Source organism: Odontesthes bonariensis, chromosome 17, assembly GCF_027942865.1.
Source record: "Odontesthes bonariensis isolate fOdoBon6 chromosome 17, fOdoBon6.hap1, whole genome shotgun sequence".
Classification (NCBI taxonomy): domain Eukaryota; kingdom Metazoa; phylum Chordata; class Actinopteri; order Atheriniformes; family Atherinopsidae; genus Odontesthes; species Odontesthes bonariensis.
The window spans coordinates 33,276,419-33,420,597 of record NC_134522.1 but is presented as its reverse complement, the minus strand read 5'-3'; the positions used below and the strand labels follow the sequence as shown (position 1 = coordinate 33,420,597).

At 43.8% G+C, this 144,179-nt stretch overlaps 1 protein-coding gene, 1 long non-coding RNA gene and 1 other non-coding gene across 3 annotated transcripts; 2 read left to right on the top strand and 1 right to left on the bottom strand.

The window, feature by feature from the left end:
• The first annotated feature begins 39,542 nt into the window (after positions 1 to 39,542).
• LOC142366963 (U6 spliceosomal RNA) lies at positions 39,543 to 39,645 on the top strand. Its single transcript, XR_012766943.1, has one exon. It is a non-coding gene; the product is annotated as a U6 spliceosomal RNA (small nuclear RNA).
• Positions 39,646 to 43,221: 3,576 nt separating this feature from the next.
• LOC142402526 (M1-specific T cell receptor beta chain-like) lies at positions 43,222 to 89,479 on the top strand. The gene is made up of 8 exons (XM_075488052.1): positions 43,222 to 43,405; positions 43,985 to 44,290; positions 54,350 to 54,358; positions 84,954 to 84,992; positions 88,320 to 88,667; positions 88,757 to 88,783; positions 88,900 to 89,006; positions 89,177 to 89,479. The coding sequence occupies exons 1-8, from the start codon at positions 43,222 to 43,224 to the stop codon at positions 89,201 to 89,203; spliced, it is 1,047 nt and encodes a 348-aa protein (XP_075344167.1). The 3' UTR covers positions 89,204 to 89,479.
• Positions 89,480 to 90,438: 959 nt separating this feature from the next.
• LOC142366223 (uncharacterized) lies at positions 90,439 to 96,809 on the bottom strand. Its single transcript, XR_012766749.1, has 3 exons — positions 96,652 to 96,809; positions 93,149 to 93,298; positions 90,439 to 93,058 (listed from the first exon to the last, which is right to left on the bottom strand). It is a non-coding gene; the product is annotated as an uncharacterized LOC142366223 (long non-coding RNA).
• Positions 96,810 to 144,179: the final 47,370 nt, after the last annotated feature.

Below are 144,179 nucleotides of genomic sequence, written 5' to 3'. Positions count from 1 at the left end.
GGAGCTGTTCCGAAGATATTCGCGAGGCGTCTGGCTGCTCTCTTGAGATATTCGGCCATGAAACGGTTTCCTATGGGCAACTTTATACAGGCACAAACTATGCTGTTTATAATTTATTAATTACTCTACACTAGCACTGATAACGTGGAGGTGCGTCGCTTACTTAAAAAAATCCGGGTTACTAATTTTGAATTTTAGCCGAATGAATAAATAGGCAGCAGGTCTGTGGGCTGTCGGTGGCAGTAGGACGACGATGACGTCAGTAACACCCACTTTACGACAAAAAAATCAAAATTACAATAACCCGGATTTTTTTAAGTAAGCGACGCACCTCCACGTTATCAGTGCTAATGTACAGTAATTAATAAATTATAAACAGCATAGTTTGTGCCTGTATAAGCTTGCCCATAGGAAACCGTTTCATGGCCGAATATCTCAAGAGAGCAGCCTGACGCCTCTCGAATATCTTCGGAACTGCTCCAAATGTTCAACAACAAGCAGGGGTGAGTAGAACATCATGTTATAATGTGAAATCAAGGGCCCAATGTCAAAAAACCGGTCTTATCCTTTAACAGTGTTCCCTCATAACCCTGTCTTATCTGACCATTTTCTGATAACCTTTGAGTTTACATTACTTGACTATATGTAGTGAACCCAAGAATGTGTCACCACATTAATTTGAAAAAAAAACGAAATTAATCGTTCTGTTAATTTTTACTGGTTGGATGTGATTCCTCGTCTATATGTGATATGCACATTTCATTTTTCATATATATATATATATATATATTGTGGCATTAAGAGAAAAAATGCGTAAGTGGGACCTTTGAGACCGGAACTGTTGCTGTCCGGGTGGTCTGAGGGGTGAACTTCCGCCCACTCGTCAGACGCAATTTGGACGACACAGGCATCACTCCGTGTCTTCATATCGTTCACTTTGTCTGTTTTCACAGGTCAGTACTTGACAAAGGTTGATGGTTTTAAGTTGTTTATGCTTTTATATATGTGTACATTGAGTTAAGAATGAGTTGACGGGTAATTTGCGTATGTTTATGAATGTTTAAGAAAGTAGAAAACCCGCCACTTTTCCTGACGGTTGTCCAGTGTCTTTGCCCCTGCCTTTGTCTTGCAGGCAGTCAAGTAGCTTTACACTGCTCGTAACCATTACACTCACACACAGTCCCACACCTGTAAATAAGAAACACACCCAACGGGTATTTTGCACATGGTTATATTTAGTAGATGTTAATTGAAGAATAAGAGTTTAAAGATGTTTATGAAAGGTTTGTACAGATGAAAATGTTAATATTCCTCCGTGACCTAATTTGTACAGTAAGTGTATGTATCACATCCATTAACACAGCAGGCGTAAGCTGCATGAGAGCCACAGTAAAATGATACTGTCATTGGTACTATAGACATATAGTATATATTGTGCCTGGTACAGTCAGGTTACAGTGTAACCATCTATCAGTCTTATTGAAATTTGTGCTTATTAAGTTATTGGATGCATGTGATCAGTAGAGATATATGCCACTTACTTGAAACGGATGAGAATGTCACAACTGCAGTGTTAAAACTATATTTTGTATCTGTGATAATTAAAGAGACGCAATTTGGACGACACAGGCATCACTCCGTGTCTTCATATTGTTCACTTTGTCTGTTTTCACAGACAACTCTATTTGCAACGAGGTTCCATATTCGGGACCCGTAACAAATTGTGGGGGCTCGTCCGGGATCTCGCTCCATCCAACCACAGAGAGGAGGAGATCCAGTGATAACAGAACCACGAGGCCAAGGCGAGGAGACGTGACTGCAGCCGTGACTACAGCCAGTGAGTGTCCAGCTGGGGAGATCAGAGCCAGGAGAGGATTTTTGTTCTTCCAAGGGAGCTGCACTGCTGTTTTTTTTTTAACCGGTACATGCCATGTATTCCGCACGGAAACAGCTTGTGTGGGGCATAAAGAAAAACTTGTACAAACTTTCAGGAAAAGAAGTGTACAAGCTAGCCCGAGACATCGCCACTGATGGACACGGTGCAACTGACCTGGAGTCTTCTGATGAAGAGTATTGTGTGGATTATATCCTTGACTATATGCAGTCTGATAGATTAACCAGTTCTGAAGATGAGGGTATGAGTCAGTTGCTAATGTTAAATGATTTAGTGTCTAAGATGATTGAGCATCGTGATACAGTTTTAACCTCAAATGGGGTAACACAACAACATGAGACACTTTCAAACATTTCAACAGAACACATTACACAAACAAGTGCTAACCACGACACATCAGCAACCGGCACTATACTTCCAACAGATGCAGCTATGGGTCACACCATTCAACAACACATTCATTCCAATACCAACACTACCACTCACAGTGTAGACCAGCTCCAAGTAATGTATGAACAGCTGGGTAAGAAGTTACAACATTATCAAGACACAGCTAACATATCACATGACAGACAACCATCAAGTCACATGCACTTAAAGGGTGACACACAGACGGGGATCTCCCATAAGGACCTACCTTATCTCCAGCGCAGGGAATTTAAGGTGCATGGGGGACAGATTGGGGACCAAAACTCTGAAATCACATACAACAGTATCTGTAAGCAGATGGATGAAGGCATCAGAGAGGGCTTCACAGACACAGAAGTGATCCGTGGTGTTTTGAGGATCATTAAGCCAGCTTTCAAGGACATGCTCACCAATAAAGATGAAATAACCATCTGTGAACTCAAGGGCTTCCTCAGGTCTCATCTTGGTGAAAAGGCAAGTACAGAACTGTTCCAGGAACTAATGTGTGCAAAACAAAGTGAACAAGAACCCCCCCAGCAGTTTGTGTATCGTATGATCGGGCTTAAACAGAGAATCCTCTTCCAGTCAAAGCAGGCCAACACAAACATTCGCTATGACCCCAAAACCATCCAGGAAGTTTTCCTGCACACCATCTACCAGGGCCTGGGTTCCAAGCATACAGATATCAGGCAACAGTTAAGACCCCTCCTTTCAGACAACCAAGTAACCGATGAGGACATAGTCAGCTGGGTGACCAAAATAATCAGTGATGAAAATGAACATCAGCGACGGCTGGGTTATGTCTTCAAACCGAAAGCCATGCATGCACACTCTGTCCAAGTGGATGGTGGAGATCAACCTGTGGACAAGAGAGAACATCACACCATACAAAAACTCAGCGCTCAGGTGGAGAGTTTGACAAAGATGGTTGCAGCTTTAATGGACCAGCAAGCAACGGCCATTCAAACAGCTCATGCAACGGCTTCCCCCGCTAAAAGACTTGACCTGCCACAGACCCAACCCCATCCCACATTCACTCCCAGCCAAGCTCCACCTCCCACACTAGGTCTGCCCTCCTGCCCAAGGAAGGGTAAAGTGCCCCTCTGTAACAACTGCTCACTCCATGGCTCAGAGAACTGTGACCACTGTTTTGTGTGTGGGGATTTAGGACACCGGGCTGTTGGCTGTTCAAAAAGAACCAGACAGCAGGGAAACGGGAGCGGCTCTCTGTTGAGGGACAACCAGAGACCGTTCCACAACTCCAGTCCCACTCAGTAACCTCCACACCCAGACAGCTACACATAAAACAGAAAAAACCTAGTAAAAGGATTGGTGAACCCGGCACTCAAAAAACATTACACTCCCACAATATCGCTCACACAGTACCACTGATTGGTAAAAAGAGTCTTCTCAAGTGCTTTATGAGTGGTTATGCAGCAACAGCACTATTTGACACGGGTTCACAAGTAAGCATTATTGACCGGTCCTGGAGGGAAAGATTCATTCCCAGTCACCCAGTACGGCCACTGGAAGAGCTGCTTGACGCAGGAGAAAGCTTCAGCCTGTATGCTGCAAATGGACAGTCAATCCCCTATGACGGATGGGTGGAGCTGATGGTCAACCTCCCAGATAATGACAACCCAGATCTGGCAATGCAAGTCCCCTTCTTAGTCAGTCAGCTTCCCCTCCCTCAGCCCATAATAGGCTCCAATGTTCTTGATGAAATGATCAGTGGGCCACAGTCTTCTGCTGGAACACGTGCTATGGTTACCAGTCTTCTGCAAAAAGCACTTGGAGTAGAGGAAGATCAAGCCATAGCTATGGTTAACTTTACTCAGGTCCACAAAACACCAAATGACATCGTTGCCACGATCAGAGTAGGTAGAGAAGATGTGAGTATAGCAGCAGGGAAAACTGTTCATGTACGATGCAGAGTCCCCCCTACATTTGACACATCAGACCCTGTTGTCTTATATGAACCCTTAGAGGAGAGCACAAGCTTAGAGCAACTGAATATTGGAGAGGGCCTCCTTGAGATCAGTAACAGCAGGTGGCCCTTTATTCATATACCCATTTCCAACCCAACTAAGCATGAAATCACTCTCCCACAGAGAACTCGGTTGGGCTCTATCCAGAACATAACCAAAGTCATTGAGATGGGAAAGCAAGAGTCACAACAAGGCGAGAAACCACTAGCTCCAGCTGTTCGAGCTGAGGTCAATGTCACCACTCCTACACCACCACCAGCTGAGCTATGGCAACCTCCGGTCGACTTAAGCCATCTCAACCCAGAACAACAACGACTAGTGAAGGAAATGCTTCATGCAGAGTCTGCAGCATTTGCCCGTGACAACACTGACATCGGGTGCATCCCCTCTCTTCAGATGTCAATTAAGCTCCAAGACGACATTCCTGTACAGAAGTCTTATGCTTCAATCCCCAAGCCACTGTACAAGGAAGTAAAAGAATACATCCAAGATTTGTTAGTGAAAGGATGGATTGTTAAGTCCAAATCCCCATATTCTGCACCTATTGTTTGTAAGAAAAAAAGATGGATCACTGCGCCTCTGTATCGATTATAGACTGCTCAACAAAAAGACTGTACCTGACAGACATCCCCTCCCCCGCATACAGGACCTGATGGACTCACTTGGAGGCTACAGCTGGTTTTCCATCTTAGATCAGGGCAAAGCATATCACCAGGGCTTCATTGCCGAGAGCTCCAGACACCTTACTGCTTTTATTACCCCGTGGGGTTTATATGAGTGGATAAGGATGCCCTTTGGGTTATCAAACGCACCAGCAGCTTTCCAAAGAAGCATGGAGGAAATGCTTGACACACTAAGGGATGAGTGTTGCATTCCCTATCTGGACGATGTTCTCTGCTTCTCCCAGTCCTTTGAAGAGCATGTCAAGGTGTTGCGTCGAGTACTCCAAGCTCTACAGCGCCATGGTGTAAAGTTGAGACCGGAAAAGTGTGAGTTGTTCAGGAAGGAGGTCAGGTATGTTGGGCGGCTAGTGTCTGAAAACGGAGTGAGAGTGGACCCTAAGGATGTTGAAGCAGTGCAGGCCCTGAAAGAGAAAACTCCACAGACAGTAGGAGAGGTCCGACGACTCTTAGGTTTTCTGAGCTATTACAAGGCATATGTACAAGATTTTTCACGCATAGCAAGACCCCTGTATGAGCTCCTCCAGGTAAAGTCCAACCCATCATCACCCATGCCTGCAAAGGGAAAAACAAAAGGCCCTCAACTCTCTTCACGCACCCCTGTAGAGTGGACCAGTGGGCATCAGCAGATCCTGGAGCGCCTCATAAGCATTCTGACCAACCCCCCAGTGTTAGCGTACCCAGACTTTGATCATCCCTTTATCCTCCATACAGACGCTTCCCAACAGGGCCTTGGAGCAGTCCTTTATCAAAATCAGGGTGGGAAGGTGAGGGTCATCGGCTATGGGTCCCGCACACTCACACCAGCAGAGCAGAGTTACCATCTCCACAGTGGTAAGCTTGAGTTTTTAGCCTTGAAGTGGGCAGTGTGTGACAAATTTAGGGATTATTTGTTTTATGCACCCCACTTCGTTGTCTACACTGATAACAATCCCCTCACTTATGTGATGAGCACAGCGAAGCTCAACGCAGTAGGCCATCGCTGGGTAGGGCAGCTCGCAGATTTCTGCTTTGAGATAAGATACAAACCAGGCAGACTGAATGTTGATGCAGACACGCTCTCTCGTTGTCCCTTTGACATCAACACCTACATGAGCCAGTGTAGTGAGAACTTTTCACAAGAGTCAGTGTGTGCAGCCTGGGAAGGTAGTAGAGTAGCTCAGCAGGCAGAAGTGGCATGGGTGGCCGCCCTTAACATAGCATCTCACCCACAAACTCTCACAGAACCTTTTCCAGTTATTGACCACAGTGACCTTGTAAGTGAACAACAGAAAGATCCAGTCATTGGGAAAATCTTAGAGTTAAAGGAGAAAGCCATAGAAATGACTGAGGACAGACGCAGGGCATTAGATAAACCCACCAGGAAACTCTCCAGGGAGTGGAGCAGGCTGTGTGTAGAGAATGGCCTCCTGTATAGGAAAACATTGGGTCGTAAACAGCTAGTCTTGCCAGCCACATACAGACAGACAGCCCTCACTTACCTGCACAATAACATGGGACATGTGGGTGTGGAAAGAGTATTGAACCTTGCGAGAGAACGTTTTTATTGGCCATTTATGAAAAATGATATTGAGGAGTACATCACCAGGAAGTGTCGTTGTATACAGCAGAAAAAGCCAGCCGTGCATGACAGAGCACCCATGGGAAGCCTCACATCAAGCTCACCCCTTGAACTTGTCTGCATTGACTTCCTCCACCTTGAAACCAGCCGTGGTGGATATGAATATATTCTGGTAGTCCTCGATCACTTCACCAGGTTTGCACAGGCCTATCCCACCAGAAACAAGGCAGGCAAAACGGCTGCTGACAAGATTTTCAATGACTTTGTCCCACGGTTCGGGTATCCAACTAAACTCCACCACGACCAAGGCCGAGAGTTTGAAAATGAACTTTTTCGGACCCTCAGGCAGCTCTCCGGTGTGCAACATTCCAGGACGTCGCCTTATCATCCACAGGGCAATCCTGTGGAGAGGTTAAACCGGACCTTGCTGCAAATGCTCCGCACACTTGGAGAAAAAGAGAGAGAGAGCTGGAAAGATCGCCTGCCCCATGTTATTCATGCATACAACTGTACTAAATATGAGGCAACAGGCTACTCTCCATATTACCTGTTATATGGCCATCATCCACGCCTTCCTGTCGACCTCCTCTTTGGACTGTTAACGGAGAGAGAAGCAAACACTTCAAAAGGGTACGCAGAAAAATGGGCGGAGAGAATGACTGAAGCTTACAGAATAGCTAGCACTAGCAGTCAGCAATCAAGTGCCAAAGGTAAACGCTATTATGACAAAAGAAACAGAGGTGTGACTCTGCAACCAGGGGACAGGGTCTTGGTCCGTAATGTCGTTGAAAGGGGTGGTCCATGTAAACTAAAGCCCTATTGGGAAAAGAGTATTTACATTGTGAGAGAGCAGATTGGTGATAACCCGGTCTATAAAGTCATTTCTGAGACAGGGAACCGTCCCTCTCGCACTCTCCACCGAAACATGTTGCTCCAAGTAAATGACTTACCTGTAGAGACACCAGCTGACAACACACCCGGTCAGTCGCAAAAGAGAGACAAAAGATTAGCAAAACCTGTTAGATCAATGGAACAGACACAGAACCGTGATACAAGTTCATCAGATGAAGAGGATGAAGGACCATGTTATTGGCTGCGCATGCCAAGGGCACCACAGAGAGATCACAGCGTCATGCCTCAACTTACCTGTGAGAAATCAAGACACCCTGAGCAGGCGGAAATCCACACAAGGGAAACTGGTCCTATCAAGCCGGTATCTGAAAATGAAGGTGTTAATGAGGAAGGACAAGAGGAACAAGGTGGCAGTGAGCATGGTGCTGAGGAATATCAGTCTCACGATGGACAGGATCTACCTCAGGTTGATAACCAAGAGAGAGAGATCCAGGAGATGCAGCCACACACTCAGCCTACACTGAGGAGATCTACCAGAGACAGGCGCCCTGGCCAGATGCTAACGTACAGCTCCCTTGGCCAACCAACTTATGAGCCGTGGCCTGTAGTCAGTACATTAGCAGCTCAGTCCATAGCTTATCCCCACCAGTATCCACAGCCTTATTTTCAGTCATTTCAATTGACACCTGTCATTACTTCCACTTACTTACCATTCACTTATCCTATTCATTGCTATTGAACATTAAACACACACGTTGCACACTTAACACATGATCATCTTCAGTAACATGGTGTCGTTTTCGTATTTTGAGTATCAGACCAGTTCAAGCTTCTTTTATGTTTTGATGAAAGTTTACAGTAATGAGAACTGATGTGAAGTTTATAGTTGTGTTATTAATTGCAAGTGTCGGGAGCCACTTTTATTTTTGTGGGGAAGTGTGTAGTGAAGCCAAGAATGTGTCACCACATTAATTTGAAAAAAAACGAAATTAATCGTTCTGTTAATTTTTACTGGTTGGATGTGATTCCTCGTCTACATGTGATATGCACATTTCATTTTTCATATATATATTGTGGCATTAAGAGCATCGGCGTCGCGAGACCCTTTTCACGGGGGCACGTGCCCCCCTGTAGATCTGAGGTGCCCCGGTATCAGTGACGTGCACAGGAGAAAAAAAATAATATAGGCAAATATGATTTCATATTTCAACATGATTTTCTGTATAATTCGTCATTTTGATTGAAGTTTCCAAAAATAAAGTCTTCAGAGTCAATCATTCAGATTCACCAGACACCTGGAGATCTAGGCAAAAGGGAGGGGCGCGGGCGTTGCGGGGGGCAAGCAGCACGCTTCACTAGAAAAAAAAAAAAAAAAACAAGCGCGCACGCGACCGGGCGGCAGAGACACTGTGGGAGTAGAGCGACTGCCCTGACTGCCTGGAAAGGTGAGCTTGAAATGTGTACACAGTGCCTAGGCTACAAGACATGATCACAATCAACTTCTCTCGACTCCAGTGTCGAGTTTAGGCCGTTTAGTGACCATAAATAATCTGACAGCCAGCTACTGTTTAGGTAGCAAAAAAAACACCGACAGCCAGCTAGCTTGCGGTCAACGTTTTACATGGCTCAGGTTGTTTTGTGGTAGGCTACCAAACTAAGTTACAGGCAGCTGATGACATTTCGTTTTATCAAGCAAGATGAATGATGGAAATAAAGCACAATTTGAATTATTCACCTGCATGTTGTGTTAAAATGCAGACAATTCGAAATGCCCACGGAAAAGAGGGAGAGACAACTTAAGGAGGCAGCTAATTTAGCTGCCTCCTTAAGTTGTAGTCCACTGTTGCTCCACAGCAACAGTGGACTACAACCTCTCCACTGTTGCTCCACAGCAACAGTGGAGAGGTCCTTCTCAAAGCTCAAGATTGTGAAAACCAGGCTTAGAAACCAGTGTGGGCAAGAACGGCTGTCCGACCTCCTCCAAAGAAATAACTGCAAAAAAATTTTTGCTCGCGTGCATCATATTTCTGTGCCCCTGTTGTGCCCCTGTTGTGCCCCTGTATAGTATTGGGTCAGCTGACGCCCCTGATTAAGAGAAAAAATGCGTAAGTGGGACCTTTGAGACCGGAACTGTTGCTGTCCGGGTGGTCTGAGGGGTGAACTTCCACCCACTCGTCAGACGCAATTTGGACGACACAGGCATCACTCCGTGTCTTCATATCGTTCACTTTGTCTGTTTTCACAGGTCAGTACTTGACAAAGGTTGATGGTTTTAAGTTGTTTATGCTTTTATATATGTGTACATTGAGTTAAGAATGAGTTGACGGGTAATTTGCGTATGTTTATGAATGTTTAAGAAAGTAGAAAACCCGCCACTTTTCCTGACAGGTTACAGTGTAACCATCTATCAGTCTGATTGAAATTTGTGCTTATTAAGTTATTGGATGCATGTGATCAGTAGAGATATATGCCACTTACTTGAAACGGATGAGAATGTCACAACTGCAGTGTTAAAACTATATTTTGTATTTGTGATAATTAAAGAGACGCAATTTGGACGACACAGGCATCACTCCGTGTCTTCATATCGTTCACTTTGTCTGTTTTCACAGACAACTCTATTTGCAACGAGGTTCCATATTCGGGACCCGTAACATATACAGTTTCTGAGAAGAAATTTACGTATAGAAGGTGTCTATCAGAGGATGCTGTAACCAGATTTAAAGAATTAATTCCATTATCCTTTTCTTCACTGCCATGTGCAGATATGACAGAGGACGACTACCTAAACTTTACTCCAGCAGCACTTGACTCTCTTGTTGACAGCACTATAGTTTCAATGCGTACAGCACTGGACAATGTTGCCCCTCTGAAAAAGAAGGTAATCAGTCAGAAGAGGTTGGCTCCTTGGTATAATTCACAGCTGCGTGCTTTAAAGCAGACTCCAAGAAAGCTGGAGAGACAGTGGCGTTCCTCTAATTTAGAAGAGTCTCAGTTAGTCTGGAAAGATAGTTTAACAATGTATAAGAAAGCCCTTCGTAAAGCTAGAACTGCTTATTATTCATCATTGATAGAAGAGAATAAGAATAATCCCAGGTTTCTTTTCAGCACTGTAGCCAGGCTGACTAAAAGTCCGAGCTCTGCTGAGCCAGTTATTCCTTTAACTCTCAGCAGTGATGATTTCATGAGCTTCTTTATTAATAAAATTGTTTCTATCAGAGAGAAGATTGATGGAGTCCTTCCCACTGTTATCAGTGATGTATCATCAAGTACAGCAGCTTTAGAAGTATCTTTAGAACCTGATTTATATTTAGACGGCTTCAGCCCAGTTGATCTCTCTGAACTAACAACAGCAATAGTCTCTTCTAAACCATCAACTTGTGTTTTAGACCCAATCCCAACCAGACTGTTCAAGGAGGTTTTCCCATTAATTGACACTTCCATATTGGATTTGATCAATCTGTCTTTGTTGACAGGATATGTACCTCAGACTTTTAAGGTTGCTGTAATTAAACCTTTACTTAAAAAACCTACTCTTGATTCAGAAATGTTGGCTCATTATAGACCTATATCCAATCTCCCTTTTATGTCTAAAGTTCTTGGAAAAAATAGTTGCAGCTCAGCTTTGTGATCACTTACACAGAAATATTCTGTTTGAAGAGTTTCAGTCAGGATTCAGAGTGCATCATAGCACAGAAACTGCACTGCTGAAAGTTACCAATGATCTCCTCTTAGCCTCTGATAGCGGACTTGTGTCTGTGCTTGTCCTGTTGGATCTCAGTGCTGCATTTGATACGGTCGATCACAGTATCTTATTACACAGACTTGAACATGTTATTGGGATTAAAGGAACTGCATTAGGCTGGTTTAAGTCATATTTATCTGATAGATTTCAGTTTGTTCTTGTAAATGAAGAGTCTTCCTCACACACCAGAGTAAGTCATGGAGTTCCCCAGGGTTCTGTGCTTGGACCGATTCTTTTCACTTTATACATGCTTCCATTAGGTAACATTATTAGACAGCATGGCATAAATTTCCATTGCTATGCTGATGATACTCAGCTGTACTTACCTATAAAACCAGATGAACCCAATAGGTTGGTCAGACTACAAGCATGTCTTAAAGACATAAAGACCTGGATGACTCAGAACTGTCTGCTTCTAAATTCAGACAAAACTGAAGTCGTTATCTTTGGACCTGAGCGCTTCAGGGAGAAATTGTCTAGCTATATAGTTACTCTAGATGGTATTTCCTTGGCTTCTAGTTCTACAGTGAGGAACCTTGGAGTTATTTTTGACCAGAACTTATCATTTGACTCACATATAAAACAGGTTTCTAGGACTGCCTTCTTTCACCTTCGTAATATTGTTAAAATCAGGAACATCTTGTCTCAGAGTGATGCAGAAAAACTAATTCATGCATTTGTTATTTCAAGATTGGACTACTGTAATTCTTTATTATTGGGCTGTCCCACATATTCTCTGAAAAGCCTTCAGTTGATCCAAAATGCTGCAGCCAGAGTTCTGATGAGAACTAACAGGAGAGATCATATTTCTCCAGTTTTAGCTTCTCTTCAATGGCTCCCTGTTAAATTCAGAATAGAATTTAAGATTCTTCTCCTTACATATAAAGCTCTTAATGACCGAGCTCCATCATATCTTAAAGATCTCATTGTAAGATATTTTCCTAACAGAGCACTTTGTTCCCAAACTGCAGGTTTACTTGAGGTTCCCAGAGTTTCTAAAAGTAGAATGGGAGGCAGAGCCTTCAGTTATCAGGCCCCTCTATTGTGGAATAAGCTGCCAGTAAATGTCCGGGAAGCAGACACCCTTTCCACTTTTAAGACCAGGCTTAAAACTTTCCTTTTTTATAAAGCTTATAGTTAGGTCTGTTGAATCTGATAGTGTATCTGCTAGTGTGTCTTGTTCTGCCTCCACCTCTGGCACCCTCTATACTTTCATTACCCCCTACCCGAACCAGGGTTTGAATCCCATTCCCGCTTATCTTACCTCTTTTATTTCTCCCCCTACCCGAACCAGGGTTTGCATCCCCACCCCGCTGTGACTGGTGTGCAGTTGGTGAGAGGCTGAGGTAGCTTGTGGCTGTAAAAAGATGGTTGTTGTGGTGTGAGGAGCAGATCTATATAGGGAGTATAGGGAATTACTCACTGAGTCTGGTCCTTTATTTTATTATTTATTTTTTCGTTAGCACAAGTTTCTTGTGTTTACCTTGAATAGGGATGGCTCAGGTAATCCTGAAACATCCCATAGTTAAGCTGCTATAGGCCTAGACTGCTGGGGGGCCTCATCTGTCACACCTTTCCTCACTTTACTCTCTTTATGTATACGTGATATTATTGTGGTCATTAACTCGTGTTTCCCTGTTCCAACAGATATCCTTTGAATGGTGTTACAGTGCCGCCGCCGCTGCGGCCCTCCCCCCCCCCTTTCTGTCTTCTCAAACCCCAGCTGGTCGAGGCGGATGGCCACCCTTCCTGAGTCTGGTTCTGCCAGAGGTTTCTTCCTGTTAAAAGGGAGTCGTTTCTCTCCACAGTCGCCTCAGGCACGCTCAGGCCGGGAGATTGGACCGAAAAACAAAAACTTTTCAGTGCAATCTGTTGGTTTTCTTAGCTAGAAAATTGTTTTTAAATTGGCTCTATATGAACGAATTGGATTATTTTATGAATTATGATTATTATTAATTAATTGAATTCCAATTGGCTTGAATTGGACTTACTATCTAAGTGCCTTGAGATGACATTTGTTGTATTTGGCGCTATATAAATAAAAATGAATTGAATTGAATTAGAGGGGCTCCAAAAGCAGCTGCTATGTGGTTGCCTTTCAGTTTGATGCATTCGCAGCACACTTCAGTAACACTGTTTCTGTACACTTTAACTTGGTGTCTCACTTTAGCACGATTTATACATCCAGGAAGGCAATCTACAGCAGCAAGAATATGTGAAGCCACTCCCTCCTTCCACTTCATCAGTTACAGTGATGGTGTTTCTTCATCCTCTTCATTCCTCTTTAAACCTCACTCATCTCATTTGAGCCATGATTTGAGCCTTAACACAAGTATGGATGCTGAGACTTTTCTGACTGTATCAACATCTGCAAAACTCTTCGAAACATAGTTTTATAAGTTTTTTTTTCAAGGCTTTTAAACAAATCATCTGTTTTGTTAAAGGAGAAAATGTTCTGCCTTCTCATTTTTTGCTGCATGCCAGGTAATCATTTGAAAAAGTATTCCTTGTTTATCATGTGGATGTTTTTCTAATGCATTATCCTGATCTAAAGTTCTCTTTTGCTCTTGCTCCAGCTGTTAGTCTGGGTCTTGAGGTCCGTCAGTCTTCTTCTGATGTCATCGCAAATCCTGGTGATACAGTGCAGATTTTCTGCAGCCACAATAAAAGTGACTACTGGATAATGCTCTGGTACCAGCAGTCACCTGGAAACACAGCTATGAAACTCATCGGACATTTGTATTTAAAAGATAAAACAATGGAAGATCCATATAAAGAGGACTTCAACATCTATGGAGATTTGAGCGGGGATACAGTGAAGAATAGTTCTCTTACAAACAAAGCAGCCCAACAAAAGCACAGTGCAGTTTACTACTGTGCTGCACGAGATGCACAATGATACAAATCCCCTCTGAACTCTACGAAAACTACACACGACTTATCAACTTCAGTGGTTTTGAATTTTAAAAAATGAAAAAAACTGCTCTGGATTGGTTTTATTATAATGGGGTGTGAGGGTATAAATGCTAGATCCTTTAGACAAACAGAATTTCTAATGTAATGAAGTTTGCCAAGAAAAAAAAAAGGGAATTAAATCTTATAGGTTTCATGTCATTTCCTTCATGGAAATAGTGATTAAACAGAAGTCTCCTTGTTGGTACCCTTATGGCATCCAGAATCTGCAGATGAGCTGCCCCTCACCTCTGGAACGCTCCCACCAGACACACATCACATCTCTCGCACTTTTGATTGTTGAAGTTGATTTGTTGGCTGCTCCATTTGGAAATGTGATGTCACATGTTTTTGACACGTTGCCATAAATCAAATGACTTCTTTCTTCTTGTCTTTCTTCTTCGTCTCCTCATCTTCCAGTTTGGAAGATCTCACTACACAAGGCAGCACTTTGGGTTTTAAAAAAACTGTAACGAGCCTTTTTCATGTTTTCTGAAAAAGCAAAAGTTTAAGAATGCAGGTAAATGATGGACAACTGCAGCAACAATGGGAGCCATCAGTCTGGTTTACAGCCACAGGAAGCCACTCCTCTCTTGACATCACATCGGTTGGCTCATAAAATCACTCTCAGTTCAGTTAAAAGGAGAAACCCTGTCATGATTTCACTCCTGTGTTTCATTGCTGACGTCAGAGTGACTGCACTCATGTCAGACTTCTACAGGATCATCATATTTCTTATATTTCATTTCCTCACAGGTAGCGATTATTTCATTGTGAATTAAGATGTCTTCTACACCAACGGTGAGTCATTCACAAACTTAACTTCATGGTGAAGAAAACTGGTGAATGTGCAGACAATGAAACAAACAAAATAGACAAAAAGCTCAGAAGTTCTGTGACAAACCCCAAATAGTATATCTATATCTGTAGTACATCAAATAGTATATCTGCCTCTGTCTTTAAAGCACCATCAGCTCCGTCAACATGTCCAAAGACACTGACGAACTCCTCTACCGACCACACACAAACCCGCCTCCGTTTAACTTGTTTGAATATTTGTTAAGGACAGAAAAATGTTCATTCCAATATTTCAAAGTGTTACAAGTGTGCACGTCAATATCAGAACGGATCACATGGTGGAACTTCTCCATCAGCTGATTCATACTTCACACAGTCTAATCTTCCTGGTTTCACAGCTGTGTTCACTTCAGTTAAGCTTATCCCACATAACAAACGTGGCCTCCTGTTGGTTCACAGGATCAGAGAAGGTCACACCTTGAAGTGACACACCTCCCTGCATCTCTTCATATCTGTGACTACACAGTGAGATACTGTAACTGAGACCCTGAGTTTTACAGCATGACCTCTATCAGACATCGGCTCCTCAGCTTATTGGTGCTTGCTCACTGGATCAATGGTAAAGTAGTATGTTATTAGCAGATTCATTTCAGCAGTTAGATGGTGTCTGCACCGGTGAAACCGTTAACTAAAATGCTCATTTGTGGTAACTTTCTCTGTTGTACTCACAGGTCATGTTGATGGAAGTGATGTCTACCAGACTCCCATACTGTGGGAGAAGCAGGGTGAAAATGCAACAATACACTGTAACCACACAAAGGGCGCTGGCTATTACCAGATGTACTGGTACAGACAGCTGCCAGGGGAGGGAATGAGGCAGATAGTTTTCACCACTACTTCTCCTCAACATAGATATGAAAGCGGCTTCAGTGAGGACAAATTTCCAGCAGAGAAGAAGGATGCTCAGACTGGATCTCTGACAGTAAAGAAGCTGCAGCCTCAGGACAGCGGAGTGTATTTCTGTGCTGTGAGCCAACACAGTGATGCAGGTGACTCAAAGAGCTGCACAAAAACCCAGCTGGTGGTCACATGGCAAACTGAGGAAATCACTGTCTTTATCTATCTGTAGGGGGAGCTCTAGACCTCTTTGTGCTCAAGGCAGGAGTCAAAATCAGACGGACAACCTTTGAGTCAGATTACAAAAGCAAGGGATTGGGGAGAAAACTGAGTCTAGGAACACTGTTGGAAGCATTAATAACTTGAATGTGATGTGGGCTGCCATGGGTAGCCAGTGGAATTCAGTGAGCAGTGGTGTGGCATTTGCTATTTTGATGTTGACCAGGTTCTGTACCATGTGTAGGTGTTTCCCTGTGCATGCTGAGACACCTGCTGGAGTAGAACTGCAACAGTCGAGGTGAGAGATGACCATAGGCCGTACCACTAAATCAAGCACATTCTCGTTTATCCAGGGTTTCTCACCATGTTTGTTGGAAAATAGTTGAATTAGAGTATTTTTATCAGATGTTCCACTGGAGAAATGATTATCTGGCCTATGACCAACAGATCAGTGTCAGAGAGTTTTAGTTGAAGGTGGAGTTCCTTCATCAATGTGGTGATGTCAGAGAGACAAGCTGAGGTTTGTGCTGTAATCGTGTTGTTATGGGTCAAGATTGAGTGTGACAGTTGGATATCATCTGCATAGCAGGGATACCAGAAGCCATGTAAGTGGCTAACTTGGTGCAGGGATGTGGTCTGAATTACAATGTTGCAAAAAAATCAAATAAAATAGGTCAGAGTACAGAGCCTTGATACATGCCAAAAAATGTGATCAGAAATAATCACTTAAAGGTAGGGTAGGAGATCCTGGATTTTGAGTCCAGCGAAGCTGCATTTTGAAAATACACCGGTAAAATGTCCCAACCCTTTTCTTCACTTTCCCCCCGAAGGCACGCCTCTAGAGTACATGAACGCGCACGAGCACGAAGGTGCACGAGCGCTGTTCTGACAGCAAGCATCGATCGTTGCCGTATTTAGTATTTAGTACATGATAACTATACGTTTAATAATGCTAGGTGCTAGCCAAGCTGGCTCTAGTTTAGCTTCCTGCCAAGCTTCTGGACGCGTAATTCGTTCACAGAGCAGGGTATGCGCACAGAGGGAAGGAGGGGGAGGGAGGAGCAGATTGCAGTTTGATAGACGGCATCAGAATCCAATCATTGTTAACGGTCCGTTCAGTATGATTGCATAGTGTTTTTCCTAGATTGTATACGTTCTAGAGGCCACTAAAACTTTTCATATTTGTGTCAAAACTTTTAATTAATTGGTTGCAATGGGGGTGTGAAGAGTATTTCAAGCAATATGTAAAAAAATGTTCCAGAAAAAGATCCCCTACCCCACCTTTAACCAAATTCTTTAAGGAGCTGACTGATGTTTCATGTTCATCCTCATCCCTCACAATTCAACAGCTCAACCCATCACAGATGAGAAATGTAGCCTCCTGCTCAGATTACACAATTAGACGTCACTGCTGCAGTGACACACCTACCTGCATCTCTTCATATTTGTGTGACTGCACTGAAAGATAACTGAGACTCGTCTTCAGAAAATGACCACTATCAGACAGGGTCTCCTCAGCTTGTTGGTGCTTGTACTCTGGATACAAGGTAAAGTACAGTGACATCAGCAGATTGTATTCAGCTGTTAGAAGAGGAAAATATTTCTGAAGGTCAACGATTAAGATGTTCACTTCTGGAAACTCTCACTGTTGTACTCACAGGTCATGTTGATGGAAGTGATGTCTACCAGACTCCCATACTGTGGGAGCAGCAGGGTGAAAATGCAACAATACACTGTAACCACACAAAGGGTGGAAGCTATTTCCAGATGTACTGGTACAGATAGCTGCCTGGAGAAATGAAACTTATCGTGTTCACAACTACAGTTAACATAGATCACGACTTTGGAGAATTCAGCAAAGACAAATTCTCAGCCACCAAGACTGAAGCTGAGAGAGGAACATTCACAGTAAAGAATCTGCAGCCAGAAGATAAAGGCTGGTATTTCTGTGCTGTGAGTCAACACAGTGATCCAAACACATGTGAACACTGAACAAAAACCTCTGCACACTGTTCCCATCTGTATTTATCTGCTCTCCTGTAGGGGGAGCTCAAGTACAAGCTCACAATGTCTCACAGTCATGTGACACTCCCATGTGCAAGTCTTCATATCTGTGCTGTGATGTCAGAGCTGCCATCACACACACTGACAGTGACTGTGGTCTCCAAGTTCAGTCTTCTCCCAACACAATAATGATCCCAGCTGCTCTGATCAAACTCTCTGCAGCTCTGCTCTGTATTGCAGGTACTTTATGCACATGATGATGCTGAGGACTGAAAGGAGAAGAAGTTCTCTTCTCTTTTAATTCATAATCATAATTTCATCTTGTTCTTTTTCATTTGCACACAGTAGAGTTGTTGGAGCTTCTGTAACACAATGTGACTTTGACTCCTGCAGGTCTAACTGACGGGAGTGATGTGACCCAGACTCTTCTGCTGTGGAAGAACGAGGGTCAGTCTGCCACGATGAACTGCAGCCACACTAAGGATGCTACTTACGACCAGATGTACTGGCACCAACAGCTGCCAGGGGAGGGAATGAGGCAGATAGTTTTCACCACTCCATCTCCTCCACATGGATATGAAAGCGGCTTCAGTGAGGACAAATTTCCAGCAGAGAAGAAGGATGCTCAGACTGGATCTCTGACAGTAAAGAAGCTGCAGCCTCAGGACAGCGGAGTGTATTTCTGTGCTGTGAGCCAACACAGTGATGCAGGTGACTCAAAGAGCTGCACAAAAACCCAGCTGTTGGTGTCACAGTGAACCAAAGACATCACTGTCTTCAGTTCCTGAAGGGGGAGCACACGACATGTCCAGGATATTTTCAACATATATATTTTGATATATTTCAAACACCATGTCTTTTTAACACAGAGTTCAGTCTCTCATTGAATTCTATAGATCAAATATGTCATTATTTTCTCCTTCTTTTCATCACTGTCATTTCTGATTGACCTCGTATAGATTGACCTTTTCTGTACTGCATACTGGAAATGACAATAGTATGAACATCCAAGCACCAAATCCAATGTTCTCTTCACAGCTGCTTCAGGCTTTGTGACAGCAATTAAAAACATGTGAGAGACAAGTGGCTGTTTATGACTCCTCAGTGGAACAGTGATATGTCTGCTGAACAGATCCAAATAACATTTTTCTGCTCTGTGTTCCTGATGGTGTAAAACCACACTTTTCTAAAACTATTAATCTTTTCAACAAAAAGCTGTAAAGCGTCTGAAACAGTTTGTTTGATGCTTCGGCTCCATTTTGGAGTTATGGGTCCCATCGGACCTCCTGGTTGCTGCTGGAGGGGTCAGTCTGTTCAGGTGGTCTGCAAATACATGATATTAGTGGCAGTAACTTTCAGAGGAGCCGGTATCAACAGTGACCAGGTACTCGCTGAGTTCCTGTATTCATCTTTATTTTAAACACCCCAATGATGAAATGGAGAAAATTCTCTTCCAAAATTTTTAGTTTTCTGTTCTTATCAATGAATGAATAGGAGGGCAGAAAGCATGCACAGCATCACGTTTAAAGAGTCAAATAAACACGTTCTTTATGTCAAACACATTTCCTGAAAAGAGCATTCTAAATGTTTTAATGTGAAAGAAATCCTCCAGTAAATTGAATTCACCACATAAACACACAGAAGAAGAGGACACCTGCATCTAAGCACAGTTAATGGCAGAAAATAAATAAAGATCTCATCATTAAAGCCTCCTCTTCCTGTGTTAACCCATACAGCAGGATGCTGCACAGATCCGCTGATCAAATGTGACCATGTGTTGATCCCTCCTCCTCCTTTCCATCCAGGCAGCTCTGTTCAGTTTGAACTTCTCATTATCCTTTTGTTTTTCTCTGCTCTGGGATCATGATCAGGCTCCTCGTACATTTAGCAGCTCTGCCGTTCTGTTTAACAGGTAACATTAAATCAAATCATCCTCGGTAAAAGTTATTCTCTGCTCTAAATCTGTTTGCTCTCTTTTTTTATCCTGTAGAACTCTCACAAAACAGCGTTCAACAGACTCCCACTGCTGTGATCAGAGGACATGGAGAAGAGATCCAGATAAACTGCAGCCATTCAAACACCAATTTTAATATGATGCAGTGGTACAAACAGTCTCCTGGGGAAACTGATATGGCTCTGATTGGTTATGCTCGCTATTCTTCTCTAGCTGTTGAAGATTCGTTCAAAACCTCCTATAATGTGACCGGTGATGGCCGCAGTCTGTCATCTCTTGTTATTCCAAAGCTGAGACAGTCTGTGGACAGCGCAGTATATTTCTGTGCTGCCAGCGATGCACAGTGCTGCATGAAACCTCCAGCTACAACAGAAACCTCCTCTGCTGCAGACAGTAACAATCATTCCCCTGCTGATAACAACATGAGCAACAAGGAAACCACCACTGAATGACTGATCAGAGAGCTCATTTCATCCAGTAGGGGGCAGTGTTCCCCAACACATCCTGTAGTGTGCATTTCTTTTTATGCAACACAAAATGAAAAAGGATTTAAGTTCATCATGAATAATTGTGTGGGCTTTACAAACATGTGGATACATAGAACTGTTTAAACTGATGTTTTGCTTTTGCAGAAATGACTTTAATTGGGAGTGAAGGAATCACAAACAGTAGATATGATGGTCTTCTCTCTGCCTGACTGAAATGTACTCTGTGTAAGTTCTTGATTTGGTTCATTATATGATCAGCATTTATTTTCAAAAGGTTTCATTAACATGACTTTAATATATTATTATCTTATTTTCATTCTCTCAGAAAATTGACTAAATATCTGATTATTTATTCAGTAGAAATATGGGTTCTGGATACCTGCGTGTCAAACGTTGTGACACACGTTAAGACCTTAGTGCATGTGTGAATAAAAGTCTGCAGGACTCAACAGAAAGCTCACCGTGGAGGGACAGACAGCTTTATGCTGCTGGCATTAGTCATGAATTTAATGTCACATTACAAGAAAGTTTCTCACAGAGCACAGGTGTACAGCTCCACAAAAACCAACCTCACAGCAAACCTCTGTATTACTGAGGATACACATGCAGAAGAAACACTTCATGTTCAACCAGGTGGGAATTTACCCTCTTTGTTACACCAGTGAGCTCAAGTTTATAGAGATTTGCTGTTTCATGTTTGATCCTGTCAGATTAAATCCACTCTTCTTTATTTGTTACCATTAATATTGCAAGTCACTGCTCCTTCTGATGAGCTGACAGCATGTTTTGAGCTCTGACACTGACTCAGAGGTGTGTGGTGCTGCCACACATCACACAGAACAACGGTCTCACCAACAATCAGGACCCTTGTTTTAGCTGACAGGAGAGGAGGGGGCGCAGTAACACCACCCACCTTGGTTTTCGGCAGAAGCACTCATTGATACAGAAGTAGGAACAAACTGAGGTGAACACAGAATGATGGTCCTCATTGTCTGCTTCATGTCCTTGCATCTCATCCTGGCTTCAGGTAAAGTAAAGAAAAGGCTTTTTAGACTTCTACAACCACACTTTTCCAAGAAAAACATTTATCTTGCACAATCATTAAAGACAGAACAGTTCCAGTTAAACCCGGGTCTCTCACTTATGAAGACCATCATTAATATATTGTGGCCTGTTTTTCTTGTCTTTTCCACAGGTTCCTCTCTAAGTGACCAAATTACCCAGGCTCCAACCCACACCTTCAAAACTCCAGTAGAAGCAGCTGAATTCAGCTGTTCACACAGTATTCAAAGCTCTAATCGTATCCGCTATACAAACAGTCAAAGATCAATCAGATGAAGCTTCTGGGATACATGACAGGAGACAGCGGAGTTCCAGAGAGCGGACTGAATGTGACGCTGGATGGAAGTGCAAACTGAGAGCAGACGTGCACTTTAACAGTTAAAGGACTCAGCCTGAACAGCAGTGCAGTTTACTTCTGTGCTGCTAGTTACCACAGTGTAACATATCACTGCTGCTCAATACAAAAACCTCCTGATCCCACATTTCTCTTTTCTCATCTCTCCTATAGCTCTCAGCTCCTTGCACCTGCATTCTAACCAAGGTTGGTCTCCTCTGATTATACTCAGAGATTAAAATGGGAAGTTATTACTGTAGAGGAGTGACTTTAACCCCCACCTCTCTTTATAAACTGCAGCAAGCTCAACCATTGATAGTCAGTAGTGGCTGCAAATATTGTTGTATATTAAAACTCTATAATAGCTCACATATTTCGATTTGTAGTCCTATCTTTATAGCTCGGCTCAGGTTCACATGATAAAAGGGATGTGGTGGCTTCATAGTTTATATTTGTTATTTTATGTTTATGTATATTTCTTTATTATTCGTCACGATTATCTGTTCAAATGATAATTTTTAATCATAATTATTAGATTTTTCCATTTAAAATGCTTGCATGCAATCCCCAAAGCAACTTTTTGGAACAGAGCAAAAGTAATCGAAGTTCTTTGTTTTCCTCTCACGGGTCACAGTCAGGATGTGAGTCAGAACCCTGAAATCAGCTGGAGTTATGTTTCCCACTCAGTGGAGATGAAGTGCAGCCACACCAGAGGTAAAGGTCACAGCCAGATGTTCTGGTACAGGCAGCATCCAGGACCAGAACCCTCATTCTGTGCACAGCTTTCAGTGGGGAATCTGAAGACAAATATTCAGCCATCAAAGACAGCATTGAGACCAGGGCTGTGACTGTGAAAAAGCTGCAGCCTCACAACAGCGGTGTGTATTTCTTCACAGGGAAGAGACGAAAATGAGTGTGAGCAGCTGAACAGAGACAAGTTGCCAGTTCATCAGGATGCACTTTGGAATCTTTTTCACTTTTATGTCTTTCCAGTAGATGGTAATGGAGCTCCAGGAATACTTCTTCAGTTTTAACTGTCAGGTTTGAAAAGGGGGCGTTTGTAAGAATAAGTGTGCAGCGACAAGTTAAAGCCAGTCTTGTTTGTGTGTCCACTAAGACAGACGTTTATAAGGCTGACTCTTTCTCTTTTACTTTGGCTCATAGGTAATCTCTCTCACTGATAAAAAATCTCACTTTTTCAATACCTTCAGCAGATTTACAGGAATTAATTTTTTTTCTATTTCTAGATGTTTGTCTGGGAGTTGAAGTCGGCCAAACACTTTCAGCTGCTTTAAGAAATCCTGGAGACAAAATCCAGCTGGTCTGCAGCCATGAAAAGACTGACTACAGACTAATGTACTGGTTCCAGAAATGCCCTGCAGACCAAGCTCTGCAGCGCATTGGTCATGTGTACCACAGCACCATAGAAGTTGAGAAGTCTTTTGAAAAACATTTTAATATAACTGGAGATCTGAGTGGGGAGACGGCAAAGAACGGCTCTCTGTTCATTGTGGACCTGAAGGCTGAACACACTGCAGGGTACTACTGTGCAGCTAGCTATGCACATCACCTGCAAACCAACACTCCCTCATACAAACACTCACAGTTAACTTATTTTCTGATCAGTGGGTTTAAATTAGAACCTTGACAAGCTCCTCCCAGCTCTTGATGTGATGTCAGCAGCTGCCACTGAGTTGACTTCCCTTGTTTTTAGTCAGATCAGTAAAGCATCAGTTGGATTTGGGTTACTCACTGTGTTGATCAGATTAAACTCTGTGACACATTGTTTGATTTACCTTTTTGACTTTTGAGTAACCTTTATGTTGGGACAGTCAACATGATCCGTTTGCTCTTTCTCTGCTGCTTGTCTGGTATTAATTCGTCTGAAATAACTAAAATCATGACATTTACCATTTATCATTATCTAAAATGTTCTATTGTCTTTCTGATTCCAGCTGTTAGTCTGGGTCTTGAGGTCCGTCAGTCTCCCTCTGATCTCATCAGAAATCCTGGTGACAAAATGCAGATTTTCTGCAGCCACAATAAAACTGACTACAGAGTGATGCTCTGGTACCAGCAGTCACCTGGAGACACAGCAATGAAACTCATTGGATATTTGTACTTCAAAGCTGTCACAATGGAAGGCAAATATAAAGATGGTTTCAGTCTCGCTGGAGATTTGGGTGGAGACGCAGCAAAGAATGGATCTCTGCACATCCCAGATGCAGGAGTGAATTACAGTGCAGTTTACTACTGTGCAGCACAAGAAGCACAATGATAGAAATCCCCTCTGAACTCTACAAAAACTGCACACAAGTTTTTTTCTGCAGGTGTTTTTTTTAGAGGGGCTCCCAAAGCAGCTGCTATGTGGTTGCCTTTCAGTTTGATGCATTCGCAGCACACTTCTGTAACACTGTTTCTGTACACTTTAACTTGGTGTCTCACTTTAGCTGGATTTACACATCCAGGAAGGCAATCTACAGCAGCAAGAATATGTGAAGCCACTCCCTCCTTCCACTTGGTTTCTTCAACACATCATCATTCATTTGAGCCATGATTTGATCCTCATCATGAATACAGAAGCTGAGACTGTTCTGACTGTATCAACTAACATCTGCAAACCTGTGAAACATAAATAATATGTTCTTTAAAAGCTTTTAATGAATGTGTTGATCAAAGAAAACGTTCTGCCTTCTCCTTTTTTTGTTGCGTGCCAGGGAATTATTTGAAAAAGTATTTAATCTTTTGAATGTGGACATGCATCCAAATGCATCCTGATCCAAAGTTCTCTTTTGCTCTTGCTCCACGACTTAGTCTGGGTCTTGAGGTGCATCAATCTTCCTCTGATGCCATCCCAAATCAAACACAAATCTTTATTATTACATAATATATCACAAATCATTACCTCAGTGACATCGAGAGAAAATAATCACTTTGTAACAAGTTCTCTCACAAAACCAGTGTAGTAAGTTTTCTTTTTGCAAACTGTTCTAGACATTTTGCCAAAACTACTTCACAATCACTTAGAGAACTTCAAGTGTGTTTTTGGTACAATTCTAGCCACTAAATGATGTCTGGACCAGGGGAGCGGGACTGTCAGGATTCTCTTCCTGGACTTTTCCAGTGCCTTCAACACAATCCAGCCCCTTGAACTCCAGGAAAAACTGACCAGAATGCGAGTGGACCCCTGCCTGGTTGCTTGGATTTCCAGCTACCTGACCGACAGACCACAGTACGTCAGGCTGAAGGACATCACATCCAACACTGTGGTCTGCAGCACTGGAGCTCCACAGGGGACTGTACTGTCCCCCATCCTCTTCACTCTGTACACCGCAGACTTCTGCTACAACTCTGGATGGTGTCACATCCAGAAGTTTGCAGATAACACAGCCATCATGGGGTCTATCAGAGACGATGAAGAGGAGGAGTACAGGAGCTTGGTGAGGAACTTTGTTGTCTGGTGCCACATGAACAATCTGCAGCTCAATACTTCAAAGACTAAGGAACTAATCATCGACTTCAGGAGGGACAGACCCAGTCCTAGACCAGTTCTGTTAGAAACTGAGGAGGTGGAGGTTGTGAAAACCTATAAATATCTTGGGCTGTGGCTAAACAACAAGCTGGACTGGACGAGCAACATGAGGCAGCTGTACAAGAAGGCCCAGAGCAGGATGTACTTCCTGAGGAGGTTGAGATCCTTCAACATCGGCAAGAAGCTCTTGGGGATTTTTTTATCAGTCTGTGGTCGCCAGTGTCCTGTCCTACGCTGTGGTGTGCTGGGGAGGGAGCACCTCAAAGGGAGACTTCTCCAGGCTGGAGAAGCTGATCAGGCGGGCCGGCTCCTCGGTTGGCACGAAGCTGGACCCTCTGGCGACAGTGGCAGAGAGGAGAACAATGCACAAACTCCTGGCTATACTGGACAATGCCAGCCACCCTCTGCACACTGTCATCAGCAGCCAGAGAAGCCTGTTCAGCCAGAGGCTGCTTCTCCCTACCCAGGCTCCGCCCTCGCAGTGACGCAACACCTTCGGCTCTGCTACACTTACTCAGGCAAACTGCTCATTCAGGTGGATTCGAGTTCCCGAAAAAATGGGAACTCCACCCACTTTGTCGGGAAGCAATCAACTTTGAGCAGCGCCAACGGCCCAGGGTAGAGGCGTGTTCAAGGTAGTGACGTGGTTGAACTGCCACTCAACCCATGGATTGTACACGGAAGCGCTTCATTCAATATCAACATGGAGCAACGTCAAGCTTTTGACACTGCTGTAGATGCTGTAAATGAAAGTGTTCGACGGGAGATTCTCGTTAAAAATCGAGCAAAGAACAGCCGTTGAATCATTTCTTGACAGGAAAGACGTTTCGCCTTGATACTGGCTTTGGTAAGAGTTTAATCTACCAGTTAGCCCCGCTGGTAGCTAAATCATACGTCAGAGGAAAGAGGGGTGTGATTGGCTTAAAGGATAAGATCGATTTTTTGACATTGGGCCCTTGATTTCACATTATAACATGATGTTCTACTCACCCCTGCTTGTTGTTGAACATTTGGAGCTGTTCCGAAGATATTCGCGAGGCGTCTGGCTGCTCTCTTGAGATATTCGGCCATGAAACGGTTTCCTATGGGCAAGCTTATACAGGCACAAACTATGCTGTTTATAATTTATTAATTACTGTACACTAGCACTGATAACGTGGAGGTGCGTCGCTTACTTAAAAAAATCCGGGTTATTGTAATTTGGATTTTTTTTGTCGTAAAGTGGGTGTTACTGACGTCCTCATCATGCTACTACCACAGACAGCCCACAGACCTGCTGCCTATTTATTCATTCGGCTAAAATTCAAAATTAATAACCCGGATTTTTTTAAGTAAGCGACGCACCTCCACGTTATCAGTGCTAGTGTACAGTAATTAATAAATTATAAACAGCATAGTTTGTGCCTGTATAAGCTTGCCCATAGGAAACCGTTTCATGGCCGAATATCTCAAGAGAGCAGCCAGACGCCTCGCGAATATCTTCGGAACAGCTCCAAATGTTCAACAACAAGCAGGGGTGAGTAGAACATCATGTTATAATGTGAAATCAAGGGCCCAATGTCAAAAAACCGATCTTATCCTTTAAGCTTAGGCACAGCCTTTTCTGGCCACAACCAGTAGCAACCCGAGGGAGGCGGGTTGACCAGGCCATTTCGAATCGTATTCGTATGGTCTTGGTCAGACCAGAATCTCGAAGAGATTTGAAAGTCTGAGGAACTCCTTTGCCCTCCGTGCCATCAAACTGTTTAACTCCTCACTGGGAAGGAGGAGGGGTAACAGCAGGACAGAGGGACTGAAGGACAGGTGGCAGTCAGTCAGTCTGTCCAACCAACGTGCAATAATCTCTGTGGTGTGCAATAATCTTACTTTAATCATTTTAATCTGACTTTATACTTAGATATGTATTATTATTTATTAGCGTCATTATTATCATTATTATAATCATTATTATTACTATTTTCATTACTATTACTAGTATACTACTATTATATTATAATATTATCATTATTATTATGATTTTTTTTATCTTTATATGGTTGCTGGTTTTGGGTGTTTTCCACTTCTGTCTCTCCTATACATTTCTGTATATAAATAATTTTAATTTCCCAGAGGGAACTTCCCAAAGGGATTAATAAAGACGTCTATCTATCTATCTATCTATCTATCTATCTATCTATCTATCTATCTATCATTTCATCTTTTTTCCAAGATGACTCTCCACACAAACTGGAATCATCTTTAGGGTTAATTTCTCCCTCTGATTCATAACAATGGAAAGAGTTTGTTCAAATAAATACCACACACACTGGCCTAAATCTGATATGACAGGTAGTGGTGATTAACCAGCCTAAACAGACAAAACTGATGCTTACAGCAACACAAGAACCAGCAACAAAGAAGCGAACGCAGATCAGTTTATGACTCAGCATGTAACATGAAATGCAATTTAATCTTGCATTTTTTCTTGTCCATCTAATCTGTTGAAGTTGAAGTTGCTTGTTCTCTCTTCAACAGATTATTTAGCCAACTGATATACTGTAAGTTACCATGTATAAATTATTACGAGATGGTGGGGGGCTAAGAGTTGAACCATTATGTTGTGGAGGAAAGGAGTCGAATACGCGTCGGTCAGCCGTCCATTGGGGAGTTTATTGAACAAACTGTCACAGCGAATATGCATACAGAATGTCCACAAAATGTCCGCAGGGTTCATTTTGCAACACCTTTTTATACTGTCTTATCATAACAAGCGTACGTGGCCCTCTCTGGAGGCGCCTAGCTTTCGCCGTAATCACAAACAAGCTCATTCTAACTATCAACAATATTCATATGAACCAGTCAACAAGGCACACGATGTACCCAGGCCATGTCATGACATTTCTCTCCCACATAGTCCCCCCTGAAATCACTTATCAGTGATTTAATAAAGAAATAATCTAAAATGAAATAAAATCAAGCACCGTCGCCTCACAGCAAGAAGGTTCCAGGTTCAACACCCAGCTGGGGTCTTTCTGTGTGGAGTTTGCATGTTCTCCCCGTGTATGCGTGGGTTCTCTCCGGGTACTCCGGCTTCCTCCCACTGTCCAAAAAATCATGCATGTTAGGTTGATTGGCATCTCTAAATTGTCCTTAGGAGTGAGTGTGAGCGTGCATGGTTGTTTGTCTCGTTTGTCTCTATGTGGCCCTGCGATGGACTGGCGGCCTGTTCAGGGTGTACCCCGCCTCTCGCCCATTGACTGCTGGGATAGGCTCCAGCCTGCCCGCGACCCGATCAACGGATTCAGCGGTATAATGGATGGATGGATGGAAATAAAATCATCCCACATAGTTAATTAAGAATTAATTAACATAATCAACACTAAATTATCATAATAATTCTACAATACCAATCAACGGGACCATTTTGAATAAATGAACAAGAATATATATATATATGTACCCGAATCACATTAAATGATTAAATGATTAAACGATTAAATTAAATTAAACGATATTGAATTCAACAACAATACAAATTTTAACCTTGCCATCACACTTGTCGACTGTTCGCAGTGCATAGGAGCGAAAAACCCACCGGCTGCTACTTTCGTAACTCATGTTCTTATCTTGGGAAAACTCACCTACGGCCCCACCCCACTTGGCGACCGACCACTTTACCAAAGGTCACACTCCGAACAGTTGACTAACACAACTGGCAATGGACATATTAGTGATCAGTTCTGATTGATAATACACCTAGAATGAATACACCACCATCAAATGAATTAATCACAGATTTGTACCAAGTACAATACATAAAATTATGGATTATCACACAACAATAGTAATAAAAAGCAATGTAATGCGGCTTTTCCAGTCCCGTCCCATCTCCCGTACTCTGGTGTTGTCTGCTTCTGGCCGAACATCTGTCCGGCTGGGTCTGGAACTGCTAAGCTCACTCTGGGAGGAGAGGTCACCAGTACATCACTCCCAATCAAAGAGATCTTCAGCATCCCTTCTCCCTATCAGACTATACTTGGTTCCACATTCGAGGAAAGAATCTTGTGAACCGTCCGTTGATAACCTTCATTCGTTGACCCGCTCTCCCATGCGTTGGTCCTCAGACCTGGTCTCGCATGGTCACCTGCCTCCTGATTCCTTCCACTGTTCGTTTGAACATCACTTGCAGCAAACACCTTCTCAGAATGGGTATAATGCAACATACCAATAGGGAGACCATTATCACTATCAACAATATAGCTATTCCCGCTTTAACTGTCATCGCTCCCCCTTCTCCCAAAATCCCAAACAGACCAGTCCACCACCGTTCACCTCCACCAGCATCACACGTCAGCTCCTCTCTCCGTTCTCTGAACTTCTTCATGGCCGTTGTAAACGTCCCATCAGCTGCAGTGTTCCCGGGTATAAATGTACAACATTTTCCCCAACCATCTGGCAAACACCACTCTTCCCTTCTAATATCCATTCTAAAACTTGTCTGTTCTACCAAGCCATCATACTCGTCTCGTGTAGTTGTTCTCCAAAGCCTGCAAACCCTTCACTCGTGTAGTTAAGAATTCTCTGTTGGTTGTAGTATATGTAATTAATCCACTCCCCATTTTGTTAATTGTGATCCACGGCAAAATAGACTCAAATCCAGCTGCAATCTCCCTGCGTGCTTTGAACTCAAAAGGAATCCCTCTCGGCTGCCCTATTGCATCCAAGTAAACGTGCTTATCCATGATGTAGTCACCACTAGATCTTTTAACTCTCCCTTTTTCCACATCCAAACCTCGCATCTTGTTTACCTTGTCATACACTAACACAACTGATGTCTTCCTCCTCACCAGTGCCCAAAGACCTATCCACCTGTTGGGTAACACATTTAACAAAACATCATCTCCACACATCCAGTAACTCTCAGCTATTGGGTGTGTCTGATCCCCAAAAAGATATAGAGTTAGAATTATCATTTCTATATTTTCACATTATTGGTCCAAATAAATATTGGTTTCATTTAACAGTAGTACTACCTACGTGAGTTCCAAAAGCATTCAAACTCACCATCGTAATCTACTCTATAATCAGTCGGAGGCCCATCCTGTTATGTACTAAGATTAAATTCCGCACAAGAAGACTCCAATTTGTGGTCCTTCCTTATTTTGAAAACAATTATGTAATCTATTTGGCCCAAACATCAATCTGCACTTAATCCCACACCTAGGAAACAATAACCATTTATCCTCTTCCGATGTGAACCTACCTTCTCTGCATTCCCGTTGCTGGACCACCGCACCGTCCCTGAAGGTGTGTGGCTCTGGAACAACAACAGGCAATGCTCCTTGAGCGTCTGCGCATATGAGACACTCCGTCGCTGTCAATTCCCTCGTAGTGTACCCTGCCCATCTATACCACATATTCTGTGCTGCCTTAACCCATCTTCCACAGTTACACTGTTTTCCTGACTCTACCTGTGCATGTACACTCCGTCTGTTCTTGGATTAACATGATTATTCTGTCCTGTAGTGCTAATGGTATCAAGTCCCCCTAGACTTTCACGAGAAATCTTTCTATTCTTACCACCCTTGTGAACAACTCCTTCTGACCCAAGGACAACCTGATCTCCCCAGATTGTCCCTTCGTTGCGGCGTCCGGAGGCGGTGATTTGGTCGTCTCCTCCACCGGACCCATGATCCACACTTCCTCACACTTCCTCATACTTCCTCATACTTCCTCACACGTTCACCAACCTTTATTCCCACGTACTTAAACTCACGCTTAACCGATACCTCTTCTTGACTAGCTCTAGTGTGTATTGCTGGCAAAGTTCGTGGCGTGGCATGGTCTGAGTGGGTGTGTACTGTTGCATCATACTCATCTGACCCAGGCTGCCTACTTCCCCTGCGGGGTGGCTTCATCACGGGACCCTTCCAGCCTCTCCTGTTTGCGGGATCCCGTCCAACATCTCCAGGCTTCGTTCTTCTGAGCCCATGCTGTCGGCCAACGCCCACACCTGGATGCTCATAAGTGTCAGAAATCTTAACCTCTTCCTTTTGTTAATCCTTTCCCTCGGACTCAACTCCGACTGTGTCTTTAGTCCGAACCTTGGTGCAGTGATTCAAATGGTACCATGTGTTGCTACCTTCCATTCGAACTGCTGTTGGCGTTGCTCGCACCATTGTGTACGGTCCTTCTCATCTTGGCTCAAGCCACTTCCTTCGGAACACTCTGATGTGCACCTGGTCGCCTGGCATCACTGGTCTCTCAACCAGCTGTTCGAGACCTGAGTCTCTGGTCTCCTCCTGTAGATAGATTGTTCTGTGGATTGCAGTTAATTGCTTCATGTAAGCTGTCCACTCTGTTTGCACCTGCTCAAGTGGGGGCCCTTTAAAGGGACCTCTCAACTGAGGTGCCGGCATGGGTCGACCCGTTAGCATTTTATGCAGTGTTAGTGCGTGACTCTATGAGTCTGCATACGAAAGCTCATTAGTGCAAGCGGCAAAGCATCTAGTTTAGTTTAGTTGAAGCACAGATTCAATTCAATTTCACTTTCCAGGTTCCATTGATCCTCTTACCCATCCCTTGACTCTGTGGATGATAAACCGCCCCACAGCGCTGCTTGATTCGCAGCTGCTGCAGAATGCCTCTTGCCCTTTCCTAAACAAACACTTAACCATTATTTGAGCTAATCTCTGATGGAATGACAAACAGATGAATCAATTCTCTTACCAAAAATTTTTTACGACTATTTATCCAATATGTATGACCAATATCCTTGTGGTGGCGTGACATCTGGCTCCAGTGACACCATTGGTGCCAAAACAGCAAGCTGGCACTTTGATGCTACTTTCGCTGCTTCATCAGCTGCGTTATTACCTTTACCGACCATTTCGTTACCTTTACGATTATATGACACTTTATCACTGCCAGCTTTGCGAGGAGCATCATGGCTGCACTTAGCTCCTTCATTTGGACCTCATGTCGCACTGGACTTCCGTCTGACCTCCTGAACCCTCTCTGCTTCAAAACTGCTTCAAACAAATAGCAAATATCATGAGCATATGCAGAATCTGTGTACACATTCGTAACCTTACCTTTCACCAGTCAACATGCTTCCGTTAATGCCTTCAGTTCAGCCAACTGTGCCGAACATGGCCGTTCACCCTTCTCAGCTTTCACCGTCACAAAGGTTTCCACCTTCCTGTTTCACAACTGGCAAAACTTCATGATTACCCAAATGATCTCAACACATGATCCATACACAACATAAGTGACGTCAGCCTGCACAAGTGAAGTTGCTTCTAAGTCAGGTCTCAGTTTAATGTATCTCACAGCCTCTGACACATGCTCATGTGGTTCTCCTTCAAACTCACGTGGAATGACATCTGCAGGATCCGATGTAGTACACTTCTGTATTCTCACATCTGGACGTGTCAAAAGATGCACAACCTGCAAACATCCTGTCCGAGTCACAACATACCTACTCTGATTTATTAGTTCTGAAATCTTATGGTGTCTATTGGAGACATATAAGAACAATGGCTTCTCATAGTCTAGTGTTGCCCGTTTTGGATGACTTTTGCTAATTTTGTTTCAAACTTTCAAAGGCTAACTTAGCCTCGTTTGTCCTCTCCAGTTGTACTTTCAACCTTTGAACTGTGGATTTTCCATGATTCCTTCCATAGGAAGCCAATTTTATTGCATAATCCTCCCAAGAGAAGATCATACTTGTTTTATTTTAATTTTATTTATTAATACATTTATTTATTTTGGACATGGCGCTTTACTTACTCCCTCCACATGGGATGGAGAGATATCAGTAATTCCCTATGGGATAAATAGATACTCTAACTTAGGCTATCAATGCTAAAATTTAAATTAGAAACTTCGTTTTGTTTTGTAATAGTAATAGTGACATATTTAAATTTAAGTTTTAGAAACTTAGTAATAGTGACACATTTAACTTAAAAACTTTGTTTTGTTTTGTAATAATGACACACCTGAGGGCGGTTTTTAAACCCTTGAGTACGTCTGACGTAAGTGTACTTCTTACCTCTATATGTCAATGCAAACAAATACTGGGATTCCTCTGCCAGAGGAACGCCATGGACCTGCCGGGTCACTTGCTCCGCCCCGCAGGGACTGGCCACGGTCCTGCCGAGCACTCAGGTTTCTCGGTGCTCTCGGACAGCTGTAAACAAAGTGTCCCCTCGCGCCACAGGCCCAACATGCTCCCGAGGACCTTCGTCCTCCAGGTGCACCTCTTCTTGACCTTTGACAGGGTCGACGATGGACTTGCCCCTGTGATGGCTGTTCAGCGGCCCCCGCTGTCATGGCCTCATTTTGTACTTCTTGCTTCACTTGCAGTTCTTCTAACTGCAACCATGCAAGTTCCCTTCGCATATCCTTCTCCTGCTCCTTCTGTTTCAGTTCTTTTCTGTATTTGTCTACTGCATGCACCACGTGGTCTCGGAATTGGCCATGTGACATTGAATTCAACCCCACCACATCCTCCAGCCTCCCCTGAACTGGGGCAGGCAGAGCCTCTTTGATGGAAACTCTGAGCAATGTCATCCAAGCTGGGCTCTTCTCAATTTCTCCCTCAGACTCTTTTCTCCATTTCTTCAATTGTTGTGCAATGTACACAACCGGACTCTCTGTTCCTGACAGTGGCTCCCCCTTTAATGCTTCGAGGTCCACTCCTACAGGAAACTCAGCTCGTAACGCTCTCCAGAGTGCAGCTCGATATGCATTAAAGTCAGTTCCATCAGCTCGGTGGCTTAACATCCAGTCACTCTCACTGTGTCTCAAAATGCCCTCCATGGTAGAAGTTCCAAAACACAGTGCCCACACTGCCTTAATGTGTCCCACAGTCAACAGTTTATGCACAGTCTCTTGTTCAAAAGCTCTTATCCATTTGCTTGCACCTGTGTGAATGTCCGGCAATCGAGCAACCAGCCCCGCTAGGTCGAGCGTCTGCCACGGCACATACTGTCCCTGCGTCATTTCTATCAAACTCGCTGCTGACGCTGTTGGACTCTTATGTTCTTCAGAAGATGCCTTTTGAACTGGAGGTGCCAGTACTGGTGATTTTTGATATTGTGGGAGCTGTCCCCTTGCCTGAGTTACAGACGGCGTCTGGCTCAGGAGCTCCATGACTGCTTGATGTAGCTATTTGTGGTTCTGGACGTTGATGAGATATTTTGTGATTTTTTTATTTCAGAATCTCCTTGTATGTTTACTGCTCCTGGCAGTGTTGGATATAGCTCTGCATTTTCAAAGAAATGTAAAACTGTTAATTCAAGCTCTCTCTTTTCCTGTCTCTTTTTGCTTTTGTCCTTTGGTTTGTAAGCTTTAATCCTTTGTTCCATAATCTTACAGGCAGCTTCATTAAAAGTGCCACCTTTTGGCCAGGGTGAGAAATTATTTTTTGTTTGTTTTTCCCATTTTTGAGATATCTTTTTAATATCTTTGGAATGTTCAGGATGCTTGGCGCTGATGGTTATTGTTGGTGTTACATCCATTGTTTCACCTAGTTAGTTCCCTTCTTTTGACTTCCTATTTACTTATTTATTTTTCCCTAATTTTATTTTATTATTATTCTTATTATCCTCCTTTTCTTTTTTTTTCTTTTTTTAAACAACTCTTGAAAGTCAATTTAAATTAACTAATTATTTAACTCTAATCAATGCTAATTTAATGCTCGGCTAAATTTAGCTTAGATGCTGCTAATTATTGGATTGGATATTGTCAATGCTACTGTTAAGGTTAGCCTATGTTAGATTTGAAAGCTTATGATCTAGGTTGGTTTTTTAAAATTAAACCAATGTTAATTCAATGTTAGGCTACTTTAGCTTGTTGCTATTTTAACTTCTAGTTTGGAGTTAGGTTACTATTATTGCTAATGTTAATGTTTGCTAACCAATGCCACTTGATGTTAGCTTCCTAGCTGTTGCTAATAAATGCTAACCTATTGCTAATTAAGATTTAAACCAATATTTGCCTTATTGCTATTGCTAAGCAATGCTAGTTGTGTTTCTGATCAATGCTAATTATGGCTAACGAAATGCTAACAAATGCTAACAAATGCTAACTATTGCTAATCAATGCTACTTATTGCTAATCAATACTAGCTTCCTTGTTGACCAATGCTAATCGAATGCTAATTATGCTATTCAATGCTAATTATGGCTAATCAATGCTAGTGATTGCTAACCAATGCTAATCAATGCTAGTTATTGCTAATCAATACTAACTTTCTTGTTAACCAATGCTAATCACTGCTAAACAATGCTAGTTATTGCTAATCAATACTAATTATTGCTAATCAATACTAGCTGTATTACTAATGCTACCCAATGTTAATTTACTGCTAATCGAAAGCTCAGTTGATGCTTACTCTGTTTGAAGTGACTCAGGCTAAAGGCGTTGTCCCCCCCTTTTGCTCACATCCGGATGCTTCCGATCCAATCCATACACGATGTCTCTCCACCAATCCAGATGATACAATGCACGTCACAGCTACGTCAATTCTGACCAATGACATGAAAATGTTTTTTGACCAATGAAATCTGAACACACCTCTTAATCTACCTCCAATGAAACACGTCTGGGACACGTAACTTCTAACCAATAAAATATGAACACACCTCTAAGCCCGCCTCCAATGAACCACGTGAATTCTAACCAATCAAATATGAACACACCACTAAGCCCGCTTCCCAGGCTGTTGTTAACTCCTCCCAAACATAACAATTGAACCACACCCCAACTCAAAATGGCGTTTGTCACACTTTTGTAGCAAGTTAAGAAAGAGGAAGAAATACAATCTGTCCAGCCGTGGACAGGGAGAAATACAAACCAAACAATACAGAAATAACATTTGCACTATTCTTCACCTCAAAATGGCGTTTGTTAAGAAAGAGAAAGAAATACAATTTAACAGGGAAAAATTGTGGACAGGGAAAAATACAGACCAAAAGATACAGAAACAATGCATAAGCGAAAAACTTTCTTTATCAGGAATGTCAACATTCACGTCGAATGACGTGATGAATCAAATGGCCTAGGGACAGAAACTCTCCCCTAGGAATTGCGAAACCAACATTTACTCGACTGATAACAACTCCGCAATTAGCACACTACCTCAAGAAACTAATAATTATTACAGTTCAACCATAAAGTACTCTGGAAAACAACAAGGAAAGACAATGTGATCACACACGAACATTTGAAGCAGCAGAAAAATGTCAAGGACAAGCGGTGCGCCTCCACACAAGCAGCGTGCCCGCGCAGCACCTCGCTCTCCCCCTGAAAACCAAACACCTTCAACAAGTCTGTTGAAAATAGAACTTTAGAAACCTTAACACAAATTACAGCAGTACTCAATAATTCAATAATAATAAGATACACTCAACCAATATACACAATATTAAAGAAATCAGCACACAGCGTTTAAAAATCACAGCTCATCACTGTAACAACACCTTATTTCAACAAACTATCAATGCGGCAACTATAACAATGAAGCAAATCTGAGTGTCTCTGCACTCACTTAATTTTTTATTTAGCCTAAGATTATAAGTAAGACGTTGTGTTAACTCTATGTGTTAACTCAAAATGACTAAAATACTCAAAAGTCAAGGGATGAGATGAGTTAGAACCTTGATTTCTCACCCAAAATTACTTTTTCTTTTCTTCTTTTTTTAGATTCACATAAAACAGCAGGATTTCACACGCAGTGACACACACATTGACAGAGACAGAGACCGGTCACACTCACACCAAGTCAGTCGATCAAAGTTTTGTGTCAGTCACCGTTCAAATCTTCACAGTTTTAAATGATCAACTTCTTTCATTTAGACTTTTAATTTTTCAGGAGATGTTGGTGTTGGCAATATATGAAATACAAAATGTGTTTTCTCTACAAGCCTTGTGATATGGTCTCTAAGGACCAAGCAACAGATGATGACGTGTAGCTACTTTATCAGCTTCCCTATGACCTCTTATAATAATCTCCTGTGGCCAATTCATGAACGAATTTGAATTTTCTTCTCAAAATGTCTTTATACTGAGGTCTCGGATAACTCCAAAGAGTTCTAAGCAGATATACAATGATATAAACATATATTTAAAATGTGCCCCTTATAAAACTGGATTTTTCATTTCAGAGTTTTCTAGAAAGTCTTATTGATCCAACCGTCAAACTTTTATGTTCGCCAGTCAATCAATTATCAGTATTCGTCTACTCCTTGACTAGTGAAAATGATTTTCACATATATTTAATGAGTCTAATGTACCCCGTACTCCCGTCAGTATTCCTCCCCCCAATGCATTGAAGGATGGCTGATAGACGCAAGAAATACCATGAACGGTTACTCAACAACCTGTTCGCTTCTTTAAAGCTTATCCATTAATCCAGTTTTGAATTCATCCGATTCATTACCTGCCGGAGCGCAGCGACTAGCCCTTCTAAATTACCACCAAAAATACAACAACACATTAGCCAGACCAACTGCTCACAGCTGTCTGCTTTTACAAAACACGTTTCACTGCTGTTTACCCAATTTCTATCTTAATTCAAACATTCGGCACCTCTTGGCCCAGAATTTCCAAAACTATTTCAACAGCCCCCCTGCGCAGAGGAAAACAATGAAATGCTTACCGATGCAGAATCCTCTCTCCACTGTGCTCTTTTGATTTGGGGAAGCCAGAAAAGGCCTGTCCAGCTGTGCACCACCAACAGAAATCCGCTGCGTGATGGTAGGACAAAGATCCAACCTGCCGGCTCTCACAGCTGATGTCGGTTGTCGGGGCACAGAGGACACGCTCCGCCGGGATCCAGACGCAAAATCTCACGAATTCGGGGTCACCATTATTAGCAGATAATGGGACACCAACAGGAAACCTCTAAATCCATGTGACTCTGTGGCAAAATCTAAAAAACAACAGCAAAACATCCATGATGAACTGTTGCAAGTATGGATGTAAAATAAACTTCTGGAAATGATCAGGAAAATCTGGATCAAATGCTTCCATGTGAAACTTGGTGTAATTAAGCAGTTTTCCTCCCTCGAACATGCTATGTTTCACATTTTAGAGTGCCTTACAATAATGTTACCTTCCATGGTTCAACATTATTGTATTCACAAGGATGCAGGAGATAGTTCATGGTCATTTACAGCGAAACAACCCATAGTGTTACACAATCCTTGGCAAAAAAATAAGTAACAAATGCTCTGGGAGGACATTCATTCAGTTTTTATTCTTTGTAGAAAGGAAAACTGAAAATATAAAATAATACAAAACAGTGTCGTCATTCAAAGTGTCATCGTTGACGACATTTTCAACAGATCAAGAGGAGAAAATGTCGCTCAATCATACGAGAAGAAATAAGGAAGCACTTCTTAAATTACATTTCTCAAACAAATCTAAAATCGAAGTCGAAACATTCAAATTAGTCTCCAGTTGAAAGAGAGTGCTCGCAGAGTTGTTTTTCTTTGCTGTACTCAGAGGCACGGCATCAGCAAAGCTGAAGCCCACAGACGGGCGTTAACAGGCGTGGCTGATATCCACCTCTGGCTCTAGGGTCATTCAGTTAGAGGCATTGTCAGAGTGAACTATGGTCACTGAATATCAATAACGCCACAAAGTGACATGGCAACTGTGGAGTAAGCATGCCAGTAAATAAGTGGGTCTGCGCGCATGTGTGTACGTGTGTTTGTGCGCATGCAAATATATGGCGAAGGGAAAGGGGGCCGCAAACATCCCCCATTCCAAAAATCAGGGGCAGACAGGAAGAGCCCCCAGACCCGGGCTACCAGCAGCCCCAATGGAGCACGGAAGAGAGAAACCAGGCAGCCTATCGCAGGAAAGTCATGCTCCAGCCCAGAGGACAGCAGAGGAAGTTCCCGGGTAGAACCCTCACAACTATGGAGAAAAGGAGCCAGGGGGGGAGGGCCCCGCCAGGCACCAGCCACCCGGCAGCAGCCGAGTGCAGGACCAAGAGCCCTGCGTGCCCGAGGACTACACCTCCACCCAGTAGAGGGGCAGTCTGCCCCAGAGGACCAGGCCACCCCAGACAACCTCCCCCAGCACCCACCCCAATGCCCAAGGTGCCCATCTGCAAGAGCAGCAGGGAGGAGCAGAAAGGGGCGAGGAGGGGGTGAGCCTTCCCGACAAGGAGCAGGAGGGGGGGGCAGAGTTCAGGGCACATACGATATAAATTGGAAACGGAGACGATTAGCATGGCCCCTGCGAAAGGATGACACGCAGATTTGTGAGCGTTCCCACAGTTTTTAGTCGAATTGTGTTGCTGTGTTGTTCCATTCCCAACATAGTATACATTACCTCAGTGCCCCTGAGCACACCGGAGCAGCCCCCCCAATGGTAAAGAACCCCACCCCACCCTGCCACCCACGCTGCGGACACCCCAGAGGCCCCAGAGCACTGAGCGAACAATCCACCTCAACGACAGCTGCCCGAAGCAGCCCGTGTCCCCCGTGCTTCCAGAGATTAATGATGGGAAAAAATGCTTCAACCAGGAAGTCATTAGTGAAAACACTGTAAAGGATCATAAAACTCCTTCAAGAAGGTAATTCAGCTCAGTGTCTGACAAAAGATGTTGGTTGTTCCCACTCAGCTGGGTCCAAAATCTGAAGCAAATACAAACTAAATGGGAAGGTTGCAAAAGGGAAACACACAGGTTGACCAAGGAAGACATCATTGGGACAGAAAAGAAAAGAGCAATATATTGTAACCCTGGTTAGAATTAAAACACTCAGAAATACCAGTTTCCTCGAATGAATCATAGTTTTCCTTGCATTGTAGTTGTTTCTCGTCCAGTAGTGGAATTTCTGAGCTTACCTGAACGCATCACCTGCAGGCCTCGTGTGTGAGAAGGTGAGAGAAAGGAAAAAGAAAAGGAGAAGCCTCGTGGAACCGCAGGAAAAGTGTCCCCGTTCGGCGGCCAAAAGTGATGATGTTGTGGAAACTGTCGTTAGAGATTGAGTGTGGAGAGAAACTTACCTGTTAGAAGTGAAACCGATCCCGGGAGCAACTCGGACGAGTGTTTTCCCAGACTTTTCGGAACTATTTTGGTGAGTTAGCTGCACCGATAGCTCGTTAGCTCAATTAGCAGTATCATTCTGGGTTAGTACACAAGAAAGCCACCCAGAATAGTCAAATGTTAATGGTACTGAAAAATGTTTTTTTTTGTGATACTGTGACGATATGTTGTTATTGTGTGTTACCGTGACGAATGTGTAGCAATTTACCAGCTGTTAGCTCAGCTGCGGCCTGTTAAGGAGGCCGAGCACGGTTCCACAGCTGTCGCTCAGATTGCTAAAATGATGCAGCATTTCAAGTGTTTCATATTCCTGTAGCTAAGTTGTTTATATTTCATTTAATGAGCTGTATTGTTAATGTGCACTAGGAAAAAAAGTAAAGACAGTCAATTAAGCTGATGAATAATTACGCTGCATGTTATGCAGGCTGGTTTTGTTTGAGGGACGAATTCCTCCGCTCAACTGTGATCCACACCACCACTGTTGCCGCATGGAGACTGGTCCCGATGAACCATGAGTCTCCACTGATGTGTGGTAGAACAGGACCCAGTCCTGAGGAGTCACACATTTTATTTGCACTTTCTTTTCTGAGATCTCAGTATTTTTTTACTTGTTTCTATTTTTTTTTTTTCCCAAAAAAACCAACTGACAAAGGAACCTAAAGAACTGTTTTCCTTGGAGGATCCTGAAGGACAGTAAACTGAAGCAAACAGTGGAAAACGGGGAATAAAAAGGACAATTCAACCCATTTAAGGGGAAAGAGACATTTTTATTTTATTTTATCTTTATTATTTTCTATACCAGTACTCACTTGTTTCAGCTAATTTCATTTCATTCTGTGAATTATTATTATTTTTTTAAGAACTGCATTTCATTTAATGTGTGTAAAAACTGAACGTTGCAATATAAACATTCATACCATATTTTGTGTTGTGTGTTATGTGAGGTGGAGATCAATGCTCTCATGCTTCAGTGCTACTGCCAGTCTCCTTAGGCCTATTTCAGACCAGGGCGGCAAAGCGTGGCGGAACGGAAGCGATTTTCACCGGCGGAGGTGAAAATACATGGAAACAGATCTGTCCTTGCACACCGACGCGGCGGTAGTCGGGCGGTAGCGGCGCGGTAGCGGCGCGGAGACGCCTCCGTCCCGCGCTGCTTTTGGAAAATAGAACTCGAGCGGAATTTGGACGGCAGCGGCCGGCGGTGTCCCGTTGAAATGAATGGGGAATGCAGACAGGGCTGGAGCAGAACGGCCGCGGACTGTCCGGTGTGAAAAGCCAAGTTGAACACACCGCCTGATAACCGGCGTAAGACTGCCGTCGTTTCGCTGCCGCCACGCCACGCTCTGGTCTGAAATCGGCCTTAGTCGAACTTATTTGATTAGATAGAACCCAAGAAGACTAAAGCCCCATACACACACGTCGCTGCTATTTACTCGCTCAGCGAGTGAAGTCAATAGAATGTCTATGTGTTCACGCGAGGCGAGTACAAGCGATGCGATGTGGGCGGATTCCGAGATGAACATATTTCAACTTCGAGCGACGCGAGTAAAAGCGAGTAGCCAATTAAAATGCAGAATACAGATTATTGACAGGTGACGTTCCCCCAGTGTTCTCCAAACAGTGGCCACCCAACTTCTACACACCAAGTCAGCAAAAGCACCCAAGCGAGTGGCGAGTAGGCGAGTTAGCGAGTAAATAGCAGCGACGTGTGTGTATGGGGCTTTAGAGAAAGGTTACAATATCATAAAAAAGTAATTAAAAAAACATGCTGTTAGAACAGAAAATGCACAACAACAGAAATTAAATACAAATAAAAGTCAATATTTAAGTCTGAACCGTGAGAATCTAAAAGCCAAAAGTAAACCATCATAAACGCCTAAACAGCAGAAAACAAGGCTGCTGTGGGCTGGAGAGAAGCAGTGATGGAGTGTGGATGACTGGATGAAAGAAATATTAAGGGATGAATCCTGAATCTGCGTTTGGCGAGGAGGTGATGCCGGAATTTGTTTAGTTTATAATTTATTCCATAAAAGCAGTTATAAAAGCCAGAGGAACTGAGATGTTATTTTAATTTAATTCATTTTAATGTCAGCTGTGCTTTATGAAACCAGAATGTTCAGATGTTACAGAATAATGCTGTGTCATTGTTATTATCACTTTGTCTAATATATCAAATTATAGATCATTAAAATAAAATAAAGACTCCCGACAGATTCCCAACAGGGCCGAATATTTTACAAATGACCTTTTGTGGTCAGACTTTCTATTCCACAGATAAATTCAGAAACGCACAGTTACAGTGGTAATTGTACGTTTACATGGTATATATGTAGAGGTGTTGTACATTCTGTCGGATTAGCCACACCAGTGTCTGCTCTGTGTAAATCAGCATCAACACACTGAACAGCAGAGAGCAGTGATAACACACTGACATGGATACAGTAGCTGGAAGCTCCTCCCTTCTCATTACAAATGTAGAGGAAAAGTAGATCTCCAGTTCAGTGTGTTTTCGCTCAGAAGCCACAGATTATATCAATTCTATCCATGTTTATTTTAGTCTATCTGGTCAGAAATGTTCACGCTGCTTTTTTCTTTGTTCTTACTTGCAGGTAAGAATCATGAGATGTGTGTACCTCCTCATTGCTCCGGCAGACCTTTGCTTTGTGTCTACATTCTGATTCTGTTTTTATTTTACAGACATTGTTCTATCATCACTTGTCATCCAGCAATCACCTGTGGCTCTTCTGATTAAGCCTGGACAAGAGGCCAGTCTTGAATGTTACCATGGAGATAGTAACTATGCCGACATGCTTTGGTACAAGTCAGCAGCAGGAGGCCAGCGGGCCATGGACCTGATTGGACACCTTTATAATGAAAACCCAAAGACATTTGATAACCGCTTTACCATAACCGGCCATTCAAAGGCCAAAGCGCAGCTTGTTATCTCCAATGTCAGCCTGTCAGACACTGCAAAGTATTTCTGTGCAGCGAGTCAGCACAGTGTTTCAGCTCGTCTGGCTCCTTTACAAAAAGCTGGAGGCTCATAGCGACACACGTGCCCCTGCATCAAGCTGCTCGCTGCAGAAGAACTGAGACTTTGGCTTCTTTCTGTGCTGCAAAGCCAAAAGAGAAATGTGGCACAAATAATTAGTATTATTACAAATGATTGACCTCAAAACTGGAAACCGAACAGCACCTGTGACCACCAAATGAAAAATGAGCTCACTTTGTTCTCTTTGATGTATTTATCGTTGCAAATGTGCTGATGTCATTTCCTCCCTACAGATGTCAGGTGTTGGCCCTCTGTCTTTCCATTCATTTGGTTCCCTCTTCTAAAGTCCTGATGGCTCCAAGCTTTACCACCTTGGCATTCATTGTATTCTAGGCTGCAGGTAAAACTGATACAAAGAAAAAACACATCCCACTTTACTCTTAGTCGGTCTGTGATAGAGAAATTTCAGTTGCTCCATATTTACATCTTTTTAACCCTGAAGAAAACTATTTCTTCAAAGTATTCAGGCAGTGGATTTGATTCTTAATGATTTTTTCTTTCTCCTTTCGTTGTATCAGGGTTAGGGTCAGGGTCTGTGTGGATCACCCAGTGGCCGCAATACATCGCCAGCCGTCCCGGTGGTCCGGCAGAAATGCACTGCTACCAAAATGACTCTGATTATGAATACCTGTACTGGTACAGACAACTGAGGGGAAAAGGTTTTCAGCTGATGGTGATTGTACTAGCTGGCACTGCAACCTTTGAAGAAGGATTCAAATCCGGCTTTCAGGCAGCAAAACTGAATGAGAAGCAGTGGTCTCTGACAATATCCAGCATCCAGGAGGCAGATGAAGCTGTTTATCTGTGTGCGGCCAGGCCACACAGTGCTGTGGAAGACCTCAGGACGGTGACAAGAACATACTGTGGAGAGGCTGTTCATTGTTCTGACACCTGACTGTCATTCATAGTCAAACCAAGGAAGAAAGAAAACCACACTGTGGAACAGACTGGAACTGAAACTATTACTATCTATTCTTTGTTACTAACTCCTAAAGACAGGATGTAAGAAAATGGCAAGAAATAACACACTAAATATATTCAACCAATAGGTGGAGGCACAGCACATGGCATGCAGCCTTCGTCATGAGCGTGGGTTGATATCTCAGCCAACAAACACAGCGCCCTCCGTCTTTACCCCGATCAACCCTTCCCCAACAGAACTACATGACAATGCTCTCATCTATGCAAACATTTGGTTTCCTCTTCATCTGGATCTCATGTAAGATCTCAAATGTTCCTCTGAACTTTCCTGTTTAATGCAGATTTGGCACTGAGCCACTGTTTGATGCTGATTTCTCCACAGGTCAGGTGAGTGCTGTTACATTTCACCAGTCTTCTCCTCACATAGTGAGGCAGAGCAGTGAGGTCCACATTAACTGCAGCCATGACGATAGCTCCCTCATAGTGATGCTCTGGTATCAGCATAACTGGGACAACAACTCAATGACGCTCATCGGGTACGGCTATGAAAGCTCTCAGACCTACGAAGGTCAGTTTGAAAAACAGTACAAGCTGACACGAAGAAACGCAGTGGAAGGAGCTCTGACTATACGGAAGGCGGATCTGTCCCACTCAGCTGTTTACTACTGCGCTGCCAGTACACAGTGATGTGGTTTAATGCTGCTCCCTCACCCAAAACCCTCAGCTTGTCTTGTACATGTGATGTGTGTGTGTTTGCACATAAGGATGTGTCTTTTTACAGACTGGCACTGGAGCAGCAGCTCAAACCAGCAGGATGCATCCCACCATCATCCTATCTCTTCTCATCTTGCTTCCATGTAATGTTATCATGCCTTGAAATGAACAAAAAGAAAACAAAACTAGCTAATTGTTTTGTTCAATTCTTCATCAATTACTTAATCCACTGAGCAAGGACTTCAAAGAATTGTTTTTTAATCTGTGTTTTATCTGCAGATCGAGCAGAGAGTGTGAAATTCCAGCCATCCCATCCGATAATAGTCCACGACAAGGAAACCGTGGATTTCAAATGCAGTCATGATGATAATGCTCTCGCTGTAATGCTCTGGTACCAGAAAAAGGAGAGTGGTCTGATTGATCTAATGGGATACAGCTATACTGGCTCTGACCCAGTGTATGAGAAGCACTTTGCAACTCATTTTAAGATTACAAGGAAAGACATCCAAACAGGAGGTCTGATTATTAGCAGTGCAAACCTGTCAGACTGCTGTGTATTTCTGCGCTGCCAGCACAGAGTGATGTGGTCTAATGAGAAACCATCACTAAAACCTGCTCCTTTTTCTGCTGTTTTCAACATCTTGAGTGGAGGTTGCATCAGGCGAGCAAGTGCCTCAATACACATATACCAAGAATTTTCACAAAGCTAGAATAAGTAAAGTTTTAAAAAAGACATGCTGCTCATATTGTTATCAAACACTGGATAAGCAAGATTCTGACAGATGTTACGATGTTTCTACACCTGATTATGTTGTTTCTAGAAACTTCTTCCACATTTTTGCTCCACCATGTGTCTCATATTCGATTTTCGATTTTTTTTTAAATATGCAAACATTTGACATCTACATTAGCTGTAAGTTTCTTGTTCATTCTGAGGAGTAGATGTTTACCATTTTGAAAAAAAAACAACCTTTTTTCTAAGTTTGAGTGGCTGATGCAAAGAAGGCCCACCAATCAGTCCAGCCTGATACTGAGTAGGTTCCCTTATCCATCAGAACAGCTCTGACCAGTCAGGGCATGAACAAGAAACATCTACAGGTGTGCTGGGGTATCTGATACAGACAGTGCTTTTAATGTTACGCTTGATTATTTCATCTGTTCCCATACGCATAAAGATGAAGATGCACATTTTTACAAACTGCACCTTTACAAAACCCCTAAATATGCTCAACAAATGGATCCCAATATCTGGTCCCGTTTCTTCTTCAAACAAAACAATTTGTCGACATCTTTCAGGACTAAAGGCTTATGTTAAGATGGATCTTGTTTCTTCAGTCGTTTTTAAGCTCTAACATTTGAAATGTCTCCATGTAAGCCTTGCAAGGGGGTGAAAAATGTATCCAAACTGAATGAAACCTGTTGTAAGAACCCCTGGTTCACTTTACATCATTTGTCCCAGAGGGCAGCAACAATTAGCTCAGCTAAGCAAACACCTCCCACCAAATCCCAATACTTTTTAGCTAAATTTACCTTAGTTTTTTAGCTTAATTTAGTAAATTGCAACATTTGTAGACGGGGAAAGTATTTCAGTGGAGTAAGCCTTCTGCAGAATCACAGAAAGCTCAGGCCCAAGTTTCACAGATGAGGAGTCCAGGAAAATACATTGAAATACAGTATGAAGTGAACAGGAAAAGACAGTTGTTCATGCAGTTCTGCTCAGACATGAACAATTAAAGGAATGCAGTCGCTTACAAATGGTCAGTTTACACAAGGTTTGTCACAATAAATTGGTCCCAAAGAGGATATGGAGTTGGACAGATGAGATCATTTAGCAGGTAGCCGGAGATGTTTTGAATTTTCTGCATTAACCGAGCATATCCAACTGATTCCTAGCTCTCATCATCATCATCAAGCACGTTCCTCAGACCAGCCAATTAGGAGTGCTCATAAAAAGTATTTAATACAAAAAAAATAAATCTGAAAATAACTTTGCATTAAAGCTGGATCTAAAATTAAATAAGTAAAGTCTTTCTTTTTTCTAAGAGAATTTATATGATTATAGGTGGTCATTTCCTGGGTGAACAGTTGATCCATCTGGATGTTACTGGGAGGATTTCTTACATTTTACATTGGCAGTCACAATGGGTGGGTGCGAGGCGTAGAAGGACACGGATGCGGACTTCAGAGGTAAAAGCAAACTGATTTATTATTTAAAAAAAAAAAAGTTAACACAAAGCGCGGCTGAGCCGGATGACAAAAACTAGACTGAGAAAAAACAAAACATGACTGTGACTGTTACTGTGAGAAAACAAAAGACTTAGCTTAGTATGACTTGGCTTGACTTGAGACCATGAGTGACGGTGAGGATCTGGCAAAGTGCACGGAGAAACCTGGAAACTAAATACTGAGGAGGGTGATTGGTGAGTGAGTGCAGCTGATGGGGAAAACACAGGTGAGGGAAGTGAAGCTGATGGCAGGGCAGTAGAAAGACTGAGGTGGCATATCATGGCTAAAACTAAAAACAAGACCTGAAACTAAAACTTAACAAAACTAAGACATGAAAAACTAAAACATGGTAAAACTAAGAACTTAAACAGAAACTAAAAACGTGGCAAAAACCCACAGACATGACACACAGCGTAACTGCTGCTTCAGATGTTTGCCTTGACCAACAGAAGCTTCAGGGACACACTTACTGGGAACTTATTATGGGGGAATCTCATTATCTGCAACGAACCTTAAAGGGGAACTCCGGGGCATTTGAAGCGTGTTTCCATTGCTAGAGGTTGTCAAATACTGCTAGTAGGACACAGAGAGATGCGTATCTGCGCTCCCTGTGTGAAGATCGCTCTGTCCGCACACCCTGTCATGCGAGGCTAATACGTGGTGGCTAAGGGGCAAGCGCTAACCCTTCCACGTAAAACAACAACTTGCACACTGCAGAAACGTCACACCACTTTATAACCCATCCGACAATAAAGTCACAACCCTTACCATCAAAACCATATGCATGGTTCTCACATTACTGGCATGGGGACGTTACAAAACAACTTTATAAACAGCATGTCACTCACCGGCTGGTTGTAGGCTCGCGCATGTGAAAGCCCAAAAGAGTCGATGAAGAATAATCCCATATACAAAACAATTATATTCTCTAGAAAAACTGCGTTCAAGTATTTAAAACATTACAACAATACATGCCCAGTAATATTGTTGTAATGTTTTAAATACTTGAACGCAGTTTTTCTAGAGAATATAATTGTTTTGTATATGGGATTATTCTTCATCGACTCTTTTGGGCTTTCACATGCGCGAGCCTACAACCAGCCGGTGAGTTACATGCTGTTTATAAAGTTGTTTTGTAACGTCCCCATGCCAGTAATGTGAGAACCATGCATATGGTTTTGATGGTAAGGGTTGTGACTTTATTGTCGGATGGGTTATAAAGTGGTGTGACGTTTCTGCTGTGTGCAAGTTGTTGTTTTACGTGGAAGGGTTAGCGCTTGCCCCTTAGCCACCACGTATTAGCCTCGCATGACATGCTGTGCGGACAGAGCGATCTTCACACAGGGAGCGCAGATACGCATCTCTCTGTGTCCTACTAGCAGTATTTGACAACCTCTAGCAATGGAAACACGCTTCAAATGCCCCGGAGTTCCCCTTTAACTTCAGATGAATCTGGAATTTCTTTCCACTTCCAAGGTTGCTCCTGCTTTTTGCTTTGCTATTAGCATCAAATCTCATTCTTAGGTATATAGTTACCTGCAATATATAATAATGTTAGATGTCCGCATCTCTTAATTAATTCCAGATGGTACAGGCAACTGCTTTTTAAAAGTTTTAGTTCCACTGAAAGATGATAGCGTTGCCTGCAAATTGTCGTTTATAATAAGTTAATGAAGGTCTTCTTTACTTTCCCTGATGCCATCATGTAATCATGTGACTTTCACCTTCTTCCTGTTATGTTGAACAGGGTTTGTTCTCAGCTTCTCTGTCAGCGGAAGACGGCTCATCAGACAACATGCTTCTGACAGTCTTTGGTCTCTGTCTGCTTTTACATTCAGGTGGGTGCTTGAACACCAAGTCTTTCAATGATCGATATTTTCAAGTTTCTGCTGTGCACGTTACTGTGGAACAACATTAAAAATGGATTCCTTCATGTGCTGCAGGTCTGGCAGTTCAAGTGCTTCAGTCTGGAGATCAATTATCTCACCCAGGAGACGCCCTGATTTTAGAGTGCAGCCTGGGACGAGGGTTCAGCATGGGTAGCCACACCATGTCCTGGTACCGACAGAACCACTGTGGAGCTCAGATGGAGTTTGTCATCAAAGAGTACCAGGAAACAGTTGGACACTACCAGTCATCGCTCGATGCAGCCAAAAACAGCTTCTCTCTTCAGATTAGTGAGCTGTTTCTGAATGACAGCAGCATCTATTACTGTGCTGCCAGTCACAGTGATGCACACAGAGCAGACACTCGTACAAATAACAGCAAACCACCACACACTGCACACCGGCAGGAAGGAGCTGTGGTTTATTTGCTTTTGAAAGTTATGTTCCCAAATCCAGTTAAAACACACTACTGCTCAGAGAAATTGCAAAATCATCCCATGTTGCATCTCAGACGTTACAGGCGTTAGTTAACAAGGTAAATGTTAAAGTCCATGACAGTACAATCAGAAAAAGACTCAACAAGTACGACTTGTTTGGAAGGGCTGCAGGAGAAAGCTTACTCTCTGCCTGGACATGACAGAGTGGCTTAAGTTTGCAAAGTTGCCTCTGAACAGGCAGCAACAAGCACCTCATACCAACTGTAAGCACGGTGGTGGAGGGCTGACAGTGTGGAATTGATTCACAACCGCAGGGCCTGGACATCTTGCTGCCTCTTTCACAAGTGTGCATTGCGTTCTGGGAGAAAAAGTGATGTCTTTGTTAACCCGCCGCTGCTCCTCCTCATAAGTCACACATGTCAAACAGAGCTGGCTCTGCCCAGTATGTGCTGTTTCACACATTTATCTCAGTCAGAAAGCTATATTGTCATTGCATCTTCCACACAGAACAACATGACAGTGTCTCTCCTGCAGAAGAACTGCAAACATTCACCTACATTTACACTCCCACCTTCCCATCTTCCCCAAACCCACACACACACGCACACACCCATTTAAATACTCCAGAATAAAAGGAATAAGGGCAAATATAAAGCATTTTATGGTCAAGCCATAAAATAAAGTGACTTGTGACAGATATAAAGTGGCTATGGCCTTCAGTCTATAGTGACAGTGGCTTGTTATGATGTCACAGAGGGAATGGGAAGGGCTGTTGAGAATTTATTTGTTATGAAGAGAATTTATTTAGAGCAGATGATTTAAAAGGAATAGTTAAAAGCAACATTTAATAAGTTAGTTATGTCATAAGTAAGTGTTAAGAATAACAGTTCATGTGTCAGATATGGGATTAGATTAAAAAGAGACTTTAGGTCATTTAAGTTGGGATATACTTAGGAAATGGACTTCATTACCCATGGGACATGGTGCGTGTTACGTTATACACGCAGTGCTTAAGGTCGGGCAGCGGCCATTTTTTATGTTGTTAAGGATGCTGACAATTCAAGCCAACCACTCGCTGTATATGTTAAGTTCTTTATTACAGTAAACATTTGAAACGAACGGACGTCTCCCTTCGTTATTTTAGCCGCCATCAACATTATTCAGAACATTTTGGTGCCGAAAAACCCGCGAAGTAGAACGAGATGGCTGACGACCCGGCTGAAGAGAGACCACTTGTAGCGGAGCAAGGAGAAAGGGCGAGAAGGAAACATCGGATGATTCGTAGCTCCACTACGCGACTGATCAACCAGATTGATGTTGAACTGCGAAAGGAAGACCAACAGAGGGATCTCAACCGTGTGCGGGAGATGTTAGCTGTATTGTCGGCAAAGGAGGACACTTTGCGCGAGCTTGACAACATAGTGGAGGAACACACTTCACTGGAAGATGTGGAGGCGGAGATTGAACTCGCAGAAGATTACAGAGACCGCGTTGAGGTAAAGACGCGTGCTCACCGAGTGATCAGTGAGAATGTGAGTAACCCCCCGCCTACTTGGCAAAGTGATGCTAGTACTGCGAATAGACAGACAGTGAGACTGCCAAAATTACAAATTGACAAGTTCAACGGAGATGTAAGCTTATGGCAGGAATTTTGGAGCCAGTATGAGACTGCTATTCATAACAGCAGTGCACTCTGCAAGAAAGAGAAGTTTGCCTACCTGAAAACTTATCTTACTGGAACAGCTGCAAAGTCAGTAGCAGGGCTCACACGGACAGACAGTAATTATGATGCTGCAATCGAATTACTTCAAAAAAGATTTGGAAGGAAAGATCTCATTGTAAATGCACACATGTCAAAGCTACAGAATCTCACTCCTGTAAAGAGATCATCTGATGTCACTGCCTTAAGACAGCTGTATGATGAATGTGAAATTCAAACCAGAAGCCTAAAATCATTTGGAGTGGTATCAGACACGTATGGTGGAATGTTATGCCCACTATTGCTCCAGATGATGCCAGATGACATGGCTCTTGAATACAGCTGTCAAAGAGGTGACAATGATGAGTGGAAAGTGGACAATGTGCTTAAATTCCTCCAGACAGAGGTTCAGACCCGAGAGAGAACTGTACAAATGATGAAATCATTTAATCAGAGAGAAAGCCAGTTCACTAATAAATTCAGCAGCAAATCACATTCAGCTAGTGACATGAAAGTAAAGAAACCAAATATGACATCTGCAGCTGCGCTACACATTACTGAACAGAAAGTCAACAATTGCTTGTTTTGTGATAGTACTGAACACAAATCCGAGAAATGTCCAGACCACGATGTGCCAGCACGCAAAGAAAAACTGAAAAGGCTAGGCAGGTGCTTTGTGTGTCTGGGATCCAAACACATTGCTAAGTTTTGCAAGACGAAGGGTGTGTCATGTGCCACATGTGGTAGCAGACATCATGCAGCCGTGTGTGAGAAAAATCTGGCACCCCCACCTGATGTGTCGGCCAACACAGACACACTTGTAACCTCAGTAATTCCTAAAGCAGAGAACACAGTGCTGCTACAGACCACCAAGGCATGGGCCGTAGGGCCCACAAGCAGGAAGATGGTCCGCTGCTTGCTAGATGGAGGCAGTCAGGGGAGTTTCGTGCATGAGAATGTAGTGAAGGAGCTACAGCTACCTGTTACCAGCCAAGGAACGCTTACTCTTCACACATTTGGCTCCTCTACTCCAACGACGGTGAGTCGCAACATAGTGAAGCTCAGCTTGGAGAATGTGTGGGATAAGCAGCAGAGAATTGAAATAGAAGCTGTTGTGACACCACAAGTGTGCACAGCACTGATGAAGGTTCCAGGTGAACACATACAGAAAGAGATGAAAAGAAGAGGTCTCCAGTTAGCTGACTGTGATGGAGATTACAAACCTTAAATTTCTGTGCTAATTGGCTCCGATTATTACTGGCAGATAGTGTCAGGCCGAGTGGAAAGACTGACCAAGAGCCTAGTGGCACTAGAGAGCACATTTGGATGGGCAGTGCAAGGCCCAATGGCAGTGTCCAGCATGACAGAGTCAACATGCATGAACATACTGCTCAGCAATGATGCACAGATGGACAAACAACTGCATGCGTTCTGGGAGCTTGAGTCCCTGGGCATCACAAGTGAGAAGCCTGAGAGCCCAGAGGATGCGGAAGCATTGCAGCGGTTTGAAGAAACCTCCATTCTCAAGGACGGGCGTTACCAAGTGGAGTTGCCATGGCGACAAGATCATCCACCACTTAAAGACAACTACCGCATAGCCAAAAAGAGACTGGAGTGTTTGAAAAGGAAACTGAGCAAAGATGTCACCCTGTACAGCAGATACAACAAAGTCGTGGAAGACTACCTAAAGCAAGGAATGGCTGAGGATGTGCCAAAGGAGCGTGCATCACCGCAAGACACTCAGACATACTACTTACCCCATCATGCTGTACTGAGGGAAGACAAGGCGACAACAAAACTGCGAGTCGTATTCGATGCTTCATCTCACGAAGATGGAAGTCCCTCACTGAACGACTGTCTCTTAACCGGCCCCAATCTGAATCCAGATCTGATGAGTGTCTTGATCAAGTTTAGACTGCATGAAGTTGCTTATATGGCAGACATCAAGAAAGCATTTCTGCAGATTTCACTCACAGAAAGAGATCGGGACGCCGTGAGATTCCTATGGTTCACAGGTCCACCAACACAGGACAAGGACATGAAGCTGCGCATGCTCAGAATGACGAGGGTGGTGTTTGGAGCTTTGTCAAGCCCATTCCTACTCGCAGCCACCATTAGGAAGCATCTGAGACAGTACGAATCAGAACACCCAAAGGTGGTAGAAATCATCAGCTCCTTACTGTATGTCAATAACTTTATTTCAAGTTCAAGTGAGGTGACAGAGGCCTATACAGTGACAAAAACGGCCAAGAACATAATGTCTGAAGCAGGCATGGAGCTATGCAAATGGATGACGAACTCTGCTGAGCTCAAAGAGAAATGGCAGGAGAGCTCGATGGATTGCGTTGCTCAGCCAGAACTACACGGGTCCATTCTCAAGGTGCTGGGCTTGGTGTGGAGACCGGCCACTGATGACTTTGTGTTCGACCTCAGAGGGCTGCTGGATATCCTGATGGATAGAGAAAACACAAAACGAAGTGTTCTGCAGTCTTCTGCTCAAATCTTTGACCCATTGGGATTCTTGACACCCTTCACGATTAGGATCAAGATCATGTTCCAAGAGATGTGGGAGAGAGGGCTCCAGTGGGACGAGGAGCTGCCACCCGACATGACAAAGAAGTGGCAACAGTGGTGTTCAGAACTCCCTCAACTGCATGAGGTGTCAATCCCACGATGGTACAAAACGCACATGCCACAGCAGAACAACCAAGAGCTAAAGCTGCATGTATTCTGTGATTCGAGCGAAAGAGCTTACAGTGCAGTCGCTTACATTGAAGGAAAAACAAGGGAAGGAGAAGTGACCATAAGCCTGGTTGCATCAAAGTCCAGAGTGGCCCCGCTGAAAAGAATGACGCTGCCACGCCTGGAGCTGATGGGTGCCGTGATAGCAGCCAGGTTGGGGGACACACTCATGAAAGCGCTGCAGCTGGACAAGACGCAACTCAGACTGTGGACAGATTCAATGATAGTTCTGCACTGGATCTGCGGCTCTGCTCATAGGTGGAAACAGTTCGTACCGAATAGAGTCACAGAAATCCAGACCCTAACCGACCCACAGTCCTGGTCTCACTGCAAGGGGAAACTTAACCCAGCCGACCTTCCCACCAGAGGCCTAACTGTACAGGACCTGAAGCAGAGCACATTGTGGTGGAAAGGACCTTGTGTTCTAATGACAGCTGATCACTCACAGAGTACTCAGGAAGACGTTCAGGAAGAGGAGGTCGGATCTGAACTCCGATCCAAATACCAGATTGCAGTACAGGCTGTTCAGCAAGAGCCAGACTTCCTAAGTCCTGTCTTATGTCTAGAGAAGTACAGCAAACTAAAAACAGTGTTCCGAGTGACAGCTTGGATCAAGAGATTCATCACCAACACACGCTCTCAAGATCCAAGGTGAGCGGTGAACTGACAGCGGAAGAGCTGAATGAAGCAGAAAAATATTGGACGAAGGTGACTCAGAGAGAAAGTTTCTGCTCTGAAATGGATCTGCTGATAGTAGGGAAATGCCCCAACACTGACTCCAGGATACGGGAGCTCAAACCCTTTCTGGATGAAGACGCATTGCTTTGTGTTGGAGGACGGCTACAGCATTCTGATCTCTCTTACATAGAAAAACACCCCTGGATTTTGCCCAGCAAACACAAATACACAGAGATGATGGTGCAGAATCAACATGAGCAAATATGCCATGCAGGTGTACAAGACACTTTAGTGCAGACTAGAGAGAAGTATTGGATTCTTAAGGCACGGCAGATAGTGGGGAAGGTGGTGTCCGGATGTGTACTTTGCAGGAAATTCAAAGCAAGGCCTGGGCAACAGACTACTGCACCGCTGCCAAGGGACAGAATAACAGAATCACCACCGTTCGAAGTTACCGGTGTGGATTTTGCCCGTCCACTCTATGTGAAGAAACAGAGCTCAATGACAAAGGCGTACATAGCACTGTTCACGTGTGCTGTGACCAGAGCAATCCACTTAGAGTTGGTCTCAGACATGTCCACGGAGCACTTCTTACTAGCTCTAAAACGATTCATCTCCAGAAGAGGATTATGTAAGGTGATCTATTCAGATAATGCCAAGACGTTCAAGAGAGCAGATCCAGATCTGAAGGAGCTCTGGCAACGAATTAAAGATCCACAACTACGAGAGTTCTTCTCAGGGAAGGGCATCACCTGGCGGTTCATCGCTGAAAGAGCAGCCTGGTGGGGTGGATTCTGGGAGCGGCTTGTTAGATCAGTCAAAATCATTCTCAGAAAGGTGCTTGGCAGAGCTAAACTAAACTTTGAAGAGATGTGCACCATGCTGACCGAAGCTGAAGCCGTAATAAACTCAAGGCCGCTCACGTATGTGCCCAATGATGTGGATGAGCCAGAGCCACTGACCCCTGCCCACTTCTTGGTGGGTCAGAGACTGACTTGCTTGCCTCCTAAGTCATTTCCAGCTGAGATCAACCGTCCAACAGCCAACAAGGAGGAGATGACCAAGAGGTGGCGCTACAGACAACTACTCGTGACCAACTTCTGGAACCGCTGGCAGAAGGAATATCTGCTGGATCTGAAGTCGGCCCGTCGCTGCAACACCCCACAGCCTTCTTCGCTGAAGGTTGGAGATGTTGCACTCATTGGAGAAGACAACGCCCCAAGGCAGAGCTGGAAGCTGGGGAAGATCGAAGAGCTGTTTCCTGGTCGTGATGGCCTTGTGAGGTCGTGTGCAGTTTGCACTAGCACAGGGACTGTTCTGCGGAGGCCCATCCAGCTTCTGTATCCTTTGGAAATTGTATAAACAGTAGTTTATGGGGGGGAGGATGTTGAGAATTTATTTGTTATGAAGAGAATTTATTTAGAGCAGATGATTTAAAAGGAATAGTTAAAAGCAACATTTAATAAGTTAGTTATGTCATAAGTAAGTGTTAAGAATAACAGTTCATGTGTCAGATATGGGATTAGATTAAAAAGAGACTTTAGGTCATTTAAGTTGGGATATACTTAGGAAATGGACTTCATTACCCATGGGACATGGTGCGTGTTACGTTATACACGCAGTGCTTAAGGTCGGGCAGCGGCCATTTTTTACGTTGTTAAGGATGCTGACAATTCAAACCAACCACTCGCTGTATATGTTAAGTTCTTTATTACAGTAAACATTTGAAACGAACGGACGTCTCCCTTCGTTATTTTAGCCGCTATCAACATTATTCAGAACAAGGGCAGACAGAGTTCCATTCAGTGATGGCTGTTGGAGGAAACCTTCTCCTTGTTAAGCCGACAACGTGGAATCAGCTGAGTGACGACAGCACTGCTGGTTAGAGCGCTGCATTCCATTATGCTGGCTGGATGTGTGCAAGCACACGCGGGGCGGGATACTTTCATCTATTACCCCATTTAATCAAATTTACTAAGTTCAGCAAAGAAGGATCCGATCTCTGAGTGAATAATAAATTATCATTCCATCCTCAGTTTTCACCTCACTGCTTTCTTCCAATAATGTGTTTGCCTGATTTCAGCAAACAGCCTTTTCTTCTTGTTCTTTAGATGTCATTGTAATGCTTATACCCTGCACCTCCTCCTCCCTCCTCCACCTCATCCAGTCTGTCAAAGGTCCCTGTGCCATATGAGCTGTGTCCTTTCTCGGCTCCCACCAGCATCTTGTCTCTGTGGGGTCGTATTCTTCTTCCTTATCTTTATGCAGGACTTCATTGTTCATACATCACCACTCATGTGAATCAATTTCTCCAAATGATTTCTTCTCTATTGACATCGAGGATGCAGCCTCCTATGCTGAAGGGAAGGCTTTAGTTGCTCCTTTTCTACATGTTTGCTGCACAGAAACCCAGAAAACACTTCCATCCAGTAAAGGAATAATAAAGATAGAAAACTGATGGCATCCAACACCAGTATGATCTCCCAGGCTCATCCTATTTCCTTTATCTCCAGCTCAGATCTTTGATGAAGGCGTATGGAGTGCCTTGGCACCCATTATGTTCACATCCCCCATCTAATCTTGTCTGTCCTAGTAGCCTTTCACGAGGCCTGGTAGCAAAACTGTGCAACCTTCTGATAAGGAACTCCATGAAACCTCTTTCTGTTGTGTCAATATGGGATAGGGAGCTTAAGGCAATGGGTGTTGATCCAGACTGGGAGAAGATATGGGACAATCTACCACTAACATCTAAGTGCCTGGCACATCAACTAATTCATTATAAGTTGATCCACAAGGCATATACAACACCATACATACGTTTCAAAATGAATATCTCTCAAACTCCACAATGCACTTGCCAGAACGCCACAGGTACCTTCCTCCATATGTTTTGGGAATGTCCCATTATAAGTATATTTTGGAAATATGTTATTAAGATGTTATCCAAGTTTCTTGACATTACTCTTGTGTTAGACCCCTGTTTTTGTTTATTAAATGATGACTCCACACTTGAGCTCTCTCTACGTGAAAAATGTCTGGTGTTTGCTGGCTTCACAGCTGCCAAAAAGTCAATCTTCCAGCTGTGGTTCAAACCTGATATTAGTGCAAAATGTTACTGGATCAGATCCTTACTGGACATTGCATCATTGGAGGAGACCACAGCTCGACTGAACAACGCCAGTTTATCTACAAAAATGCATGGAAGGGACTTTGCTCAAGAATTAAGGACGTTCTAACCAGTTGAAGTCTATTGGTATGATGTCCCTGCTAGGTTTTTTTTCTTTTTCTTCCCTTTTATTTGATCTGCCTTTGTTTTGTTTTTGTTTATTCTTGTGTGCACTATTAAGCCATATCTTGCTTGTACGTATTCTTCTGACAGTGCAAATAAAAATTATAATCACAAAAAAAAAAGAAAACTGATGGCAGAGCTGGTGTATGGACTGTAAATGATGTAAAGGTGTGCCAAATAAATTCAACATTGAATTCTGATATATCAGTATTTGTAGATATCATGTTCTAGTTTATGGAGAGTTACAGACTAATCAAAGCAGAGAGCAGCACGAATGACAAGAATAATGTCTCTGTCAACTTCAACAGGAGAAAAGGGAAGTTTGGTCCGTTTTGAAAATGAACCAAAATCTGCAGCAATGATCCACACGCATCACATGCAATTACAAAGTTTTATTTCTATTCTAAATATTTCAACAATTATTCCAAATTCTCTTTTCAAATCGTCCGTCCAGATATGACTTTGAGGAGCTGCAGTGGAAGAATCTTAAGCTGCTGTAAAGAGAGACCTGCATGTGAAAGCCGGTGGGAAGTTTCCCTGCTTCAAACAGAGAAGTACGGGGAGGATCTGAGCGTATTTCAGAGGCTGCTGTAGGTTAAAGCTGAAGCTCCTCAGTGGGACAGAGCACAGTGAGGATTTCATCACAACCAGTGTGATGATGAACATCCTTTGTGTTGCACTACTAATCTTCTCCAGTAATAACATTTCCTTTCAGTGCTTTCAACAAACCTTTTCACACTTATTAGTTATGATGACCTGTTGTTTATTTACTCGTCTTTTTCTTCTTTTTCAGATTTTTCCCTCTGTGTAAAGATCCACCAGCCGCCCTTTGCAGTCAGCAGAGAAAGTGACAGCGCTGTGACTTTTCAGTGTGAACAAGATGATGATCAGTATTACTACATGTACTGGTACAGACAAAGGAGCGGGAGACTGGAGCTGCTAAAATATTCTCTTGGCAAAGACTCATGGGATGTTGAAGAACCTTTCAACAAATCCAAGTACACCATGTCCAGACCTGCACTGCTGAGTTCCACTCTGAAGATACACCCTCCTGAGGTTGGAGACTCCGCTGTGTTTTACTGTGCCTCCAGTAGAGCACAGTGCTTCAAAGAGCGTCTGCAGCTAAACAACTGTGGGAGAAGGATGTCATGACATCCTCATGACATCTGGCCTAGTTACATCTTGTGCTCGGCTCATACGAATATGGGTAAAAGGTAGGATGGGCTGTTTACATTTAGGGCAGACGCTCGGCGTCGCAGAAAGAGATTGAGACCGGATGACGCATGCATGTTATGATTAAACCAGTATAAAGTTGGTTCACAGTATGAAGACGGTGGACATTTTGTACATTCTGTATGCATGTTTGCTGTGACAGTTTGTTCAATAAACTCCCCAATGGACTGCTAACCGACAGTGTACTCGTCTCTAATTTCTCCACAATATAATGGTGACCCCGAGTGCGTGAGATTTTGGCAGCTGGAGCCCGACGGGACGCGTCCTCTGTGCGCCGACAGCCGAGATCAGTCGTTAAGCCTGCAGGTACGACATATTTTTTCCTTTTTTTTTTGAAAGCGGCGGTGTCTGTTGGTGGTGTACAGGTGACGGGCCTCCGACAGCTCCACAAATTTAAAAGAACACGGGAGAAGGACGAGTATATTCGGTAAGCATCTCATTGTTACCTCTGCGCAGGGGGGCTGTTGAAATTGTTTGGGAAATTTTGGGCCAAGAGGAGCCATATGTTTGAATTGGGATAAAAATTGGGTAAACAGCAGCTGATGTGAGTTGTAAAGCAGACAGCTGTGGTCAGTTGGTCTGGCTTGTGTTGTTGTATTTTTGTGGTAATTAAGAAGGACTAGTCGCTGCGTTCCGGCAAATGGTGAATCGGGTGAATTCAAACTGGATTAATTAATAGCTTTGAAGAAGCGGGCAGGTTGTTGAGCAATCGTCAATAGTACCTCTTGCATCCTATCAGCCATCCTTCAATGCATTGGGGGGGAGGAACACTGACGGGAGAACGGGGTACACTAGACTCATTAAACATACGTGAAAATTATTTTCACTAGTCAAGGAGTAAAACGAATACTGATAATTGACTGACTGGCGAACATTAAAGTTCAACGATTGAATCAATCAGGCTTTCAAAAAAAACTCTGAAATGAAAAAATCCAGTTCTATGAGGAGCACATTTTAAGTATATATGTTTATATCATTTTATATATCTGCTTAGGACTCTTTGGAGTTATCCGAGACCTCAGTATAAAGACATTTTGAGAAGAAAATTCAAATTCGTATATGAAATTGGCCACAGGAGATTATATTAAGAGGTCACAGCGAGGCTGGTAAAGTACACGTCAGCATCTGTTGCTTTGGTCAAGAAACCATATCACAAGGCTTGTAGGGAAAACACATTTTGTATTCCATATATTGCCGACACCAACATCTCCTGAAAAATTAAAAGTCTAAATGAAAGAAATTGATAATTTAAAAATGTGAAGATTTGAACGGTGACTGACAAAACTTTGATCGACTGACTTGGTGTGAGTGCGTGGGACCGGTCTCTGTTTGTCTGTCAATGTGTGTGTCAATGTGTGTGAAATCCTGCTGTTTTATGTGAATCTAAAAAAGAAGAAAAGAAAAAGGTTCTGACTCATATCATCCCTTGACTTTTGAGTAGTCGTAGTATTTTAAGTTACACTCAGATTTGCTTCATTGTCATAATTTGCTTCATTGTTATAATTTGCTTCATTGTCATAATTTGCTTCAATGTTATAATTTGCTTCATTGTTATAGTTGCCACACTAATAACTTGGGGAGATAAGGTGTTGTTGCAGTAATGTGCTGTGATTTTTAAACGCTGGGTGTTGATTTCTTTAAGAGTGTGAATTTTGGTTGAGTGCATCTTATTATTATTGAATTATTGAATATCGCTGTGATTGGTGTTAAGTTTCTAAAGTTCTATTTTCAACGGACTTGTTGAAGGTGTTTGGATTTCAGGGGGAGAGCGAGGTGCTGCGCGCTCACGTGGCTGGTGAGGAGGCGCGCCTCTGTCCTTGACAGTTTTCTGCTGCTTCAAATGTTCGTGTGTGATCACACTTTCTTTCCTTGTGTCTTCCAGGGGCAATTTATGGTTGAACTGTAATAATTATTAGTTTTATTTAGGTAATGTGCTAATTGCAGAGTTGTTATCAGTCGAGTAAAGGTTGGTTTCGCAATTCCTAAGGGAGAGTTTCTGTCCTTAGGACATTGATTCATCGTTCGACGTGAATGTGACATTCCTGATAAAGAAAGTTTTTCGCTTATGAATTGTTCCTGTATCTTGTGGTCTGTATTTTCTCTGTTCACAGCGCGTTAAAGTGTATTTCTTTCTCTTCCCTAACAAATGCCATTTTGAGGTGAAGAATAGTGCAACTGTTATTTCTGTGTTGTTTGGTTTGTATTTTTTTCCCTGTCCAGCTGGAAAGTTTGTATTTCTTCCTCTTTTTTAACTTGTTACAAAGTGTGACAAACGCCATTTTGAGTTTGGGTGTGGTTCAATTGTTATGTCTGGTTCAATTGTTATGTTTGGGAGGAGTTAGTAGCAGCCTGGGAAGTAGACTAAGTGGTGTGTTCATATTTGATTGGTTACAATTCACGTGGTTCGCTGGAGGCGGGCTTAGAGGTGTGTTCATATTTTATTGGTTAGAAGTTACGTGTCTTAGACGTGTTTCATTGGAGGTAGATTTAGAGGTGTGTTCAGATCTCATTGGTCAAAATTGACGTAGCTGGGACGTGCATTGTATCATCTAGGATTGGTGGAGAGACATTGGCCCTCATTTATCAAGCCGTCGTAGAAAGCATCGTAGATATGAGCGGAGAACTCGTCGTACGCAGAGGCTCAAGTGAGATTTACAGAACATGCGTACCACACCAATCCCATCGTAAGACCGAGCGGCTGTTGATAAATCCGGTGGCTGAAATCCATCGTAATGATCCTAACCACGCCTTCTACAAAAGGGGGCTGAGAGGCCGCACCTCTAGAATTTGCGACATGGATAGACGAAAGGCGGCAAAGAAACGCTGTCAACAGCGTTGACAGCTGGGATGGCTGTCAATCGCAGACCGGACGAGTTATGTATTTTCCCCTACTGTGATGGTCAATAAAATGTGGGGGGGGGGATCCAGGTTTGGATTTGAGTGCCTTGGAGGAGAGGGTGGCTGGCGTGATCGGAGCTACGTCCTCATCAGGCGTGCCAGGGAAACTTGACACTGATGCGCCCATGCTAGAGCTCGAGAATGGTAAGAATGACTCCCAAGACGTTTAAATAAAACAGTTGCTTTAATTTTCAACACAAATGAGGTTCCTAATCAAACTAATATTTTTCATTCACAGATGAATCCGAAGTGGCATCCGGGCAACCTGACCCGCGCAACGAATACGCGGCCCCGTCAACATCCGAGGCGTCTGCCTGCCTCTGCTCCCCGGTCTGCAGCGTCACACCGGCCAGCTGTGTTAACCACAGAGGTCCTAGAAAGACAAAGAGAGATCGTGAAGTGGATGATGGCTTTAACACACCATGCAATCTATCGACAGTAGCCTACATTGAAAGACATAAATGAAACACTGAAGTCACAGAATAAATGCTGAAAGAAATCGTTGTTCTCCTTTCTTTTTTCCTTGAATAACAGAATGCTTACCGAAAGTCAGAATAGCTGAATAAGTTCTTCTCTCCTCCTGAGCGCTCTTGGCTGTGCAGGCTGGTGGAAGGGATCTCTGGGTACGGGGTCCTCTGGATGTACATCTGGAAATGGCACTCCATTTTTTTGGGCAATGTTATGGAGATCCCCGCATGCAATAATAATATTGCATACCTTTTCGGGCGGATAGGGTTCCCCCCGCAGCCGAGAGACAGATCCAGCTTTAGGAGCCCTATACACCTCTCCACAGTGGCACGCGTGCGCGAATGTGCAGTGTTAAAGCGCCTCTCCTGTTCGGTGTGAGGGTGCACGGTTGAATAATGAGCCATCACTCTTCCAATTACGGAGTTGTACTTGTTTAATTTATTTAATTTGCGTTTATGTTTATATTTATGTTGAAGTCAAATAAAACATGGGCCTTCTTTAAAGTGATAAGTCTGTCATTTTAACCTAGGGATTTGTTGCGACTCCTGAGCACGCACTAGTGACGCTGCTGTATTGCAGTCACCGCAAGTCAAAATGGAAAAGTGCGTACACGGCCTCAGACCTGTCGTGGCGATTTCATCTTTCCTGCGTTCACGATGGATTTGATAAATGCCAACCTTTGCCCAGAAAAGAACGTACACACGACCTACGCACGTTTTTTGTCTTACGCAAGTTTGATAAATGAGGGCCATTGTGTTTGGATTGGAAACATCCGGGTGTGAGCAAAGGTTGGGGCAGCGCCAAGCCTGAGTCACTTTAAACAGAGTAAGCATTAACTGAGCTTTCGATTAGCAATAAAGTAGCATTGATTAGCATTGGTTAGCAATCAATAGCATTAATTAGCAACAACTAGCATCGTCTAGCATAAATTAGCATTGATTAGCAATCAATAGCATTGATTAGCAATAACTAGCATTGTCTAGCATAACTCGGCATTGATTAGTATTGATTAGCAATAAGTAGCATTGTTTAGCAAAAATTAGCATTCGAGTAGCATAATTAGCATTCAATTAGCATTGGTCAACAAGGGAGCTAGTATTGATTAGCAATAGTTAGCATTGGTTAGCATTGGTTAGCATTATTTGCATTATTAGCATTTATTAGGATTTGTTAGCATTTCGTTAGCCATAATTAGCATTGATCAGGAAAACAATTAGCGTGGATTAGCAATAGCAATAAGGCAAATATTGGTTTAAATCTTAATTAGCAATAGGTTAGCATTTATTAGCAACAGCTAGGAAGCCAACATCAAGTGGCATTGACAATAGCATTAACAATAAGCTAATAAGAACCTAACTACAAACTAGGAATCAAAATAGCAACGAGCTAAATTAGCTTAACAGTAGCATTGATAATATCCAATCCAATAATTAGCTGCATCTAAGCTAAATTTACCGGGGAATAAATGAGCATTAGAGTTAAATAATTAGTTAATTTAAATTGATCTTCAAAAGTTGTTTGGAAAAAAAAAAAAAAAAAAGGGGGGGGGGGGTAATAATAATTAGTATTCCCGGTTCTAGGGAACTAACTAGGTGAAACGATGGATGTAACACCAACAATAATCGTTAGCGCTAGGCATCCAGGACGTTACAAAGACATTCAAAAATTATCTCAAAAATGGGAAAAAAGAACCAAAAATATGTTCCCACCCTGGCCAAAGGATGGCACTTTCGATGTAGCTGTCTGTGAAGCTATGGAACAAAGAATCAACGATCACAAATCAAAAAACAAAAGCAAAAAGAGACAGAAAAAGAGGGAGCTTGAATTAGAAATTTTGCATTTCTTTGAAACTGAAGGTCGTCGTTACAGAAGGAATTTGAAGGAAGGCGTAGCCATACTGAGGGGGGAACAGCCGGTAGTGGAGAAGGTCAAGCAGCATGAGTCTGCAGGACTATATCCAACACTGTCAGGGGTGATGAACATAAAAGGAGATTTTGAAATGAAGAATCAGGAAGTACCTTATGTATGCCCTGAACCACAAACAGCGGCTTCGAGCAGTCAGGGAGCCCCTGAGCCAGGCGCTGTCGGTGGTTCAGATCAGGTTGCAAGGGGAAACCCCCCACAATATCAGGCAGCGTCAGATCAAAAACCATCATGTGATCAATGTTCATCTTGTACTGAACACAGCAGTCCAACAGCTTCAACATCAGCACAGGCTTCAGGTTATCCGAAACCACCATCTGTTGTAGAGTTTAGGAGTCCAACAGCCGCAGCTTCAGCAACGGCACAGGCCTCAGATCACCAAAAAGCACCAAATCAGGATCGTACCACCACTCCCCTAGTAGAAAAGTCCATAGTACTGGAAAGGAATTTACAAGAAAAATCCTTACTACAAGAAATGATTCCCAAACATTGTAGTACGGCCAGGAAGACACCACATGTTTTAGACTGTTATGCAGAATATGAGGGGAAACTTGCAGAAGATTCATATTGGATAGAGCATAATCGTCCCATGGTTGATTTACAGCAAGAAATAAACCAAGCAGAAAAGCAGGTTCAGGAACAGGATCCACCCGGCCAGCAGGGAAAAGGCAGGGACAGAGATTATGATTTGAGATACCGACCAAATATTCATGCACCACAGAAATATACTGCAGGTAATTATCCGATTTTGGTGAATGGGATGCAGGGACAGTATGTGCCGTGGCAGATGCTCGACCTACCGGGGCTGGTTGCGAGACTGCCGGACATTCACACAGGTGCAAGCAAATGGATAAGAGCTTTTGAACAAGAAACCGTGGGTAAACTTTTGGCTGTGGGAGACATCAAGGCAGTGTGGGCAAGGTGTTTTGGAACTACTACCATGGAGGGCATTTTGAGAAACAGTATGAATGGCTGGATGATGGGCCATCGAGCAGATGGAATTGGGTTCGATGCACATCGACCTGCACTGTGGGGAGCTCTGCGAGCTGAGTATCCTACGAAAACGGATCCAAAAGCATTAAAGAGCGACACACTGTTGGATACAGATAATCCAGCGGCGTACGTTGCACGCCAGTTGGAAAGATGGAAACAAGAACTGGAAAAAGACATTGAACCTAACACAGTGCTCAACTCTGTGTTCAGAGACTCTATCCTAGAGGCCATGCCCGACTCAGTGCGAGCGAGGCTGGAGGATGTGGTAGAGTTGAAATCAATGACACATGCGGCATTCCGGGATAATGTTGTGCATGCTATTGACAAATACAGGCAAAGTGAACGGAAACGGAAGGAGCAGGATAAGAACTTGCAGAGGAAACTCACACAGATGCAGTTGGAAGGACCAAAGGTAGGAGGCCAGGCCCTGATGACACCAGGGACCACTGAACAGGTACCTCCACCCTTTGCACCCTCTACACCCTCTGCACCCTCTGCACCCTTTCAACCCGTCATACCTCAGGCCTACCCGCAACCACCATACACACCACGTGCAGGAGGACAAGGCCAGCGTCGACCTTACCGAGGGTTCGGGAGAGGCATACCCGCGAGACGGAGGTCCTTGGGAGCATGTTGGGCTTGTGGCGAGGTTGGACACTTTGCTGACAGATGTCCGCGAGCACCAGGAAATCAGAATGGGCGGCAGGACCGTGGCCAGTCCCCGCGGGGTGGATCAAGTGGCCTGGCAGGCCCATGGGTGAGTCCAAACTTTGGTTATTAGGGGTGCCCACAGAGTCCTAGAGGGGAGGGTCAGTTTCCAGTCATAATGGTGGGAGCTGATGAAGAACCGATGCTGCAGGTCGAGGATGAGCCAACTACAATGTAGGTGGACACTGGAGCCACCTACACTTGTGTAAGTCAACAATATGCCACACACCTCCCCATGTCAAATAAATTTATTGAGACAATAGGATTCTCGGGAATTAAGCAGCTAGTACAAATGACCGCCCCCGTGCGCATCTCCACAGGGGAAAATGAAATCAGGATGCCAATCGGGGTATCTTATCAGACTCCCCTTAACTTGTTGGGGAGGGATGCCCTATGCAAACTAAAAATTAGTTAATTTGGTGTTCACCGCAAGGCATAATCTTGGATAAAAGAGGTCTGGAGTTTCCAGAGTCGACACAGGCAGACACAGCAAGAATCTATTGGTTGGGAGACATTTCTGAGCCAGTAACAGTGGCTTGGAACAAATGGGAAAAATACATTCAAGTCCAGTGCCCTAAAGCAAGGAAACCCACGCTCGATTATCATTGTACAATGTATTATGATGTTTCAAAAAGTGGAGAGTTCGAAGAGCCATGGGACAAACAAACGGAACACTCGGAGATAAATTTGGCAACTCAATACATTATCATTGGAGAACAAGGGGCAGCCATGAATGTGGAATCAAATGCATTTATTTCAAAATGGTACAATGTGCCAGAATCTGCTCCACATGTTACTTTGTTGGTGAATGAGAATTTCAAAGCAAAGGATGTGGGGCCCATGATGAAAACAGCGTTAGGAGTAAAGTGGGAGCGAACAGAGAATCCGTTAATTTTCCAATCACAGGATGCCACAATGATTAAAATCCTATGCAGCGTATCAGCATTGGCGAAACCGCAGGCTGTTATGGCATTGGCGAACCAATCAGTCCAGACAGCAAAGCAAAGTGAGACAGAAAGGGTTGAGAGTGATCTGTTGAAAGAAACGATAGCTCATGTCCCAAACCAAGTGTGGTCTAAGAATGAGGCCGATGTTGGTTTGGTGAAATCTGCTAACCCAGTGAAAGTAGAGTTAAGACCTAATGTCAAACTTCCTAATCGTCCTCAGTATCCACTCAAGCCAGAAGCAGAGGAGGGGGTAAGTGGGACAGTAGAAGGTTTTGTAGGAAAAGGAGTGTTGGTCGAGACAGTCAGTGCGTGTAATACTCCAATATTTTAGTACTGAAGGCAGACAAATCTAAATACAGGTTAGCACATGACTTGCGCATGATAAACGCGATTGTGGAAGATTGGCCAGCAGAGGTGCCAAATCCATACACACTCCTCACCAACGTGCCTCCTGATGCAAAATTTTTCACAGTAATCGATTTATGTTCTGCATTTTTCAGCGTTCCTCTAGCTGAGGAATCCCAGTATTTGTTCGCATTCACATACAGAGGTAAGAAGTACACTTACACCAGACTTCCTCAAGGGTTTAAACACAGCCCTCATGTGTTTAACCAGGTCCTTGGACAGGACCTAGAGGGCCTCGCATTGAACGGTACCCTACTACGCTATGTTGATGATCTCTTGCTATGCTCACCAACACTTGAGGCGTGTCATCAGGACTCTATGAAGATCCTTGAGAGGCTGGCAGAGGGAGGGTACAAAGTTTCTAAATCGAAACTGCAGTATTGTCAACTTAAAGTAGATTATCTGGGGAGGGTAATCTCGCAGGGAACGATTGCTATTTCCCCAACACACTTGGAGGGAGTAAGTAAAGCACCATGTCCAAAAACAATCGAGGAAATGATGATCTTTTTGGGGATGACAGGTTTCAGTGCAGATTGGATAGAAGATTATGCAATTAAATGCGCTCCCTTGAGAGGGATCATGAAACAATCCAAAGACCAAAGGTTGAAAGCACCACTGGAGTGGACCAGCGAGGCTAAGTTAGCCTTCGAAAGTTTGAAACAGGATTTGCAAAAAGCACCAACACTGGCAATACCAGACTATGAGAAGCCATTTTTCTTATATGTCTCGAACAGACACAACATGTACGCTTCTGCAGTGCTGATGCACGAAACGTGTAGTGGTCGAAGAAAACAAGCCATTGCTTATTACAGTACAAAATTGGATAATGTTGTACAAGGCTGGCCACCGTGTTATCAAGGGTTGGCCGCAGTGCAGTATGCTTATGAGAAAGCATCCACAATAACAATGGGGTATCCAGTCAACATCATGACACACCATAACATCTCAGAACTAATAAATCAGGGAAAGTATGTTGTGACTCAGGCAAGGTGTTTGCAGTTTATGCATCTGTTGACATATCCGGAAGTGAGAATACAGAAGTGTACTACATTGAATCCGGCAGATGTCATTCCACTCGAGTTTGAAGGAGAACCACATGAGTGTGTAGCAGAAACTATGAGATATACCAAATTGAGACCTGATTTAGAAGCAACTCCGCTTGGGCGGGCTGATGTCACCTACTTTGTGGATGGTTCATGTTTCAGAGATCATTTGGGTAATCATGCAGGTTTTGCAGTTGTGAAGCAGGAAGGCGGAGACTTTGTGACGGTGAAGGCTGAGAAGTGTGAACAGCCATGTTCGGCACAGTTGGCTGAACTGAAGGCATTAACGGAAGCATGTCGACTGGCGAAGGGTAAGGTTGCAAATGTGTACACAGATTCTGCATATGCTCATGGTATTTGCTATTTGTTTGGAGCAGTTTGGAAGCAGAGAGGGTTCAGAAGGGCAGACGGGAGTCCAGTGCGACACGAGGTCCAAGTGAGGGAGCTGATTGCAGCCATGATGCTCCCCTCGAAACTGGCAGTGATAAAGTGCCAGGCACATCGGAAAGGTAACGAAATGGTCAGTAAAGGTAATAACGCGGCTGATGAAGCAGCGAAAGTAGCATCAGGATGCCAGGTGGCTGTTTTGGCACCAATGGTGTCACTGGAGCCAGAGGTTACGCCAGAGGACATCATTCTAATGCAACAGGAAGCAGGGGTGGGGGAGCACAATGTCTGGACGTGGAGAGGCGCCACAAAGAACGAGAAGGGATTGTGGAGATCACATGATGGTCTCTTGGTGGCACCGGTGGCTCTGCTAACAATGCTGATCTCTGATGTTCACAGTGTGTATCACTGTGCCAGGGGAGAGGTAGTGAAAAAGGTAAAACAACAAGGTTATTGGTCACCATACATGCATGCAATGGTTGATGAAGTGTTGGGTCAATGTGAAATCTGTGCACAGAACAATGTGCGAAAGGGTGTGAAGACACCAGTGGGACACATTCCGGTGCCGGAAGGACCCTTTAAGTCATTGGTCATAGACTATGTGGACATGATTAAAACAGTACAAGTAAAAAGGTACATGCTAGTGGTGATTGATCATTTCAGCCGGTGGGTCGAAGCAACTCCATCCAAGGATTTGGGAGCAGAGACGGTCGTGAAGTTTTTGGTAAGAGAGGTGATTCCTCGGTTTGGCATTCCAGCAGATATTAGCTCAGATAACGGCTCAGCATTTGTTCAGAAGGTTGCGAAAGGCATTCTGCAGCAGCTGCGAATCAAGCAGCGCTGTGGGGCCGTTTATCACCCACAAAGTCAAGGGATGGTTGAGAGAATCAATGGAACTTTGAAAGTGAAATTGAATAAAATCTGTGCTTCAACTAAACTAAACTGGGTAGATGCTTTGCCGCTTGCACTAATGAGCTATCGTACGCAGACTCATAGAGTCACGCACCTAACACCGCATGAAATGCTAACGGGTCGACCCATGCCGGCACCGCAGTTGAGAGGTCCATTTAAAGGGCCCCCACTTCAGCAGTTGCAAACAGAGTTGAAAGCTTACATGAGGCAGCTGACTGCAATCCACAGAACAATCTATCTACGGGAGAAGTCCAGAGACGTGAGTCTCGAACAGCCGGTTGAGAGACCAGTGGTGCCGGGCGACCAGGTGTACATCAAAGTATTCCGAAGGAAGTGGCACGAGCCAAGACGAGAAGGACCGTACGCAGTGGTGCGAGCAACGCCAACAGCAGTTCAAGTGGAAGGTAGAAACACATGGTACCATTTGAATCACTGCACTAAGGTTCGGGTTAAAGGCACAGACGGAGTTAAGTCCGAGGGGAAGGATGAACAAAAGGAAGATGTTAAGATTTCTGACACTGATGAGCATCCAGGTGTGGGTGTTGGCCGACGGCATGGGCTCAGGAGAGCAAGGCCTGGAGATGTGGGACGGGATCCCGCATCCAGGGGAGGCGGGAAGGGGTCCCGTGAGGATACCACCCCCAAGGGGAAGTAGCCAGCCTGGGTCAGATGAGTATGATGCAACAATACACACCCACTCAGACCATGCCGCGCCACAAACTTTGCCAGCAATACACACTAGAGCTAGTCGTGAAAAGGCAGATGTTAAGCTTGAATTTAAGTACGAAGGAATAAAGGATGGAGAGGAAGTGTGGATCATGGGTCCGGTGGAGGAGACGACCAAATCACCGCCTCCGGACGCTACAACGAAGGGACAATCTGGGAAGATCAGGGTGTCCTCGGGCCAGAGAGGAGTTGTTCACTATGGGGGTAAGAATAGAAAGATTTCACGGTAAAATCTAGGGGAACTTGATACCATTAGCACTACAGGACGGAAGAATCATGTTAATCCAAGAACATATGGAGGGTACATACACAGGAAGAGACAGGAAAACAGTGTAACTGTGGAAGATGGTTTGTGGGGGAAGGCAGCACAGAATATGTGGTATAGATGGGCATGGTACACTACGAGAGAACTAACGGTGACGGAGTGCCTCATATGCGCAGACGCTCCGGGGGCATTGCCTGTTGTTGTTCCAGAGCCACACACCTTCAGGGACTGTGCAGTGGTTCAGCGACGGGAATGCAGAGAAGGTAGGTTTACACCTCAGAAGGATAAATGGTTATTGTTTGAGCTTCCTATGTGTGGGATTAAGTGCAGATTGATGTTTGGGGCAAATAAATTACAGGACTTTTTCAAAAAAGGGAGGGGCCACAAATTGGAGTCGTCCTGTGCTGAATTTAACCTTAGTACAACACAGGATGGGCCTCCGACTGATTACAGAGTAGATTACGATGGGGAGTTTGAATGCTTTACGAGTGGTGGATTTACTAATGACAGTGGAACTCACGTAGGTAATACTACCGTTAAATGCAACGTCACATGGGTTTTATCTTGGTTTCCACACGCAAATATGAAACCAATATTTATCAGGACACCTGTGTGGTATGAAGATCCGGTTCCTTTGGATCAAAAATGTGAGGATATAGAAATGACAATTCCGACTCTCTACCTGTTTGGGGATCAGACACACCCAATAGCGGATAGTTATTGGATGTGTGGAGAGGACGTTTTGTTAAACGTGTTACCCAACAGGTGGATAGGCCTGTGTGCACTTGTGAGGATGAAGACTTCGGTTGTGTTAGTGTATGACAAGGTAAACGAGTTACTGGGGTTGGATGTGTAAAATTGGAGAATTAAAAGATCTAGTGGTGACTACATCATGGATAAGCACGTTTACTTGGATGCAATAGGGCAGCCGAGAGGGATTCCTTTTGAGTTCAAAGCACGCAGTGAGGTTGCAGCAGGATTTGAGTATTTTGCCGTGGAACACGATTAACAAAAATGTGGAGTGGATTAATTACATATACTACAACCAACAGAGGATGCTTTGAACTCAAAAGGAATCCCTCTCGGCTGCCCTATTGCATCCAAGTAAACGTGCTTATCCATGATGTAGTCACCACTAGATCTTTTAATTCTCCAATTTTACACATCCAACCCCAGTAACTCGTTTACCTTGTCATACACTAACACAACCGAAGTCTTCATCCTCACAAGTGCACACAGGCCTATCCACCTGTTGGGTAACACGTTTAACAAAACGTCCTCTCCACACATCCAATAACCATCCGCTATTGGGTGTGTCTGATCCCCAAACAGGTAGAGAGTCGGAATTGTCATTTCTGTATCCTCACATTTTTGATCCAAAGGAACCGGATTTTCATACCACACAGGTGTCCTGATAAATATTGGTTTCATATTTGCATGTGGAAACCAAGATAAAACCCATGTGACGTTGCCTTTAACGGTAGTATTACCTACGTGAGTTCCACTGTCATTAGTAAATCCACCACTCGTAAAGCATTCAAACTCCCCATCGTAATCTACTCTGTAATCAGTCGGAGGCCCATCCTGTGTTGTACTAAGATTAAATTCAGCACAGGACGACTCCAATTTGTGGCCCCTCCCTTTTTTGAAAAAGTCCTGTAATTTATTTGCCCCAACCATCAATCTGCACTTAATCCCACACATTGGAAGCTCAAGCAATAACCATTTATCCTTCTGAGGTGTAAACCTACCTTCTCTGCATTCCCGTCGCTGAACCACTGCACAGTCCCTGAAGGTGTGTGGCTCTGGAACAACAACAGGCAATGCTCCTGGAGCGTCTGCGCATATGAGACACTCCGTCGCCGTTAGTTCTCTCGTAGTGTACCATGCCCATCTATACCACATATTCTGTGCTGCCTTCCCCCACAAACCATCTTCCACAGTTACACTGTTTTCCTGTCTCTTCCTGTGCATGTACCCTCCATATGTTCTTGGATTAACATGATTCTTCCGTCCTGTAGTGCTAATGGTATCAAGTCCCCCTAGATTTTCCCGTGAAATCTTTCTATTCTTACCCCCATAGTGAACAACTCCTCTCTGGCCCGAGGACACCCTGATCTTCCCAGATTGTCCCTTCGTTGTAGCGTCCGGAGGCGGTGATTTGGTCGTCTCCTCCACCGGACCCATGATCCACACTTCCTCTCCATCCTTTATTCCTTCGTACTTAAATTCAAGCTTAACATCTGCCTTTTCACGACTAGCTCTAGTGTGTATTGCTGGCAAAGTTTGTGGCGTGGCATGGTCTGAGTGGGTGTGTATTGTTGCATCATACTCATCTGACCCAGGCTGGCTACTTCCCCTGCGCGGTGTCTTCCTCACTGGACCCCTTCCCGCCTCTCTTGAATGCGGGATCCCGTCCCACATCTCCAGGCCTTGCTCTCCTGAGCCCATGCCGTCGGCCAACACCCACACCTGGATGCTCATCAGTGTCAGAAATCTTAACATCTTCCTTTTGTTCATCCTTCCCCTCGGACTTAACTCTGTCTGTGTCTTTAACCCGAACCTTAGTGCAGTGATTCAAATGGTACCATGTGTTGCTACCTTCCACTTGAACTGCTGTTGGCGTTGCTCGCACCACTGCGTACGGTCCTTCTCGTCTTGGCTCGTGCCACTTCCTTCGGAATACTTTGATGTACACCTGGTCGCCCGGCACCACTGGTCTCTCAACCGGCTGTTCGAGACTCACGTCTCTGGACTTCTCCCGTAGATAGATTGTTCTGTGGATTGCAGTCAGCTGCCTCATGTAAGCTTTCAACTCTGTTTGCAACTGCTCAAGTGGGGGCCCTTTAAATGGACCTTTCAACTGCGGTGCCGGCATGGGTCGACCCGTTAGCATTTCATGCGGTGTTAGGTGCGTGACTCTATGAGTCTGCGTACGATAGCTCATTAGTGCAAGCGGCAAAGCATCTACCCAGTTTAGTTTAGTTGAAGCACAGATTTTATTCAATTTCACTTTCAAAGTTCCATTGATTCTCTCAACCATCCCTTGACTTTGTGGGTGATAAACGGCCCCACAGCGCTGCTTGATTCGCAGCTGCTGCAGAATGCCTTTCGCAACCTTCTGAACAAATGCTGAGCCGTTATCTGAGCTAATCTCTGCTGGAATGCCAAACCGAGGAATCACCTCTCTTACCAAAAACTTCACGACCGTCTCTGCTCCCAAATCCTTGGATGGAGTTGCTTCGACCCACCGGCTGAAATGATCAATCACCACTAGCATGTACCTTTTTACTTGTACTGTTTTAATCATGTCCACATAGTCTATGACCAATGACTTAAAGGGTCCTTCCGGCACCGGAATGTGTCCCACTGGTGTCTTCACACCCTTTCGCACATTGTTCTGTGCACAGATTTCACATTGACCCAACACTTCATCAACCATTGCATGCATGTATGGTGACCAATAACCTTGTTGTTTTACCTTTTTCACTACCTCTCCCCTGGCACAGTGATACACACTGTGAACATCAGAGATCAGCATTGTTAGCAGAGCCACCGGTGCCACCAGGAGACCATCATGTGATCTCCACAATCCCTTCTCGTTCTTCGTGGCGCTTCTCCGCGTCCAGACATTGTGCTCCCCCACCCCTGCTTCCTGTTGCATTAGAATGATGTCATTTCACTGGATTAGCAGATTTCACCAAACCAACATCGGCCTCATTCTTCACACTTGGTTTGGGACATGAGCTATCATTTCTTTCAACAGATCACTCTCAACCCTTTCTGTCACACTTTGCTTTGCTGTCTGGACTGATTGGTTCGCCAATGCCATAACAGCCTGCGGTTTCGCCAATGCTGATACGCTGCATAGGATTTTAATCATTGTGGCATCCTGTGATTGGAAAATTAACGGATTCTCTGTTCGCTCCCACTTTACTCCTAACGCTGTTTTCATCATGGGCCCCACATCCTTTGCTTTGAAATTCTCATTCACCAACAAAGTAACATGTGGAGCAGATTCTGGCACATTGTACCATTTTGAAATAAATGCATTTGATTCCACATTCATGGCTGCCCCTTGTTCTCCAATGATAATGTATTGAGTTGCCAAATTTATCTCCGAGTGTTCCGTTTGTTTGTCCCATGGCTCTTCGAACTCTCCACTTTTTGAAACATCATAATACATTGTACAATGATAATCAAGCATGGGTTTCCTTGCTTTAGGGCACTGGACTTGAATGTATTTTTCCCATTTGTTCCAAGCCACTGTTACTGGCTCAGAAATGTCTCCCAACCAATAGATTCTTGCTGTGTCTGCCTGTGTCGACTCTGGAAACTCCAGACCTCTTTTATCCAAGATTATGCCTTGCGGTGAACACCAAATCTTAATTTTTAGTTTGCATAGGGCATCCCTCCCCAACAAGTTAAGGGGAGTCTGATAAGATACCCCGATTGGCATCCTGATTTCATTTTCCCCTGTGGAGATGCGCACGGGGGCGGTCATTTGTACTAGCTGCTTAATTCCCGAGAATCCTATTGTCTCAATAAATTTATTTGACATGGGGAGGTGTGTGGCATATTGTTGACTTACACAAGTGTAGGTGGCTCCAGTGTCCACCAACATTGTAGTTGGCTCATCCTCGATTAGAACCTGCAGCATCGGTTCTTCATCAGCTCCCACCATTATGACTGGAAACTGACCCTCCCCTCTAGGACTCTGTGGGCACTCCTAATAACCAAAGTTTGGACTCACCCATGGGCCTGCCGGGCCACTTGATCCACCCCGCGGGGACTGGCCACGGTCCTGCCGCCCATTCTGATTTCCTGGTGCTCGCGGACATCTGTCAGCAAAGTGTCCAACCTCGCCACAAGCCCAACATGCTCCCGAGGACCTCCGTCTCGCGGCTATGCCTCTCCCGAACCCTCGGTAAGGTCGACGCTGGCCTTGTCCTCCTGCACGTGGTGTGTATGTGTGTATGGTGGTTGCGGGAAGGCCTGAGGTGTGACGGGTTGAAAGGGTGCAGAGGGTGTAGAGGGTGCAAAGGGTGGAGGTACCTGTTCAGTGGTCCCTGGTGTCATCAGGGCCTGGCCTCCTACCTTTGGTCCTTCCAACTGCATCTGTGTGAGTTTCCTCTGCAAGTTCTTATCCTGCTCCTTCCGTTTCCGTTCACTTTGCCTGTATTTGTCAATAGCATGCACAACATTATCCCGGAATGCCGCATGTGTCATTGATTTCAACTCTACCACATCCTCCAGCCTCGCTCGCACTGAGTCGGGCATGGCCCCTAGGATAGAGTCTCTGAACACAGAGTTGAGCACTGTGTTAGGTTCAATGTCTTGTTCCAGTTCTTGTTTCCATCTTTCCAACTGGCGTGCAACGTACGCCGCTGGATTATCTGTATCCAACAGTGTGTCGCTCTTTAATGCTTTTGGATCCGTTTTCGTAGGATACTCAGCTCGCAGAGCTCCCCACAGTGCAGGTCGATGTGCATCGAACCCAATTCCATCTGCTCGATGGCCCATCATCCAGCCATTCATACTGTTTCTCAAAATGCCCTCCATGGTAGTAGTTCCAAAACACCTTGCCCACACTGCCTTGATGTCTCCCACAGCCAACAGTTTACCCACAGTTTCTTGTTCAAAAGCTCTTATCTATTTGCTTGCACCTGTGTGAATGTCCGGCAGTCTGGCAATCAGCCCCGCTAGGTCGAGCATCTGCCACGGCACATACTGTCCCTGCATCCCATTCACCAAAATCGGATAATTACCTGCAGTATATTTCTGTGGTGCATGAATATTTGGTCGGTATCTCAAATCATAATCTCTGTCCCTGCCTTTTCCCTGCTGGCCGGGTGGATCCTGTTCCTGAACCTGCTTTTCTGCTTGGTTTATTTCTTGCTGTAAATCAACCATGGGACGATTATGCTCTATCCAATATGAATCTTCTGCAAGTTTCCCCTCATATTCTGCATAACAGTCTAAAACATGTGGTGTCTTCCTGGCCGTACTGCAATGTTTGGGAATCATTTCTTGTAGTAAGGATTTTTCTTGTAAATTCCTTTCCAGTACTATGGACTTTTCTACTAGGGGAGTGGTGGTACGATCCTGATTTGGTGCTTTTTGGTGATCTGAGGCCTGTGCCGTTGCTGAAGCTGCGGCTGTTGGACTCCTAAACTCTACAACAGATGGTGGTTTTGGATAACCTGAAGCCTGTGCTGATGTTGAAGCTGTTGGACTGCTGTGTTCAGTACAAGATGAACATTGATCACATGATGGTTTTTGATCTGACGCCGCCTGATATTGTGGGGGGTTTCCCCTTGCAACCTGATCTGAACCACCGACAGCGCCTGGCTCAGGGGCTCCCTGACTGCTCGAAGCCGCTGTTTGTGGTTCAGGGCATACATAAGGTACTTCCTGATTCTTCATTTCAAAATCTCCTTTTATGTTCATCACCCCTGACAGTGTTGGATATAGTCCTGCAGACTCATGCTGCTTGACCTTCTCCACTACCGGCTGTTCCCCCCTCAGTATGGCTACGCCTTCCTTCAAATTCCTTCTGTAACGACGACCTTCAGTTTCAAAGAAATGCAAAATTTCTAATTCAAGCTCCCTCTTTTTCTGTCTCTTTTTGCTTTTGTTTTTGATTTGTGATCGTTGATTCTTTGTTCCATAACTTCACAGACAGCTACATCGAAAGTGCCATCCTTTGGCCAGGGTGGGAACATATTTTTGGTTCTTTTTTCCCATTTTTGAGATAATTTTTGAATGTCTTTGTAACGTCCTGGATGCCTGGCGCTAACGATTATTGTTGGTGTTACATCCATCGTTTCACCTAGTTAGTTCCCTAGAACCGGGAATACTAATTATTATTACCCCCCCCCCCCCCTTTTTTTTTTCCCAAACAACTTTTGAAGATCAATTTAAATTAACTAATTATTTAACTCTAATGCTCATTTATTCCCCGGTAAATTTAGCTTAGATGCAGCTAATTATTGGATTGGATATTATCAATGCTACTGTTAAGCTAATTTAGCTCGTTGCTATTTTGATTCCTAGTTTGTAGTTAGGTTCTTATTAGCTTATTGTTAATGCTATTGTCAATGCCACTTGATGTTGGCTTCCTAGCTGTTGCTAATAAATGCTAACCTATTGCTAATTAAGATTTAAACCAATATTTGCCTTATTGCTATTGCTAATCCACGCTAATTGTTTTCCTGATCAATGCTAATTATGGCTAACGAAATGCTAACAAATGCTAATAATGCAAATAATGCTAATAATGCTAACCAATGCTAACTATTGCTAATCAATACTAGCTCCCTTGTTGACCAATGCTAATATAATGCTAATTATGCTACTCGAATGCTACTTATTGCTAATCAATACTAATCAATGCCGAGTTATGCTAGACAATGCTAGTTATTGCTAATCAATGCTATTGATTGCTAATCAATGCTAATTTATGCTAGACGATGCTAGTTGTTGCTACTTAATGGTATTGATTGCTAACCAATGCTAATCAATGCTACTTTATTGCTAATCGAAAGCTCAGTTAATGCTTACTCTGTTTAAAGTGACTCAGGCTTGGCGCTGCCCCAATCTTTGCTCACACCCGGATGTTTCCAATCCAAACACAATGTCTCTCCACCAATCCTAGATTATACAATGCACATCCCAGCTACGTCAATTTTGACCAATGAGATCTGAACACACCTCTAAATCTACCTCCAATGAAACACGTCTAAGACACGTAACTTCTAACCAATAAAATATGAACACACCTCTAAGCCCGCCTCCAGTGAACCACGTGAATTGTAACCAATCAAATATGAACACACCACTTAGTCTACTTCCCAGGCTGCTACTAACTCCTCCCAAACATAACAATTGAACCAGACATAACAATTGAGCCACACCCAAACTCAAAATGGCGTTTGTCACACTTTGTAACAAGTTAAAAAGGAGGAAGAAATACAAACTTTCCAGCTGGACAGGGAAAAAAATACAAACCAAACAACACAGAAATAACAGTTGCACTATTCTTCACCTCAAAATGGCGTTTGTTAGGGAAGAGAAAGAAATACACTTTAACGCGCTGTGAACAGAGAAAATACAGACCACAAGATACAGGAACAATGCATAAGCGAAAAACTTTCTTTATCAGGAATGTCACATTCACGTCGAACGACGTGATGAATCAATGGCCTAAGGACAGAAACTCTCCCTTAGGAATTGCGAAACCAACCTTTACTCGACTGATAACAACTCTGCAATTAGCACATTACCTAAATAAAACTAATAATTATTACAGTTCAACCATAAATTGCCCCTGGAAGACACAAGGAAAGAAAGTGTGATCACACACGAACATTTGAAGCAGCAGAAAACTGTCAAGGACAGAGGCGCGCCTCCTCACCAGCCACGTGAGCGCGCAGCACCTCGCCCTCCCCCTGAAATCCAAACACCTTCAACAAGTCCGTTGAAAATAGAACTTTAGAAACTTAACACCAATCACAGCGATATTCAATAATTCAATAATAATAAGATGCACTCAACCAAAATTCACACTCTTAAAGAAATCAACACCCAGCGTTTAAAAATCACAGCACATTACTGCAACAACACCTTATCTCCCCAAGTTATTAGTGTGGCAACTATAACAATGAAGCAAATTATAACATTGAAGCAAATTATGACAATGAAGCAAATTATAACAATGAAGCAAATTATGACAATGAAGCAAATCTGAGTGTAACTTAAAATACTACGACTACTCAAAAGTCAAGGGATGATATGAGTCAGAACCTTTTTCTTTTCTTCTTTTTTAGATTCACATAAAACAGCAGGATTTCACACACATTGACACACACATTGACAGACAAACAGAGACCGGTCCCACGCACTCACACCAAGTCAGTCGATCAAAGTTTTGTCAGTCACCGTTCAAATCTTCACATTTTTAAATTATCAATTTCTTTCATTTAGACTTTTAATTTTTCAGGAGATGTTGGTGTCGGCAATATATGGAATACAAAATGGCCCTCATTTATCAAGCCGTCGTAGAAAGCATCGTAGATATGAGCGGAGAACTCGTCGTACGCAGAGGCTCAAGTGAGATTTACAGAACATGCGTACCACACCAATCCCATCCTAAAACCGAGCGGCTGTTGATAAATCCGGTGGCTGAAATCCATCGTAATGATCCTAACCACGCCTTCTACAAAAGGGGGTTGAGAGGCCGCACCTCTAGAGTTTGCGACATGGATAGACGAAAGGCGGCAAAGAAACGCTGCCAACAGCGTTGACAGCCGTCCCAGCTGTCAACAGCGTTGGCGATGTAAATCGCAGACCGGACAAGTTATGTATTTTCCCCTACTGTGATGGTCAATAAAATGTGATAAACTCCAGATTAAATTAAATCTTTCTCCAGTAAGATCAGGAAGAAGTGGTCCGATATGAAATTGGCCAAAAAAGAAGGTCGCAGCTCTCCGATGCAGCATGTCACAAACAGGGGGGGGGGGGACGGGGGGGACGGGGGGGGGGCGGGGGGGGGCGGGGGGGGGGGGGAATCCAGGTTTGGATTTGAGTGCCTTGCAGGAGAGGGTGGCTGGCCTGATCGGAGCTACGTCCTCATCGGGCGTGCCAGGGAAACTTCACACTGATGCGCCCATATGCTAAAGCTCGAGAATGGTAAGAATGATTGCACACCCAAGACGTTTAAATAAAACAGTTGCTTTAATTTTCAACACAAATGAGGTTCCTAACCAAACTAATATTTTTCATTCACAGATGAATCCGAAGTGGCATCCGGGCAACCTGACCCGCGCGACGAATACGCGGCCCCGTCAACATCCGAAGCGTCTGCCTGCCTCTGCCCCCCCCGGTCTGCAGCGTCACACCGGCCAGCCGTGTTAACCACAGAGGTCCTAGAAAGACAAACAGAGATCGTGAAGTGGATGATGGCTTTAACACACACCATGCAATCTATCGACAGTACATTGAAATACATAAATGAAACACTGAAGTCACAGAATAAATGCTGAAAGAAATCGTTGTTCTCCTTTCTTTTTTCCTTGAATAACAGAATGCTTACCAAAAGTCAGAATCGCTGAATAAGTTCCTCTCTCCTCCTGAGTGCTCTTGGCTGTGCAGGCTGGTGGTAGGGATCTCTGGGTGCGGGGTCCTCTGGATGTACACCTGGAAATGGCACTCCATTTTTTTGGGCAATGTTATGGAGATCCCCGCATGCTATAATAATATTGCATACCTTTTCGGGCGTATAGGGTTCCCCCCGCAGCCGAGAGACAGATCCAGCTATAGGAGCCCACCTCTCCACAGTGGCACGCGTGCGCGTATGCGCAGTGTTAAAGCGCCTCTCTTGTTCGGTGTGAGGGTGCACGGTTGAATAATGAGCCATCACTCTTCCAATTACGGAGTTGTACTTGTTTAATTTATTTAATTTGCGTTTATGTTTATATTTATGTTGAAGTCAAATAAAACATGGGCCTTCTTTAAAGTGATAAGTCTGTAATTTTAACCTAGGGATTTGTTGCGACTCCTGAGCACGCACTAGTGACGCTGCTGTATTGCAGTCACCGCAAGTCAAAATGGAAAAGTGCGTACACGGCCTCAGACCTGTCGTGGCGATTTCATCTTTCCTGCGCTCACGATGGATTTGATAAATGCCAACCTTTGCGCAGAAAAGAACGTACACACGACCTACGCACGTTTTTCGTCTTAAGCAAGTTTGATAAATGAGGGCCAATGTGTTTTCCCTACAAGCCTTGTGATATGGTTTCTTGACCAAAGCAACAGATGCTGACGTGTACTTTACCAGCCTCGCTGTGACCTCTTAATATAATCTCCTGTGGCCAATTTCATAAACGAATTTGAATTTTCTTCTCAAAATGTCTTTATACTGAGGTCTCGGATAACTCCAAAGAGTCCTAAGCAGATATATAAAATGATATAAACATATATACTTAAAATGTGCTCATAGAACTGGATTTTTTCATTTCAGAGTTTTTTTTGAAAGCCTGATTGATTCAATCGTTGAACTTTAATGTTCGCCAGTCAATCAATTATCAGTATTCGTTTTACTCCTTGACTAGTGAAAATAATTTTCACGTATGTTTAATGAGTCTAGTGTACCCCGTACTCCCGTCAGTGTTCCTCCCCCCAATGCATTGAAGGATGGCTGATAGGATGCAAGAGGTACTATTGACGATTGCTCAACAACCTGCCCGCTTCTTCAAAGCTATTAATTAATCCAGTTTGAATTCACCCGATTCACCATTTGCCGGAACGCAGCGACTAGTCCTTCTTAATTACCACAAAAATACAACAACACAAGCCAGACCAACTGACCACAGCTGTCTGCTTTACAACTCACATCAGCTGCTGTTTACCCAATTTTTATCCCAATTCAAACATATGGCTCCTCTTGGCCCAAAATTTCCCAAACAATTTCAACAGCCCCCCTGCGCAGAGGTAACAATGAGATGCTTACCGAATATACTCGTCCTTCTCCCGTGTTCTTTTAAATTTGTGGAGCTGTCGGAGGCCCGTAACCTGTACACCACCAACAGACACCGCCGCTTTCAGAAAAAAGAGGAAAAAATATGTCGTACCTGCAGGCTTAACGACTGATCTCGGCTGTCGGCGCACAGAGGACGCATCCCGTCGGGCTCCAGCTGCCAAAATCTCACGCACTCGGGGTCACCATTATGTTGTGGAGAAATTAGAGACGAGTACGCTGTCGGTCAGCAGTCCATTGGGGAATTTATTGAACAAACCGTCACAGCAAATGTGCATACAGAATGTTACAAAATGTCCACCGTCTTCATACTGTGAACCAACTTTATACTGGTTTAATCATAACATGCATGCGTCATCCGGTCTCAATCTCTTTCTGCGACGCCGAGCGTCTGCCCTAAATGTAAACAGCCCATCCTACCTTTTACCCATATTCGTATGAGCCGAGCACAAGATGTAACTAGGCCAGATGTCATGAGGATGTCATGACATCCTTCTCCCACATAGTCCCCTCAGGAGAAAGCAAAGAAGAAGAAATGAGTAGACGAAGTGCTCCGGGCAGGATTATGTTGACATAAGAAACATGTTGGCTACTAACTTTAGTGATGTTAAAACACACACCATGATATAAGTCCACGTAAAAGAGCACATTCATTAAAAGCAGGAGAGCTGTCTCTCCGTGGTTTTGTGTGGTTTCTGAAAGCCCATAAAGCTGATGTGTTCAGATAAAAGAGCAGGTGTTAATGGGTTAGGTTTCTGCATCCCATGTGACATTACTGCTCTGCACAGTGTTTCATCTGTGTCACTGAAATCAATCTGCAGCTTCATGAATAATTTGATTCTGTGAGCAGCCCGACAAGGTAAAAGTGGATCAACTTTAAGAAGTTATCATACGCTGACCTCTACAGGATCACACTGGGTACTGTTGGTGAAAGGAAAATAATGTCAGCATGCAAAAAGGAGGAGCCATGCAGATCAAATCCGCTAAATGTTCTGAAGATAAATAAATGATGTCGTGTTTAATGACCTCACAGCAGAGTTACTTTACTTCAGTAACAGTTAAGGGACATAAACCTTTATCATTATTGTACGGTTAAACTTTAGCTTCAGATATTCTTCCAAATCACAGATTATATCACGAGATACAAACTCATTTTCAATATTGATCAAAGCTTTACTGTAGTAAAGCTGTACTTTTAGTCAGTTTTTATGAAAAACTAAAACCATTCAACTTTGGTGACCTGTCAGGTTCTTCAATTAAAGAAAATATGAACTTTGACATGAGCACATATTGGTTATTGATGGATTCAGCACAAAGTGAGAAATTATGCACAGTGGCAACATTGTTAAATGTAATAGCACATTTCATTTCAGTTTATTCATATACAATTCATTCTAATATTATGGGAATCCAATCAAATCTGGGAAGAACTGGGATTGGACCTATGTGGACCTAAACAAAGGGTGTAAGGACAAAAACAGTCCTATGTTAGCTGAAGTCTGACAGCAGAAAAAGAAAAGAAAAATGTGTGTTTACTCATCACTGTCAAAGAGAGGCTACCTTACATTTTACACTTTGTCATTTAGCCAGAAAGAAAGGCAAGACTTTTACTCAGGACAGAATTTTCTGCTTTAAATTTAGAAAGGTTTATGCATCTGACAGACAGAGGCATTTAAAAGACCACCTACAGTTTGTGTCACATGTGTGAGCGCCTGTCCCACCCTGACAACTGATTGGATGAAGAGCTGTGACCAGCAGAGATGTCACTTCCTCTGAGCAGCTAAACAAACAGCAACAAAAAGCAGCTTCCCTTTTCCTTCCTCTGTTCTCTCTTCTTTTTTTAGCTGCCACAGAAATAGCAGCAGTCAGGTTGGAGCGCGTTCAGACATCAGTCGGCCCGACCTGCACAGCTGCTCTCACACACACACACCTACACACACACAGATGGAGGCTGAGATAAGGAGAAGCTGGGTGGGGGAGGCAGAGAGGAGAGAGCCAAAGAGACACAAGGTTTTTGTATGATGCTTTTTCACCGTGGGGACAGGGGGCACGGTGATACAATCCCATAGAGCCGCCGTACAAAAACCTCCTTCCATTAACTTCCATTGTGTAGACGGCTACATGCAACTTAGGATGCTTAACAGAGCAGAAACATGGTTCATCTGAAGGTGCGTAGGATGGGGGAACAGTTGGCCATTGATTAGTCACTTTATATGGAGATATTTCATCAGAAGGAAGTTTTTGAAGATCTTGCAGTTCATATGTGGAACATTTGGAAGTTTGCTTTGCTCATCTTGACAAAAACAAAACAAATGTTGACATGATGAAGTTCAGCCTGAATGTTTAAAGCCTCTTTATCCTCTGGATTATCAGAGTGTGTCTGAACAGGAGGATTCTGGACAGTTTGGGGACTTTTTGCTGGAAGAGATTTTCAGTGTGACTCTGGAGCAGAAGCTTACTTTGGAAAAGGAACAAAACTCACTGTTTTGGGTAAGTTGGAGCTCTTACAAGTTCTGTTCACTGTATTAGGCTTAAACTGGTGGAAAAGGTGGAATGAAGGTGAAGGAAAAAGCTGTTGTGTTAAAAGAATCTGCATTATTGAGCTGAACTCTGAACACTGTGACCAACGCGGAGCCTGCTTACTTTGGCCAAGGAACCAAACTGACAGTTTTAGGTAAATATTTCACTTTAATACTGTGTTTTGATGGATTACACTTTGGTTAGTTAGCCTTAGCATAGACAGAAGCATCAGTAAAGACTTTTCAGAGATAAATCAGGGAGAGAAAGAGGTTCTTGCTCAGTATTGCTGCACTGTGACAACAACAACGAAGCTTACTTTGGAAAAGGAACAAAACTCACTGTTTTAGGTGAGTGAAGGATGATTCAAACTAAACTGATGAAACAAGATCTTAAACTGAATCAGTGCAGAAACAGCCATCACATCCATTGGTATCTATAGTTTAAGTCCAGCTCAGGGCTTTTTGATATTATGCTGCAGCTCTGTGCCAACACTGAAGCTTATTTCGGACAGGGAACAAAACTGACTGTTCTGGGTAAGTAAGACATCTGAAAGTCTTCTCATGAACTCACATGTAATAAATAAGTTACAGCAGCTGGTGTGAAGAGGAGAAAAGTTTTAGTGTTGCACCAAACTTGCAAAAAGCAGATTGTAATGAAACAAATGTTGGTTGTAGATTTAGAAAAGTGTGAAATGAAAATGATGGTCCAAATGAAAACCACTAAAAGGCAGCCGAAACACAAAGAAGCAATGTAAAAGCAGCATCTTGGGCTGTTTTCAGCACAGATTATGTGCACTGTGGCTCTGGTGTTAATGAAGCTTTCTTCGGTGCAGGAACAAAGTTGACTGTTTTAGGTAAGAAACCGAATCAAGTTAAAATTAGTACTTCTTTTGGAGTGTTTTGTAAATATATATGCCTTCAATCAAGAATATTGAAGGTGCTGCTCAATGCTTTTTGTCCTGATGCCTAAACTCTGTCTTAGGACAAAGCAGTTCTTTGTGAGCTAAAACAAAGATTAACACACTGCAGATTCAGATGTTTTCAGCTCTTGTAAATACAGGACGCAACTGACTGTTTTAAGTGAAAGTTGGATTTATTACTAAACTAAACAGGAGATGAAGAAAAGCAGCATCTTGGGCTGTTTTCAGCACAGATCATGTGCACTGTGGCTCTGGTGTTAATGAAGCTTTCTTCGGTGCAGGAACAAAGTTGACTGTTTTAGGTAAGATGCACGTTGTGTATTAAGTCTGTAAAAAGTTAAGTGGTAGAATGTTCTATTGAAGGGACATTTAACAAACTCAGTGTCCCTGAGCTCATTGGAGTTTCACTTCAGTGCTTTTTGTTCTGAAGCGTAGACGCTGTGTCAGTACGAAGCTTTTTTCGGTCAGGGAACAAAACTGACTGTTCTTGGTAAGTAAAACCTCCAAATTTCTTATCATACAAATAGAATATGTCAAAACCAAGCAGGTTTCTCATTGAGAGAGATGTTGTGTGGGTCATAAACAGCTTGTAAAAAATGAATATAGATCAGCAGCTGGTGGATTATTTTTCATTCAGATGGAAGTTCTGTTTATTATAAAAGCAGAAAGCAAAGAAGTAAAGTCAAATCAGCTGATGAGCTGTTTTCAGCACTGATCATGTGCACTGTGACTCTGGTGCTTCAGAGGCTTACTTTGGTGGAGGAACCAGATTAACTGTTTTAGGTAAGAAAACACCTTGAAGTTTATTAAATGTTCTGGAGGAACAATTCGATGCTTCTGAAACTTTGAATACATCACAACTTCTGAAGTAGATGAAGTCAAACTGGTGAGATGTGAAATGGTGAAAAAGCTGGTTTAAAGTGTCAGAGGCAGCAGGAAGAGTTTTTGTTCCAGTTGAGAGTCTCTGTGCTCCAGCAGCGAGGCTTTCTTTGGAGCTGGAACTAAACTCACTGTTGTAGGTAAGAAAACTTCCAACAAACAAACTGAGCTGAGCTCCACTCTTTGGCTCTCTGTGTGTCAGAGCTGTCAGCCACATTCACAACAGAATTAATAGACCTTTGATATGATGGCAGTCAGCAAAGTGTAGGACTCAAAATGCACATGTTTATTTGTTCAGTAAAAATGAGAGTTCTTCAGTAAAAGTGCTGCAGCTGTAAAACATCTGGCTCTACGCCCAGATTCTTCCTCTCTCAGTCAGTTCTTATCAGCTCTGTGAAACACTGTGAATTCACAGTCAGAAGCTCACTTTGGAGCTGGAACTAAACTCACCGTTTCAGGTAAGACAGGAAAGATTTTCAGTATCTGCTAATGGAATGCACTGACAGAAATAATGGAAAATCATTGATTCTGACTTAAACTGAACTTCGATCACTCTTTAAAATGGCTGTAAACTGATCAGGCTTTGGAAAAGCATGGATTTAGAACATGTCTTGTTTTGGAGTCTCTGTAAAAGAGCACAAAGACAGTCTGCAGCTCTCAGCGCTGAAACTTCAGCAGTTTTTTATGCAGCTGTTTATCAGTGTGAACAGCTACGAGCCTGTTTACTTTGGCAGAGGCACCAAACTGACTGTACTGGGTAAGAAAAGGATCAAATCTCACGCTTCTTCAGCTCTTTCTGCAACCTAAATCTGCTAAAGGATTGTCGGGTAAATAATATTCTGCTGTACTATTTTAGGATTGTTATGCTGGTATGTTGTCAGAACTCTGGAAGAAAATCTTAAAAACCTGTGAAAGAAAAAGAAAGATGCCTCTAAAAGTTGTAAAAAGTGTTAAAGTCTGTACAGACGTGTAAATCCCTTAGTTCAGTGGAAAAAGGCAACATTTGGCTCAGGCCCCAGACTTTGTTATTCCTGTTCAACTATTGTGTTACTTAATCCATTCACTTAAAGAAGGAAGTTTGCAATGAAGACTAAAAGTGCTCACAAGATGCAACGGTGTGTCATTTGCAAAATAGCATTATTTCACTTCCTAAATAGAACTTTACAAAGAATAAATGCTGATTGTTTGATAGGGCAGCCAGATTAAATAGAAGGTAGGGGTCAGCTTTTCCATGTGAGTCAGCAGTGTGCTCTGGCAGTTATCCTGCTGCTTGTGGAGAAGGAACCAAGCTAACAGTTCTGGGTGAGATCATTACAGTAATTAACTCAAAGAAACATTTCTATGATGAAAACAACTGATGTTCACTGGTTCTAACATACGGAAGGGTTATGAGCACACTGTCTTCTCGTCTCTAGCTATAAAACTGCTTTGTGGGTTTGAAGCTTTTAACAATGCAGCTCTGACTGGAATCTGAATAAATTCTTTTCTCTGACTTTCAGAATCAGGACGTAGTCCCAAAGCCCCATCAGTCAAAGTTCTTCCACCTTCACACAAAGAGTGCAGAAACAAAAAAGACCAGAAAAGGAAGAAGACCCTGGTCTGTGTGGCCACTGGTTTCTACCCAGACCATGTCAATGTGTCCTGGACAGTCAGTGGAGTTGGACAAAATGAAGGTGTGGCGACGGACAGCGCTGCCGTGCGAGAAGGAGACTTCTACAGAATCACCAGCAGGCTGAGGGTCCCTGCTGATGCCTGGTTTCAACCTGACAATCAATTCACCTGCAACGTCACATTCTTCGATGGAAATAAAACCACTGAACATTCTCATTCAATTAATGGTGAAACAGGTATGATACCTACAGGTATGAGCTAATCTGAATCTTTATGCCATGAGAAAATATCTCTCATTGACTGAATTGGTTTTATTCTTCATCAGGTGGTTCAGATGGAGGCATGTCAAGAGGTAAATGTTTTCCTTTGTCCACTGAGTGTGATGTTAACAGTTTAAACTGCCGTGAACTTTGCTGCACTGATCATCAGTCTCCACTAACTGATGTTTCCTCTTTGACCTCCCTGCAGAGAAATATCTGAGGGTCACACAGAGCGCCAAACTCTCCTACGGTGTTTTTATGGTGAAGAGCTGCATCTACGGAGCCTTTGTTAGTTTTTTGGTGTGGAAGCTTCAGGTTGGTTAAACATGAACCGCAGCTTACATGAGTTATCCAGCTTACACCCTGCTTATTTTAGCATTCACTGTCTTCTACATAAAACCTGCTTTGAGATTAAAGGACTTAAATATGCGAATGAATGAAATCTGATGACTGAAAGGACGATATGTCTCGTCTTTGTGTTGCAGAGTTCAGCAGGAAAACAGAAGAAGTGAAAACTGAACTGAGGCCTGGATCTACACTCAGCAGGAGATGGATTACTCTGCTGTCTGTAAATCAAATCTGTACAACACAGAACACACTGTTTGTGTGTTGCTGTGGCTTTGCATTCATGTGAGAGTTGCTCAAATCCTGCTAATACAGAGGAACTATGTGCACATTCTTCTTACAGTATAAAAGCTTTTGTTTCCTGCATCATTGGCTGTGTTTTCCTTCAACTATTTCCAATGAATGCTCCTTCTAAATAAACACCTGCAAGTTAATATTTTTGACTCTGGCATCAACAGTCTATCATCCTACACTGAACATGACTTGTTCCAGAGATAGAGTCAGATATTTTTAGCTGCAGGCTTATCTGACTCTTATTCTGAGAAATCTGTTTCATTTTCAGAACACAATGTTGAAACATCTCAGCTCAGGAAAGTTCTTCATGTCGGTTTAAGTGAGTCATTAGGCAGGCTTTCCAATAAACTCACAGGATTGGAATTTATTCTTGTTCTTCTTACTTGTGAGTAATGTTCTACCCACATGCTTTGGATCCTGAAATGTGTTTTTAGCCTAATTAAAGCAGGTTCATTTTAAATGTTCAACTTTTCTCTAAAAAGATAAGTTCATTTCTTTTACTGTAACATAACAACAGATGTTTAGGGTCCTCATGTGTTTGGAGAAGAAGGTCAGAGCTGTTGTTGAAGAGGAAGATTAAGTGGGGTGTGAAAGCTGCAGAGGAGCAGAGAGCGACAGCAGAGGACAGGATGTGGTCACAGAGCAGCCTGCAGCTCCTTCTCTGTGCTGAGAAAGCACGGAGGTGAAACCTTCCACTTCACCACAACCTCCGGCTGTCTGCGTGCACCTGCATGTGTGCACCAGCACCCACACACACACATCTCTGAGCTAACAGTTGGAAAAACTTCCGTTTCCGTGACAACCCAAGCTAAAAAGCGAACATGTGTCTGAGTTCTATGACAAACAGCAGCTGTTTACTGAGATCTGGGGCAGGAATTTGTTACTAAATGTTTCATGCTGATGCAGAGAACAAACATGAAATGAATTCTGTGGCAGTTTAAACACAGCTGCCCGTATTCACGCCACCCATCCGCCAACCGTCACAACTCAGCTTTATTTATAACGGCACTTTTTCAAATACAAGTAAAACCCGACGTCCTTCACTGAGCAAAAACAGCAACTGAAAAGCACATTGAACATCCGAAAATGTAAAAACGATAAGGTCAGCAACACTTTTAAAGGCTTAGCAAAGAAAAACACTCAGGTTTCAGTGTATTTTCCCTCTTCATGTTGAAAACAACAAAAAGCACAAACTGTAACAACTATATGAGAAGCAAAGCTCAGCAGTTAACCTAATTACTGCCTCTGCAGTGTCCCACAATATCTGAGTCTTATTTTTCAAGCACTTAGTGCGACTCACATTGAGGAAAACTCTTGTTCTTGTTCCATCAGTTTCTTTGAAAAACAGGTTTGTTGTTAAAACGATGCAGTCACATAAACGGGGAGCAGCATCTGCAGAGCAACCACAGAAACACGCTGTGTCTGACATGTGAGTTCCTGAAATCTTCTCCGGCAAAGCTTGATCTGTTTGAAATCCTTTTTTTATTTCAGAACAAACAGGAAAACACATGCAAATTCAAACTCTATCAAACATCGGGCTCCTGAAAAAAGATCAGCATAAATAAATTGAGAAAATGATTATTCTATCTCTGTATATGAGCCACATTTAAAAATTCAAGATTTAAGAGGGTTTATTGTCATTCCAGCCATATACACAGTACACAGTGCAATGAAATCACGTTTCTCGAGAAGTTTTCAGTGCAAACAAACAGCAACAACAAAGAACAGCTGGGACAACAAAGACAATACTAAAATACTAAAATGCTACAAGTAACTGCAAGTGTGGTGCAAAAATAAAAATGTTTGTAAAGTGTAAAAGTGTAAACCGTAAAATGTAAACCAAAGTAGAAATCAGCACTCTCAGATATGGTAATCAACCCAATACACTTGATGTTTTCTTCAGAAAAAGAAACAGTGGGATCCTTCAATAAACACAAATGTCTTTATACCGAGTCACACTGCAGTGCAATGTTTTACTTTCAGTCTATTTCTGCATGTAGAAGCATCATTGGAACAGATGTGTTTATGAACGCACATTTAAACTGATTGCACGTGGTACTTCATAGAGTCAGCAGAACATTTCCTGATGATCCAGCTTTTAAAGGTCAAAAATGGAATGGACTGTAACTTAACATCTGAAAGTTTGAGCATCAACATCCTGATTTTTTTTATTTTTATATATATATATATATATTTATTGGGAGGTAAGGCACATTGGAATGTCGATAGAGTCAAAATAATGTGCATCTTGATGAGTTAAAAAAAAAAGCATACAGTCTACCTCCTCCAGTGTTTTTTTTTTCTTTTTTTTCACAACAATTCCAGAACAATACACAATTGTGGGGGGCTATTTAACTAACAGTTAAGGACATCTATATATAGCAATTTAATAAGTATAATAAGTGTAATATGTACATGTATGTGTAAGCTGCTCAGTATAAATAAAAAGGAGGACAAAAGACAGAAAAGGAAAAAGAGAGGAAAGAGAAGGAGAGAGCGAGTGGGGGTCCATCAATCAGGGGGCATAGATTGAAGAGAATGAAAAAAAGTTAAAAAAGGAAGCCACTTGTAGAATTTGTCAGAGTTACCTTTCACTGAATATCTGATCTTCTCTAGCTTTAAAAAAGACATAGTATCATTAAGCCACTGAGAGCTGGAGGGAGCTTTAGTTGACTTCCAGAGAAGAAGAAGATGGCGTCAAGCTAATGAAGTGAAGGCTATGATATCTAGCTGCTTGGAAGTAAAGCGGTTGTGGTCTTCCGGGAGCCCAAATATAGCGACATGGGGAGAAACCTTTATGATCGTCAAAATTATTTTTGACATGGTATGAAAATAGTTCTGCCAGAAGCGAGAAAGTAATGAACAAGAGTAGAACATATGTGTTAGATTGCAGGGTAACATCCTGATCTTCTTATGGCTGACTGCTGCAGAGAAACTGCCTGTCACATCTGTAATATAGATCATCAGTGGTTGTTCACTAAAGCATATTCACAAAATGATGGTTTCAGTGCACTGAGGACCTTCAAACAGCATGTCAGCATAATCTGCAGGAATGCCAGCAGAGCAGTGAGGGGAAGTGAAACAGCAGGCTGGAAGATTTCCTTTGAGCAGCAGTCTGTGTCTGAGCAGATGTTTGCTGCTGGAGGCTGAACAACAGATATGTTGTCTGTGGTCGTGTTCTGTGTTAAATTAGGATAATTGTTCCACTCAAATGTTGCCATTTAATCAGCAGAGTGAGACGCGTGTCATGTTGAACGACCCCCTGTGGTGCAAAGTGAACATCACATCATGTCATTAATGCTCAGTACTTTCAACTAAGAGGCTATTTTGTTGATGATGATGACACAAGCAGAATCAGCAGGAAAGGTTTACTGGATTTACCCCCAAAATGTAGTTTTACCCCCAACATGTAGTTTTCTAATAAGCCTTTCCAAGTTTTCTGTCATAAAGCAGAGTGTAACAGTTCCTGATGTTCTCAGGAGCTGAAACCTTCAATACTTCTGTTTCAATGACATCAGAGGATGCGAGAATATACCTCATGAATTGTCTTTCAAATCAACACGTTTAGAATACAAAACCAACAAACATGAATAAGTTCAGCTTAAAACTGTGTAATGATGCTCATAAAGGAGTTCAAAATGTACTGATCTCTTCTGACGACACTTAGTGGCACGCTGTTGCTTTAGTGGTCAGTGTTAGTCAGGCTTTGCTTGTGTAAACGATGAAACCTTCAAGAAAGTAAAAGTGTCACAGCATTGGTCACAATTGTAGTAAAAACACAGTTAGCACCAACTTTTGTTCCCTCACAAGCTCCATACTTAGCTCAGGAAGTTGTTTTCTGCTGTCGTGCACATCAACATCCTCATATCCACCTCTGTGCGTGATGACGAGGATAAAATCCACCTCCTGCTTTGACACTTAGTCCCCAGCAGCTGGACAGATGTCAGGGAGCCATCTGCTGGAGAAACCTGCAACACATCAGTCAGAGCTGCAAACCTCTGAACCTTGATCTCAAAACCAGCATCTTTCAATTGGGAATAAAGCAGATACAAAAGAATTTCTCATTTTAACAAGGCTTTATGTTTAACTGCATGTAGTCTGCAATTTAGTTCAATTCAGTTTGATAGCACCAAATCACAACAAATGTCAAACCAACAGATCCCATCAAAACTTCTCTTCATGCTAAGCGAGCACGAGGCGATAGCAGACAGATCAAACTCCCGTTTACCAGGAAGAAACCTCTGGCAGAAGCAGACTCAGGGAGGGCGGCCATCCGTAGTAAAGCTGCACCCTGAGAGCAAAGTTCGCTCTTTAGAATACATCAAACTATCAGATCTTGAAGGTATGAAGGAGCTCGGTCATTAGGAGCTTTATATGTGAGAAGCAGTATCTTAAATTCTATTCTGGATTTAACAGGGAGCCAATGAAGAGAAGCTAAAACTGGAGAAATATGATCTCTGCTGTTAGTTCTCACCAGAACTCTGGCTGCAGCATTTTGGATCAGCTGGAGGTTTTTCAGAGCGTTTTTAGGACAATCCAATAATAGAAAATGACAGTAGTCGGATCCTGAAGTAACAGATACATGCACAAGTGTTTCTGTATCACTCTGAGGCAGGATGTTCCTGCTGGATGATCCTTTTTATGGCTGTGGTTCTGCTCCACTTCACCCTCACCTGGATTTGCCTCCCTGAGACAAAAGGCCGCACATTGGATGACATCGCAGGAGAGTTCAGAGGAGCAGAGGGCATCCTTTTTCACAACAGCACCAGACTCAGCACTTAAGCTGAGCTAAAGACAGCCTCTCACTCCTGATTAATTGTTATCTGGATCAGTTCAATCTGCATTTCATGAAATGAAACACATGTCTAAGGCTGATTATTAGAAATGCCACTTGAATGCTGACAGTATTCCCCCACGAACTGTTCTCACCTGCTGTCTTCTCATCAAAACTGCGTTGCTGCCATACAGAAACACAGCACTGTCATTTATTGTTAGCATGTGAAATCTCCCATGTCTCTGAGCTGTGTACATTTGTACAGTAAGATATCTGTTGGTACCAACTACAGCTCTGAGGATAAATATCTGATCCAGTGGGGTCTAATGGGACTGACACAAAGCGCAGAGGAACCAACGATGTCAGAGTTCTTCAGAGAGATTCAGTAAGGATTACTTTGAATTCTCTGACATGTCCGACCTCAACCTGATGAAATGCCGGTGTGGGACCTTAAGAGAGCTGTGCATGAATGAATGCTGCAAACCTCAAGGAACAAAAGCCATGTAGGAGAAGAAGAGTCTGCCAAAGTTCCTGCACAGAGATGTGAGAGGCTGATAAGGTCATGCAGACTGCCATCAGAAAACATTCAGCTGTCAGAGTCAAGGTGTTGCAAGTCCAGACCTTAGTCTGATTGAAATGCTGTGGAATTAAAAACAAAAACATTTTCTAATAACTTCTCTGCACTGAAGAGAACTGTGTGGAACCCAATGGCCAAAAGCTCAACTAACTGAAGCAATGCTGACAAGAAGAATGGGTCAGAGTTCCTCCACAATGGTGAGACTGATAATGTCCCACAGAAAAGAATTCCATCAAGTTACTGCTGCTCCAGGTGAGTCTACAAGCTACTGAATCATGGGCTGGACTTTGTTCTTAGAAAAAAGCACACAAACATCATTTGATTCTCATTATTATAACTTAAGGTTTCAACTTCGATGGAGATGGTCGCAAACAATCAAGCCTCACCATTTCTGATCTTCAGCTGAACGACAGTGCTGTGTATTTCTGTGCAGCCAGTCGACACAGTGCTGCAGATTCCCCAAAAGTCAATGCAAAAAGCCTTTCATCTGTTCCACTCACAGACGAGACGTTTAAGCTCCTGAACACCTGCAGGGAGCCACTGACTCAACAAAGACTCTCAACCAAGATTTTATCAACAATTTGATGTACTTTGATGGTTGTTAATATCTTTAAAACAAAAATGAAAAAAATGGCTGAAGGATAAGTTTTTTTTATTTAATCTATCCAGATTTTTTCAAAAAGAAATGTACAATTCTTTGAATTATAGATACCAGAAAATTGTATAAAATGTGCCATCCTGAGTTCCTCTCTTCAAATGATTTGTTTAGTCTGAACACAAGTCCAAAGGCCAAAGTTTCACTTTAGAAAATTTAGAACGACCGAGACTCTTTCAGAAACACTGAAACCTGATCACAGATAATTCCTTAGTAACTATTGCAGATGTACTGGTACAGACAGCTGCCAGGAGAAGCCATGAAACTGATCGTCTTCACAACAGCAGGAAAAAGTCAGCATGACTTTGGGGATTTTGGCAAAGAGAAGTTCTCAGTCACAAAGCCCGACGCTCACACTGGGACGTTCACAGTGAAGAACCTGCTGCCAGCAGACGGAGGCTTGTATTTCTGTGCTGTCGGGGAGCACAGTGATACAGGCATGCGTGGAAGCTAAAAAAGGAATGAGGAATGTGCTAGAAAAGATGGCGCCGACTGTTGTGGCATGCCATCTCTCTGTCTCTGTTCCTGTCTCGTATGTATTGTTTGTTGCTTTAACAGTGGTGTCTTTGCTAGTGACTGAATCTAAATCCTCACTGGTGTATGAGCGCCAGGCCCTTTTAGACATCCGAGACACAATCGGAAAGTTTAGTCCTGTTGGCGATGAATCGAGGACTACTACGCGTCATCAACCTTTTTCATCGATGCCAGAGGAGTTGCTTCGCCGGGAGCCGGCTTTTCTCCCTTGGAGAAGGACCCGTAGGAGACGAGGTCGGGCTCGTGGGACACGCGCAGGCATGCGTGTTAAGCTCCGTACCTAGCTTAAGGATAAAACTACAAATCACATCGGTGATTATTACCTTCGTAAAGTGGATCTACTTTGCCAGTGTAGCCGGAACGCACTGCTGTCCCGGCTATCCCCTGCGTTGTGTTCCGGTGCCAAAGAAGAGACACTAATAATGTACTATTCCTCAGCAATTTTCTTTATTTTCCTTCAAAAAGAAAGGAAAGAGCACACATGGGAGATAAGGCACGTGTCACACGTTGTCCAACCCGCCTCTCCCAGCTCAGCTTGCTAGTGACTCAATAAAACAAAATACAACAGTGTAAAACTACTGTATACAGAAAAATAAAACTCCTGCATTAAAATAATGCACTTCGATCACAATATATATATATTCATAGGCTGAAACATGCCTTATAACAAAACTCCTATAGTAAAGCTACTTCATAATAATAACCAAAATGCAGCCTTTCATTACAACATAAACATATAAACATACTCAAAACAGTTCACCGGCATTGGGAGTACACATACCTTCAAAAAGAAAGGAGAGAGCACACATGGGAGATAAGGCACGTGTCACACGTTGTCCAACCCGCCTAACATAAAAACACAGCACGGTAAATATACAGGCGCCAAGTCCGAGGACAAAAGGCTAGTCAGTGCCTAAAACGAGGTGGTTAGCTTGATAGCTAACTTGTGCTCTCAAAGTTCACTTTCCAAGCAAAACAAAACACTCATGACAACAGTTTTTACCTACAACTTATCATTATATTACATTGAGAAACGAAAAATGCAATTGAAGTGGCATTGCAACACACGGATTAATTAATACACTTTGGAGCTCCGTGAAATACGTACCTCTCCCAGCTCAGCTTGCTAGTGACTGGAGAGGGGACGCGAGTAAAACAAGACATAGGTCACGCACGCCACCAGAGGGCGCTATAACAAAAAAAGACAGCAAAACTCCCAATACCAGCAAATGAACAAAACTACATACAAGGGATAGGATTTTGGTGAAATAAACACCAACATAAAAGAAAATGTGGCATCTTACATGACATGAAAATAAGAAAATAGAAATATATATGCAGGCTTTATCTTCACTGCTACACCAGCAGCGGAACCTCCTTCCTGTTTACCCTGGTCTACCCAGCTCGATCAGCTGATGTGGAGCTGCTGGACATAGAGGAGGCGGGGCTCGAGAGGTGGAGTAAACTCTGACAACCTGCATCGGCTGCACTGCACGGCTTCTCCTCCGGATCAGGAGCGAAGGGTTCAAATGGCTCTTTTAAATGCCAGGTCCCTTTCTAAGACGTTCGTCCTCCGTGACTGAAACTCATCAGCTGGATGTTGTTAGATTCGGTTCTTTTAGTAGGAGGCTCAAGAACGGACCGAAGTAATTCAAGTGAAAATGAAGTCTTTATTTGGTCACACGTCAAAGCATATCAGCGCTGGGCTCAGTGGAACAGAGCTCCCGCAGGAAGTCTGTCAGACTGGGCCCTGATTTCCGGGTATCATGTTTATTTATAGTCTCATAGGTTGGACTCACATTCGACCGAGTATGATTGGACATGAGTAGGTTCAACATGCTTCGTCATATTCTCTGGATCAGCCCAAAACAATGTGTGTGTGTGAATCTGCCCTTGCTTTCCCAGGCTTTCCTAATTGTTTTGTCTTTCTACTCCTGGCTCACTTTAGGTCATAATGGAATAGTACTGAGACTTATTTCATTCATAATGTCTAAGAACAAAGCCAATTTACAATTAACAATCCCCCTTTTGAAGTGATTTTATCATTTCAACTAATTCAGTTAAATAACTGAGGTAGGAATGTAATCTTCTGTATTGTGTCACATCTGTATTAGCAGTAGCAAGACTTTAGCAGTCACCCCCCAAACTGCAAGAGCCACTTACCTTTTGAGATGTAGCACAACCAGTTAGGAGACGTCTGTCATCCCCCTTTTGATGTGACTTCATGTGTTATTATGTAAGCTTATGTGAAAGCTGTTCATCATTGCAATTAAAGCAGCAAGCAAGTCTTCATTGCACAGGCATGGAAATAGTAAACATAATTCTAATGCTTAAGCTACACTTTCAAATCAGGACTATTCCATCATTTTACTCAGAACAGAAACTCTTTCCGAGAGGGTTAAGACCTTCATAAGTCACTGATTATAACTCTGCAAATAAGCACATTTAGAAATAATTGTGATGCGTTAGCAAAAACCTTTCTACATCAGGAGTATCATCAAGTTTCTAGAAATAGAGACTCTTTTCTAGTAAGTTTAAAACCTTCTTTTACTCAACTGATAATGATTCCGCAAATGAGCACATTTCTTACTAGATTATATGTGGAAAAAAGTAATTTGTTATATGTATTGTGTGTATGTGGCCCCGAACCCATTGTCTGTTTGGACTCTTTGTTCATTATGGCCTAAAACCTTATGTGGCTAGCAAGGCCTTGCTCCCCCATAAGTACCATAACAACACAACACTGATTAATCAAAAATGTTCATATCATTTCTATACTACTGACACTCAAACATTGTATAAGGCAATTAACATTTCCAGCAGGCTCGTCCACCGTTTGCAGCGAATAGGAGCGAAAACCCGATGGCTGAACTGGGAAAAATTCACCTATGGCCCCTAGTTGAACTTGGCGACCGACCAACTTACTACCGTTCAAAGTCTAAGGTCCCGCTCCAAACAGCCGAGTCACCCCACTGGCAATTGACATTCTAAAAAATGATTCATTATCACCCTTTAAGAGGAATCAGCTAAACACTTTAAAAAATGAAACACAACACATATAAATTTAACCAAGGCTCGACTATATGAGTATATTAGCCTCTTGAACAATTATGATTAACTTTTCTTTTAAATTATATATCTTTCTTAGATGACCACATGACGAGTCGTGTGGTCTCTTGTGGTCCAATCCTGTCGGTGCTCGGTTTTCCTCATGGCTGAACGTCTGTTCAGCATTCTGATCCGGTACTAATCTTGGAAGGAGAGGTTACCAGTACATCGCTTCCTTGAGGGATATTCAGCATCCCCTCCCTAACTAATTTTCTTTTGGGATAATTTTGTTGTGTAGTTCTCCACCATCATCTTGGCATGATGGGCAAAGCCTCCCAGAACTCAAGCTTATGAGTCCTCCGGCCGTACGTCCTGTAGTGGTTATGAATCTGTGGAATAATATTAGCAAACCTCGCAGCGCAGTAGTGCAAAATATCATTTGCACTGTATTTCTATACTTGGGGCATCTCTCTTTGAAAGGTTCAATTTTAATGCCCAATTCATCATTTATTTATTTTTCATATGGACCTCAAATCAAAACAAAACCAAAATAAAGAAAATAACTGAAAATAAAAAATAAAAAATCATAAAATAAACATAAACCAAAAGAAAACAACTGGCTAGTTTGTATAACCCTTGGTTTTAGGAAGTAGAATAGTCATCAAGCTGCTGTGCAGCCCTAATGAGAAATTCAGTGTCATCTCCTTATTGTGCTGTGAAAAAATTTCAAATTATCTAGTGAACACATCATCACGATCAACATCAACCCAGTTGGTATAATCCTTCTTTTTAGGACAACACCAGAATTGTCACCAAGTTGCTGTCCAGCATTCATGAGATCTTCTGTATTATCCATTTATTCTGCTGTGGAAAATCATTTAGACAGTTTTGGGATCATGACAACACACAAACAACACTCAACACCAGACAACACAGGTTAGGACAACAAATGACAGACAACAGCTGACAAACATATATTGCATTTCTGGGTTTGCTCAAGCAAACCTCCTGTTTTCATTGGGGTCTAAGTATACAAACAGTGGTCTTCATATTATGAGTTTGATTCCATGTCTTCCTTTTCCAGGTCCAGGAAGTCTTAATGCAAAAGAAGATACAAACACACACAGAATTTTTTGGGAAACTTTGAGAAGTTTTAGTAAACCATGATTAATTGTTAATTAATTGCCACACTGCTCCACTGCAGTTTCTCCTCCTGTGTTGTTGTTTGCTGCAGGACAGAAATATTTGTGGTTAGATTTCATCTTGGGAGCAGCACAGCATCAAGAAAGCAGACATTTTTCCAATGACTAACTGATTAACTTGTTTAGGATAAATATTGTCTGTCCTCTCTTAAATCAGGTCAGAGCGTAAAAAATAAAATTTCAGCATAATCTGCTTTATTCTTACTTGTTAGTTAGTAATATTGTTGTTTAATTCTTACCAGTGGCTGTGTTTTTTGATGCTGAGCCGTACACAGACAGTTGAGGATCAGCATTAAGTTGTTTCCGGTTCTAACTGAAAAACATAGGTTCATTTTATTTCTTCATATATCATAATTCATCCTTTATTTTTCTTTGAGGATCATATTGTGGTCCCTGCTTCTGATTTTCCTTCCAGTATGTGTGGCGTGTGTGTGTGTGCGTGGCTTTATATGTGAGTGTGTATGTGTCTGTATGAGGCCTTGGGTTTCACTGCTTTGTTTTATCTTTAAGCTCTTTGTCTTGGATGAGAAGTGCTATATAAATAACGTCTGATTGATTGATCGATTTAGTGTAGTAGATTAAAACTTTCTGGTCATCTCTAATGAAACGTCTTCCGATGACCCATAACACCTATTTACAGAACATTTCATTCATCCCATTCATATCCTTTTTCTTTCAACCACAGGCACTGAGTCAGCACAGTTTGAATTTCCATCACGCCACCTATTGGTGTCCTTCTCCTCCCCCCTCAGGTTGCCCTTGTCCCCCAAGCCGTTAGTTCCCCCTTTGGGAACTCCCCTTTTGGGATCTCCTCAGCCCCCACTCACCATGGCTGTCGCTTAGCAACCAAACTTTTTTCCCACATTCACACAAGTCCTCATAGTGTCCCAAAAAAGCTATGGGTATTTTCTCCCCGTCCAGGCCTCATGTGGGAAAACCTGAAAACATTCATATATAGGTCATATATTATATATCATATAAAATAGTAGGTTAAATAATGCATAATAGGGATAGCTTCAGCCAAATTAAGTCTGTGTCTGCATAGATCGTTATTTTGGCTAACCAAGTTGCACTCTGCTCACTGTTTTTAAATGCGCCATAAAAACAAACCTTGACTTGTCTTGTTATGGCTCAGTCTTTGCTGCAGCTGTCCTGTTGCTATTCTCCCAATGCCCTAATTTATTTAAACTTATATGAAGCACTTTGCTGCTTCATTAAGTTAGCATATTAATTGTTTCATAGATGTGCTGCAGTTAAATAGTTAAATGATTTAGTTAAATAGTCAAATGGTTTAGTTTGAATCTATATATTGGTGATAACTATTGACTATAGAATTGATGACCTGAGGCAGAGGAAATTTAGAGCAGCTAAAGTCAAGTTAATATCTCCTAATAACAACAAAGGCTAAGCTTTAATAACTTTAAGATGATATCAAATTGTTTGACATCTGACTGTCTGGCCGTGATATTAAATACTAAATCACGGTTTTTTAACTTATGCAATATGGTCTGACTGATCTCAGTCCTGCTTAAGGTGGAATCATAAAATTTCACTTTGTAGAACATTTTTTCAGATTATATTTTAATTAAAGGAGCAAATCTCCTAAACACTCTGCTTGTGTATTTGACTTTCTCTTTAAGAGAGATGTTAAATCCTATTTTAGCAACAATTTGTATGAATGTCTCAAACACTGTTCTTCCTGGATTTATTGTTTCTTATCTCATCTCTGCAATTTTTGCATTGTAAAGCTGTTTTCAGTTTATCTACATACTTTGGTGTCTTTCCTAATCATATGCATTTTAAAATAGATGGATGAATCAATACTATTTGCTCTAATACAAAATTAAACCCCTATTATAAGCAGTATACCCTTATAAACTCAGGCCAATGATCACCCAGAGTTTGTTTGGATTGTTCTCACTCTCAGGGCTGAATGAGAGACAAACAGGATTGAGAAAAGACCATCTTAGGGTGTGCGCATTTATGACAAAGAGAACAACTATAAAATTAAATTAGGAATATTATGGCTCAAAAAGCGTTTGAGGCTTTTCATTATTCATTATTTCTGTAATGCTGCTGGACAGCTGATCTTTAGTTAGAAACCTCAGGCCTCAGGTCAAGCCTCCAAATTTGTTAATTTTTTCCTTATAGTTATCTTATTAGTGCGTTAATGCTGAAACAAAATTATTAACTTTTGTCAAACTTTGGGATCAAATATATTATATATCAATACTATTCTTTCTGTAATATGCATGGCTTGATTCTTATTCTCTCGTTTGTTTTGATTCATCGGGCAAGAGGATGAAAGAAGAAATGAACAATCAAAAGCAATAAAGTCCCACCAACATGCAACAGGTGTTGACAGAGTGACAAAGTGTGGAAGAACTCTCTAATGAGTCGATCACACACACGCTAGGCCACTAACCAATATCCAGCCGGTCAAGAAACAAGTCTCAATCACCACAATGCATCACCCGTCGTTAGTTCTGTGCCTCCCTATTGGGGCATTTGACGGGAGCCTGGGGCATCATACGCAGAATCCTGATGCGGGCCCTGTTGGGGAGCCTGTTGAGAAACAACTGCCGCCCCAGGAGCACTGTGGGGGTATTTATTACATTTATATGGTCGCGTCCCATCTCCTGATTGCACTGAGTAGGGAACCTCGCGACAGTCAGAGGCCCAATGGCCATATCGTTTACAGAGATAACACATGTCATTACTTCTATTGTTGAAGCGTCTGCGGGGTTTTCCTCTTTTATTAGTTCTAAACGGAGGTCCGTTCTGTTCTGGGTATGACCCATATGAAGAAGCTGGATATTGTGGTTGTACAGCACGAGGAGGAGTCTGCTGAGACACCTGTTTTATTTTACCCTTGTTTTGATTTACTTTGTCCCTCGTGTTTAAGCTGTAATTGTGTCACTTGTGTCTGCAGGGAAATTAATTCTGCTTTTTCTTGTTCCCGTTCTTCGATTTCATTATCAATATATTGAGTGACATGGGCCGCCCACAAGTCATACGTTAAGTTTGTTAATCCAACAAGTTTTCTCAACATATTTTGTCCAGAGGGAAAAAGTGATGCTTCCACCGCTTCCCTAAACTGACGGGTGTCAGTACATGCATGAATATTACCATTATTTTGAGGGCGGGGGAGGCTGCAATTTCCTGATTGGTTAGTTTGATTCATTTCCTCACCAAGTGTTTGTCTGTGCAGCAAAGCTGTTAAATCATGCACTAATGGATCAACATGTGTTACAGAGGTTGTTGCGTACGATCGCGTATCCAGTGATCCGAATGTGTAATCTGAAGTTCTGGAGGCGGGTGCTTCCAATATAGTACTGTTTTGCGCTGTTACATTTAGGTATTCTTCTGCCTGGGCTTGGCTGTCCGAGTCCCCTGGAAAGGGTGCAGTTTGCAGTAAGCCATTTTTAATTACTACTACTTTGCTCCATACACTACCATCACACAGACCGCCTGCAGCTATGGGCGTTGTTTGAGGCATCTGCTTTTGTGTGGCATCCAATAGCATGCCAGCTTCAGCATAAGGGGGAGGGGAATGCAGAAGCGATTCGCTCCTGTGCTCCTCATTCGGATCTGTGCTCTGAGGTGTCTTATGTTCCTCATTATCATGGCTCACTGGAGAAGATTTTTAGGGACCGAGCAGTGAAACTGCAAGGACCCTATTGTATCTGTAAGGATTATTATTTTTCTCCGTTATTAGGGACCGAGCAGTGAAACTGCAAGGACCCTATTGTATCTGTAAGGATTATTAGGGACCGAGCAGTGAAACTGCAAGGACCCTATTGTATCTGTAAGGTTTATTATTAGGGACCGAGCAGTGAAACTGCAAGGACCCTATTGTATCTGTAAGGTTTATTATTAGGGACCGAGCAGTGAAACTGCAAGGACCCTATTGTATCTGTAAGGTTTATTATTATTATTAGGGACCGAGCAGTGAAACTGCAAGGACCCTATTGTATCTGTAAGGTTTATTATTAGGGACCGAGCAGTGAAACTGCAAGGACCCTATTGTATCTGTAAGGTTTATTATTATTATTATTATTCTTTCTTTCTTTCTTTCTTATTCTTTGCAAAAGGTATGCAAAAACTCAGGAAATTTTGCGAGCGCCACCTGCCAATCGACGACATGAAAGAATCTAAACTTTATATTTTTGGGAGTCGCTCATTGACTCTGTAGCGCCCCCTATGATGCTTAAAAATGGTCCCCTTAATAGGATTAGTTTCGCGTGGGACGACGAAATTCGGTACACTCATTCATCATGCCCAGACGCAAAAAAAAGTCTCCTGCCGCCATGGTCCCACGTACACAGGAAGGCGGCCATTTTGGATGGAAAGTGCGTTTTCGTGCCATTTTTGACCGATTCCACGCCTTGCTTAAGATCGAACTTGTCCTACAGATTTAATGCTACAGACTTCAAACTTGGCCAGGTTACTCTTAAGACATGGAGGGAAAAATTCATTGGCCAACTTTTTCAAAACTTAAAGGGCGTGGCCGTGGCGACGCCTCAAAGTTTGATGACTCGCCATCACTCGCCACAAAAAATTAAGTCGCTTATGACTTCCACATACATAATCCAATCTTTCCCAAAGTTCAACCGGTGATTGCTGGACCCAGCCTGAACGCGCACATGTAAAATAGTGACATCCACCTATAGCGCCACCTGCTGGTGGTTGGAAATGTCTTTTTTTTTCCACACCTCGCATTTGATCAAACTCCTCCTACAGATTTCATGCTACAAGCTTCAAACTTGGCCAGGTTACTCTTAAGACATGGGGGGAAAAAATAATTGGCCAACTTTTTCAAACCTCAAAGGGTGTGGCCGTGGCGACGCCTCAAATTTATGACTCGCCATGGAAAATTAAGTCGCTTATAACTTCCACATACATTATCCAATCTGTCCCAAACTTCATACGGTGATTGCTGGACCCAGCCTGAATGCGCACATATAAAACAGTGATAAACACCTACAGCGCCACCTGCTGGGGGTTGGAAACGTCTTTTTTTTCCACACCTCAAACTCCTCCTACAGATTTAATGCTACAGGCTTCAAACTTGGCCAGGTTACTCTTAAGACATGGGGGGAAAAATTCATGGAGAAACTTTTTCAAACCTCAAAGGGCGTGGCCGTGGCCACGCCTCAAATTTATGACTCGCCATGAAAAATTAAGTCGCTTATAACTTCCACATACATTATCCAATCTGTCCCAAACTTCATACGGTGATTGCTGGACCCAGCCTGAATGCGCACATATAAAACAGTGATAAACACCTACAGCGCCACCTGCTGGGGGTTGGAAACGTCTTTTTTTTCCACACCTCAAACTCCTCCTACAGATTTAATGCTACAGGCTTCAAACTTGGCCAGGTTACTCTTAAGACATGGGGGGAAAAATTCATGGAGAAACTTTTCCAAACTCAGAATGGTGTGGGCGTGGCCAGGCGGTGAAAATCGTGTGATGGCGTTTGTGATTTGAAAGCCTTATCATGATCGCAAGGTCATGAAACTTGGCACACACGTCCACCCTGATGACCTCGTACGTATGTAAAGGGTATCGTGTGTGGGCGGAGCAAAATGGCTCAGTGGCGCCCCCTAGAAATTTTCAAAAACCCCTCCGCATTTGGGTTTTTATGTGCTTGTAAGTATGCAGAGGGTATCGTGCGTGTGGGCAGAGCTGCAGCTCAAGCGTCCAGCGCATGCCCCAACATGCGCACATCCCAACGTACGCACACCTCGGTCCCGCTCACAGCTGCTTGCAATTTTCTAGTTATTATTCTTTCTTTCTTTCTTTCTTTCTTATTCTTTGCAAAAGGTATGCGAAAACTCAGGAAATTTTGCGAGCGCCACGTGCCGGTCGACGACATGAAAGAATCTAAACTTTATATTTTTGGTAGTCGCTCATTGGCTCTGTAGCGCCCCCTACGATGGTTAAAAATTGTCCCCGCAATAGGATTAGTTTTGCGTGGGACGACGAAATTCGGTACACTCATTCATCATGCCAAGACGCACAAAAAAGTCTCATGCCGCCATGGTCCCACGTCCACAGGAAGTCGGCCATTTTGGATAGAAAGTGCGTTTTCGTGCCATTTTTGACCGATTCCACGCCTTGCTTAAGATCGAACTTGTCCTACAGATTTAATGCTACAGACTTCAAACTTGGCCAGGTTACTCTTAAGACATGGAGGGAAAAATTCATTGGCCAACTTTTTCAAAACTTAAAGGGCGTGGCCGTGGCGACGCCTCAAAGTTTGATGACTCGCCATCACTCGCCACGAAAAATTAAGTCGCTTATAACTTCCACATACATAATCCAATCTTTCCCAAAGTTCAACCGGTGATTGCTGGACCCAGCTTTAACGCGCACCTATAAAATAGTGACATCCACCTATAGCGCCACCTGCTGGTGGTTGGAAATGTCTTTTTTTTTCCACACCTCGCATTTGATCGAACTCCTCCTACATATTTAATGCTAAACGCTTCAAACTTGGCCAGGCTACTCTTAGGACATGGGCCGAAAAAATCATTGGCCAACTTTTTCAAAACTTAAAGGGCGTGGCCGTGGCGACGCCTCAAATTTATGACGCGCCATAAAAAATTAAGTCGCTTATAACTCCCACATACATTATCCAATCTGTCCCAAACTTCATACGGTGAATGCTGGACCCAGCATGAACGTGCACATATAAAAAAGTGATATCCACCTACAGCGCCACCTGCTGGTGGTTGGAAATGTCTTTTTTTTTTCCACACCTCGCATTTGATCAAACTCCTCCTACATATTTAATGCTAAACGCTTCAAACTTGGCCAGGCTACTCTTAGGACATGGGCCGAAAAAATCATTGGCCAACTTTTTCAAAACTTAAAGGGCGTGGCCGTGGCGACGCCTCAAATTTATGACGCGCCATAAAAAATTAAGTCGCTTATAACTCCCACATACATTATCCAATCTGTCCCAAACTTCATACGGTGAATGCTGGACCCAGCCTGAACATGCAAATATAAAAAAGTGATATCCACCTACAGCGCCACCTAATGGTGGTTGGAAACTTCATTTTTTTCACACCTCGTATTTGATCAAACTCCTCCTACATATTTCATGCTAAAATCTTCAAACTTGGCCAGGTTACTCTTAAGACATGGGGGGAAGAAAACTCTTGAGAATCTTTTCCAAACTCTGAACGGTATGGGCGTGGCCAGGCGGTGACAATCGTGTGATAGCGTTTGTGATTTGAAAGCCTTATCATCATCGCAACTTAATGAAACTTCAACGTCCACCCTGATGACCTCGTACGTATGTAAAGGGTATCGTGTGTGGGCGGAGACAAATGGCTCAGTGGCGCCCCCTAGAAATTTTCAAAAACCCCTCCGCATTGGGGTTATGGTGTGCTCGTACGTACGCAAAAGGTATCGTGCGTGTGGGCAGAGCTGCGGCTCCAGCGTCCAGCGCATGCCCAACGTACGCACATCCCAACGTACGCACACCTCGGTCCCGCTCACAGCTGCTTGCAGCTTTCTAGTTAGGGACCGAGCAGTGAAACTGCAAGGACCCTATTGTATCTGTAAGGTTTATTATTATTCTTTCTTATTCTTTGCAAAAGGTATGCGAAAACTCAGGAAATTTTGCGAGCACCACCTGCCAGTCGACGACATGAAAGAATCTAAACTTTATATTTTTGGGAGTCGCTCATTGGCTCTGTAGCGCCCCCTACGATGCTTAAAAATTGTCCCCGCAATAGGATTAGTTTCGCGTGGGACGACGAAATTCGGTACACTCATTCATCATGCCAAGACGCACAAAAAAGTCTCAGGCCTCCATGGTCCCACGTCCACAGGAAGTCGGCCATTTTGGATGGAAAGTGCGTTTTCGTGCCATTTTTGACCGATTCCACACCTTGTATAAGATCGAACTTGTCCTACAGATTTAATGCTACAGACTTCAAACTTGGCCAGGTTACTCTTAAGACATGGAGGGAAAAATTCATTGGCCAACTTTTTCAAAACTTAAAGGGCGTGGCCGTGGCGACGCCTCAAAGTTTGATGACTCGCCATCACTCGCCACGAAAAATGAAGTCGCTTATAACTCCCACATACATTATCCAATCTGTCCCAAACTTCATACGGTGAATGCTGGACCCAGCCTGAACGCGTACATATTATCATAACGACATCCACCTATAGCGCCACCTGCTGGGGGTTGGAAACATCTCTTTTTTTCCACATCTCGCATTTGATCGAACTCGTCCTACAGATTTAATGCTACAAGCTTCAAACTTGGCCAGATTACTCTTAAGACAAGGGGGAAAAGAGTCATGGAGAAACTTTTTCAAACCTCAAAGGGCGTGGCCGTGGCGACGCCTCAAAGTTATGACTCGCCATGAAGAATTAAGTTGCTTATAACTTCCACACTCATTATCCAATCTGTCCCAAACTTCATACGGTGAATGCTGGACCAAGCCTGAACGCGTACATATTATCATAGTGACATCCTCCTATAGCGCCACCTGCTGGTGGTCGGAAATGTCATTTTTTGCCACACCTCACATTTTATAAAACTCCTCCTACAGATTTAATGCTACAAGCTTCAAACTTAGCCAGGTTACTCTTAAGACATGGGGGCAAAAATTCATGGAGAAACTTTTCCAAACTCTGAACAATTCGGGCGTGGTCAGGCGGTGAAAATCGTGTGATGGTGTTTGTGATTTGAAAGCCTCATCATCATCACAACGTCATGAAACTTGGCACACACGTCCATCCTGAACACCTAGTACGTATGTGAAGGGTATCGTGTGTGGAAGGAGCAAAGTGGCTCAGTGGCGCCCTCTAGGGTACTTAAAAATGGTCCACACATTGGGGTTAGTTTTGCGTGGGACGACGAAATTCGGTACACTCATTCATCATGCCCAGACGCACAAAAAAGTCTCATGCCGCCATGGTCCCACGTCCACAGGAAGTCGGCCATTTTGGATGGAAAGTGCGTTTTCGTGCCATTTTTGACCGATTCTACACCTTGTATAAGATCGAACTTGTCCTACAGATTTAATGCTACAGACTTCAAACTTGGCCAGGTTACTCTTAAGACATGGGGGGAAAAATTCATGGAGAAACTTTTTCAAACCTCAAAGGGCGTGGGCGTGGCGACGCCTCAAAGTTTGATGACTCGCCATCACTCGCCACAACAAATTAAGTTGCTTATAACTCCCACATACATTATCCAATCTGTCCCAAAGTTCAAACGGTCATTGCTGGACCCAGCCTGAACGCGCACATATTATCATAGTGACATCCACCTACAGCGCCACCTAATGGTGGTCGGAAACTTCATTTTTTTCCACACCTCTTATTTGATCAAACTCCTCCTACATATTTCATGCTAAAATCTTCAAACTTGGCCAGGTTACTCTTAAGACATGGGGGGAAAAAATCATTGGCCAACTTTTTCAAACCTCAAAGGGCGTGGCCGTGGCGATGCCCCAAATTTATGAATCGCCATGAAAAATTAAGTCGCTTATAACTCCCACATACATTATCCAATCTTTCCCAAACTTCATACGGTGATTGCTTGACCCAGCCTGAACGCGCACATATAAAATAGTGACATCCACCTACAGCGCCACCTGCTGGTGGTTGGAAAAGTCTTTTTTTTCCACACCTCAAACTCCTCCTACAGATTTAATGCTACAAGCTTCAAACTTGGCCATGTTACTCTTAAGACATGGGGGCAAAAATTCATGGAGAAACTTTTCCAAACTCTGAACGGTGTAGGCGTGGCCAGAGGTTAAAATCGTGTGATGGCGTTTGTGATATGAAAGCCTTATCATCTTCGCAAAGTCATGAAACTTGGTACACACGTCCACCCTGACGACCTCGTACGTATGTAAAGGGTATTGTGTGTGGGCGGAGCAAAATGGCTCAGTGGCGCCCCCTAGAAATTTTCCAAAACCCCTATGCATTGGGGTTATTGTGGGCTCGTACGTACGCAATGGGAATCGTGCGTGTGGGCAGAGCTGCGCAACTACGGCGTCCAGCGCATGCCCAACGTGCACACATCCAACGTACGCGCACCTCGGTCCCGCTCACAGCTGCTTGCAGCTTTCTAGTTATTAGGGACCGAGCAGTGAAACTGCAAGGACCCTATTATATCTGTAAGGTTTATTAGGGACCGAGCAGTGAAACTGCAAGGACCCTATTGTATCTGTAAGGTTTATTATTATTCTTCTTATTCTTTGCAAAAGGTATGCGAAAACTCAGGAAATTTTGCAAGCGCCACGTGCCAGTCGACGACATGAAAGAATCTAAACATTATATCTTTGGGAGTTGCTCATTGGCTCTGTAGCGCCCCCTACGGTGCATAAAAATGGTCCCCTTAATAGGATTAGTTTCGCGTGGGACGACGAAATTCGGTACACTCATTCACCATGCCCAGACGCACCAAAAAGTCTCTTGCCATCACGGTGCCACGTACACAGGAAGGCGGCCATTTTGGATGGAAAGTGCGTTTTCGTGCCATTTTTGGCCGATTCCACGCCTTGCATAAGATCGAACTTGTCCTACAGATTTCATGCTACAGACTTCAAACTTGGCCAGGTTACTCTCAAGACATGGGGGGAGAAATTCATGGAGAAACTTTTTCAAAACTTAAAGGGCGTGGGCGTGGCAACTCCTCAAAGTTCGATGACTCGCCATCACTCGCCACAACAAATGAAGTCGCTTATAACTCCCACATACATTATCCAATCTGTCCCAAACTTCATACGGTGAATGCTGGACCCAGCCTGAACGCGTACATATTATCATAACGACATCCACCTATAGCGCCACCTGCTGGTGGTCGGAAACATCTCTTTTTTTCCACATCTCGCATTTGATCGAACTCGTCCTACAGATTTAATGCTACAAGCTTCAAACTTGGCCAGGTTACTCTTAAGACATGGGGGGAAAGAGTCATGGAGAAACTTTTTCAAACCTCAAAGGGCGTGGCCGTGGCGACGCCTCAAAGTTATGACTCACCATGAAAAATTAAGTCGCTTATAACTTCCACATACATTATCCAATCTGTCCCAAACTTCATACGGTGATATCTGGACCCAGCCTGAATGCGCATAGATAAAATAGTGACATCCACCAACAGCGCCACCTGCTGGTGGTCAGAAACGTCTTTTTTTTCCATACCTCACATTTTATCAAACTCCTCCCACAGATTTAATGCTACAAGCTTCAAACTTAGCCAAGTTACTCTTAAGACATGGAGGCAACAATTCATGGAGAAACTTTTCCAAACTCTGAACGGTGTGGGCGTGGCCATGCGGTGAAAATCGTGTGATGGCGTTTGTGATTTGAAAGCCTTATCATCATCTCAAGGTAATGAAACTTGGTACACACGTCCACCCTGACGACCTCGTACGTATGTAAAGGGTATCGTGTGTGGGCGGAGCAAAATGGCTCAGTGGCGCCCCCTAGAAATTTTCAAAAACCCCTCCGCATTGGGGTTATGCTGTGCTCGTAAGTACACAGCGGGTATCGTGCGTGTGGGCAGAGCTGCAGCTCCAGCGTCCAGCGCATGCCCAACGTACGCACATCCCAACGTACGCACACCTCGGTCCCGCTCACAGCTGCTTGCAGCTTTCTAGTTATTATTATTCTTTCTTTCTTATTCTTTGCAAAAGGTATGCGAAAACTCAGGAAATTTTGCGAGCGCCACCTGCCAGTCGACGACATGAAAGAATCTAAACTTTATATTTTTGGGAGTCGCTCATTGACTCTGTAGCGCCCCCTACAATGCTTAAAAATGGTCCCCTTAATAGGATTAGTTTCGCGTGGGACGACGAAATTCGGTACACTCATTCATCATGCCCAGACGCACAAAAAGGTCTCAGGCCGCCAATGTGCCACGTCCACAGGAAGGCGGCCATTTTGGATAGAAAGTGCATTTTCGTGCCATTTTTGACCGATTCCACGCCTTGCATAAGATCGAACTTGTCCTACAGATTTAATGCTACATACTTGAAACTTGGCCAGGTTACTCTTAAGACATGGAGGGAAAAATTCATTGGCCAACGTTTTCAAAACTTAAAGGGCGTGGCCGTGGCGACGCCTCAAAGTTTGATGACTCGCCATCACTCGCCACGAAAAATGAAGTCGCTTATAACTTCCACATACATAATCCAATCTTTCCCAAAGTTCAACCGATGATTGCTGGACCCAGCCTGAACGCGCACCTATAAAATAGTGACATCCACCTATAGCGCCACCTGCTGGTGGTTGGAAATGTCTTTTTTTTTCCACACCTCGCATTTGATCGAACTCCTCCTACATATTTAATGCTAAACGCTTCAAACTTGGCCAGGCTACTCTTAGGACATGGGCCGAAAAAATCATTGGCCAACTTTTTCAAAACTTAAAGGGCGTGGCCGTGGCGACGCCTCAAATTTATGACGCGCCATAAAAAATTAAGTCGCTTATAACTCCCACATACATTATCCAATCTGTCCCAAACTTCATACAGTGAATGCTGGACCCAGCCTGAATGTGTACATATAAAATAGAGACATCCACCTACAGCGCCACCTGCTGGTGGTTGGAAATGTCTTTGTTTTTTTTCCACACCTCGCATTTGATCAAACTCCTCCTACATATTTCATGCTAAAATCTAAAACTTGGCTAGGTTGCTCTTAAGACACGAGGGCAAAACTTCATGGAGAAACTTTTCCAAACTCTGAACGGTGTGGGCGTGGCCAGAGGTGAAAATCGTGTGATGGCGTTTGCAATATGAAAGCCTTATCATCATCGCAAAGTCATCAAACTTGGTACTCACGTCCACCCTGACGACCTCGTACGTATGTAAAGGGTATTGTGTGTGGGCGGAGCAAAATGGCTCAGTGGCGCCCCCTAGAAATTTTCAAAAACCCCTATGCATTGGGGTTATTGTGTGCTCGTACGTACGCAATGGGAATCGTGCGTGTGGGTAGAGCTGCGCGACTACGGCGTCCAGCGCATGCCCAACGTGCGCACATCCCAACGTGCGCACATTCCAACGTACGCACACTCGGTCCCGCTCACAGCAGCTTGCAGCTTTCTAGTTAGGGACCGAGCAGTGAAACTGCAAGGACCCTATTGTATCTGTAAGGTTTATTATTATTAGGGACCGAGCAGTGAAACTGCAAGGACCCTATTGTATCTGTAAGGTTTATTAGGGACCGAGCAGTGAAACTGCAAGGACCCTATTGTATCTGTAAGGTTTATTAGGGACCGAGCAGTGAAACTGCAAGGACCCTATTGTATCTGTAAGGTTTATTATTATTATTCTTTCTTTCTTTCTTTCTTTCTTTCTTATTCTTTGCAAAAGGTATGCGAAAACTCAGGAAATTTTGCGAGCGCCACGTGCCGGTCGACGACATGAAAGAATCTAAACTTTATATTTTTGGTAGTCGCTCATTGGCTCTGTAGCGCCCCCTACGATGGTTAAAAATTGTCCCCGCAATAGGATTAGTTTCGCGTGGGATGACGAAATTCGGTACACTCGTTCATCATGCCAAGACGCACAAAAAAGTCTCAGGCCGCCATGGTCCCACGTACACAGGAAGGCGGCCATTTTGGATGGAAAGTGCGTTTTCGTGCCATTTTTGGCCGATTCCACGCCTTGCTTAAGATCGAACTTGTCCTACAGATTTCATGCTACAGACTTCAAACTTGGCCAGGTTACTCTCAAGACATGGGGGGGGAAATTCATGGAGAAACTTTTTCAAAACTTAAAGGGCGTGGGCGTGGCAACTCCTCAAAGTTCGATGACTCGCCATCACTCGCCACAACAAATTAAGTCGCTTATAACTCCCACATACATTATCCAATCTGTCCCAAACTTCATACGGTGAATGCTGGACCCAGCCTGAACGCATACATATTATCATAACGACATCCACCTATAGCGCCACCTGCTGGTGGTCGGAAACATCTCTTTTTTTCCACATCTCGCATTTGATCGAACTCGTCCTACAGATTTAATGCTACAAGCTTCAAACTTGGCCAGATTACTCTTAAGACATGGGGGGAAAGAGTCATGGAGAAACTTTTTCAAACCTCAAAGGGCGTGGCCGTGGCGACGCCTCAAATTTATGACTCGCCATGAAGAATTAAGTCGCTTATAACTTCCACACTCATTATCCAATCTGTCCCAAACTTCACACGGTGAATGCTGGACTCAGCCTGAACGCGTACATATTATCATAGTGACATCCTCCTATAGCGCCACCTGCTGGTGGTCGGAAATGTCATTTTTTGCCACACCTCACATTTTATAAAACTCCTCCTACAGATTTAATGCTACAAGCTTCAAACTTAGCCAGGTTACTCTTAAGACATGGGGGCAAATATTCATAGAGAAACTTTTCCAAACTCTGAACAATTCGGGCGTGGTCAGGCGGTGAAAAACTTGTGATGGTGTTTGTGATTTGAAAGCCTTATCATCATCACAACGTCATGAAACTTGGCACACACGTCCACCCTGATGACCTCGTTCGTATGTGAAGGGTATCGTGTGTGGGCTGAGCAAAATGGCTCAGTGGCGCCCCCTAGAAATTTTCAAAAACCCCTCCGCATTGGAGTTATTATGTCCTCGTACGTACGCAGAGGGTATCGTGTGTGTGGGCAGAGCTGCGGCTCCAGCGTCCAGCGCATGCCCCAACGTGCGCATATCCCAACGTACGCACACCTCGGTCCCGCTCAGTGAAACTGCAAGGACCCTATTGTATCTGTAAGGTTTATTATTATTATTCTTTCTTTCTTTCTTTCTTTCTTTCTTATTCTTTGCAAAAGGTATGCGAAAACTCAGGAAATTTTGCGAGCGCCACGTGCCGGTCGACGACATGAAAGAATCTAAACTTTATATTTTTGGTAGTCGCTCATTGGCTCTGTAGCGCCCCCTACGATGGTTAAAAATTGTCCCCGCAATAGGATTAGTTTCGCGTGGGATGACGAAATTCGGTACACTCGTTCATCATGCCAAGACGCACAAAAAAGTCTCAGGCCGCCATGGTCCCACGTACACAGGAAGGCGGCCATTTTGGATGGAAAGTGCGTTTTCGTGCCATTTTTGGCCGATTCCACGCCTTGCTTAAGATCGAACTTGTCCTACAGATTTCATGCTACAGACTTCAAACTTGGCCAGGTTACTCTCAAGACATGGGGGGGGAAATTCATGGAGAAACTTTTTCAAAACTTAAAGGGCGTGGGCGTGGCAACTCCTCAAAGTTCGATGACTCGCCATCACTCGCCACAACAAATTAAGTCGCTTATAACTCCCACATACATTATCCAATCTGTCCCAAACTTCATACGGTGAATGCTGGACCCAGCCTGAACGCATACATATTATCATAACGACATCCACCTATAGCGCCACCTGCTGGTGGTCGGAAACATCTCTTTTTTTCCACATCTCGCATTTGATCGAACTCGTCCTACAGATTTAATGCTACAAGCTTCAAACTTGGCCAGATTACTCTTAAGACATGGGGGGAAAGAGTCATGGAGAAACTTTTTCAAACCTCAAAGGGCGTGGCCGTGGCGACGCCTCAAATTTATGACTCGCCATGAAGAATTAAGTCGCTTATAACTTCCACACTCATTATCCAATCTGTCCCAAACTTCACACGGTGAATGCTGGACTCAGCCTGAACGCGTACATATTATCATAGTGACATCCTCCTATAGCGCCACCTGCTGGTGGTCGGAAATGTCATTTTTTGCCACACCTCACATTTTATAAAACTCCTCCTACAGATTTAATGCTACAAGCTTCAAACTTAGCCAGGTTACTCTTAAGACATGGGGGCAAATATTCATAGAGAAACTTTTCCAAACTCTGAACAATTCGGGCGTGGTCAGGCGGTGAAAAACTTGTGATGGTGTTTGTGATTTGAAAGCCTTATCATCATCACAACGTCATGAAACTTGGCACACACGTCCACCCTGATGACCTCGTTCGTATGTGAAGGGTATCGTGTGTGGGCTGAGCAAAATGGCTCAGTGGCGCCCCCTAGAAATTTTCAAAAACCCCTCCGCATTGGAGTTATTATGTCCTCGTACGTACGCAGAGGGTATCGTGTGTGTGGGCAGAGCTGCGGCTCCAGCGTCCAGCGCATGCCCCAACGTGCGCATATCCCAACGTACGCACACCTCGGTCCCGCTCAGTGAAACTGCAAGGACCCTATTGTATCTGTAAGGTTTATTATTATTATTCTTTCTTTCTTTCTTTCTTTCTTTCTTTCTTTCTTATTCTTTGCAAAAGGTATGCGAAAACTCAGGAAATTTTGCGAGCGCCACGTGCCGGTCGACGACATGAAAGAATCTAAACTTTATATTTTTGGTAGTCGCTCATTGGCTCTGTAGCGCCCCCTACGATGGTTAAAAATTGTCCCCGCAATAGGATTAGTTTCGCGTGGGATGACGAAATTCGGTACACTCGTTCATCATGCCAAGACGCACAAAAAAGTCTCAGGCCGCCATGGTCCCACGTACACAGGAAGGCGGCCATTTTGGATGGAAAGTGCGTTTTCGTGCCATTTTTGGCCGATTCCACGCCTTGCTTAAGATCGAACTTGTCCTACAGATTTCATGCTACAGACTTCAAACTTGGCCAGGTTACTCTCAAGACATGGGGGGGGAAATTCATGGAGAAACTTTTTCAAAACTTAAAGGGCGTGGGCGTGGCAACTCCTCAAAGTTCGATGACTCGCCATCACTCGCCACAACAAATTAAGTCGCTTATAACTCCCACATACATTATCCAATCTGTCCCAAACTTCATACGGTGAATGCTGGACCCAGCCTGAACGCATACATATTATCATAACGACATCCACCTATAGCGCCACCTGCTGGTGGTCGGAAACATCTCTTTTTTTCCACATCTCGCATTTGATCGAACTCGTCCTACAGATTTAATGCTACAAGCTTCAAACTTGGCCAGATTACTCTTAAGACATGGGGGGAAAGAGTCATGGAGAAACTTTTTCAAACCTCAAAGGGCGTGGCCGTGGCGACGCCTCAAATTTATGACTCGCCATGAAGAATTAAGTCGCTTATAACTTCCACACTCATTATCCAATCTGTCCCAAACTTCACACGGTGAATGCTGGACTCAGCCTGAACGCGTACATATTATCATAGTGACATCCTCCTATAGCGCCACCTGCTGGTGGTCGGAAATGTCATTTTTTGCCACACCTCACATTTTATAAAACTCCTCCTACAGATTTAATGCTACAAGCTTCAAACTTAGCCAGGTTACTCTTAAGACATGGGGGCAAATATTCATAGAGAAACTTTTCCAAACTCTGAACAATTCGGGCGTGGTCAGGCGGTGAAAAACTTGTGATGGTGTTTGTGATTTGAAAGCCTTATCATCATCACAACGTCATGAAACTTGGCACACACGTCCACCCTGATGACCTCGTTCGTATGTGAAGGGTATCGTGTGTGGGCTGAGCAAAATGGCTCAGTGGCGCCCCCTAGAAATTTTCAAAAACCCCTCCGCATTGGAGTTATTATGTCCTCGTACGTACGCAGAGGGTATCGTGTGTGTGGGCAGAGCTGCGGCTCCAGCGTCCAGCGCATGCCCCAACGTGCGCATATCCCAACGTACGCACACCTCGGTCCCGCTCAGTGAAACTGCAAGGACCCTATTGTATCTGTAAGGTTTATTATTATTATTCTTTCTTTCTTTCTTTCTTTCTTTCTTATTCTTTGCAAAAGGTATGCGAAAACTCAGGAAATTTTGCGAGCGCCACGTGCCGGTCGACGACATGAAAGAATCTAAACTTTATATTTTTGGTAGTCGCTCATTGGCTCTGTAGTGCCCCCTACGATGGTTAAAAATTGTCCCCGCAATAGGATTAGTTTCGCGTGGGATGACGAAATTCGGTACACTCGTTCATCATGCCAAGACGCACAAAAAAGTCTCAGGCCGCCATGGTCCCACGTACACAGGAAGGCGGCCATTTTGGATGGAAAGTGCGTTTTCGTGCCATTTTTGGCCGATTCCACGCCTTGCTTAAGATCGAACTTGTCCTACAGATTTCATGCTACAGACTTCAAACTTGGCCAGGTTACTCTCAAGACATGGGGGGGGAAATTCATGGAGAAACTTTTTCAAAACTTAAAGGGCGTGGGCGTGGCAACTCCTCAAAGTTCGATGACTCGCCATCACTCGCCACAACAAATTAAGTCGCTTATAACTCCCACATACATTATCCAATCTGTCCCAAACTTCATACGGTGAATGCTGGACCCAGCCTGAACGCATACATATTATCATAACGACATCCACCTATAGCGCCACCTGCTGGTGGTCGGAAACATCTCTTTTTTTCCACATCTCGCATTTGATCGAACTCGTCCTACAGATTTAATGCTACAAGCTTCAAACTTGGCCAGATTACTCTTAAGACATGGGGGGAAAGAGTCATGGAGAAACTTTTTCAAACCTCAAAGGGCGTGGCCGTGGCGACGCCTCAAATTTATGACTCGCCATGAAGAATTAAGTCGCTTATAACTTCCACACTCATTATCCAATCTGTCCCAAACTTCACACGGTGAATGCTGGACTCAGCCTGAACGCGTACATATTATCATAGTGACATCCTCCTATAGCGCCACCTGCTGGTGGTCGGAAATGTCATTTTTTGCCACACCTCACATTTTATAAAACTCCTCCTACAGATTTAATGCTACAAGCTTCAAACTTAGCCAGGTTACTCTTAAGACATGGGGGCAAATATTCATAGAGAAACTTTTCCAAACTCTGAACAATTCGGGCGTGGTCAGGCGGTGAAAAACTTGTGATGGTGTTTGTGATTTGAAAGCCTTATCATCATCACAACGTCATGAAACTTGGCACACACGTCCACCCTGATGACCTCGTTCGTATGTGAAGGGTATCGTGTGTGGGCTGAGCAAAATGGCTCAGTGGCGCCCCCTAGAAATTTTCAAAAACCCCTCCGCATTGGAGTTATTATGTCCTCGTACGTACGCAGAGGGTATCGTGTGTGTGGGCAGAGCTGCGGCTCCAGCGTCCAGCGCATGCCCCAACGTGCGCATATCCCAACGTACGCACACCTCGGTCCCGCTCAGTGAAACTGCAAGGACCCTATTGTATCTGTAAGGTTTATTAGGGACCGAGCAGTGAAACTGCAAGGACCCTATTGTATCTGTAAGGTTTATTATTAGGGACCGAGCAGTGAAACTGCAAGGACCCTATTGTATCTGTAAGGTTTATTATTATTAGGGACCGAGCAGTGAAACTGCAAGGACCCTATTGTATCTGTAAGGTTTATTATTAGGGACCGAGCAGTGAAACTGCAAGGACCCTATTGTATCTGTAAGGTTTATTATTAGGGACCGAGCAGTGAAACTGCAAGGACCCTATTGTATCTGTAAGGTTTATTAGGGACCGAGCAGTGAAACTGCAAGGACCCTATTGTATCTGTAAGGTTTATTATTATTATTATTCTTTCTTTCTTTCTTTCTTATTCTTTGCAAAAGGTATGCGAAAACTCAGGAAATTTTGCGAGCGCCACGTGCTAGTCGACGACATGAAAGAATCTAAACATTATATCTTTGGGAGTTGCTCATTGGCTCTGTAGCGCCCCCTACGGTGCTTAAAAATGGTGCCCGCAACGGGGTTAGTTTCGCGTAGGACAATGAAATTCGGTACACTGATTCACCATGCCCAGACGCACAAAAAAGTCTCCTGCCGCCATGGTCCCACGTAGACAGGAAGGCGGCCATTTTGGATGGAAAGTGCTTTTTGGTGCCATTTTTGACCGATTCCACGCCTTGCATAAGATTGAACTTGTCCTACAGATTTCATGCTACAGACTTGAAACTTGGCCAGGTTACTCTTAAGACATGGAGGGAAAAATTCATTGGCCAACTTTTTCAAAACTTAAAGGGCGTGGCCGTGGCGACGCCTCAAAGTTTGATGACTCGCCATCACTCGCCACGAAAAATTAAGTCGCTTATAACTTCCACATACATAATCCAATCTTTCCCAAAGTTCAACCGGTGATTGCTGGACCCAGCCTGAACGTGCACATGTAAAATAGTGACATCCACCTATAGCGCCACCTGCTGGTGGTTGGAAATGTCTTTTTTTTTCCACACCTCGCATTTTATCAAACTCCTCCTACAGATTTCATGCTACAAGCTTCAAACTTGGCCAGGTTACTCTTAAGACATGGGGGAAAAAAAATCATTGATCAACTTTTTCAAACCTCAAAGGGCGTGGCCGAGGCGACGCCTCAAATTTATGACTCGCCATAAAAAATGAAGTCGCTTATAACTCCCACAAACATTATCCAATCTGTCCCAAACTTCATACGGTGAATGCTGGACCCAGCCTGAATGTGTACATATAAAATAGTGACATCCACCTACAGCGCCACCTGCTGGTGGTTGGAAATGTCTTTTTTTTTTTCCACACCTCGCATTTGATCAAACTCCTCCTACATATTTAATGCTAAACGCTTCAAACTTGGCAAGGCTACTCTTAGGACATGGGCCGAAAAAATCATTGGCGAACTTTTTCAAAACTTAAAGGGCGTGGCCGTGGCGACGCCTCAAATTTATGACGCGCCATAAAAAATTAAGTCGCTTATAACTCCCACATACATTATCCAATCTGTCCAAAACTTCATACGGTGAATGCTGGACCCAGCCTGAACATGCACATACAAAAAAGTGATATCCACCTACAGCGCCACCTAATGGTGGTCGGAAACTTCATTTTTTTTCCACACCTCTTATTTGATCAAACTCCTCCTACATATTTCAAGCTAAAATCTTCAAACTTGGCCAGGTTACTCTTAAGACATGAGGGCAAAACTTCATGGAGAAACTTTTCCAAACTCTGAACGGTGTGGGCGTGGCCAGAGGTGAAAATCCTGTGATGGCGTTTGTAACATGAAAGCCTTATCATCATCGTAAAGTCATGAAACTTGGTACACACGTCAACCCTAACGACCTCGTGCGTATGTAAAGGGCATTGTGTGTGGGCGGAGCAAAATGGCTCAGTGGCGCCCCCTAGAAATTTTCAAAAACCCCTATGCATTGGGGATATTATGTGCTCGTACGTACGCAATGGAAATCGTGCGTGTGGGAAGAGCTGCGCGACTACGGTGTCCAGCGCATGCCCAACGTGCGCACATCCCAACTTACGCACACTCGGTCCCGCTCACAGCTGCTTGCAGCTTTCTAGTTAGGGACCGAGCAGTGAAACTGCAAGGACCCTATTGTATCTGTAAGGTTTATTATTATTATTATTCTTTCTTTCTTATTCTTTGCAAAAGGTATGCGAAAACTCAGGAAATTTTGCGAGCGCCACCTGCCAGTCGACGACATGAAAGAATCTAAACTTTATATTTTTGGGAGTCGCTCATTGGCTCTGTAGCGCCCCCTATAATGCTTAAAAATGGTCTCCGCAATAGGATTAGTTTCGCGTGGGACGACGAAATTCGGTACACTCATTCATCATGCCAAGACGCACAAAAAAGTCTCAGGCCGCCATGGTCCCACGTCCACAGGAAGTCGGCCATTTTGGATGGAAAGTGCGTTTTCGTGCCATTTTTGACCGATTCCACACCTTGTATAAGATCGAACTTGTCCTACAGATTTAATGCTACAGACTTCAAACTTGGCCAGGTTACTCTTAAGACATGGAGGGAAAAATTCATTGGCCAACTTTTTCAAAACTTAAAGGGCGTGGCCGTGGCGACGCCTCAAAGTTTGATGACTCGCCATCACTCGCCACGAAAAATGAAGTCGCTTATAACTCCCACATATATTATCCAATCTGTCCCAAACTTCATACGGTGAATGCTGGACCCAGACTGAAAGCTCACATATAAAATAGTGACATCCACCTATAGCGCCACCTGCTGGTGGTTGGAAATGTCTTTTTTTTTCCACACCTCGCATTTGATCAAACTCCTCCTACAGATTTCATGCTACGAGCTTCAAACTTGGCCAGGTTACTCTTAAGACATGGGGGGAAAAAATCATTGGCCAACTTTTTCAAACCTCAAAGGGCGTGGCCGTGGCGACGCCTCAAATTTATGACTCGCCATAAAAAATTAAGTCGCTTATAACTCCCACAAACATTATCCAATCTGTCCCAAACTTCATACGGTGAATGCTGGACCCAGCCTGAATGTGTACATATAAAATAGAGACATCCACCTACAGCGCCACCTGCTGGTGGTTGGAAATGTCTTTTTGTTTTCACACCTCACATTTGATCAAACTCCTCCTACAGATTTCATGCTACAAGCTTCAAACTTGGCCAGGTTACTCTTAAGACATGGGATGAAAAAATCATTGGCCAACTTTTTCAAACCTCAAAGGGCGTGGCCGTGGCGACGCCTCAAATTTATGACTCGCCATGAAAAATTAAGTCGCTTATAACTCCCACATACATTATCCAATCTTTCCCAAACTTCATACGGTGATTGCTTGACCCAGCCTGAACACGCACATATAAAATACTGACATCCACCTACAGCGCCACCTGCTGGTGGTCGGAAAAGTCTTTTTTTTCCACACCTCAAACTCCTCCTACAGATTTAATGCTACAAGCTTCAAACTTGGCCATGTTACTCTTAAGACATGGGGGCAAAAATTCATGGAGAAACTTTTCCAAACTCTGAACGGTGTGGGCGTGGCCAGAGGTGAAAATCGTGTGATGGCTTTTGTGATATGAAAGCCTTGTCATCATCGCAAAGTCATGAAACTTGGTACACACGTCCACCCTGACGACCTCGTACGTATGTAAAGGGTATCGTGTGTGGGCGGAGGAAAATGGCTCAGTGGCGCCCCCTAAAAATTTCCAAAAACCCCTCCGCATTGGGGTTATTATGTGCTCGTACGTACGCAGAGGGTATCGTGCGTGTGGGCAGAGCTGCGCGACTACGGAGTCCAGCGCATGCCACAACGTGCGCACATCCAACGTACGCACACCTCGGTCCCGCTCACAGCTGCTTGCAGCTTTCTAGTTATTATTATTATTCTTATTCTTTGCAAAAGGTATGCGAAAACTCAGGAAATTTTGCAAGCGCCACGTGCCAGTCGACGACATGAAAGAATCTAAACATTATATCTTTGGGAGTTGCTCATTGGCTCTGTAGCGCCCCCTACGGTGCATAAAAATGGTCCCCTTAATAGGATTAGTTTCGCGTGGGACGACGAAATTCGGTACACTCATTCATCATGCCCAGACGCACCAAAAAGTCTCTTGCCATCACGGTGCCACGTACACAGGAAGGCGGCCATTTTGGATGGAAAGTGCGTTTTCGTGCCATTTTTGGCCGATTCCACGCCTTGCATAAGATCGAACTTGTCCTACAGATTTCATGCTACAGACTTCAAACTTGGCCACGTTACTCTCAAGACATGGGGGGAGAAATTCATGGAGAAACTTTTTCAAAACTTAAAGGGCGTGGGCGTGGCAACTCCTCAAAGTTCGATGACTCGCCATCACTCGCCACAACAAATGAAGTCGCTTATAACTCCCACATACATTATCCAATCTGTCCCAAACTTCATACGGTGAATGCTGGACCCAGCCTGAACGCGTACATATTATCATAACGACATCCACCTATAGCGCCACCTGCTGGTGGTCGGAAACATCTCTTTTTTTCCACATCTCGCATTTGATCGAACTCGTCCTACAGATTTAATGCTACAAGCTTCAAACTTGGCCAGGTTACTCTTAAGACATGGGGGGAAAGAGTCATGGAGAAACTTTTTCAAACCTCAAAGGGCGTGGCCGTGGCGACGCCTCAAAGTTATGACTCATCATGAAAAATTAAGTCGCTTATAACTTCCACATACATTATCCAATCTGTCCCAAACTTCATACGGTGATAGCTGGACCCAGCCTGAATGCGCATAGATAAAATAGTGACATCCACCAACAGCGCCACCTGCTGGTGGTCAGAAACGTCTTTTTTTTCCATACCTCACATTTTATCAAACTCCTCCCACAGATTTAATGCTACAAGCTTCAAACTTAGCCAAGTTACTCTTAAGACATGGAGGCAACAATTCATGGAGAAACTTTTCCAAACTCTGAACGGTGTGGGCGTGGCCATGCGGTGAAAATCGTGTGATGGCGTTTGTGATTTGAAAGCCTTATCATCATCTCAAGGTAATGAAACTTGGTACACACGTCCACCCTGACGACCTCGTACGTATGTAAAGGGTATCGTGTGTGGGCGGAGAAAAATGGCTCAGTGGCGCCCCCTAGAAATTTTCAAAAACCCCTCCGCATTGGGGTTATGCTGTGCTCGTAAGTACACAGCGGGTATCGTGCGTGTGGGCAGAGCTGCAGCTCCAGCGTCCAGCGCATGCCCAACGTACGCACATCCCAACGTACGCACACCTCGGTCCCGCTCACAGCTGCTTGCAGCTTTCTAGTTATTATTCTTTCTTTCTTATTCTTTGCAAAAGGTATGCGAAAACTCAGGAAATTTTGCGAGCGCCACCTGCCAGTCGACGACATGAAAGAATCTAAACTTTATATTTTTGGGAGTCGCTCATTGGCTCTGTAGCGCCCCCTATAATGCTTAAAAATGGTCTCCGCAATAGGATTAGTTTCGCGTGGGACGACGAAATTCGGTACACTCATTCATCATGCCAAGACGCACAAAAAAGTCTCAGGCCGCCATGGTCCCACGTCCACAGGAAGTCGGCCATTTTGGATGGAAAGTGCGTTTTCGTGCCATTTTTGACCGATTCCACACCTTGTATAAGATCGAACTTGTCCTACAGATTTAATGCTACAGACTTCAAACTTGGCCAGGTTACTCTTAAGACATGGAGGGAAAAATTCATTGGCCAACTTTTTCAAAACTTAAAGGGCGTGGCCGTGGCGACGCCTCAAAGTTTGATGACTCGCCATCACTCGCCACGAAAAATGAAGTCGCTTATAACTCCCACATATATTATCCAATCTGTCCCAAACTTCATACGGTGAATGCTGGACCCAGACTGAAAGCTCACATATAAAATAGTGACATCCACCTATAGCGCCACCTGCTGGTGGTTGGAAATGTCTTTTTTTTTCCACACCTCGCATTTGATCAAACTCCTCCTACAGATTTCATGCTACGAGCTTCAAACTTGGCCAGGTTACTCTTAAGACATGGGGGGAAAAAATCATTGGCCAACTTTTTCAAACCTCAAAGGGCGTGGCCGTGGCGACGCCTCAAATTTATGACTCGCCATAAAAAATTAAGTCGCTTATACCTCCCACAAACATTATCCAATCTGTCCCAAACTTCATACGGTGAATGCTGGACCCAGCCTGAATGTGTACATATAAAATAGAGACATCCACCTACAGCGCCACCTGCTGGTGGTTGGAAATGTCTTTTTGTTTTCACACCTCACATTTGATCAAACTCCTCCTACAGATTTCATGCTACAAGCTTCAAACTTGGCCAGGTTACTCTTAAGACATGGGATGAAAAAATCATTGGCCAACTTTTTCAAACCTCAAAGGGCGTGGCCGTGGCGACGCCTCAAATTTATGACTCGCCATGAAAAATTAAGTCGCTTATAACTCCCACATACATTATCCAATCTTTCCCAAACTTCATACGGTGATTGCTTGACCCAGCCTGAACACGCACATATAAAATACTGACATCCACCTACAGCGCCACCTGCTGGTGGTCGGAAACGTCTTTTTTTTCCACACCTCAAACTCCTCCTACAGATTTAATGCTACAAGCTTCAAACTTGGCCATGTTACTCTTAAGACATGGGGGCAAAAATTCATGGAGAAACTTTTCCAAACTCTGAACGGTGTGGGCGTGGCCAGAGGTGAAAATCGTGTGATGGCTTTTGTGATATGAAAGCCTTATCATCATCGCAAAGTCATGAAACTTGGTACACACGTCCACCCTGACGACCTCGTACGTATGTAAAGGGTATTGTGTGTGGGCGGAGCAAAATGGCTCAGTGGCGCCCCCTAAAAATTTTCAAAAACCCCTATGCATTGGGGTTATTGTGTGCTCGTACGTACGCAATGGGAATCATGCGTGTGGGCAGAGCTGCGCAACTACGGCGTCCAGCGCATAGCCAACGTTTGTACATCCCAACGTACGCACACTCGGTCCCGCTCACAGCTGCTTGCAGCTTTCTAGTTAGGGACCGAGCAGTGAAACTGCAAGGACCCTATTGTATCTGTAAGGTTTATTATTATTATTATTCTTTCTTTCTTATTCTTTGCAAAAGGTATGCGAAAACTCAGGAAATTTTGCGAGCGCCACCTGCCAGTCGACGACATGAAAGAATCTAAACTTTATATTTTTGGGAGTCGCTCATTGGCTCTGTAGCGCCCCCTATAATGCTTAAAAATGGTCTCCGCAATAGGATTAGTTTCGCGTGGGACGACGAAATTCGGTACACTCATTCATCATGCCAAGACGCACAAAAAAGTCTCAGGCCGCCATGGTCCCACGTCCACAGGAAGTCGGCCATTTTGGATGGAAAGTGCGTTTTCGTGCCATTTTTGACCGATTCCACACCTTGTATAAGATCGAACTTGTCCTACAGATTTAATGCTACAGACTTCAAACTTGGCCAGGTTACTCTTAAGACATGGAGGGAAAAATTCATTGGCCAACTTTTTCAAAACTTAAAGGGCGTGGCCGTGGCGACGCCTCAAAGTTTGATGACTCGCCATCACTCGCCACGAAAAATGAAGTCGCTTATAACTCCCACATATATTATCCAATCTGTCCCAAACTTCATACGGTGAATGCTGGACCCAGACTGAAAGCTCACATATAAAATAGTGACATCCACCTATAGCGCCACCTGCTGGTGGTTGGAAATGTCTTTTTTTTTCCACACCTCGCATTTGATGAAACTCCTCCTACAGATTTCATGCTACGAGCTTCAAACTTGGCCAGGTTACTCTTAAGACATGGGGGGAAAAAATCATTGGCCAACTTTTTCAAACCTCAAAGGGCGTGGCCGTGGCGACGCCTCAAATTTATGACTCGCCATAAAAAATTAAGTCGCTTATACCTCCCACAAACATTATCCAATCTGTCCCAAACTTCATACGGTGAATGCTGGACCCAGCCTGAATGTGTACATATAAAATAGAGACATCCACCTACAGCGCCACCTGCTGGTGGTTGGAAATGTCTTTTTGTTTTCACACCTCACATTTGATCAAACTCCTCCTACAGATTTCATGCTACAAGCTTCAAACTTGGCCAGGTTACTCTTAAGACATGGGATGAAAAAATCATTGGCCAACTTTTTCAAACCTCAAAGGGCGTGGCCGTGGCGACGCCTCAAATTTATGACTCGCCATGAAAAATTAAGTCGCTTATAACTCCCACATACATTATCCAATCTTTCCCAAACTTCATACGGTGATTGCTTGACCCAGCCTGAACACGCACATATAAAATACTGACATCCACCTACAGCGCCACCTGCTGGTGGTCGGAAACGTCTTTTTTTTCCACACCTCAAACTCCTCCTACAGATTTAATGCTACAAGCTTCAAACTTGGCCATGTTACTCTTAAGACATGGGGGCAAAAATTCATGGAGAAACTTTTCCAAACTCTGAACGGTGTGGGCGTGGCCAGAGGTGAAAATCGTGTGATGGCTTTTGTGATATGAAAGCCTTATCATCATCGCAAAGTCATGAAACTTGGTACACACGTCCACCCTGACGACCTCGTACGTATGTAAAGGGTATTGTGTGTGGGCGGAGCAAAATGGCTCAGTGGCGCCCCCTAAAAATTTTCAAAAACCCCTATGCATTGGGGTTATTGTGTGCTCGTACGTACGCAATGGGAATCATGCGTGTGGGCAGAGCTGCGCAACTACGGCGTCCAGCGCATAGCCAACGTTTGTACATCCCAACGTACGCACACTCGGTCCCGCTCACAGCTGCTTGCAGCTTTCTAGTTATTATTATTCTTTCTTTCTTTCTTTCTTATTCTTTGCAAAAGGTATGCGAAAACTCAGGAAATTTTGCGAGCGCCACGTGCTAGTCGACGACATGAAAGAATCTAAACATTATATCTTTGGGAGTTGCTCATTGGCTCTGTAGCGCCCCCTACGGTGCTTAAAAATGGTGCCCGCAATGGGGTTAGTTTCGCGTAGGACAATGAAATTCGGTACACTCATTCACCATGCCCAGACGCACAAAAAAGTCTCTTGCCGCCATGGTCCCACGTACACAGGAAGGCGGCCATTTTGGATGGAAAGTGCGTTTTCGTGCCATTTTTGGCCGATTCCACGCCTTGCTTAAGATCGAACTTGTCCTACAGATTTAATGCTACAGACTTCAAACTTGGCCAGGTTACTCTTAAGACATGGGGGGGGGAATTCATGGAGAAACTTTTTCAAAACTTAAAGGGCGTGGGCGTGGCAACTCCTCAAAGTTCGATGACTCGCCATCACTCGCCACAAAAAATGAAGTCGCTTATAACTCCCACATACATTATCCAATCTGTCCCAAACTTCATACGGTGAATGCTGGACCCAGCCTGAACGCGTACATATTATCATAACGACATCCACCTATAGCGCCACCTGCTGGGGGTTGGAAACATCTCTTTTTTTCCACATCTCGCATTTGATCGAACTCGTCCTACAGATTTAATGCTACAAGCTTCAAACTTGGCCAGATTACTCTTAAGACAAGGGGGAAAAGAGTCATGGAGAAACTTTTTCAAACCTCAAAGGGCGTGGCCGTGGCGACGCCTCAAAGTTATGACTCGCCATGAAGAATTAAGTCGCTTATAACTTCCACACTCATTATCCAATCTGTCCCAAACTTCATACGGTGAATGCTGGACCAAGCCTGAACGCGTACATATTATCATAGTGACATCCTCCTATAGCGCCACCTGCTGGTGGTCGGAAATGTCATTTTTTGCCACACCTCACATTTTATAAAACTCCTCCTACAGATTTAATGCTACAAGCTTCAAACTTAGCCAGGTTACTCTTAAGACATGGGGGCAAAAATTCATGGAGAAACTTTTCCAAACTCTGAACAATTCGGGCGTGGTCAGGCGGTGAAAATCGTGTGATGGTGTTTGTGATTTGAAAGCCTTATCATCATCACAACGTCATGAAACTTGGCACACACGTCCATCCTGAACACCTCGTACGTATGTGAAGGGTATCGTGTGTGGAAGGAGCAAAGTGGCTCAGTGGCGCCCCCTAGGGTACTTAAAAATGGTCCACACATTGGGGTTAGTTTTGCGTGGGACGACGAAATTCGGTACACTCATTCATCATGCCCAGACGCACAAAAAAGTCTCATGCCGCCATGGTCCCACGTCCACAGGAAGTCGGCCATTTTGGATGGAAAGTGCGTTTTCGTGCCATTTTTGACCGATTCTACACTTTGTATAAGATCGAACTTGTCCTACAGATTTAATGCTACAGACTTCAAACTTGGCCAGGTTACTCTTAAGACATGGGGGGAAAAATTCATGGAGAAACTTTTTCAAACCTCAAAGGGCGTGGGCGTGGCGACGCCTCAAAGTTTGATGACTCGCCATCACTCGCCACAACAAATTAAGTTGCTTATAACTCCCACATACATTATCCAATCTGTCCCAAAGTTCAAACGGTCATTGCTGGACCCAGCCTGAACGCGCACATATTATCATAGTGACATCCACCTACAGCGCCACCTAATGGTGGTCGGAAACTTCATTTTTTTCCACACCTCTTATTTGATCAAACTCCTCCTACATATTTCATGCTAAAATCTTCAAACTTGGCCAGGTTACTCTTAAGACATGGGGGGAAAAAATCATTGGCCAACTTTTTCAAACCTCAAAGGGCGTGGCCGTGGCGATGCCCCAAATTTATGAATCGCCATGAAAAATTAAGTCGCTTATAACTCCCACATACATTATCCAATCTTTCCCAAACTTCATACGGTGATTGCTTGACCCAGCCTGAACGCGCACATATAAAATAGTGACATCCACCTACAGCGCCACCTGCTGGTGGTTGGAAAAGTCTTTTTTTTCCACACCTCAAACTCCTCCTACAGATTTAATGCTACAAGCTTCAAACTTGGCCATGTTACTCTTAAGACATGGGGGCAAAAATTCATGGAGAAACTTTTCCAAACTCTGAACGGTGTAGGCGTGGCCAGAGGTTAAAATCGTGTGATGGCGTTTGTGATATGAAAGCCTTATCATCTTCGCAAAGTCATGAAACTTGGTACACACGTCCACCCTGACGACCTCGTACGTATGTAAAGGGTATTGTGTGTGGGCGGAGCAAAATGGCTCAGTGGCGCCCCCTAGAAATTTTCCAAAACCCCTATGCATTGGGGTTATTGTGGGCTCGTACGTACGCAATGGGAATCGTGCGTGTGGGCAGAGCTGCGCAACTACGGCGTCCAGCGCATGCCCAACGTGCACACATCCAACGTACGCGCACCTCGGTCCCGCTCACAGCTGCTTGCAGCTTTCTAGTTATTTTTATTATTCTTATTCTTTGCAAAAGGTATGCGAAAACTCAGGAAATTTTGCGAGCACCACCTGCCAGTCGACGACATGAAAGAATCTAAACTTTATATTTTTGGGAGTCGCTCATTGACTCTGTAGCGCCCCCTACAATGCTAAAAAATGGTGCCCGCAATGGGGTTAGTTTCGCGTAGGACAATGAAATTCGGTACACTCATTCATCATGCCCAGACGCACAAAAAAGTCTCTTGCCGCCATGGTCCCACGCCTACAGCATGGCGGCCATTTTGAATGGAAAGTGCCTTTTCGTGCCATTTTTGACCAATTCCACGCCTTGCTTAAAATCGAACTTGTTCTACAGATTTTATGCTACAGACTTCAAACTTGGCCAGGTTACTCTTAAGACATGGGGGGTAAAATTCATGGGAAAACTTTTTCAAAACTTAAAGGGCGTGGCCGTGGCGACGCCTCAAAGTTTGATGACTCGCCATCACTCGCCACAAAAAATTAAGTCGCTTATAACTCCCACATACATTATCCAATCTGTCCCAAACTTCATACGGTGAATGCTGGACCCAGCCGGAACGCGCACTTATAACATAGTGACATCCTCCTATAGCGCCACCTGCTGGTGGTCGGAAATGTCATTTTTTGCCACACCTCACATTTTATAAAACTCCTCCTACAGATTTAATGCTACAAGCTTCAAACTTAGCCAGGTTACTCTTAAGACATGGGGGCAAATATTCATAGAGAAACTTTTCCAAACTCTGAACAATTCGGGCGTGGTCAGGCGGTGAAAAACTTGTGATGGTGTTTGTGATTTGAAAGCCTTATCATCATCACAACGTCATGAAACTTGGCACACACGTCCACCCTGATGACCTCGTTCGTATGTGAAGGGTATCGTGTGTGGGCTGAGCAAAATGGCTCAGTGGCGCCCCCTAGAAATTTTCAAAAACCCCTCCGCATTGGAGTTATTATGTCCTCGTACGTACGCAGAGGGTATCGTGTGTGTGGGCAGAGCTGCGGCTCCAGCGTCCAGCGCATGCCCCAACGTGCGCATATCCCAACGTACGCACACCTCGGTCCCGCTCAGTGAAACTGCAAGGACCCTATTGTATCTGTAAGGTTTATTAGGGACCGAGCAGTGAAACTGCAAGGACCCTATTGTATCTGTAAGGTTTATTATTAGGGACCGAGCAGTGAAACTGCAAGGACCCTATTGTATCTGTAAGGTTTATTATTATTATTATTCTTTCTTTCTTATTCTTTGCAAAAGGTATGCGAAAACTCAGGAAATTTTGCGAGCGCCACCTGCCAGTCGACGACATGAAAGAATCTAAACTTTATATTTTTGGGAGTCGCTCATTGGCTCTGTAGCGCCCCCTATAATGCTTAAAAATGGTCTCCGCAATAGGATTAGTTTCGCGTGGGACGACGAAATTCGGTACACTCATTCATCATGCCAAGACGCACAAAAAAGTCTCAGGCCGCCATGGTCCCACGTCCACAGGAAGTCGGCCATTTTGGATGGAAAGTGCGTTTTCGTGCCATTTTTGACCGATTCCACACCTTGTATAAGATCGAACTTGTCCTACAGATTTAATGCTACAGACTTCAAACTTGGCCAGGTTACTCTTAAGACATGGAGGGAAAAATTCATTGGCCAACTTTTTCAAAACTTAAAGGGCGTGGCCGTGGCGACGCCTCAAAGTTTGATGACTCGCCATCACTCGCCACGAAAAATGAAGTCGCTTATAACTCCCACATATATTATCCAATCTGTCCCAAACTTCATACGGTGAATGCTGGACCCAGACTGAAAGCTCACATATAAAATAGTGACATCCACCTATAGCGCCACCTGCTGGTGGTTGGAAATGTCTTTTTTTTTCCACACCTCGCATTTGATCAAACTCCTCCTACAGATTTCATGCTACGAGCTTCAAACTTGGCCAGGTTACTCTTAAGACATGGGGGGAAAAAATCATTGGCCAACTTTTTCAAACCTCAAAGGGCGTGGCCGTGGCGACGCCTCAAATTTATGACTCGCCATAAAAAATTAAGTCGCTTATACCTCCCACAAACATTATCCAATCTGTCCCAAACTTCATACGGTGAATGCTGGACCCAGCCTGAATGTGTACATATAAAATAGAGACATCCACCTACAGCGCCACCTGCTGGTGGTTGGAAATGTCTTTTTGTTTTCACACCTCACATTTGATCAAACTCCTCCTACAGATTTCATGCTACAAGCTTCAAACTTGGCCAGGTTACTCTTAAGACATGGGATGAAAAAATCATTGGCCAACTTTTTCAAACCTCAAAGGGCGTGGCCGTGGCGACGCCTCAAATTTATGACTCGCCATGAAAAATTAAGTCGCTTATAACTCCCACATACATTATCCAATCTTTCCCAAACTTCATACGGTGATTGCTTGACCCAGCCTGAACACGCACATATAAAATACTGACATCCACCTACAGCGCCACCTGCTGGTGGTCGGAAACGTCTTTTTTTTCCACACCTCAAACTCCTCCTACAGATTTAATGCTACAAGCTTCAAACTTGGCCATGTTACTCTTAAGACATGGGGGCAAAAATTCATGGAGAAACTTTTCCAAACTCTGAACGGTGTGGGCGTGGCCAGAGGTGAAAATCGTGTGATGGCTTTTGTGATATGAAAGCCTTATCATCATCGCAAAGTCATGAAACTTGGTACACACGTCCACCCTGACGACCTCGTACGTATGTAAAGGGTATTGTGTGTGGGCGGAGCAAAATGGCTCAGTGGCGCCCCCTAAAAATTTTCAAAAACCCCTATGCATTGGGGTTATTGTGTGCTCGTACGTACGCAATGGGAATCATGCGTGTGGGCAGAGCTGCGCAACTACGGCGTCCAGCGCATAGCCAACGTTTGTACATCCCAACGTACGCACACTCGGTCCCGCTCACAGCTGCTTGCAGCTTTCTAGTTATTATTATTCTTTCTTTCTTTCTTTCTTATTCTTTGCAAAAGGTATGCGAAAACTCAGGAAATTTTGCGAGCGCCACGTGCTAGTCGACGACATGAAAGAATCTAAACATTATATCTTTGGGAGTTGCTCATTGGCTCTGTAGCGCCCCCTACGGTGCTTAAAAATGGTGCCCGCAATGGGGTTAGTTTCGCGTAGGACAATGAAATTCGGTACACTCATTCACCATGCCCAGACGCACAAAAAAGTCTCTTGCCGCCATGGTCCCACGTACACAGGAAGGCGGCCATTTTGGATGGAAAGTGCGTTTTCGTGCCATTTTTGGCCGATTCCACGCCTTGCTTAAGATCGAACTTGTCCTACAGATTTAATGCTACAGACTTCAAACTTGGCCAGGTTACTCTTAAGACATGGGGGGGGGAATTCATGGAGAAACTTTTTCAAAACTTAAAGGGCGTGGGCGTGGCAACTCCTCAAAGTTCGATGACTCGCCATCACTCGCCACAAAAAATGAAGTCGCTTATAACTCCCACATACATTATCCAATCTGTCCCAAACTTCATACGGTGAATGCTGGACCCAGCCTGAACGCGTACATATTATCATAACGACATCCACCTATAGCGCCACCTGCTGGGGGTTGGAAACATCTCTTTTTTTCCACATCTCGCATTTGATCGAACTCGTCCTACAGATTTAATGCTACAAGCTTCAAACTTGGCCAGATTACTCTTAAGACAAGGGGGAAAAGAGTCATGGAGAAACTTTTTCAAACCTCAAAGGGCGTGGCCGTGGCGACGCCTCAAAGTTATGACTCGCCATGAAGAATTAAGTCGCTTATAACTTCCACACTCATTATCCAATCTGTCCCAAACTTCATACGGTGAATGCTGGACCAAGCCTGAACGCGTACATATTATCATAGTGACATCCTCCTATAGCGCCACCTGCTGGTGGTCGGAAATGTCATTTTTTGCCACACCTCACATTTTATAAAACTCCTCCTACAGATTTAATGCTACAAGCTTCAAACTTAGCCAGGTTACTCTTAAGACATGGGGGCAAAAATTCATGGAGAAACTTTTCCAAACTCTGAACAATTCGGGCGTGGTCAGGCGGTGAAAATCGTGTGATGGTGTTTGTGATTTGAAAGCCTTATCATCATCACAACGTCATGAAACTTGGCACACACGTCCATCCTGAACACCTCGTACGTATGTGAAGGGTATCGTGTGTGGAAGGAGCAAAGTGGCTCAGTGGCGCCCCCTAGGGTACTTAAAAATGGTCCACACATTGGGGTTAGTTTTGCGTGGGACGACGAAATTCGGTACACTCATTCATCATGCCCAGACGCACAAAAAAGTCTCATGCCGCCATGGTCCCACGTCCACAGGAAGTCGGCCATTTTGGATGGAAAGTGCGTTTTCGTGCCATTTTTGACCGATTCTACACTTTGTATAAGATCGAACTTGTCCTACAGATTTAATGCTACAGACTTCAAACTTGGCCAGGTTACTCTTAAGACATGGGGGGAAAAATTCATGGAGAAACTTTTTCAAACCTCAAAGGGCGTGGGCGTGGCGACGCCTCAAAGTTTGATGACTCGCCATCACTCGCCACAACAAATTAAGTTGCTTATAACTCCCACATACATTATCCAATCTGTCCCAAAGTTCAAACGGTCATTGCTGGACCCAGCCTGAACGCGCACATATTATCATAGTGACATCCACCTACAGCGCCACCTAATGGTGGTCGGAAACTTCATTTTTTTCCACACCTCTTATTTGATCAAACTCCTCCTACATATTTCATGCTAAAATCTTCAAACTTGGCCAGGTTACTCTTAAGACATGGGGGGAAAAAATCATTGGCCAACTTTTTCAAACCTCAAAGGGCGTGGCCGTGGCGATGCCCCAAATTTATGAATCGCCATGAAAAATTAAGTCGCTTATAACTCCCACATACATTATCCAATCTTTCCCAAACTTCATACGGTGATTGCTTGACCCAGCCTGAACGCGCACATATAAAATAGTGACATCCACCTACAGCGCCACCTGCTGGTGGTTGGAAAAGTCTTTTTTTTCCACACCTCAAACTCCTCCTACAGATTTAATGCTACAAGCTTCAAACTTGGCCATGTTACTCTTAAGACATGGGGGCAAAAATTCATGGAGAAACTTTTCCAAACTCTGAACGGTGTAGGCGTGGCCAGAGGTTAAAATCGTGTGATGGCGTTTGTGATATGAAAGCCTTATCATCTTCGCAAAGTCATGAAACTTGGTACACACGTCCACCCTGACGACCTCGTACGTATGTAAAGGGTATTGTGTGTGGGCGGAGCAAAATGGCTCAGTGGCGCCCCCTAGAAATTTTCCAAAACCCCTATGCATTGGGGTTATTGTGGGCTCGTACGTACGCAATGGGAATCGTGCGTGTGGGCAGAGCTGCGCAACTACGGCGTCCAGCGCATGCCCAACGTGCACACATCCAACGTACGCGCACCTCGGTCCCGCTCACAGCTGCTTGCAGCTTTCTAGTTATTTTTATTATTCTTATTCTTTGCAAAAGGTATGCGAAAACTCAGGAAATTTTGCGAGCACCACCTGCCAGTCGACGACATGAAAGAATCTAAACTTTATATTTTTGGGAGTCGCTCATTGACTCTGTAGCGCCCCCTACAATGCTAAAAAATGGTGCCCGCAATGGGGTTAGTTTCGCGTAGGACAATGAAATTCGGTACACTCATTCATCATGCCCAGACGCACAAAAAAGTCTCTTGCCGCCATGGTCCCACGCCTACAGCATGGCGGCCATTTTGAATGGAAAGTGCCTTTTCGTGCCATTTTTGACCAATTCCACGCCTTGCTTAAAATCGAACTTGTTCTACAGATTTTATGCTACAGACTTCAAACTTGGCCAGGTTACTCTTAAGACATGGGGGGTAAAATTCATGGGAAAACTTTTTCAAAACTTAAAGGGCGTGGCCGTGGCGACGCCTCAAAGTTTGATGACTCGCCATCACTCGCCACAAAAAATTAAGTCGCTTATAACTCCCACATACATTATCCAATCTGTCCCAAACTTCATACGGTGAATGCTGGACCCAGCCGGAACGCGCACTTATAACATAGTGACATCCACCTATAGCGCCACCTGCTGGTGGTTGGAAACATCTTTTTTTTTCCACACCTCGCATTTGATCAAACTCCTCCTACATATTTGATGCAAAAACCTTCAAACTTGGCCAGGTTACTCTTAAGACATGGGGGGAAAAATTCATGGAGAAACTTTTTCAAACCTCAAAGGAAGTGGCCGTGGCGATGCCTCAAATTTATGACTCGCCATGAAAAATTAAGTCGCTTATAACTCCTACATACATTATCCAATCTGTCCCAAACTTCATACGGTGATATCTGGACCCAGCCTGAACGAGCATACATAAAATAGTGACATCCACCTACAGCGCCACCTGCTGGTGGTCAGAAACGTCTTTTTTTCCACACCTCACATTTTGTCAAACTCCTCCCACAGATTTAATGCTACAAGCTTCAAACTTAGCCAGGTTACTCTTAAGACATGGAGGCAACAATTCATGGAGAAACGTTTCCAAACTCTGATTGGTGTGGGCGTGGCCATGCGGTGAAAATCGTGTGATGGCGTTTGTGATTTGAAAGCCTTATCATCATCTCAAGGTCATGAAACTTGGTACACACGTCCACCCTGACGACCTCGTACGTATGTAAAGGGTATCGTGTGTGGGCGGAGAAAAATGGCTCAGTGGCGCCCCCTAGAAATTTTCAAAAACCCCTATGCATTGGGGTTATTGTGTGCTCGTACGTACGCAATGGGAATCGTGCGTGTGGGCAGAGCTGCACGACTACGGCGTCCAGCGCATGCCCAACGTGCGCACATCCCAACGTACGCACACTCGGTCCTGCTCACAGCTGCTTGCAGCTTTCTAGTTATTCTTCTTATTCTTTGCAAAAGGTATGCGAAAACTCAGGAAATTTTGCGAGCGCCACGTGCTAGTCAACGACATGAAAGAATCTAAACATTATATCTTTGGGAGTTGCTCATTGGCTCTGTAGCGCCCCCTACGATGCTTAAAAATGGTGCCCGCAATGGGGTTAGTTTCGCGTAGGACAATGAAATTCGGTACACTCATTCACCATGCCCAGACGCACAAAAAAGTCTCTTGCCGCCATGGTCCCACGTACACAGGAAGGCGGCCATTTTGGATGGAAAGTGCGTTTTCGTGCCATTTTTGGCCGATTCCACGCCTTGCTTAAGATCGAACTTGTCCTACAGATTTAATGCTACAGACTTCAAACTTGGCCAGGTTACTCTTAAGACATGGGGGGGGGAATTCATGGAGAAACTTTTTCAAAACTTAAAGGGCGTGGGCGTGGCAACTCCTCAAAGTTCGATGACTCGCCATCACTCGCCACAAAAAATGAAGTCGCTTATAACTCCCACATACATTATCCAATCTGTCCCAAACTTCATACAGTGAATGCTGGACCCAGCCTGAACGCGTACATATTATCATAACGACATCCACCTATAGCGCCACCTGCTGGGGGTTGGAAACATCTCTTTTTTTCCACATCTCGCATTTGATCGAACTCGTCCTACAGATTTAATGCTACAAGCTTCAAACTTGGCCAGATTACTCTTAAGACAAGGGGGAAAAGAGTCATGGAGAAACTTTTTCAAACCTCAAAGGGCGTGGCCGTGGCGACGCCTCAAAGTTATGACTCGCCATGAAGAATTAAGTCGCTTATAACTTCCACACTCATTATCCAATCTGTCCCAAACTTCATACGGTGAATGCTGGACCAAGCCTGAACGCGTACATATTATCATAGTGACATCCTCCTATAGCGCCACCTGCTGGTGGTCGGAAATGTCATTTTTTGCCACACCTCACATTTTATAAAACTCCTCCTACAGATTTAATGCTACAAGCTTCAAACTTAGCCAGGTTACTCTTAAGACATGGGGGCAAAAATTCATGGAGAAACTTTTCCAAACTCTGAACAATTCGGGCGTGGTCAGGCGGTGAAAATCGTGTGATGGTGTTTGTGATTTGAAAGCCTTATCATCATCACAACGTCATGAAACTTGGCACACACGTCCATCCTGAACACCTCGTACGTATGTGAAGGGTATCGTGTGTGGAAGGAGCAAAGTGGCTCAGTGGCGCCCCCTAGGGTACTTAAAAATGGTCCACACATTGGGGTTAGTTTTGCGTGGGACGACGAAATTCGGTACACTCATTCATCATGCCCAGACGCACAAAAAAGTCTCTTGCCGCCATGGTCCCACGTCCACAGGAAGTCGGCCATTTTGGATGGAAAGTGCGTTTTCGTGCCATTTTTGACCGATTCTACACCTTGTATAAGATCGAACTTGTCCTACAGATTTAATGCTACAGACTTCAAACTTGGCCAGGTTACTCTTAAGACATGGGGGGAAAAATTCATGGAGAAACTTTTTCAAACCTCAAAGGGCGTGGGCGTGGCGACGCCTCAAAGTTTGATGACTCGCCATCACTCGCCACAACAAATTAAGTTGCTTATAACTCCCACATACATTATCCAATCTGTCCCAAACTTCATACGGTGAATGCTGGACCCAGCCTGAACGCGTACATATTATCATAGTGACATCCACCCATAGCGCCACCTGCTGGTGGTTGGAAACATCTTTTTTTTTCACACCTCGCATTTAATCAAACTCCTCCTACATATTTAATGCTAAAATCTTCAAACTTGGCCAGGTTGCTCTTAAGCTAGGGGGGAAGAAAACTCTTGAGAAGCTTTTCCAAACTCTGAACGGTGTGGGCGTGGCCAGGCGGTGACAATCGTGTGATGGCGTTTGTGATTTCAAAGCCTTATCATCATCGCAACTTAATGAAACTTGGCACACACGTCCACCCTGATGACCTCGTTCGTATGTGAAGGGTATCGTGTGTGGGCTGAGCAAAATGGCTCAGTGGCGCCCCCTAGAAATTTTCAAAAACCCCTCCGCATTGGAGTTATTATGTGCTCGTACGTACGCAGAGGGTATCGTGTGTGTGGGCAGAGCTGCGGCTCCAGCGTCCAGCGCATGCCCCAACGTGCGCACATCCCAAAGTACGCACACCTCGGTCCCGCTCACAGCTGCTTGCAGCTTTCTAGTTATTATTCTTTCTTCTTATTCTTTGCAAAAGGTATGCGAAAACTCAGGAAATTTTGCGAGCGCCACGTGCTAGTCGACGACATGAAAGAATCTAAACATGATATCTTTGTGAGTCGCTCATTGGCTCTGTAGCGCCCCCTACGATGCATAAAAATGATCCACTTAATAGGATTAGTTTCGCGTGGGACAACGAAAGTCTGTACACTCATTCATCATGCCCAGACGCACAAAAAAGTCTCATGCCGCCAATGTGCCACGTCCACAGGAAGGCGGCCATTTTGGATGGAAAGTGCGTTTTCGTGCCATTTTTGACCGATTCCACGCCTTGCTTAAGATCGAACTTGTCCTACAGATGTAATGCTACAAACTTCAAACTTGGCCAGGTTACTCTTAAGACATGGGGGGGGAAATTCATGGAGAAACTTTTTCAAAACTTAAAGGGCGTGGGCGTGGCAACTCCTCAAAGTTCGATGACTCGCCATCACTCGCCACAAAAAATGAAGTCGCTTATAACTCCCACATACATTATCCAATCTGTCCCAAACTTCATACGGTGAATGCTGGACCCAGCCTGAATGCGTACATATTATCATAACGACATCCACCTATAGCGCCACCTGCTGGGGGTTGGTAACATCTCTTTTTTTCCACATCTCGCATTTGATCGAACTCGTCCTACATATTTAATGCTACAAGCTTGAAACTTGGCCAGATTACTCTTAAGACATGGGGGCAAAAATTCATGGAGAAACTTTTCCAAACTCTGGACGGTGTGGGCGTGGCTAGGCGGTGAAAATCTTGTGATGGCGTTTGTGATTTCAAAGCCTTATCATCATCTCAAAGTCATGAAACTTGGTACACACGTCCACCCTGACGACCTCGTACGTATGTAAAGGGTATCGTGTGTGGGCGGAGCAAAATGGCTCAGTGGCGCCCCCTAGAAATTTTCAAAAACCCCTATGCATTGGGGTTATTGTGTGCTCGTACGTACGCAATGGGAATCGTGCGTGTGGGCAGAGCTGCGCGACTACGGCGTCCAGCGCATGCCCCAACGTGCGCACATCCCAACGTACGCACACTCGGTCCCGCTCACAGCTGCTTGCAGCTTTCTAGTTATTCTTCTTATTCTTTGCAAAAGGTATGCGAAAACTCAGGAAATTTTGCGAGCGCCACGTGCTAGTCGACGACATGAAAGAATCTAAACATTATATCTTTGGGAGTTGCTCATTGGCTCTGTAGCGCCCCCTACGATGCTTAAAAATGGTGCCCGCAATGGGGTTAGTTTCGCGTAGGACAATGAAATTCGGTACACTCATTCACCATGCCCAGACGCACAAAAAAGTCTCTTGCCGCCATGGTCCCACGTACACAGGAAGGCGGCCATTTTGGATGGAAAGTGCGTTTTCGTGCCATTTTTGGCCGATTCCACGCCTTGCTTAAGATCGAACTTGTCCTACAGATTTAATGCTACAGACTTCAAACTTGGCCAGGTTACTCTTAAGACATGGGGGGGGGAATTCATGGAGAAACTTTTTCAAAACTTAAAGGGCGTGGGCGTGGCAACTCCTCAAAGTTCGATGACTCGCCATCACTCGCCACAAAAAATGAAGTCGCTTATAACTCCCACATACATTATCCAATCTGTCCCAAACTTCATACAGTGAATGCTGGACCCAGCCTGAACGCGTACATATTATCATAACGACATCCACCTATAGCGCCACCTGCTGGGGGTTGGAAACATCTCTTTTTTTCCACATCTCGCATTTGATCGAACTCGTCCTACAGATTTAATGCTACAAGCTTCAAACTTGGCCAGATTACTCTTAAGACAAGGGGGAAAAGAGTCATGGAGAAACTTTTTCAAACCTCAAAGGGCGTGGCCGTGGCGACGCCTCAAAGTTATGACTCGCCATGAAGAATTAAGTCGCTTATAACTTCCACACTCATTATCCAATCTGTCCCAAACTTCATACGGTGAATGCTGGACCAAGCCTGAACGCGTACATATTATCATAGTGACATCCTCCTATAGCGCCACCTGCTGGTGGTCGGAAATGTCATTTTTTGCCACACCTCACATTTTATAAAACTCCTCCTACAGATTTAATGCTACAAGCTTCAAACTTAGCCAGGTTACTCTTAAGACATGGGGGCAAAAATTCATGGAGAAACTTTTCCAAACTCTGAACAATTCGGGCGTGGTCAGGCGGTGAAAATCGTGTGATGGTGTTTGTGATTTGAAAGCCTTATCATCATCACAACGTCATGAAACTTGGCACACACGTCCATCCTGAACACCTCGTACGTATGTGAAGGGTATCGTGTGTGGAAGGAGCAAAGTGGCTCAGTGGCGCCCCCTAGGGTACTTAAAAATGGTCCACACATTGGGGTTAGTTTTGCGTGGGACGACGAAATTCGGTACACTCATTCATCATGCCCAGACGCACAAAAAAGTCTCTTGCCGCCATGGTCCCACGTCCACAGGAAGTCGGCCATTTTGGATGGAAAGTGCGTTTTCGTGCCATTTTTGACCGATTCTACACCTTGTATAAGATCGAACTTGTCCTACAGATTTAATGCTACAGACTTCAAACTTGGCCAGGTTACTCTTAAGACATGGGGGGAAAAATTCATGGAGAAACTTTTTCAAACCTCAAAGGGCGTGGGCGTGGCGACGCCTCAAAGTTTGATGACTCGCCATCACTCGCCACAACAAATTAAGTTGCTTATAACTCCCACATACATTATCCAATCTGTCCCAAACTTCATACGGTGAATGCTGGACCCAGCCTGAACGCGTACATATTATCATAGTGACATCCACCCATAGCGCCACCTGCTGGTGGTTGGAAACATCTTTTTTTTTCACACCTCGCATTTGATCAAACTCCTCCTACATATTTAATGCTAAAATCTTCAAACTTGGCCAGGTTGCTCTTAAGCTAGGGGGGAAGAAAACTCTTGAGAAGCTTTTCCAAACTCTGAACGGTGTGGGCGTGGCCAGGCGGTGACAATCGTGTGATGGCGTTTGTGATTTGAAAGCCTTATCATCATCGCAACTTAATGAAACTTGGCACACACGTCCACCCTGATGACCTCGTTCGTATGTGAAGGGTATCGTGTGTGGGCTGAGCAAAATGGCTCAGTGGCGCCCCCTAGAAATTTTCAAAAACCCCTCCGCATTGGAGTTATTATGTGCTCGTACGTACGCAGAGGGTATCGTGTGTGTGGGCAGAGCTGCGGCTCCAGCGTCCAGCGCATGCCCCAACGTGCGCACATCCCAAAGTACGCACACCTCGGTCCCGCTCACAGCTGCTTGCAGCTTTCTAGTTAGGGACCGAGCAGTGAAACTGCAAGGACCCTATTGTATCTGTAAGGTTTATTATTATTATTATTATTATTCTTTCTTTCTTTCTTATTCTTTGCAAAAGGTATGCGAAAACTCAGGAAATTTTGCGAGCGCCACGTACTAGTCGACGATATGAAAGAATCTAAACATTATATCTTTGGGAGTTGCTCATTGGCTCTGTAGCGCCCCCTACGGTGCTTAAAAATGGTGCCCGCAATGGGGTTAGTTTCGCGTAGGACAATGAAATTCGGTACACTTATTCATCTTGCCCAGACGCACAAAAAAGTCTATCGCCGCCATGGTCCCACGTAGACAGGAAGGCGGCCATTTTGGATGGAAAGTGCTTTTTGGTGCCATTTTTGACCGATTCCACGCCTTGCATAAGATTGAACTTGTCCTACAGATTTCATGCTACAGACTTGAAACTTGGCCAGGTTACTCTTAAGACATGGAGGGAAAAATTCATTGGCCAACTTTTTCAAAACTTAAAGGGCGTGGCCGTGGCGACGCCTCAAAGTTTGATGACTCGCCATCACTCGCCACAAAAATTAAAGTCGCTTATAACTTCCACATACATAATCCAATCTTTCCCAAAGTTCAACCGGTGATTGCTGGACCCAGCCTGAACGCGCACATGTAAAATAGTGACATCCACCTATAGCGCCACCTGCTGGTGGTTGGAAATGTCTTTTTTTTTCCACACCTCGCATTTTATCAAACTCCTCCTACAGATTTCATGCTACAAGCTTCAAACTTGGCCAGGATACTCTTAAGACATGGGGGAAAAAAAATCATTGATCAACTTTTTCAAACCTCAAAGGGCGTGGCCGAGGTGACGCCTCAAATTTATGACTCGCCATAAAAAATGAAGTCGCTTATAACTCCCACAAACATTATCCAATCTGTCCCAAACTTCATACGGTGAATGCTGGACCCAGCCTGAATGTGTACATATAAAATAGTGACATCCACCTACAGCGCCACCTGCTGGT

Bases quoted from the DNA above. Each gene is read 5' to 3' on its own strand.
- LOC142402526 (XM_075488052.1), top strand. From the start codon at position 43,222: ATGCTTTGGTACAAGTCAGCAGCAGGAGGCCAGCGGGCCATGGACCTG. The intron at 43,406-43,984 runs GTCAGCACAGTG...TCGTTGTATCAG, and splicing joins AAAGTATTTCTGTGCAGCGA to GGTTAGGGTCAGGGTCTGTG. The intron at 88,668-88,756 runs GTATGATACCTA...ATTCTTCATCAG, and splicing joins TTCAATTAATGGTGAAACAG to GTGGTTCAGATGGAGGCATG.